Source organism: Chlorocebus sabaeus, chromosome 21 (assembly GCF_047675955.1).
Source record: "Chlorocebus sabaeus isolate Y175 chromosome 21, mChlSab1.0.hap1, whole genome shotgun sequence".
Classification (NCBI taxonomy): domain Eukaryota; kingdom Metazoa; phylum Chordata; class Mammalia; order Primates; family Cercopithecidae; genus Chlorocebus; species Chlorocebus sabaeus.
The window spans coordinates 72,281,878-72,426,056 of NC_132924.1; the positions used below are offsets into that span (position 1 = coordinate 72,281,878).

General features: G+C 35.7%; 1 protein-coding gene across 8 annotated transcripts; it reads right to left on the reverse strand.

The window, feature by feature from the left end:
- Positions 1–17,341: 17,341 nt before the first annotated feature.
- On the reverse strand, positions 17,342–96,830 carry CD36 (CD36 molecule (CD36 blood group)). 8 transcript variants are annotated; one of them, XM_007982372.3, is made up of 16 exons: positions 57,489–57,725; positions 49,978–50,071; positions 49,327–49,535; positions 39,509–39,669; positions 34,972–35,119; positions 33,019–33,198; positions 31,705–31,796; positions 29,772–29,818; positions 26,327–26,396; positions 25,189–25,376; positions 24,336–24,454; positions 23,541–23,614; positions 22,946–23,000; positions 22,128–22,287; positions 20,486–20,539; positions 17,342–20,098 (listed from the first exon to the last, which is right to left on the reverse strand). In XM_007982372.3, the coding sequence occupies exons 3-15, from the start codon at positions 49,444–49,446 to the stop codon at positions 20,532–20,534; spliced, it is 1,422 nt and encodes a 473-aa protein (XP_007980563.3). In that variant the 5' UTR covers positions 49,447–49,535; positions 49,978–50,071; positions 57,489–57,725; the 3' UTR covers positions 17,342–20,098; positions 20,486–20,531. The 8 variants fall into 8 exon arrangements, with proteins under 8 accessions (XP_007980563.3, XP_072865281.1, XP_072865282.1 ...); XM_073009180.1 differs by lacking the exons at positions 20,486–20,539; positions 57,489–57,725 and adding an exon at positions 96,657–96,830; XM_073009181.1 differs by lacking the exons at positions 20,486–20,539; positions 57,489–57,725 and adding an exon at positions 96,589–96,609.
- Between the last annotated feature and the right edge of the window lie 47,349 nt (positions 96,831–144,179).

Consider the following 144,179-nt stretch of genomic DNA (forward strand, 5'->3'; position numbering starts at 1 on the left):
ATTTGTGAATTGATAATTTTCTGAGGTTTGTTAAGCTTTGATTTTTCTGGTTATCATTTGTATATCTGCTATCTTTTTTTGTTTTGTTTTGTGGATACCAGTAGGCTTATGTATAAAATCTTGTAGTTAATTTTTTTTTTTTTTTGAGACTGAGTTTCGCTCTTGTTACCCAGGCTGGAGTGCAATGGCGTGAACTCGGCTCACTGCAACCTCTGCCTCTAGGGTTCAAGCAATTCTTGTGCCTCAGCCTCCCGAGTAGCTGGGATTACAGGTGCATGCCACAACACCCAGCTAACTTTTTTATTTTTAGTAGAGATGGGGTTTCACCATGTTGGCCAGGCTGGTCTTGAACTCCTGACCTCAGGTGATCGGCCTGCGTTGGCCTCCCAAAGTGCTCAGATTACAGGCATGAGCCACTATGCCCATCCTTATAATCTACTTTTTAAAGCAGATAACATCTTAATTTCTGTTGAACATAAAAGCTCTAGACTTTTGTCCCTCCCATCACCACAATTTGTTTTTAGTGTCAAAATTTACATCTTTTTATATTGTGTATTTAATAACAACTTATGATAGTCTTAGTCATTTCTGACCATTCTGACTTTTCATCTTTATATTACAGAAATGTATGATTTATACACCCTTCCAGTATTGAAATATTCTTGATTTATGTATTTACCTCTACCAGTGAGCTTTATACTTTCATATGTATTCGTTACAGTAATTATTGTCCTTTTGTTTTCACTTTAAGAGCTCCCTTAAGCATTTCTTGTAAAGTAGTTCTACTGATAATGAATCCTTCAGTTTGTTCTCATCTATTGACAACTGTGTTGAGTATAGTATTCTTAGCTGAAAGGTTTTTTTTTTTCTTTTATAACTTTGAATATGTCATCCAACTTTCTCCTGGTCTGCAAGGTTTCTGCTGAGAAATTTACTGATAGTCTAATGCAGACTTCATTATATTTGATTTGATACTTTTTTAAAAATTTAAGTTCTGGGATACATGTGCAGAATGTGCAGGTTTGTTACATAGGTATACACATGCCATGGTGATTTGCCACACCCATCAACTCAGCATCTACATTAGGTATTTCTCCTAATGTTATCCCTTCCCTACCCCACCACCCACTGACAGGTCCCAGTGTGTGACGTTCCCCTCCCTGAGTCCATTGTTCTCATTGTTCAACTCCCATTTATCAGTGAGAACATGTGGTGTTTGGTTTTCTGTTCTTGTGTTAGTTTGCTGAGAATGATGGTTTCCAGCTTCATCCATGTCCCTGCAAAGGACATGAACTCATCCTTTTCTATGGCTGCATAGTGTTCCATGGTGTATATGTGCCACATTTTCTTAATCCAGTCTATCATTGATGGGCATTTGGGTTGGTTCCAAGTCTTTGGTATTGTGAATAGTGCCGCAATAAACAGACATGTACATGTGTCTTTATAGTAGAATGATTTATAATCCTTTGGGTATATACCCAGTAGTAGGATTGCTGGGTCAAATGGTATGTCTGGTTCTAGATCCTTGTGGAATCATCACACTGTCTTCCACAGTGGCTAAACTAATTTACACTCCAACCAACAGTGTAAAAGTGTTCCTATTTCTCCACATCCTCTCCAGCATCTGTTGTTTCCTGGCTTTTTAATGATCACTATTCTAACTGGCATGAGATAGTGTCTCACTGTGGTTTTGATTTGCATTTTTCTAATGACCAATGATGATGAGCCTTTTTTCATGTGTTTGTTGGCTGCATAAATGTCTTCTTTTGAGAAGTGTCTGTTCATATCCTTCGCCTACCTTTTGATGTTTTTTTAATTGTAAATTTGTTTAAGTTCTTTGTAGATTCTGCATATTAGCCATTTGTTAGATGAATAGATTGCAGAAATTTTCTCCCATTCTGTAGGTTGCCTGTTCACTCTGATAATAGTTTCTTTAGCTGTGCAGAAGCTCTTTAGTTTAATGAGATCCTATTTGTCAATGTTGGCTTTTGTTGCCATTGCTTTTGGTATTTTAGTCATGAAGTCTTTATACATGCCTATGTCCTGAATGATATTGTCTAGGTTTTCTTCTAGGGTTTCTATGGTTTTAGGTCTTACGTTTAAGTTTTGATTTCATCTTGAGTTAATTTTTGTATAAGGTGTAAGGAAGGGATCCAGTTTCAGCTTTCTACATATGGCTAGTCAGTTTTCTCAACACCATTTATTAAATAGGGAATACTTTCCCCATTGCTTGTTTTTGTCAGGTTTGTCAAAGATCAGATGGTTATAGATGTGTGGTGTTATTTCTGAAGCCTCTTTCTGTTCCGTTTGTCTATATAACTGTTTTGGTACCAATACCATGCTGTTTTGGTTACTGTAGCCTTGTAGTATAGTTTGAATTTGGGTAGCGTGATGCCTCCAGCTTTGTTTGTTTTGCTTAGGATTACCTTGGCTATACAGGCTCTTTCTTGGTTTCATATGAAATTTAAAGTAGTTTTTTCTAATTCTGTGAAGAAGGTCAATGGTAGCTCAATGGGAATAGCCCTGAATCTATAAATTACCTTGGGCAGTATGGACATTTTCATGATATTGATTCTTCCTATTCATGAGCATGGAATGTTCTTCCATTTGTTTTTGTCCTCTCTTATTTCCTTGAGCAGTGGTTTGTAGTTCTCCTTGAAGAGGTCTTTCACATCCCCTGTAAGTTGTATTCCTAGGTATTTTATTCTCTTTGTAGCAATTTTGAATGGGAGTTCACTCATGATTTGGCTCTCTGTTTTTCTATTGTTGGTGTACAGGAATGCTTGTGATTTTTGCACATTGATTTTGTATCCTGAGACTTTGCTGAAGTTGTTTATCAGCTTAAGGAGATTTTGGGCTGAGACGATGGGGTTTTCTAAATATACAATCATGTCATCTGCCAACAGAGACAATCTGACTTCCTGTTTTCCTATCTGAAGACCCTTTATTTCTTTCTCTTGCCTGACCGTGGCCAGAACTGCCAATACTATGTTGAATAGGAGTGGTGAGAGAGGGCATCCTTGTCTTGTGCCAGTTTTCAAAGGGAATACTTCCAGTTTTTACCCATTCAGTTTGATATTGGCTGTGGGTGTGTCATAAATAGCTCTTATTATTTTGAGATATGTCCCATCAATACCTAGTTTATTGATAGCTTTTAGCATGAAGGGGTGTTGAATTTTTTTGAAGACCTTTTCTGCATCTATTGAGATAAACATGTAGTTTTTGTTATTGGTTCTGTTTATGTCATGGATTACATTTATGGATTTGCATATGTTGAAACAGCCTTGCATCCCAGGAATGAAACCAAGTCAATCATGGTGGATAAGCTTTTTGATGTGCTACCGGATTTGGTTTGCTAGTATTTTATTGAGGATTTTCACATCAATGTCCATCAGGGATATTGGCCTGAAATTTTATTTTTTTGTTGTGTCTCTGCCAGGTTTTGGTATCAGGACGATGCTGGCCTCATTAAATGAGTTGAGGAGGAGCCCCTCTTTTTCTGTTGTTTGGAATAGTTTCAGAAGGAATGGTACCAGCTCCTCTTTGTATCTCTAGTAGAATTCGGCTGTGAATCCATCTGGTCCTGGACTTTTTTTTGGTTGGTAGGCTATTAATTATTGCCTCAATTTCCGAACTTGTTATTGTTCTATTCAGGGATTTGACTTCTTCCTGGTTTAGACTTCGGCGGGTGTGTGTGTCCAGGAATTTACCATTTCTTCTAGATTTTCTAGTTTATTTGCATAGAGGTATTTATGGTATTCTCTGATGGTAGTTTGTATTTCTGTGGGATCAGTAGTGATACCCCCTTTGTCATTTTTTATTGCACCTATTTGATTCTTCTCACTTCTTCATTTAGTCTGGCTAGCGGTCTATCTGTTTTGTTAATCTTTTCAAAAAACTAGCTCCTGGATTCACTGATTTTTTTAAAAGGGTTTTTCGTGTCTCTATCTCCTTCAGTTCTGCTCTGATCTTAGTTATTTCTTGTCTTCCGCTAGTTTTTGAATTTGTTTGCTGCTACTTCTCTAGTTCTTTTAATTGTGATGTTAGGGTGTCAATTTAGATCTTTCCCACTTTCTCCTGTGGGCATTTAGTGCTATAAATTTCCCTCCAAACACTGCTTTAGCTGTGTCCCAGAGATTCTGGTAAGTTGTGTCTTTGTTCTCACTGGTTTCAAATAACTTATTTATATCTGCCTTAATTTTGTTATTTACCCAGTAATCATTAAGGGGCAGGTTTTTCAGGTTCCATGTAGTTGTGTGATTTTTCGGTGAGTTTCTTAACCCTGAGTTCTAATTTGATTGCACTGTGGTCTGAGAGACTGTTTGTTATTATTTCTGTTCTTTTGCATTTGCTGAGGAGTATTTTACTTCCAATTATGTGGTCAATTTTAGAATAAGTGGAATGTGGTGCTGAGGAGAATGTATATTCTGTTTTTGGGTGGAGAGTTTCATAGATGTCTATCAGGTCCACTTGGTCTAGAACTGAGTTCAAGTCCTGAATATCCTTGTCAATTTTCTGCCTTGTTGATTTGTCTAATATTGACAGTGGGGTGTCAAAGTCTCCCTATTATTGTGTGGGAGTCTAATGGAGGTCTCTAAGAACTTGCTCTGTGAATCTGGGGGCTCCTGTATTGGGTGCATAGTTAGCTCTTCTTGTTGCATTGTTCCCTTTACCATTATGTAATGGCCTTCTTTGTCTCTTTTGATCTTTGTTGACTTACAGTCTGTTTTATCAGAGACTAGAATTGCAACCCCTGCTTTTTTTTTTTTTTTTTTTTTTGCTTTCTATTTGCTTGGTAAATATTCCTCCATCACTTTATTTTGAGCCTACATGTGTCTTTGCACATAAGATGGGTCTCCTGAATACAGCACACTGATGGGTCTTGATTCTTTATCCAATCTGCCAGTCTGTGTCTTAACTGGGGCATTTAGCCCATTTACCTTTAAGGTTAATATTGTTATTTGTGAATTTGATCCTGTCATTAGGATCAATTAGCTGGTTATTTTGTCCATTAGTTGTTACGGTATCTTCATAGTGTTGATGGTATTTACAATTTGGCATGTTTTTTGCAGTGGCTGGTACCGGTTTTTCCTTTCCATGTTTAGTGCTTCCTTCAGGAGCTTTTGTAAGGTAGGCCTGGTGGTGACAAGATCTCTCAGCATTTGCTTATCTGTCAAGGATTTTATTTCTCCTTCACTTATGAAACTTAGTTTGGCTGTATATGAAATTCTGGGTTGAAAATTCTTTAAGAATGTAGAATATTGGCCCCCACTTTCTTTTGGCTTGTAGGGTTTCTACAGATAGATCCACTATTAGTCTGTTGGGCTTCCCTTTGTGGGTAACACAACCTTTCTCTCTTGCTGCCCTTAACACTTTTTCCTTCCTTTCAACCTTGGTGAATCTGATGATTATGTGTCTTGGGGTTGCTCTTCTCAAGGAGTATCTTTATGGTGTTCTCTGTATTTCCTGAATTTGAATGTTGGCCTGTCTTGCTAGGTTGGGGAAGTTCTCCTGGATAACACCCTGAAGAGTGTTTTCCAACTTGATTTCATTCTCCCTGTCACTTCCAGGTACACCACTCAAACGTAGGTTTGGTCTTTTCACATAGTCCCATATTTCCTGGAGGCTTTGTTCATTCCTTTTCATTCTTTTTTCTCTAATCTTGTCTTCACACTTTATTTCATTAAGTTGATCTTCAGTCTCTGATATCCTTTCTTCCACTTGATCGATTCGGCTATTGATACTTGTGTATGCTTCATGAAGTTCTCGTGTTGTGTTTTTCAGTCCATCAGGTCATTTGTGTTCTTGTCTAAACCGGTTATTCTAGTTAGAAATTCCTCTAACCTTTTTTTCATGGTTCTTAGCTTCCTTGCATTGGGTTAGAACATGCTCCTTTAGCTTGGAGGAGTTTGTTATTACTCACCTTCTGAAGCCTACTTCTGTCCCTTCGTTAAACTCATTCTCCATCCGGTTTTCTTCCCTTGCTGGTGAGGAGATGTGATCCTTTGGAGGAGAAGAGGCATTCTAGTTTTTGGAATTTTTGCCTTTTTGTGCTAGTTTTTCCTCATCTTTGTGGATTTATCTACCTTTGATCTTTGATGTGGGTGACCTTCCAATTGGGTTTCTGAGTGGATATCATTTCTGTTGGTGTTGATGCTATTCCTTTCTGTTTGTTAGTTTTCCATCTAACAGGTCCTTCTGCTGCAGGTCTGCTGGAGTTTGCTGGAGTTCCACTCCAGACCCTGTTTGCCTGGGTGTCACCAGCAGAGGCTGCAGAACAGCAGATTGCTGCCTGTTCCTTCCTCTGGAAGATTCGTCCCGGGGGGAACCCTCCAGATGCCAGCTGGAGCTCTCCTTTATGAGGTGTCTGTTGACCCCTGCTGGGAGGTGTTTCCCAGTCAGGATACACAGGGGTTGGAACCACTTGAGGAGGCAGTCTGTCCCTTAGCAGAGCTTGAACGCTGTGCTAGGAGATCTGCTGCTCTTTTCAGTCCTGGCGGGCAGGGACATTTATGTCTGTTGAAGCTGTGCCGACAGCTGTCCCTTCCCCCAGGTGCTCTGCCCCAGGGAGATGGGGTTTTATCTATAAGCCCCTACGTGGGGCTGCTGCCTTTTTTTCAAAGATTCCCTGCCCAGAGAGGAGGAATCTGGAGAGGCACTCTGGCCACAGCGGCTTTGCCAAGCTGTGGTGGGCTCCACCCCGTTTGAACTTCCAGGCATCTTTGTTTATACTGTGAGGGGAAAACCACCTATTGAAGCCTCAGTAATGGCAGACACCCCTCCTCCCACTGAGTTCTAGCATCCCAGGTTAACTTCAGACTGCTGTGCTGGCAGCCAGAATTTCAAGCCAGTAGATCTTAGCTTGCTGAGATTCGTGGGGATGGGATCTGCTGAGCTAGACCACTTGGCTCCCTGGTTTCAGCCCCCTTTCCAGGGGAGTGAACGGTTCTGTCTCACTGGTGTTCCAGGCACCTCTGGGGTATGAAAAAGTCTCCTGCAGCTAGCTCCGTGTCTGCCCAAACAGCCGGCCAGTTTTGTGCTTGAAACCCAGGACCCTGGTGGTGTAGGCACCTGAGGGAATCTCCTGTTCTGTGGTGGTTGTGAAGGCCATAGGAAAGGTGTAGTATCTGGGCTGGAGTGCACCATTCCTCATGGCACAGTCCCTCATGACTTCCCTTGGCTAAGGGAGGGTATTCCCTGACCCCTTGTGCTTCCTGGGTGAGGCAATGCCACACCCTGCTTTGGCTCGCCTTCTGTGGGCCGCACCCACTGTCTAACCAGTCCCAATGAGATGAGCCAGGTACCTCAGTTGGAATGCAGAAATTACCCACCTTTGGCGTTGATCTCGCTGAGAGGCGCAGACCAGAACTGTTCCTACTTGGCCATCTTGCCAAAGTGCCTGATTTGATACTTTTCTATTGCTACTTTTAGAATTCTCTTTGTAATTCACTGTTGACAGTTTGATTGTAATGCGTCTCAGTAAAGATTTGTATTGAATCTATTCAAGCACCTTTGAGTTTCATGGATCTGGATGCCCTATCTCTCCTAAGATGGAAACTTTTCAGCAATTATTTCATTAAATAATCTGACTGTCCCTTTCTTTAACTGTTCTGCTTCTTGAAATCCCATAATATGAATATATGTTTGCTTAATGGTGTTCTGTAATTCCCGTAGGTGTCTTTACTCTTTTTCATTTTTTCCTTTTTTCTGACTTATTTCAAAAGATGTGTCTTCAAATTCAGATTCTTTTTTAAAAGATTGATCTAGTCTGCTGTTGAAGCCATTAATTGTCTCTCTTCCATTGATTGAATTCTTCATCTTCAATATTTCTGTTTGCTTCTTTTTTGTGTCGTCTATCTTTTTGTTGAATTTCTCATTCAGATCATGAGTTGTTTTCCGATTTCCTTGACTATATATTGTCTTACATCTTGCTGAATTTCCTTAAGATTATTGTTTTGAATGCCTTCTCAGGCAATTCATAAATTTCCATTTCTTTTGGGTCAGTTACTGAAGAATTAATGTGTTCCTTAGATGGTGTCATGTTTCCTCCTTTTGTCTTTTTTATGTGTCTCTCTATTAATGTCTGCATATCTGGTGGTGTAGTCATCTCTTCCAGACTTTCAAGAGTGGCTTCTGTAGAGTAAGACTTTCATCTCATGAGCATGTGTGTATATATGTATGCATGTGACTGTATATATGTGCATGTATATATAATGTGTTTTGTATTTTTCTCCCTTTTGCTGCTTCAAAATTTTATGTGTAACAGAAGTTTTTGCCATGATTCAGAATTTAAGGTTCAGGTTTATCTTCTTGGTATTTGTACCCATATGTCCTAGAATTCTTAACCTATGTGGAATATGCAGAATCCTTCTATCACATGGCAGCCCTTCTGAGAAGTAGTAAACTTTTCTCTATTTTGGTATTTCCCAAATCCTGTAAGTCACCACTCCAAATATCTAATAGAAAAAAAATATATATATTCCATCCTTAAGTTTAGAAACATTGATTTAAAAGAATAATGATGTATTGGAACATTTATCATGTTTATATATGTAGCAACGCACCCAAATATTTCACCAGTGGACCAAATTTTCCATAAAGTATCTGTTATCATATCCCAAAATTAGTGTTCTAAAGGATACCATTTAGTAAACATTGCTAGAGCATATTCTAAATTTTCAAATATCAGGATCTACAAAGTTTCAAAATTTATTAACACAGGTTTTGCATAGGTTATTAGTAGCTCCAAAGACAACCTGAAAACCTTTCAGTTTGGGGGAGGATCTTTTGTTATGTAAAATATGGTAAAATCAATACACTTTTTGCTATAACGTAACTAAAGAAAATCTTTCTTCCCATATCTCATGTCTCAAATTTGTGACCTGGCGGTGCCCTCTACACGGTCACTCAAGAAGCCAAGCTGATGGCAGTGTGTGATCTCTTCTGTACTGTCAGTTATTGCAACAGTTGACAAAGATGTGATAGCTCTTCAATGCCCCTGATGTTCATTGCCTGATACTTCCATCCACAGACAACTGGCCAGTATTTATTGCATTATTACTTTTAATTGTAGGGGTCTGAAATATGCAGGGGGCAGAAAAGATTAAGGACCACTGCTGTCTCTGCAATAGCTAAGAGTACTCCTTAAATTCTTTTTATGAACAAAGTTTTCATGGCATTAACAGATGACTCCTGTAAGTAATGATAGCACCAACGTTTTAAGATGTTGAATAAAGTTTGCCAGAGAATGAAGTATTGAATATAAAGAAAGATTAAATAGTAAGTTATCTGACATGTAAGAGTGAGAGAAGAATGTTAGAATAGCATAGCAGGAAATTAAAGGAATATTTGGTGTTCTGCTTACAAAAAGTATCTGTGTAGTCCAGAAAGGTATCATGTGGTACACAAAGATAAAACAATGCATTCAATACTATGGTCAGATGATTAAGGTAAGTATGTCAGTGAAAGCCACAGAATAGGGAATACCATCAGCATTTCAAATATTGGGTATTTTATATGTACCCCTTATTGGCCTAGGAACTTTATAATCTTGCATCAAATAAATGTATGGCTATCTTACAGTGATTAAAAAGAGAAGTCAGGAAATAAATTAGAAGCAAGCAGAATAGTAACAACCAAGATTTTTTTTTTTTTAATGTACCCTGCCTTCCTAAGTAATTATTCTTAAGGAAAAGGAATCCATGGTCATAAAACTTTACTAAACACTAAACACTAACTTTTCCTCTTAGATATTTATAGTACAGTAAAGGCTCTGAGAAGCCTTCTCAGAAGACATCAATTTAATGTTGTTAACTGAATTTACCAAACTTTTTTCATAAAGCTAGAAAGGGCAAAAAAAATTAACCAAATATCACACCTGGAATACTGTTGGAAAAGACAGTTGTCCTTGGGCTTATTTTCCTACTTGTCTTGCTGCATATGCCCAGAAAGGAAGGTCCTAATTGCTCCTTGCCTGGGCCTATTCTTAGGTATATGTTTCTAGTGATAAACTAGGAGGGATGAAGCAATGTCTTAGCCCTACTCTTAAACAAGAGGATGGTTTGCTTACTGCTTTTCCTCAAAGTGCTGGATTTTGGAACCTCAGTGTTCCTCAGCTGTGATACAAACCCACAAGTTGTGGAGCATGGACCTGGGCCCTATTGCGTGGCCCCTGTAAGACTTAAAGTGGGGGCAACTGATGGAAAAGACACTGATGCTCATGTTTTTACTGTGCTGTAAATAACAAAGTCTTCTGTTTTTGTCCCGGAATTATCAAGTGTATTCTGCCAACATCCATGACAAAGTACAGACTAACTTAGTAGGGTAAATTCAAATCCAGGACATCCATTATCATCACAACATGGTAATGTTCAACATTCAGCACTTTCCTGAAGACTGAGTACTTTGAACAATTTTTCCAGGGCTACTTATTTGGGGAAAGGAGAAATGTCAGTTATTAAGACATCAATTCATAGTCGCTATGATTTATCAAAGTTGCATGGTCTTAATATTTGAGTGCTTACTCTATTTCATTCACTGTTAGAAGCACTTTAAATGCATTAACTAATTTAATCCTCAGAGCCACTCTGTAATGAAGGTGCTAGTATCTTCATTTTACAGAGGAAGAAACTAAGACACAGAGGGGTTAACTTTCTCAAAAGTACATAGTGAGGCGTGGGCCTGGAATTCAAACCCAGCTATGAGAAATAAATGTGTATCCATCACACTAAGAAAAAAGAAATGTAACCTAAGGATTTTATATTTAGTCAAGGTAGAAACCAGAACAATTATAATAGAGGTAATAATAAAAGACCTAATTGAGAAAGTATTTTTTAAAATACAAAAACCTAAATTTACAAATGTCTTTCTGTAAAAAGAAAAGTAAATCAAAATTTTAAATGTCCAACAAGTATAAAGAATATTTGAGGAGATGGGAGTGCCCTGCCAATTCAAGATTTAAACAATTCATTTATTATTATTATACTTTAAGTTCTAGGGTACATATGTACAATGTGCACATGTTTGTTACATATGTATACATGTGCCATGTTGGTGTGCTGCATCTATTAACTTGTCATTTACATTAGGTATATCTCCTAATGTTATCCCTCCCCCCTTCCCCCACCACACAACAGGCCCTGGTGTGTGATATTCCCCACCCTGTGTTCAAGTGTTCTCATTATTCAATTCCCAACTATTAGTGAGAATATGCAGTGTTTGGTTTTCTGTCCTTGTGATAGTTTGCTCCGAATGATGGTTTCCAGCTTCATCCATGTCCCTACAAAGGACGTGAACTCATCCTTTTTTGTGGCTGCATAGTATTCCATGGTGTATATGTGCCACATTTTCTTAATCCAGTCTATCATTGATGGACATTTGGGTTGATTCCAAGTCTTTGCTATTGTGAATACTGTCGCAGTAAACATACGTGTGCATGTGTCTTTATAGCAGCATGATTTATAATCCTTTGGGCATATACCCAGTAATGGGATGACTGTGTCAAATGGTATTTCTAGTTCTAGATCCTTGAGGAATCACACACTGTCTTCCACAATGGTTGAACTAGTTTACAACAGTGTAAAAGTGTTCCTGTTTCTCCACATCCTCTCCAGCACCTGTTGTTTCCTGACTTTTTAATGATCGCCATTCTAACTGGTGTGAGATGGTATCTCATTGTGGTTTTGATTTGCATTTCTCTGATGGCCAGTGATGATGAGCATTTTTACATGTTTCTGTTGGTTGTGTAAATGTCTTCTTTTGAGAAGTGTCTGTTTATATCCTTTGCACACTTTTTGATGGGGTTGTTTGATTTTTTTCTTGTAAATTTGTTTAAGTTCGTTGTAGATTCTGGATATTAGCCCTTTGTCAGATGAGTAGATTGCAAAAATTTTCTCCCATTCTGTAGGTTTCCTGTTCACTCTGATGGTAGTTTCTTTTGCTGTGCAGAAGCTCTTTAGTTTAATTAGATCCTATTTGTCAATTTTGGCTTTTGTTGCCATTGCTTTTGCTGTTTTAATTCAACAATCCTTCATGCTAAAAACTCTTCAATAAACTAGGTATTGATGGGATGTATCTCAAAATAATAAGTGCTATTTATGACACACCCACAACCAATATCATACTGAATGGGCAAAAACTGGAAGCATTCCCTTTAAAAACTGGCACAAGACAAGGAGGCCCTCTCTCACCACTCCTATTCAAAATAGTGTTGGAAGTTCTGTCCAGGGCAATCAGGGAGAAGAAAGAAATAAAGGGTGTTCAATTAGGAAAAGAGCAAGTCAAATTGTCTCTGTTTGCAGATGACATGATTACATATTTAGAAAACCCCATCATCTCATCACAAAATCTCCTTAAACTGATAAGCAACTTCAGCAAAGTCTCAGGATACAAAATCAGTGTGGAAAAATCACAAGCATTTCTATACACCAATAACAGACAAACAGAGAGCCAATCATGGGTGAACTCCCATTCACAGTTGCTTCAAAGAGAACAAAATACCTAGGAATCCAACTTACAAGGGATGTGAAGGACCTCTTCAAGGAGAAATACCAGCCATGGCTCAACAAAATAAAAGAGGACCCAAACGAATGGAAGAACATTCTATGCTTATGGATAGGAAGAATCAATATCGTGAAAATGGCCATACTGCCCAAGGTAATTTATAGACTCAATGCCATCCCCATCAACATACCAATGACTTTCTTCACAGAATTGGAAAAAAACTACTTTAAAGTTCATCAACCAAAAAAGAGCCTATGTTGCCAAGATAATCCTAAACCAAAACAACAAAGCTGGAGGCATTATGCTACCTGACTTCAAACTATACTACAAGGCTACAGTAACCAAAACAGCATAGTGCTGGTACCAAAACAGAGATTAGACCAATGCAACAGAACAGAGCCCTCAGAATTAATACCACACATCTACAACCTTGATCTTTGACAAATCTGGCAAAAACAAGAAATGGGGAAAGGATTCCCTATTTAATAAATTGTGCTGGGAAAACTGGCTAGCCATATGTAGAAAGCTGAAACTGGATCCCTTCCTTACACCTTATAAAAAATTAATTCAACGTGGATTAAGGACTTAAATGTTAGATCTAAAACCATAAAAATCCTAGAAGAAAACCTAGGCAGTTCCATTCAGGACATAGGCATGGGCAAGGACTTCATGACTTAAACAGTTCTTAATCACTGAGATAATATTAAGCAGAATACCTTCATTTAGATGGTAACCTGGGCTTCTAATCCCCAAAAGTGAAGAGTTCCATTCCTGGCATGGCAAGGAAATTCAATCAACTAAAGAACATCTATTTTTTAGTAGCCCCGAATTCTGAATGGTATATCCTTTATATAGCTATGATAGGCTAATACAATAGGAAACTTTCAGACTAACCAAGTCACTTAAATATTTATCCATTGTGTCAAAATCTACAAAGTTCCAGCACCTTCTGGTCTAGGAACCAACAAACTGTGGCTTGTGTGCCAAATCCAGCATATATATATATGTGTGTGTGTGTGTGTGTGTGTGTATATATATATGGTCTATCTTGGAACACAGCCATGACCATTTGTTATATATTGTCTGTGGCTATATTTGTGCTACAATGACAGTGCCAAGTAGTTGTCACAGAGCCTGTATGGCCTATACAGCCTAAAATATTTTCTATTTGGTCCTTTACAGAAAATTTGCTGATAACTGTTTTCTTGCTTACATTTTTGTCAGATAAATATTTTATTCAACGTGTATATTAAGCTGAGTCAAATATAGTTTTAATGTTTAGAAGTGAACCCTACTATTAATACATACTGAACTTATACAGTTTTTGTTAGTAGATAGTTCTATAGTGTGGCAATGAATTATAATAGTTGACTACAAAAGTTTAACTAATTTGATGGTATCAATGATTAAACCCACACATCAACTCACCCAATTCATAATTACCTTTAGAGACCTTCTCGTCTCTTAGGGACTACAGGACTTTCTCTATTACATTTCCCAAGATAGACCTTGCTAACTCTTTTGGCCTTTTGTCCACACAGATCTTAGACCTGTCTATGCATCTTTCTTAACCAATTCAAGACTTTTTCAACTAAATGATTTCAAGCAATTATCAAATGATTGGTAAAAGAAATGTATTTGCCATTCAGGCCTTAGACTGCATATGATATTTATAATTCATTATTTAGTTAGCAAGCCTGCTGTACTTCATATTTGGAATGCTGAATTATAAGCAAACTTTTTAAATTTAAACCCAACATGAAAAACATAGTTGTTGCATTGTAAATTACTTAGAGGGAATGTTAGCCTCCCTCTAAGTACACTACCAGGCACTATCCGAGAGCTCTGTCCTAAAGGAACAAAAAAATAGTAGAACAACTCAAGATTATTAAATATCACAATTTATTGATCAACTTCAAATACATAGTGAGAAGCTAGGGCAAAGAGAAAACAGATTTACAAGTTTAGGACAGAGTACCAAGGAGGGTGGAAGTCCCACTATATATGAATCCTGAAGTACATAATATTAATATGTTCTGTCTCTCTGTTGCATCAACTTTCTCTTTTAATGGTGAGGATACTAAAACCAGATTTGGAGTATAAGCATGGGAGTCCAAAATACAGAAGGGGTCTGGTGTCAAAATTAATTCTTGCTATATTGGAGAGACACAGGGGAAAGTATACCTGGTCACAGCTGTAGAGAACCAGAGGCCTGCTGAACAGATGTGTCTGTCATTTGTTTTCTTCATGTTGCCAGCAGGGGGACAAATGAGATACCTCTTTGACCCATATAAATGTAGTATGTTATGCACATTTAGTGGCTTATGTATATTTGATAATTCCATCTCTTCCTCTGTTCAATAAATGCTTTCCTTGATATCTGACATGTTACTCTACTTCCTTAAACTTAGTTTCATCTATGCTTGTTGTTTATTTCCTTTATTAGCAAAGCCAAACGTCCTTAAATAATATGGAAAACAGAAATAGCAAAGCAATACTTTCCAGCAAGATATTATCTGCCAGAGAAATTTCAGAGTCCAAGTAATCCTACTGTCCATTTGACTACTCTGCTGATGCCCCTGTGGCTGACTTGTACTTCTACTAAACAAACTGTGAATATGCTGGCTGCAGGGCTAAGATGGAAAGGCAATGAAAGTGGATAAAGAAACATTCCTAAATTAACCAGTATAGATATGGTTTCACAAACTCATCACAGCATTTAAAAATAATTTTTCAGATATCTATGAGGACATTGCAACATTAACCTACATTCATCTTTCAAATTGGTTCTGCTCCCTAGTCTATATCCAAAGATATATAAACCCTTTTCATGTGTATTTCCATTCTAATTCCATAGAAGTCTCCAATAACTGAATTATTTAATGTTAATGTGGCAGAGTATGTGAAAATACCCACCACTTATTTCAGAGCCTTCTCTGTTATGTAGGTTCCTCTTTCCACAAATGTCCTAGTCCTCAACTGTGTAGAATGAAGACAGGATTAGGGCAGAGGAACACCTGCCAAACTGGCACTTTAAGCCTAGGTAGTCCCAAGCTCAGCTCTCTTGTACTGGCCTCATTCACTCTTTGTTTTAGAGACAGGGTTTCACTCTGTTGCCCAGGCTGGAATGCAGCGGTGTGATCGTAGCTTACAGCAGCCTGAAACTCCTGGGCTCAAGGGATCCTCCTGCCTCAGCGTCCCAAATAGCTGGGACTACAGATATATGCCATCACATGCAGCTAATTTAATTTTTTTTTTTTGTAGAGACAGGGTCTTGCTATGTTGCCCAGGCTGGTCACAAACTCCTGTCCTCAAGCCGTACTCCCACCTCGGCCTCCCAGCATGCTGGGATTACATGCATGAGGCACTGTGCCCAGTCTTCCTCATTCACTTCTATATAACAGTATAGACTTTCTCCACTGTAAATACTCTTCTTTGAATTTTCTTCTTTATCTCCTGCCTTGCTTCTGCTCCCTACTCCATTGCAGACATGCGGCAAGCAGGCCATCTAGCAATCTAACTCAGTTTTGTGCTCATAGTAAAACTCCAGTGCTATTATTCAGTATACACTTATAAAACAGAAAGCTACTTAATCCTGAAGAATCTCTTTATTCAGATGAATAATTTTTATCTAAAACTCTAGGACCTGTCTCCAATTTTAGTATCCCTTATCTGCTCCTAACCTATCCCTTACTTTACATGTAGCAAATATATTTGTCATTAATACCGTCAAGTAGATCAAATAACACATTCCAGCAAATCAAAGGAGTATAAAGTTTAATACCAGTTCACCCTCTACTCTGCCATATAGATTAGCTTTATTACTGTTTGAAAATGTCATTTACAAGCTCAACAGGGCAAATTGTAAAACTTAGTGGGATATTTATAGCAACATTTTCAGGTCTGATGAACTTCCCCCTCATCTCAGTATGCTTATGTCCTTTTGTTAATACATCAAACTAACACCAGCAACAGGTCAAATAAAACTCTTACAGCTAGTCAAACTTCAGTGACTTAAATCAGGGCTTTTCCAAAAGTTCGTGTATCTGTGAATCTCTTAAAGATTCCTGTTAAACTGTGGATTCTGATTCAGTGGTTCTCAGGTAGGACCAGAGATTCTGCATTTTTCGCAGATTCCCAGGTGATGTTGAGGTTGTTCATCTAAGATTCATGTAATTAAAGCAAAATTTTAAAATATTTATATTAATCCTAGCTATGTCACAGCTCCATTCATGAGTATGTAGAATGAAATGTTTTGCAATGTGTAGATTATACTACTAGCATCTGGGAACAGTTGGAAAAAGGAAACAGGAGTGATATGTAAAAAAGTCATGAAAGGATAATAGCTCATATAAAACTGTAGTAACAATATCAAACAATATGGAAGTCAACTACATTCAAAACTAAAAATATAAAGCAAAATCATTTTTCTAATAACAAAAGTATTTATTTTCAGAAATATTTTAAAATGCAGCTTTCCTTTGAACCACAAAAGGAAAAAGCAGAGTGTTCCTTTTATGTATTTGATACAAATATAAAACATAACTCAGTTTTAGTTCATTAGCTCAGCTCAGTGAAAATAACTCAGGAAAAATCAATCATAGGTAATGCTGTTGGTATATGCAGGAAACCAGAAGGGACAACATTGAGTTCAAAATCCATTTAGAATTGTAGACAGGCCACAAGAGGCAGGTGAAGAGAGCAGCCGAAGAGTCACTAATACATTGGACTTCAAACAGAAAAACTGAAATGTCTGTTGGTACACACCTCAAACAGAAAAACTGAAATGTCTGTTGGTACACACCTAAAACAAACTCCAACTAGAAAGATAATTATGTAGCTCAGACATTGATAACAGGTTAAGAAATTTGTACATGTTTACTTTTTTTTTTTTTGAGATGCAGTCTTGCTCTGTCACCAGGCTGGAGTGCAGTGGCGTGATCTTGGTTTACTGCAACCTCGGCTTCCCAGACTCAAGCAATTCTCCTGTCTCAGTCTCCTGAGCAGCTGGGACTACAGGCATGGGCCACCACACCCCGCTAATTTTTGTATTTTTAGTACAGATGAGGTTTCACCATGTTGGCCAGGATGGTCTTGATCTCCTGACCTCATGATCCACCTGCCTCAGGCTCCCAAAGTGCTGGGATTACAGGCGTGAGCCACCATGCCTGGCCATGTATACATCTTAACACAAATATTTTCAGAGATAACCATTGTGTGCATAGCTATATTTTTTTCTTGAAATGATACCCACCTTCACCCCTTTCTGTCAGAACCGAAAGCTACATAGCTTCTTCTATTTCTTCATGCACTTGTTAGAAGCAATATGCATTAACCTATTTTCCGATGCTGTTGATTCTCTAATCTGCTAATCCATTTGCAGATGCTATTGATTTTCAAACCTGTTATGAGTAACTGCTATAATTCTGTGGTTAATAACCAACTTTGGAAAGAAAATGTGCTTCTACCAAAGGGTACAATTTTTCTAAGACTAAAACATATAAAATCATCCATGAACAATTGCAAGTGTCCAAACATTTACCCTTTCTGAACAACATTCACTTCACCAGGGCAAAACAAAGTCACACATGTAACATATTCCCCAAATTGCCCCACTCCCACCACAGTGCACATGCATGTGCACACACACATTTCCAAACCCCAGATTTCATGTAAAAAAACCTCCCCTTCTTTAATTGTTTTTCCTACTGCATATTTTTAATCTCGTTGTCTTTGCGTATGAATTCTTTCCTGTAAAAGGAATTATATTCCTTTTACAGAATTTGAGAAATGAAACAATGAGGAATGATAAAGATTATACATGTATTCAAACAATATTAAAGACATATAGGTCAAAACCTTTTCTGATATCTAAATGCTATTAGATCATCCCTGTATTAAGATTTGAGTAATGATTAGTCATAATATACAGGTCAATATGTATATTCTCATCCAATTATCTGTAGAAGTTTCTACATTATATAACTCAGTCCTACATGTCTTGATGATTAAAAAAACCTTTATATTAGATGGACATGTCCACAAATATCCTAATATTCTAATGCAAATAAAACGTGTATTATCAGAATAACATATCTACAATGTTATCTTACATATTAATATCTTGGACAGATACTTTTATCCTCCCAGTTAAAAGGAGAGGCACTAACTATGCTTTAAGCACCTTCAGAGATTCAAAAGATCTTTCCAAACAGGTAGAATCTTGGTTTGTGGCTTTTCCAAAGGAATGCTCAGCATTTACCCTGGCAGCTCTCATAAGGAGGCTAAGTTATTTTCAATTTTAGTATCCAAATAGGCCAGTTACTACTCCTTTGTCCTGTATCCTTCTATGGGTAAAACACAAGATAGAATTTGGTTTGTCTTCCCTTTCTTTTTAGGAGGACTAACACTCTCAGAAATAAGTGAATCCCTGCTAAAGAAAGCAGGGTTACCTATTAATGTGTCTGCTTATGAAAAAGCGAAAACCTTTACAATTGTCCTACTGCTGTAAAGGATGAAACCAAATGTCTTTTTTGTTCCTCAATTAACTTAAAAAATTAGCCTAGAGTGGTCAAAATTTAGAAAGCGTATTTCAGCAAGAACTATGGATTTATAAAGAAATGTTGATTCAGATAAAATATACTTCAGACAGAAAATGAGGATAAACATTTTATGATACAACAGGAACTAGAAAACGCACAGGAATTAAAGGAAGAACGTTTTTTAATGGTTGAAACCAGTCTTTATGAGGCGATTATGATGCAAAAAATATTACAATGAATAACAATGCATATTCTACTCTTTGTAATGTTTCATACAATAATTCCTTTATCATTTACATCTCTTAATGCTAGAAAAGCATTCTGAAGATGCCAAGCATAAGTTGCAACTGAGTACAAAAAACAGCAAAATTTACTCTATTTCCAGAAGAGTTGCAGAACAGAGAGAGAATAAAAGTCCTTAAAATATGAATAGCTAAAGTGTGCTAAAATGTTGTCCATTTGCATGATCAGTGACAAAATATATAAGCCCATAAAGAAAAGAGTTATACTTGCTGTATGAAGGAATTCATAGAGAAATGTGAGTCATAAGCGAATTATTTATAAATGTCTTTCAAAATATTTGGTGTGCATGAAATGCAATATGTTGATGGTCCTGGAGACTGTTGCAATTGAAGGATGATGGTGTTTTCCCCTGGATGAGGATGGCAGGAATGCAGGGCCTAGGATTTGTTGAGAATGTCCACTCTTCTGAATTGGCCACCCAGAAACCAATTATTGAATCAGAACAACACAAAGAAACTGGTTTGTGCTTGAGCCAGGTCTGTAGAAATGGAAATCAATTCAGTTGTGGAAATGATGAATTTTAAAAGCTGCTGGAGTTTTTTGTGCAAGGTAGAGATTTTCATAACATCTCAATAATCCTTTTGAAATGTGCAGTTGCTTAATACAAAAAAAGAACTAGTGCCACCATTTCTTCAACTAAAAGATAAAGTGTGCTTTGTAAAAGTAAAGCATATCCAATTTTCATCCTGTAGGTCGGTATTACCCAGGGTCATGATGTAGCTGGTGCATAAATGTGAAGAATCATTTGCTGCCTGTAAAGTGGAAGAAATATTACTAATCAGAAAGCAGTGGAATATTCCAATGAATAATAGTTAGATTTTATATCTGAGATATCATACTTTTTATTAATCAGTTCAATTTCTCTAGCTGCAGAGAGAAGTTCTCTAATGGGCTTCACCAATAAGGCAAAACACATTCCTATTCCAGAAAGGCACATAAAAAGGGTGCTTCTCAACCCTCAAGACCAGCACACACCAGACAAGGAATGGTAGCTAGAGTACATCTGCCCTGGACCAGCATTTCCACACCCTTCAGATCAACTTCCATGTAAAGGTGTATGTACTACTTTCAAAAGGACCATTGGGTTATTTTCCTTGTGACCCCCTGAGTGCAACCACACATTAGCTCCACCATCTTACACTTTGCTCCTTCTTGCATACCCGTCTTCTTACTTGTTCCTATTGTTCACAAATCTGCCCAAAGATAAAATTTTTATGATATTAAAAGCTGAACTTTGCTTTAGAAAATCTACATCTTTTGTGTTTCTTCTAAATCTAGTAAATCAAGTAATCAACAGTTTATTCTCTGCTTGTAAAAAAAGGGCAGTAATTTTTCCTTATAAAAATCAAATATATAAGCAAAACTAATATATTCATTGACAAAGTTGCTCCACCAAGCCTTGAATTTTTCATTATAATTTAGCTATATATAGACCCAAGGAATCTGACATCCAAGAATCATTAAGCAATCATAAAAATGTATCACATAATTTTAATTCTGAATACTTACAAAACATGTTTATGACTTCTGCATTTCCTTTTATTAAGTATGCTTTCCCATTAGGACAAGTTTTTTTGTTATTTTGTTTTACTTTTCAGTGGATGATCTCTTCTATTACATAGTCATACAAATACCTTTGTTTCGTCATAATTTGTCAGTAGGCTAATGACAGGTATTGAAGGTAATATTTAATGTTTTATAATGTGAATATTTTAGGCTAGCATTTCGAAGACATTCTGTCCAAATAGTTTGGAGGCAGAATTATTGTCTTTTTGGTGACTAAATAGTAGTAGAAGTGATTAGAACCAAATATTAGGTTGCCTTCTCAAACACAAGCTCTCAATCTCACAAAAGGAAATTATGGGTCCCTAGATTCCACTTTAACTGATTTATGCTTTGGTAATAGACAATTCAAATTTATAATTTCATGGAAAACCTCTAGAAGATAGAATGGATGCTGATGAATCCAGGCAATTGGAAAATCATGAAATTGTATTAGGGATTAGATGAGATATAGAATCTTTAGCATGTACTGGCACATAGTAAACAACTAAATAAGTTATTATAGCACATATACTGCTTTTATTTACATTGCCTTGAGGTGAAGAAAAATAGGGAGAAAGTAAAAAATTCTCCCCCACAGGCGACACAAATGCTACCTGCGATAAATAAAAAAAGGTTTTCCATTTTATATATAAGAGTGCATGGACAATAATATCTGAAGCACAGAGGCCTAAAGTCTCTCTACAATTCTGCCAGAACTCTTGTACACGTCTCTTTTTTCCTCTAAACTCTGAGTACTTGGTTTTACTATGTCAAACACTATTTTCCCCTATTTCCTGATACTATCATATTCAAATTTTCGTTCAGGACTTTTCTGGATTTGGAAAATGCATGGCCAGCATGTCTACATGCAGCAATCCTGTTCTTATGAAACCATTTCCTAGTCAATTATTTTAAAATATCAGATAATTTAATATATAACTAGCTATATAATTGAGAAATGAACCAGTCAATTTTGGACAAGTTTTGCACAAGTGCTATATTTGTGCTAATGTTACAATGGTCACAAATACATCTTTTATCTCATTTCTCCCAGAATTAAAGGTATACTTTAGTGATCTGCTTGATAATATTCATAGATTTACTTATATTTTAAAATGATTATTGGCTAGACATGTCTAGAAATGTATATGGCCTAATGTATAACTTCTCTTTGATAAAATGAAAACAATATATAAGCTAATATTATTGAAGCAATATTTTTTGGTATGTACGTACTTATTGTTTTTGATCTGCATGCACAATACGAAATCATAAAAGCAACAAACATCACCACACCAACACTGAGTAAGATCATTTCTATCAGGCCAAGGAGGTTTATTTTTCCAGTTACTTGACTTCTGAACATCTTTGCCTTCTCATCACCAATGGTCCCAGTCTGTAATCAAGTTAATAATCAACATTATTTGGGTATATTAGTAAAACAAAATATTCAAACCCTTCAATTGCCTTTCACCCTTTTTTCTAACACCTCTATTGGTGTTAGTCATCAGTGTCTACAAGACAAGTCAATGGAATTTTGCAAGTCAAGAAAGGCAATTAAGTGCCAGATAGGGTGTAGCACTCTTCAATGTACTAGGATTCATTTGCTCTTCAGAACGATCTCAGAATGATTTCCCAATGGGTGTTTCCCCGTGACAAAAGGTCACCAGTTCCACTTGCTCCAAAGACTTATTCAATGCTTTTCCTACTTTATAGCTAATCAATGCATGGATTTATACTAAAAATCCCTTGTCAGGCAATAGGATAGACTGTCTTAAGACAAATGTTACAACAAGAAAACATGTTTAATAGATGAATAAAACATGTTTAATAGATGAATTTTTGAAGAAAATCTTTAGGAAATGTTTTCTAAAACCTGAAAACTAACGCAAACTTGATATTTTTGTGCAATTAGGTTATCTCAAATAGGTTTAATAAATGTCTACTCATCCATATGGGAAATGGAAATACATATAGCTTTAAATACTATACATTCTTTTGGAACATCAAGAGCTTGTTTATTGTTTTAATAACTAACAGCTGAAAATACAAACCTCATTAAGCCAAAGAATAGGCACAATATAGTTCCTCTTCAGACGCTTTAATACTCTGTAATATACATTGAAAATAATTATGAACATATAAACTAATATTTATACATAACAAACTTTAAAATAAATGTTCAGATATTAGTTGCTGTTGCTAATTTGGTCTTGTTCCTGTAATGACTCATGCACATTTTAATATAGTTGTTTTTTATTTCCTTTGCTCTTATGAGTCTTCTAATCACATTGATTTTTTTCCCAAGTGTGGATTTTCCCTTTCAATAAATTCTTGGGGAACTAAAATATGAATTCCAACAATTATTGTCATAGAAATTTTTGGGCAGCTAACAAAATGAGAGATGCTATCAAACGCTCAAATAAAACTATCCCAAAATCTGTGCAAGTGCCATTTCAATAAACACAAGATATGGTACTAAGCTATAGGTGAAATTTGTCATAAGCATTTAATAATGATTGTTTGGTGACATTAAGCGAAAGATAATTGATATTGGATGTTCTTTCCACTTACTTACATAGATTTACTCATGTTCTTACAAGAAGATACTACAGATTTTATCAAAATAACCATTTTCAAGAGACTCACTGAATTTTGTTTGATGGCTTGACCAATAGGTTGACCTGCAGCCGTTTTGCAAATTGTAAAGTGAATCCAGTTATCTAAAAAGAGAACAACTAAATAATTATCAACTTTTTAAAACATTCTTTTATACTATTCAAAACTTATTTTTCTTACAGCAGAAGAGAAGGTAGTAACTTAAGGTTAAACAGGACTACTTGAAACTTTTAAAACTCTCTATATAGTTATATTTATATACACAGGCATCCATATAGATACACAATTTATTTGCCCAATCGAATGTCAAGGTTTTAGTTAGATTTGTGATTTACTTGAAATGGTTTAAAGAAATCAACAACAAAATATGAGATCTCAGATAATTCCTGGTCAAATATATATGCTGTTAGAATCCATGTATCATTAGTTATAATACTACTTGTGTCATTGTTTAAAACATGACTAGTAAAATTCTAGAATTTCATTTACTTTTTGAAAAGGAAAATACAAAAATAAAGATTAAAACTGTTGTGCTATAACAATTTTATACATTTTAACAATAAGTATAGTCAAACTCACATACACTCACTCTTTGAATTTTACATAATATACAATAACTCCTCATATAAGCATAATTTGATATAAATATTTTAAGCCAATTAGAATCACTTCATAAACAACAATAGGAAAAAACTGACGTAAGTTTCAGTAACTTAAAAGAATGTGATTCAATAACTATGATTAGTGTTATCTCCAAGATTATTTTTATTTCAATTGTATTGTTTAAAATAGCAACCAAATCAGATCAATAATGTGTTTTCTTACAGGTTCAATATCCAAGTATGTCCTATGTTCTTCTTCATTTGGGTTTAATCCATCAATAGTTTCTGAAACGTCAGGACTTGCATATAGAAAATGAGGAAGTGAAATGTACACAGGTTTCCCTGAAGACAAGTTTTAAGAGTCAATTGGAATTAATAGCTTCCTTCATTTCATATATAACTCAAAAAATATTTCCACAAAACTAAAACTTCTTAAATTAAAAAAATACATATTTGGTTTTTAACATGGGTGGGGAAGAATTATGTCAGTTGATTTCTACTGTGAACCCCTTCAGTATTAATTTTCGATATGTAAAGTTTTGTTGATGAACCCAAAGTTTCAACTATATATGTTCAGCTTTCAGGCAGTAATATGTCTAGGGACTAAGAATTTATTTAACAGTAGTTTTTTTTTTTCTTCCTCCACACCCATGTTAGTATGATAAATATGTACAGTATAAGCTAGTCTCCAAATTTTATGTTTAACTCTAGCTTTAGATACATACTGAAAATACATTTACCTGTACCATTTTCTAGTGAAAAAAGTTAGAACAATGACAGATGGATAACAAGATGCACAAAGTGTTCTCGGAATTATTTTCATTTCACCCTAAATCTAAAAGCAGCCACAAGGAAATGCTGGTGTGGTTTTAACTAAATTTTGTAACACTGAAACACATATTTGGGACCTTCCCAAAACACAAAATCAGCACTAAAATTTTCTGCTACCATTCTGCCCTAATTATTTTCTTACTTTAATTTTAAATTTTGCTTGCAAAGGGATTGTGGTAAAGGTCTCATTTTAAAGAATATCACAAATTATGATATGGACTGTGCTGCTGAGGATATTTACTCACCTTCTTTGCATTTGCTGATGTCTAGCACACCATATGATGTACAATTTTTTGAGATAATTTTTTCTGTGCAGAAACAATGGTTGTCTGGGTTTTGAACTGGAGAGGCAAAGGCCTTGGATGGAAGAACAAATCTATACACAGGAATTCCTTTCAGATTAATGTCGGATTCAAATACAGCATAGATTGACCTAAATACAGAGAAAAAAGAGCTGCATTCCAGGAACCTGAACTTACATTCCGGAGATTCAGTTTTTCTTATTCTTGCTTTACCTTACAAACATCATACACTCTCTTAAATTCTTGTTTCATTCTTAGAAAAAAAAGTGATTGGGAAATGTTAACACATACTAGAACTCAATACCCAAGTATGAACTATTCTTGTTTGTGAAATACCATGTTTATTTATACCAAAGTTAGTAAATATTTATAGCACTTCCTTCAAATACTTTATTTGTGATCAGTTTAAGTGAAATAACGTTTCTTTCACAGCTTATTTAGTCCTGGAGAGAAAGACCAGTCACTGGAGTGTGTGCATATACATGCTGGATATATACCTGGTACATTTCCATCATTTAACAAGTGTCTACTTGTATTGAACCATAGGGTTCAATACACATTTTTTTTCTAATCCCCAGATACACCTATATGAAGAAATACTGCTGTCTTAAATTTTACAGATAAGAAAAAAAATCCGAGATGTTAAATGCTTACCCACCATCATACAGTCTTTAGGGACAGAGCTTGGGCTCAAGGGTAATGGTAAAGGCTCCGGTGTTCGTGGGTTATCTACTGGGCCCCACAAATTTGAGCAGAGCACATGAACACAGTTCTGTTACATCTGCATCATCTTCTCTGTATGTCTTTAGAAAGACTGGACATACTCTTCTGGACTTCATTGTTATTAGACTACTAGTTTAGTTTCAAAAAGGCAAAATGGTTCTTGCTTAGATAGAAATAGCAAAAAAATGATTTACGCTATTAAAAATTGGAGGATATAGAAGAATATTTTGCAGAGTTAATAAACATTATGAATTTTCTATGCTGTGTTTAATCATTATTTGAGAAAAATAATAAAGTTTCTTGGTCTGCATTTTGTCACCTGGGGTCTGACTCAGACATACTTCAGTTTTTCTCTTACCTGCAAATGTCAGAAGAAAAGAACTGCAATACCTGGCTCTTCTCAACAAAAGGTGGAAACGAGGCTGCATCTGTTTAAAAATCGAGTGGCAAATGATTAGATGTAATATGTGTTCTAGAAAAAAACCTAGAAATCTCTCCTCCAGTGTAGTCAATAGAAATATAATGCAAACTACCTAAGTAATTTATCTAGCAGCAACATTTTTAAAAGGTAAAAAGAAATAACCGGCCAGGCACGGCGGCTCAAGCCTGTAAGCCCAGCAGTTTGGAAGGCCAAGGCGGGTGGATCACCTGAGGTCAGGAGTTCAAGACCAGCCTGGCCAACATGGTAAAACCCCATATCTACTAAAAATACACAAAATTAGCCTGGTGTGGTGGTGGGCACTTGTAATCCCAGCTACTGGGGAGGCTGAGGCAGGATAATTGCTTGCACCCAAGAGGCGGAGGTTACAGTGAGCCAAGATCGTGCCATTGCACTCCAGCCTGGGCAACAAGTGGACAACTTTGTCTCAAACAAAACAAAACAAAATGCTATTTTATTTAACTTATTAATATCCAAAATATTTTAACATGTAACCATTATAAAATATTTTAAATTCTTAAAATCTGAAAATCCACAGTGCATTTTATATTTACAGCACATTTCAAATCATACTAGCCATATTTTGAGTCCTTAACAGTTACATATGGCTAGGGGCTGCTATAGTCAACAACAAATCTACATACTATACATATTTAATGGTACAAAATAAAAGAAACTTAAAATGAAATGTCAAGGCTACCATTGTGTTTGTTTTTTGAAATGTCCCACCCCACCAGCAGAGTGGCACTTTTCTTCCAGGGAAGTTCATTTGGAACTCCTGCTATGTCCACATTTCTTATTTGTAGTGATTTTGTTTTTCATTGGCCCTAATGGCTGATGAATACTTCTAAAAATACTTACTAAAGTTCTCTCACTAAACAGAACTTCAAATGCTTTGAAAGTATATTTTAAAAAGTCATTTATTGAATTTACTTTTTGCTACAACTATGATCCATGGCAAACATTGGATATATGAAGAAATAGTTAACTCCTCCATGTACTTCTCACATGAATATCACTAATATGAGTCATCATTGAATAAGTTTTAAATGGTAAGTCTCATCTTCAATTATGCATTGCAGGTTCTTTCTCTGGCAAGTGTGTCAACCTTGCGACCTTATTTTCATTACTTTACACTCTTGTGACAAGTGAAATATAAGCTCCCATATGGACATTGCCAACACCTGCTTTCCCATTTCCTTAATAATTAAACAAAAATACATTGAAAAACTTTTAAGATCATTATCTAAAATATCATTGAAGATTATGTGCAGAGCTTCCCCCCACCGCCCAAAATAAACATTCTAAATGTATACCAATACTTCCATTTTAAGTCTTTTCAAACTTACTGAAGAAGGTAAAGAGGATGCACTCCTAAATTATGATGAAAACACATTAGAACCTTACTGTTTTATTACTTTCTTTGCCCTAGTGCCAAAGCAAGAATCTCTCTCACAGGGATCACCCCCTGCTCTGTCCAAATTCCCTCTTTTCCTAGTTTGTTTCAGGTCTATTTTCACCCTAGATATTTTTAACATCATGCCTGATGCTCATGCATTTATATTATTGTCAATGAATCCTCTTTTTAAAGATTTCACCCCTTAAACCCATAAAGAATCCTTCACTAGGAGTAACACAGTATGTTTATCTCTGCATCTAAGGACTAAGTATTCTGCTTATACAACTACTAGCATTGGTAGTATTGAGGACTTGAAAATTTATTTCCAGAAATGCTTTACTTAGAAAATAACTTATTTACCCACTCTTATGGCTTAAAACCCTGCAAAACCTTGGCTGGTCACGGTGGCTCCAGCCTGTAATCCCAGCACTTTGGGAGGCCGAGGGGGATGGATCACAAGGTCAAGAGATCAAGAACATCCTGGCCAACATGGTGAAACCCTGTCTCTACTGAAAATAACATAAATTAGTTGGGCATGGTGGCAGGCGCTTGTAGTCCCAGCTACTTGGGAGGCTGAGACAGGAGAATCACTTGAACCTAGGAGGTGGAGGTTGCAGTGAGCTGAGATCGCGCCACTGCACTCCAGCCTGGTGACAGAGCCAGGTTCCAGCTCAGAAAACAAAACAAAACAAAACAAAACTCCTGCAAAGCAAATTCAACAGTGCTTTTGCTGGTTTTTGTTTGCTTGTTTTGTTTTGTTTTTTTTTCCTACCAGGCAATGATAGAAATAAATATGCATAGGAAGTCAATAATCATACCTTTGGCAAAGAAAACATTCTCTGTGCTTCATTTTTACTTAACTGTCTTTATCTTTATGGGATATTCCCTAATTTTGTGAACTTCGTGCTTTTGTTTCCTAGTAGTTGAAAGCTTGTCTCTGATATTAATTCATGATATTCGATTCCCACCACTTTTTCCTCTTTTTTTTTTTTTTTTTTTTTTTTTTTGAGACAAGGTCTCACACTGTTGCCCAGGTTAGAGTGCAGAGGCACAATTATAGTTCATTGCAGCCTCCACCTCCTGGAATCAAGTGATCCTCCTGCCTCAGCTTCCGAAGTAGCTGGAACTATAGGCATGCACCACCATGCCCAGCTAATATTTGTATTTTTTTGTAAAGATGGGATTTTTGCCATGTTGCCCAGGCTGGTCCCAACCTCCTGGGCACAAGCAATCCACCTACCTTCGTCTCCCAAAGTGCTGGGATTATAGGCGTGAGCCACCATGACCAACCTCCCATTGCGTTTTAAAAATCTTAATTCTTAAACTAATAGGCATATCTGTACTTTGCTTATCCTGAAGGAGAATAAGCCTGATCTAACCATACCCTAAATCTAAGTTTATAGCTCTTTTTCCCAATTCTAATTTGGAATGCTCATTTTTTACACATATTTTTCATAGTTAAGAAGACATCTGACCTTGTTTTTGTTTTCTCTCTTATTCTGACCACCTTACCCAAAAATGGATGTTTCTGTCTTGCAACTTCATTCTATCTCAGCTATAAGCCTTGCTGAGATATGTTTTCTCTTTTGTAATTAACTTTTTTTTATTCTTTCAATTCTAACTTATATGTATACGATTTATAAAAGATTTGAAAAGTAAAGTGTTTTTTGTTGTTTTTTTACCATTTACTTCTGTTGCCAGGATGACAGTTAAGTTTTTTCAAAGCAAACATTTCTCTGAGTCATGCACTAAGGGCTAATTTTTTATGATTAATCTTCACAAATCCCATTACATTGAACACACATTTACTAAGCCTATATACAAATAGGGACTCTGAATTATGTTTTGGGGATATAAAGGCAAGTAAACACACACCCTCAACTTTCAGAACACTGTCAGTATAATGGTGGATTTGTGGGAAAGGGAGGTGGATTCATTGTGAGACCACAAAACAAATATTCTTACCTGTACCATTAATCATGTCACAATAACTTTCCCAATAGGAGAGATTCCTTAAGAATAGAAAAAGACAATGAATAAACATTCTCATTTAAAGAATACCTTTCTTACATTACTTTTTCTATTATAATTCAATACTTCTGTTAATATGATGCATTTAAATGTGACAATACTAAGTTTAAGAAATGTTTAATTCTGTTCATGTTTTGTTTGAACCTTTTATCTTATTGCAATGTACCTGATGCCATTAGGTGGCCAGATCATAAAATAAAAACTGCCAGGTGTTAATTAGAAACATCTTGGAATAAGGAAAAAATTAAAAACATTTATCAGAAACTGAAATCTCTACTTAGGGGAGAATTTTTTTTCCCAATGGCATACATGAATTACTCGCTCAGTAGCATAAGTGTTCAGAATGAATAGATGGAAAGTGTTAAATGGGTAACTGAAGTAAACTCAGTATAAGGCAGGCAGAAGAGAGAAGCGGGGAAAAGGAAAGAAAGAAGTTGATGTTTGGATCAGCAAACATTTAAAACATGTAGATGATTGATTTATATTCCTGCCCCTTCCCCCCTTTAATTCTCACATGGACTAACATTAAAGTAGGAAAGAGTTTATTAATTTATACTTTGTTGTTTAAATAAGCTATATATATCTGAAAGTGATAAAAACAATAGTAATAGTTCCCCTGCATCCTCACCTTTTTGGTGATGGAAAAACTTTTTTCTACTCCTAACAGTGACATGTCAAGACAAGCCATTGCATACTTTTTAAACAAAATAAGTGGTTAATCATGTTCAGTCTTGCCATGAGTTAAATCAACCTTATAATCTTAAAGTGATGTGAAATTCTTACTCTAATTAGGAGCTCTTTGCAACTCCCCTCCACATCTCTGTAATATTAGTGAAATGTTCGTTATGTCTCAATATAAAAACTTGCTGTGATTTCCTCTTAAATGAATATTTAGAAGTGTTTTTTTCCGACTTTTCTTTAAAAATATGTAACTGTGGACTCTTTAGAAGAAAAAGTAATCCACTAGTTAAATGCAATTATTAGATAGACTCAGTTTGAGGTAGGGGTTACTTTAGATTCATAAAAACATTTTGTGTCTTTTGGTTTTGATCACTTCATTCTTTTTCAGAAAAAAAACTGGTCTAAAACACAATTGTTAACTTTATGGAGAAGAAAGCTTGTTTGTTCCCCTGATATTTATTAGGGTTCTTCCTAGTTTACATTTATGATAAATTATAAATTCTTTAGATGAATAGGCTGAAACTAGGGAAAAATAAGGAAATAATGGCTTAGGAAGCTGATTTTTTATTTTACCACTTTAAAAGTGGCATAGTCTTCATTTTCACATTTTGTATGTACATTGTAGAACTGCACTTGAAATATTCGTTCCATTTTTGCATTGATAAAGACTGTTTGCAGGGGGAAGGTCATGAAAGCACTTGCCTGGATTCATTAAGTTTCCATGCTTCCATCTTTATAGACACATTTAGGTCATGGCACTGGAATATAGAATTTGATCTGCTCAATTTAAAAAGTAAAAAAAAAGTTTCCATCTACTAGACAATCGGTTTTTTTTTTTATCTTTTCATTTATGGTATCTAATTGTAAGAATAATTGTATTATAATGCTGGATATGTAGCAGAGATGAAAAAATAGTCCCTTTGGGGATTTATGTAACATAACCTATGCAGAAAGGTGAACCAAACCCTAAAGTGGAGCTGATAGTCAGCAGCTATGCACTGGTGTGAACGCACCAGTTGCCACAACTAAAGGGTTAATACCTAGCAGAACAGGAGTTTCCAGAGCTGAATTATAACCAGGTCTGTTCTATAGTTTGCTGTCTGTGTCTTATGAGACGTTAAATGAATACCATTCCTGTTTAAGAGTACCCTAGTAACACACATGCACATTTTACCCGAATACCTACCTTTTACCTTTATAGGTGTCGATTATGGCAACTTTACTTATGCTGTCTTTTCCATTGAAAACTTTATAAACTCCATCCGCAGTATTGTTGTACTGAAAATATATGTATGGGAAAAATTTACTTCTAGAACAAATCATTTTTTCAAAGTTATACAATATGTAACTTACTTTCACATTTCTCAATCACTGGTTACTCATATGACTTGAAATACATCTGCAATACATTTTTTTAAAATATTGGCCTTGAAAAAATTGTGAAAGGTGCCTAGAAATAAGTGCTAGATGCTGAGACAAAGAAGCTACATATCAGAAGCTGACAAGATGTGAACTCTAGCACTCTTTGTCATCATTAAGCCAATGAGGGCATTTTGATCACTATTCTTACTATGTTGAGGTGAGGGACATTGAACAAACCTATAAGAACAATGATTTATAGGGGTATTCTAAATGTTATGACCATTAATAAGTGGTTACTAAAATGATAAAAATTAGGCATCCACAATTTAAAGCATTAGCCAAAGAAAGAGCTATGAGTATTGAGTTAAAATGAGAACGAATTTGATTCGTTATGGCTTTCTACATTCTTATCTAATTGATATATAACCTTGTCATCCTAACAGTATCTAAAAGTAAAACAATGAACTAGAGAACATAATATTCACATATAGTGCCAAATGAAGTCATAGTCAAACTTCCAATTCAATAGTTAGCTTATCCTATTTGTAATTCAAAACATTAAGCTGTAATGAAGTATACCACCAAGTTCACATTTTCCTTAATCTTCAAGCTGCCATCTCATGACATTGTGGACTACTAAAAATTCTTATTTACAGACCCCATTAAAATGAAGTCTATTAGCTTATCAGTATTGAGATGTGAACATTAGGCTAACTTTTAAGTAAAAATTAAATGTGTAAGAGGTCTAGAAAAGGAGGAGTGAGGAGTATATTTAAAACAAATAAAAATATGGTATTAAACTTGATTATGTGAAAAGGGAAATAAAAGCCAAAAACAGCACTCAAAGATTTACAGACTAGCTTACCAGCTAATTTAAAACAAACTGTATATTTATAAATGAGTAGAAACCTGATTAAATCTGATCTTCAGGTTTAAATTTAATTGTTAAATTCAGATGAATTTCCCAACTAGGAAAGCTGAAGCTACAATGGGAAGGGGACTTTTTAAAAAGTTAGGATACATATCTCCAGATCAGCAATAAGACTAATGAGCTAAATTATAAAATTATGCCTTGCCAATGCCATTGAATTAATTCAATTAAAATGTAATAATATTGCCATTCATATTTGGTACTTACAGGATAAAACATACCAACTCTAGTAGAAACAGGGTATGGAACCAAACTCAAAAATGGATCCGTATAGCCCCATAACAGTTCTCTCAAAGTTCTGACTTGGAACATAGAAGATTTTGACTTGTTAATAAGCGAATTGAGTACCACTTGAACAAATGGATTTGGATAGATATGGGATGCAGCCTACAAAAAAAAAAAGTCACTGTTTAAGACAAGAATACAATATTAGATTTTAACAAATAAATGGATTAAATACTAATACTGAGCTTAATACAAGACTTTTTGAAGCTTATCTTTAAAATTACTGCCAAATCCTACCAAAACTCAAAGTATAATTTGTTTGATTCTTAGATGACTAAATTTCTTTGCCTCAGTGCCAGCCACAAGAAGAAGATATTCCAAGTTAAGCTCTATTTATTTAATGATACACTTAAAGTGGTCTTCTCAAATACCTAATGCATTAATGTATACGGGGCTTAAAACCTAGATGACGGGTTGATAGGTGCAGCAAACCACCATGGCACACGTATACCTATGTAACAAACCTGCATGTTCAGCACATGTATCCCAGAACTTAAAACAAACAAACAAAAAGCCAGAGGTCTGGTCCGAAAGGCTCTGGAGCCATACGTGACAGAAATGGTGCAGGCAATTGTTGCAGGCATGTTCATCACAATGGCAGGTTCCACGTCTAATGGCACGAGGCTCTCTGCCAGTGACCTGACCAATGGTGTGGGTGAAATGCTAACCACAAGCTCCAACAGGTCTCCGTACAGCATCTCCAGGGTGAAGACCCCGGTGTCCCAGGTTGGGGAGGACGAAGAGGACTATGACAAGGACAACTGACGTCCTCTCCATTTCAATTTCAGCTTCAGGAAAACGTTTAGGAAAAGAAGCTTCTTTTTTTAATGTGGGTTTTCTGTTTCCTTTTGGCCTACTCTCAAGAAGATATTGGTAAGCTATTGAACTTTGACATGCACCTCCGGTAAGCAAGGGTTGTTTCCCATAGAATTAAGATGTGCTGTGGATGTGCGGTTGGATGCCAGTGTGCTGATGCAGAGCCTTCATATACTTTTTAGGATTTTGTGTTTTCATTTTCTATTTTTCTTAAAATGCAGAGTTCGTTTTTGCCCCTTAAGGGTTTTTGCTGAGCTTGCCGAAAAACTGTCCTTCATCCACATAAACGCCCTCGTGTTGCGGATGGTGACCACCAAATGCCGTTTATTCGCCGTGAGTTTGGACGGCACCCCCTGCTGGCGGATAGCGAGACTCGGCAGAGTTTTATGTTTGTTCAGTGGTGTGGTGTCTACAGCTCCAAGCAAACAGCAGAATTCGACTTTCCAAACAATAGACACCATCAACCTTATCGACTTTATTTTCCCTTAAATTATATTGACAGTTGTGATTCCAATCAAGTTTATATACTCTTTTCTCTCCCCATTTTGCGGCAACAAATTGCAAAGTGCTTTTGTTTGTTTGTTTTGGCTTTGTTTGGTTAAAGGTTATTGCCAGGCTGGTACAGCTATGGAGACTGTCTGGAAAGCTTGAAATGGTTTATTGCTTATGGTAAAATTTGCCTGATTTCTCACAGGCAGCGTTTGGAAACCTTTTATTATACAATTGCTTACATACTTAAAAGTCTATCATTTAAAGACATAATGAAACAAATGTTGTACTTGTTTCCTAAGCATCTTCCTGTAATCTATTACAAAATTGAAATATAGAGAATGTTTCAACAAAAAATAATGAAAAAAATAAAGTGGTCTTCTAATGCAGTTGATTCTTATGATTTTTTCACTTTCCAAATGACCATGCCTCCATTCAAAATAATGATACGGGAATACATTTTGACAAAAATGGAAAAATAAGTAAAACCTAATAATTCTAATGATAGGATTAATTACAGTGAGTTCTAGAGTATTTTAAAATAGATAACTTTGTTGTTTGTCTACTCACTGCCACAGCCAGATTGAGAACTGTGAAGTTGTCAGCTTCTGTTCCAACTGATAGTGAAGGTTCAAAGATAGCACCATTGGGCTGTAGGAAAGACACTGTGTTGTCCTTGGGGTCCTGGGTTATATTTTCCTTGGCTAGAAAACGAACTCTAAAGAAACAGAAGCAAAATTCAAAACATTTGTCATATGTGAACGTTAGATCTCAAATGTCATTCATTCATTCAACAAATGATTTTTGAACATATAGAATATACCAGATATTATGGAAGCAATGGTGTTCAAATGAGAAATCAGCCAGGGTCTCTAGCAAACTAATCAGAAGGGGTCTTAAACTGGTAAACTGGAAATTAAAACAGTGAGGGAGAAGGAATATTGTTATAATGGAGACTCCGTGGGAAAACACAAAACAGATCCAGATCCAGATTTAGAATGGTCAGGGTAGGGGTGAGGGTTAAGACACTTTTTAGTACAAGTCTACATAAGTGGTCTATGTAACAAATAGAAGTTTAGTTAGGTAAAGTAGGGCAGATGGTAGCATGCATAAGAACGAACATAATATATTTTGGGAAATGCAGATATTTGAGTGTGGTTGGATTACAGAGTAAGAGGTGAGGAGAGTAGTGGAAATAAAGCAGCTGAAATAAGAAAGATCTCAAACATAAAACAGTTGCATGTAATACTCAAATGACAGACTTTATCCTGAGGGTAAGGAGGAGAAAGTACAAGGACTTCAGCAGGGGAATATTTAGAGCACATTTTCTTGTATTAGAAAGAATGATCAAAATACGTAACCTATCCAGCACTGCTTTTTCCCTTTTTCAGTACTTTAATGAGAATTAGAGATAAGAGAATATCATTTCCATTTTTAAGGGTTATAGAACAACCTCCCCAACCCCTCAAGTATATTGAATACTTTTGTTAGTTCTAATCTCCTGACTCTAACATATCTAGGCTGCAAAGTACCAACTACATTTTAGGAATGTAGTGAAGGGTGATTATTACAAGAAAAATACATTTCACAAGTAGAAGATATTCACTGAGAAGAAATAAGATATACATCATAATTGCACTATCATATTTGAATGTCTGTGAAGTGAGTAAATAGCCAAGGCAAAGACTTAAAGAGTTGGACTGAATTTTTTAAAAACCCTTTTTATTTCATTATGATAAAAATGTAAATTCCTACAGGGTAGGAGTTTATGAGTGTTTTGTATCTCTAAGCATCATACTTGGTATATAATGAGTTCTCAGTAAATATATTTACTAAATAAATGTCTCAGATTCTTTAAAAAGAGGATTCAAAGTTGGCTAGAAATATATTTTCAATATAATTTTATTAAAACTTTATTATTCTTGAAGTACTGCAGACATACAAAGAATATAAAAATCTGAAACAGCACTCAGGACAATTGTATTTTAAATTAGTGTGCATATTACTAATATTTCAAATCAAAGTACTTTAATTTTCAGAAATATGGACATATATTAAAACAATAGCAACGTGATTGTCATGTATACTGACAACATTATACCAGTAGATGGCAGTCACTAAAAGAAAAATCCTTAAAACAGCCCTGTCTTTAGAATGTTGTTTTAAAAAGGGAACATAATTACTGAATTTTTTGTTTACAACTTAGATTGTATGGAAGTTTTGGAATGTGTTTGTTTATAAGGTCAAGGGAAGGAATTTAGACTTTTCTCAAGATTACTTTATGTTCTTTCCAAAGCGTAGTAACTTAAAAAAATGAATTATGGATCTAAGAATATTCTGAAGGAATTATAGCATCTTCGTAGAGATGGTGTAGGTAGAAACACACATAAGATCTAAACCCGAGCAATTTCGTGCTTTGATTCAGGTCATATCTTGTCAAAGTGTCATCAAGCTTACTTTAGCAGCCATTGGCCAAATAAAGCCTGTGATTCTGTTTGAGGAAGGACATTCTCACATACTTCCAATATCAGATGGACTTAGGGTATAATTATGAAAAAGCATGTTTAGCTCAACACAAACACTATCAAAGTGTTAACTTTTTTCTAAAAGGTACTGATTGTTTTTCCATTATTTAAGGCACTCAGGCAAACAATAAAAGACTATTTTGGTGACATCATGAGACAAGATGACCTAGAGTTAATCAAGAATCCCTTTAAAATTGTCATAGAAAGAGCTGTTTATGGATTCTAAAATTTAGCTGTAAATGCAACTCTTCTTCTCCAGTCTTTACTCCATTGCCTCTCTAAGCAAATCAAATATACCTAACACATCCCCTTTTTGTCCCTTAGAGAGATAGGTTAAAGGCTCTAAGAAAAAAAATATAGATTTGCTACCAACTACCAGAGGAGAACTATTTCAATAACATGTTTTCTCATATCCCAAATAATATATTTAAAAGTGAAAAATATGGTCGGGCATGGTGGGTCACACCTGTAATCCCAACATTTTTCAAGGCCAAAGCATGTGGATTGCTGGAGCCTAGGAGTTTGAGGCCAGCATGGGCAACATGGCGAAACCCTGTCTACAAAAGAAAAAACACAAACAAAAATTAGTGGCATGCACCTGTGGTCCCAACTACTCGGGAGGCTGAGGTGGGAGGATCACTTGAGCCTAGGAGGTTGAGGATGTAGTGAACTGTGATCATGCCGCTGCACTCTAGAGTGGGTGACAGAGCAAGACCCTGCCTCAAAAAATAAATAAAATTAAAAATAAAAGTGAAAAATATAACCTTCCCCAAACAAAAAACAACAACAACAAAAAGATGAGTTCTCAAATTCTAACAACTATTTTCTTTCCTCACACTCAGTTGACTTAAGTTCTATTTCTTAAACAATTATGCTGATACTCTCCTTAGGTCATATGTGAATTCTAGATTTTCATAGGTATATATACCTATGAATACATATATATATTTATTTCATAGTTACATATCTATATCTATATCTATATATATAGATATATTACACCTAACAACATTCTTTGCAACAAGATATTTGTATAGACTCTTGCTAATAATATAAAAACTTTAAGACCATGAAAAAAAATTCTAAGGTAAGATTTTTTTGTAGCCATAAAAGCTAAGTCTTCATTGACAAAATTATGAATTGTCACAGATGCGCACACAGACAGGAGATTCGGGTAAAACTGCGAAGACAGGACATGCACCGAGGCCCTCTGTGGCTTACATGTCATGTGCTATGGTAGGAGGCACCACCCTCACGACATGCCTGTTATTTCATTTTATTTTGGGTGTGAGTTTTCAATGTGGAAGCATAGTAATGCTTTGGAGAGGAAGGAAAATTATACAATCATCTGATAACCAAAACAGATAAGATACTAAAACTATAAATTATAAGAAATCAATAGAAATACAAAATTTTATGATAAGAACTAATCGTGATGTATAACTAGTTGTGATTATCCGTGAGGGAAAATATACATTTAGGTAATGAATTCTATAGCAGAACATAACTATGTTTCCATATGGATACCATAAATATATTCCTAATCCTTGGTTAAGGTAATGTTTTTAGTACCTTAATCTCCCCCTTTTTCCCCTTTTTAGTGAAAAAGATAGAGAGGCTATAATTGAAATAGGAGAAAATGTATATAAAAATCTAGGAGTTACTATTACCTACATCTGTGTGAATACAGACAAGTGACCGCACATCCACTGGATCAGGCATTTTTAATTCACAAAATGACAGATTCTGGCTGATCATTTCCTCTAGTTCTAATACTCTAAGATTCTGTTCAAAAGTGTATTAAACTATTAGGGAAGGCAGAGGAAAGATAAAAAATATTCAGTCTCAACACTAGAGAAAATCTAAGTGTGAAACTAAAATAGATCAATATAAACATCTATATGACCTGGAAGTTAATTTGAATATAAATCCTGAGTAGGTACCGCAGCTAGGAAAAATGAATTTAGCACTGTGGTTCTCAAAAATTGTGTATTCAAACCACCCAGGGTTTGTAAAACTCTTTACTGGGCCTCAACTCTTTCATTCATTTGTTTTGGTATGAGGTGTAGGGATTTGCCTGTTTCCCAATTCCCTGTTGATGCTGATGCAGCTGGCCCAGCACATTGCTGTGGCCCAGCTACACTTTGAGAACCACTGTTAAAATATGCTTTAAATTTTAAGATGTGAAAACTGAATTTTTTTTTTTTTTTTTTTTTTTTTTGCTCAGCAGGAATATTTCAGAGTTGTTGAGAGTATATGCCACAATAACAAAACACTAACTTCATAAACACAGGGAAGTTATTTGATATTGGTAAGTTTATAATAAAATGTTTATCTTTTCTATATACTGTCTAATAAATATTTGGATAATGTATATATCTTCCAGATTTTGAAACAAAATACCTTAAAATCATTAAATTCTTAGATTAGGATGCTATACAGATAGGAAAACTATTTTAAAGTATATTTTTGGCAAGAAAATAATAAGTACATTTCAATACAATGACATTTTTCAAGTAGAAGACTTCTCAGAAATACATGTTCAAGGTAAGAGTACCTCGTATTTGTGGGGACTCACTCACCTGTACGTATAAGGACCTCTTTGCTTAACTTGAATGTTGCTGCTGTTCATCATCACTTCCTGTGGATTTTGCACATCAAAGATCCAAAACTGTCTGTAAATTTCTGTGCCTGTTTTAACCCAATTTTTAAAAGCAATTGTACCTTCTTCAAGGACAACTTCCTATGAAAAAGAAAATAAGTTTGGGTTATGTCTTTGTAGTAAGTACAGGCACTTCTGGGCAATTGTTTGCAGTCTTGAGTCAACCAGAATAAAAGGACCAAGCTCAAGTGCCTCATTCATGAGAACTTTTGCAACCTTGCCATACACTTGCAACAGAAATGTTTTCAATAAATTATTATCACAGCAGCCTTTTTAGCCTTTTACAAAGAGAATCAGTGTGTAATACTGAAGACATGACTGTTGATTTTAAGGCAAATTTTAAAGTGACCCTTTGGCAGCTTCAGAGTGACCGTTTGAAAATATTGCAACAGTCAACATGATTTATTAAGCAAATTTTACCGAAGTTCAAAAAAGTTCTACTGAGTTGAACATGAACTTCTTCTCTGCCCCTAAGCTGGATTGATGAAACCAAACACAAAAACTGAGTGAAAAATCTAGTGGTATTGGGAGCTTTTTCTTTTCCTTCAAGAGTTAGACACTCCAGGGGATGGCACTTAACACTTACTACATTAAGAAAATAAAAATATCTACATGAAGAATACAAATTTGACATCACGTTTTCAAAATCCTGCTCAATCTGGCTTCCCCAACCCTTTTTTTTTTTTTTTTTTTTTTTTTTGAGACAAGATATTGCTCTGTCACCCAGGCTGGAGTACAGTGGTATAATCTTGGCTCATTGCAACCTCGACCTCCCAGGCTCAAGTGATCCTCTCACCTAGCCACCATGCCCAGCTAGTTTTTGTAGTTTTAGTAGAAACAAGGTTTCACCATATTGGTCAGGCTGATCTTGAACTCCTGAGCTGAAGCAATCCACCTGACCTGGCCTCCCAAAAGGCTGGAATTACAGGTGTGAACCACTGCACACAGCCCCTAACTTTCACTATATTTGCAACAACCCATTAGCATGTGTTTCTAAAAATTACAACAGCCTCACTCACCATGATTGGGTTGTAGTTTTTAAAGAAAAAAACAGGACAAGAAAACTGTCCTATTACTCCTTTGTGAAATCCACTAAAAATCACTGATACTCCTTTTGCTAAAAATAGACAAGTGGAAAATACACCAATAAGAGAATTAAAAATCCCATATTAGGAACTCAATTCCTTGCTTTAGGAGCTTTGGGACTGGGTAGAGAGTCATCAACCCTCCCTAGGGTCAGTTTCATTATCCGTAAAATAAGGGAGTTAACATAAATATTCTTCTAGTTTTCTTCCACAGCTTTCACTCTCTGAGCCAGAAGTCTATTACACTGTAGTAGATAGTGCAAACAAAGGTGATTTTGAAGCAGGCGGTATTTCCAATGAAGTATTGGGAAGAATGCCCAGGTTAAAGAACTCCAGCTTAACCTGAGTGTGCTAGAGGAAGAGGAATGCAACTATTTCATGGAAAATGAGCCTAAAGAGAACCATGACCACAGGAACATTCTGACCTATTTGTTTCCTTCACCTGGAAGCACCGCTTCACAGAATGACAGATTAGGAAAGGACATTGAACATGATCACATTTTCCAGTAGAGCACACTGAAGCTCTGAGAAACCAGACGACTGGCCCAAGGACAGCCTAGGTAAACAGTAGTGAATTCATGACAAAAATCCTTATCCCTGACCCTTAGACTAGTTCTCCTTTACAACATGCTATGACCGTCTTTTTTTTTTTTTTTTTTTTTTTTTTTTCTGTCACCCTCTGCACTTAGTTGGTAGAAGTCAAATTAAGCTTCATATCTTCAGGATATTTTACTTATTGCTTAATGCAGGGAATAAGGGAATTCCTTAGAGAAGAACTGGGCACCAAGTTAAAATGGAATTACAAAATCCAATGCTGCTGTAATCCACTTATACGGGGTACATTGGACCTGCTAGAGTGATGGAATCTTTATTACTTTTTACAACAAATTGTCCTTGAAAAACTTTTTATTTGTTCCCAAAAAGACTTATTTCCACACTAAGTCTAACAGTAAGACAAAATCGCTTAAAGTATTATGGATATTCTTCTAAATGTAAATATGTTTGATGAGGATGTTGAAGCTCAAAGCTAAATAGAAGCTGAAAATGGTTGATTTCTCCATTTCAAGAGACTTAAGAAGGGAGAACACATAAACACACACATTATTATCCTCACACTTTTAGAATCTTAATGCTCAAAAACAATACCTGTTATTCATCAAGTGCCTCTCAAGGTACATATTAGGTTTGTACACAATTACGGTTTTTGCGACTTTAATGACAAAATTCACAATTACTTTTGCACTGACCTAATATCTCTTAATGAAAGAAACTCAGTCAATTCTTACAGAATTGAAGAGAGTCTGTGACAGAATGTGCTTGACAGGACTGAATGCCTTCCTAACTCTACAATGAGTGTCCATCTAAACACCAAAAGACATTGTATGTGTATGAGACCTTTTTTCTAAAGGCCACGAATCACTTTTCCCTTAAAAAATATCTCTTGCAACAAATAAGGCAAAGGTGAAACACAGGGTTGAAATGAGTGTGTTGGATTATCAACTGTTAGAATCGGGACCATCTAACCCCATCCATTTTTTTAGAGGTGGAAAATGGGTTCTAGAGAAAAGAGATGTCTGACTCAATGCTAAGAGGTGACAAATTTACTAGCAGATAATAGAAAAATCAGGTCCTTTCACTTCAATTTTGTATAGTTTCCATAGCATCATGATTTGTTTAGAGACACAGAGAAAAATATTGAAGTAGTCAAAGTAGGAATACATTGCTTCTGATACTACCACTACTATATGTATTAAATTGTAGTCACTCCTTGAATACCAAGACTAAATATGTCACAAGAAACAAAAGATATGTCCTTTGTGAATTTAAAAGAACTTGATTTTAAATTGGATTTGGACTATCTAGCCTATTTTGCAAATATTTTACTAAATTTGAAGTACAAAGCTGATAAGTATGCACACAGAAAAAGCAGTATAAGATTTTATCACTTGGCTAATGTGTACGTGTATATTTGTCCCTGACTCTAGGTATGCAGACTACCCAGCCCCAATAACAACAGAATTTCAGCCTGGTCTCACATAGCATGGTCTATAGCTGAGTTGAAAGCATTGACCTTGAAACTTCTATTCTGCTACATTAATTTGAAAACAGATGTTTGCTGGGACCATAATATCCTATATGTAGTCATACACTCACTTGAATACTGTTTTCATGCAACTATAATAATCATCTTCATGACTGACAACTTTCATTATTAAAATGCCCTTCATGTCTTGCTATGCATGGAGTAGAGTACAAATGTAGAAAACATTTTGTTTCACTTTTCGAGGACTATACAAGGTACTATCAAGAGACAGATGTGTGTTTAGCAGATTTTAATCTATGAGTTAGATTTTTTTACCCTATCCCTACCCTAACAAAGTATAGTGGCTTCTTCCCTAAAGCACAGACTGAAGTGGCCAACAATGAAATTAGATGCTATGAATTTGATCACTTAATAATAACAATCATTTAAGTTTGAGCAGGTTACTTAATTTCTTTGTACTTCACTTTCCTTATCTGTGAAATTATAACAGCAATGTTAGATTGAACCATATAAAATTAGTATTTTTGAAAATCAAAAAAGGTTGAATTTTGGCATTTTCATGTGGCTTATGTATCCTCATAGATTGTTATGGGGATCAATAAATGTGAATACTTAGAACAGTGTTAGTACAAACCAGACATTCAATAAATGTCAGCTATTAGTATTTTACAAATTCTATCCATCCTTTAGAAGAAGAACTCTAATACCATTTACTTCTCATACTGCTTTAATTGCTTGGTTCATAGCATTTACTGTCTAAGCCAGTCATGTGTCAATAACTTATGTAATATCCTGTGACAATTATTTTTCTGTTATTTAATCATTTTAATACTTATCTTTCTAGTAAAGTAAAAACTTCCTTAAAAACCAGAAGCATACTAAAAATAGCTTCCACCCTTCCCACTAACTGCTACCATTTGCTTGTAATTGGGCCTAAAGAGAATCATTTCCCCATGTTTAAAGAAATTCTCATGTTTTTGCATTATGCAAGTGTGTGTAAGTTGAGAAGAGAATGAATTAGAATTTTAGTGACAGTTGTGCAGAGAATCTGAAAATGGCTTTAGTTTCAGACCATCATCATCAACTAAAACCCAGAATAAAATTTGGTGAAATGTATTAGAGTAGTAAGCTTTACTATGTTTCTGAAACCCAGAAATTAGCCTCCAAGAATTTATGTAAGTACCTAAAATGGAAGATTTTGTGTCTGGCATGAAAAGTAAACTATGTTGATATTAAATTGGACTAGTGGAAGAAACATATATGCTTGTCTGCTATTTCTGGAAACATTGTCTTTAAGTGACTTTGTTATTATAGCTATATGCAAATATATGTAGTGTTTAATTCATTTTTATACTGCTATTTTAATTTAAATATTTTGATTTGTTCTTACGTTATTAACTATAAAACAAACGTTACCATCTTTAATATTTCAGTCATTTCTTTCTGAGCTTTTAAATACTATGAAAACGCACAAATTATTTTATATCTGGAAATACCAGAATCATACATTATAAAGTTAATGTAAACAAATTATCTGATTAAAATATGGACTATTCAAACAAATTTTTTGTGGGGGAGACAGGGTCTCACTTTGTCATCCAGGCTGGAGTGCAGACGCGTGATTGTAACTCACTGCAGCCTCAACCTCCTGGGCTCAAGGGATCTTCCCACCTTAGCTTCACAAAAGCTAGGACTACAGGCATGTGCCACCATGCCCAGCTGTTTTTCTTTTTTTTGTGTATTTTTCGTAGAGATGGGGTTTTGCCATGTTGCCCAGGCTGGTCTCAAACTCCTGAGCTCAAGTGATCAACCCGTCTCAGCCTCCCAAACTAGGATTACAGGCATGAGCCACTGTGCCCAGTCAAGTATAGCCATTTTAATGAATCATTATTATTTCAATTTATTTTCTCTGAAGGCATTTCTTACAAGCTACAGAAGGATCATTGTTTTCAAGAATGGGAGAAGGAAATAATGGTATCATTAATTGAATGATAATATTTAATACTAGTTCTCTAATAGGAACAAAGAAACCTATAATTCCTTTTTGGTGTTCTATGGTTAGTTTCATAGGGAAATTAAAATTTATTTAAATTGTAGTTTTTTTCTTCCAACTTTTATTTTAGGTTCAGAGGTACATGTGGAAGTTTGTTACATAGGTAAATTGTGTGTCGTGGGAGGTTTGGTGTACGGATTATTTCTTCACGCAGGTAATAAGCATAGTACCTGATAGGTAGTTTTTTGATCCTCCCCCCTCCCATCCTCAATTAGCCCCAGGTGTCTATTGTTCCCTTCTTTATGTGTATTCAATATTTAGCTCCTATTTATAAATGAGAGCATGTGGTATTTGGTTTTCTGTTCCTGCATTAATCTACTTAGTATACCTGTGTTATGTTATACAATATTCACTAAACATTTTATCAACTGACACTAATAATGTCAAGTGACAAATTATCTTTTGTAAATAGTGGCAGAATTTTGACCTTCGTCCACAGTGCTTTGGTAGTTTGTACATTCATGGCAGCTCTTGCTATTGACTTTTAGTTTTCTTTGAAAGACTGCATAAACTTGCTGGCTGCACACTACTCTATTAAGAATCATGGTCAAAAATACTGGTAAGAAACATTGCAGCTATAATCCATAAAAAGCATGAAGATACCAGAGACATCCTTTGAAAACAAAGAGCAAAAATAAAATATAAATAAGGCTTCTGAACTGTTTTAGACTATTTCAAATGATAATGACATCTTTCAGAATTGGAAGGTATTAGAGCACTCCAACTCTACACTTAATATGAAATGATTTTCTCATCATTCTCAAACAGTTTAATTATTTTTTCAAGAATCACTTGTATACAATAGCTTTCTTAATTTTCTATTAGTCAATTAAACAAAGTAATATTAAATGAGTTTTAATGGTACACAAATAAGAAGTCACCAGTACCAAAACTCATACGTTTGTGAAATAGCATTACCCTAAGTATTTCTGAGGCAGCAGTAAGATACTTGGCTCTCTAGGTTTACACAAAATTCAAATATTTGACTCTTACTGTATGCCAAAGATATACGTATGCCAATATCATTTTTAAAATAGTCTGTAAACTGAAGAAAAAAGAAACAGTCTATTCAAACAAAATTCCACCTACTTCATACAACTAAAATTGACAAGGTCAACATGGTTATATAGGAATCTGAGAGCAAAATGAAGCTTAGCCTTAAATGTACCATATACCTTGACCAATATAAGGATTCTGATGATGAGTCTTAGTCTACAGACATGTAGGGGGTTTACAATGTGCGCTGTCATTTGACAGTTTTTATAAATCTCAGTTGTACCACACCTCCTTGAGTTTGAATCTACACTAGGAAGCCTGAATCTCCCCCTTTCCTGTAAAAGATTGCACAGATAATTCTTATTTCAAAAACAAGAAGGAAAAGCACTCCATTGATTTAATTCCCCCTTCTTTATCACACTACTCAAAGTGTACTTTCAAAATTATTGGTGACCATGTTCTCTAATCATTATTTTCTTAATTTTCATCTGCCTGAGAACATTTTATCCTTTCTTTCCTTGAGTTCTGGCCTCCTGTTAACTTCTAGGGTTGTACTCTTTGTTTCTGTTTCTTCATATAAGATCATTCTCTTCCTTTTCTACGTTTGTCTTCCTGCCTCTGAATTATGTACAAATTCTGTAATATTTATTCTGCTTTTTTCTTCTCTCCATTAAAACTCTGAATCTACTGTTTAGATTTATTTGTAATCTCTATAGCAATGATCAAATCTATTTGAACTCTGAACTTTGAAACATAGACTGATGTTCATAACACATCACTTATAAAACCTCTGTTTTACTTTGTAAGGTATATACATACCTTCTATCAATAACTCACTGGACACCTTGAGTTTGATGTTTTTACTCCTCTCTCTATTTTAATCTCTCTCCAAGCTTCCATTTCATCCTATTATCTATCAGCTTTTTTAAATATACTCAACCACGCCAGACCAGTGTACCTTTTGTTATGTAATGTGCAGATTATGCAAATATCTTTCTAAAAGGGAATCTTATATTCTCCTTGAAAGTGGCCATATCCTACAGTTTTTTGTTTGTTTGTTTTCCTATCTCTGGTATCCTCACTTTGCAACCTTTCTGCTGTAAAGTAGTGTACAAGGCTAGATTTTTCATCCAGGCTCTTCCTACAGATTGCTTATGTTTGGAGAATGACTTCTTTCCCCATTGGCTAGGTGAGCTGGCAAGTTGATTTAAGGACTTGTGCCTGTAAAATGGGTGAAATAACAGCAACTTCTCACAGATATTTTTGAAGATTAAGTGAACTAGTATATAGGAAACTTTTAGTAAGAATTAAATGTTAGCCATCTAATCTCTAAATGCAGGTTTTATTACATCTTACACTTGCTGAAAAACACACCGACAACTATTGTGTATCATATCATCAATTAAGTATTTTTCTGCCTGATGTTCTAAGCTTGCTTCCTAACTCTAACCCCATGTTAACTTCTAATCTTTTCTCGTGTTGATACAGTATTCTGGGCACATTCTCTACCTTCTTCCTTCCATCTTCACTGCATTTGATAGCATTTTCACAGGATTTTTCATACTATCAATCAGTCCTTTGACACGGTTACTGCAGTTATTTGGGACTTTGAAAATTCTACACTTCTTTAAAATCTGAACCAAGTCCTACCTTTTTCCTGAAGTTTCTTGAATACTCTGAGAGATTTCTCTTTCAAAGTATTAGAGCATTTACTTTTCCAATTCAATTCTAGAGTCTCATAGGTCTCAGTATTTTTTATTATAATATACCTTCCCCTGGTTTTAGCTTACAATAGCTGAGATTATTTTATTCTCTTAGTCATTATACAAAAGCACATTTTGATGTCAGAAAACTTACTTTCTCATGGTTAACTATTATGAGCATAAAGATAAATATTAAAGAATTATAATAAATGCTAGCACCTCACATGCTATCCAAAAGAATCCACATGTACCAGTTTTGTTGCATGACAAAGAAAAAAATTAAATGATCGATACTGTTATTGACCAATAATTATGTGTCAGCAAAAAAAAAAAAAAAAAAAAAAAGTCTAAATTGCTATGCATTGGAAGATTATTGTGATTTTTTAATTTGGAAAACTTTTCCAAATGATGTTATAGTCTGTATGTTAACAGACACTGATCTTGTGCTTTCTCTGCATCAGATCTGGGTGAGAACACAGTTTATAGAGTAGGAAGGATGTCAGATCAACGGCCACTCCATCTCACTATTAGATAAGCCCCACACCTCACTATTACCTGTCTGTTTCCATTGGCCTATATCAAAATACTATCAAGAAAACTAAGACTTCCAAGGCAGGGGATACTATCAATTTACATGTTTTTTCAGTTAAATGCATGAGGCTGAAGTTCTGCAATATGTTAGCAATAAACGCAATACAATCAGCCCTCTGTATTCATGGGTTCTGGGTCTCCAGATTCAACCAACTGTGGATCAAAAATATTAAAAATAGTAACAATATAGCAATAAAAAATTAATAAAAATTCAATTCCTGCTGTTCTCCATTGTGCACTATGCTTACTAACCCTTTGTCTAGGTCATTGCCATCCTAACCAGGTAGAGAGTTGAAGGCAGAACTCATGTTTTATTTGGCCAGTATTATGTTTAATAAAATGAACATTTATGTCTTCTGGCAGGAAACACACAGTCTAGTTCACAGCAGTTCCTGTTCTTCATTTTATCTTGTTCTTGGCACCTTAAATTTTGTTTAACCCCTGTATCCAAACTCCTGAAGCCATCTGAATTTGCCATCCCTCATTTAGAACTTCAGCAGATCTGCTTCCCTTTATTCTCTTCTTCCCTCTGTCAATCAGCATTTCTGATGAGTGAGTGTGTAGCTAATTCAAATAAGCTGTGGGGGCTGGGGGGCGATTAATTCTAGATTGTTGTGCAAAGCCCATCTATTCAATCACTCTGTTTTTTCACACTATAGTCAATTTGTTATACACTAAGATATGTTCTGCATATTTCTGAAAGTCTTTTCTAAGATTCAAATATGAAGCTTCATAAATAGAAAATATTTATGAGATGAGATTACACATATATAAAAATAGTGGATTACTAAACAGTGTATTACCAAACAACAAGTTTACCTAACAATAAGGATTTATTTCAGTATTAAACACATCACACACACACACACACGGTTTTACTTTTGTCAGTATTAACTAAAGCACAACTTCTTTTATAAATGTGCTTTTACAGAATATACTCACTTATTTCCTATTCAAAAGCATGCCAACATGCTGTTTGGACATAACTTAAAACAATTATTTCTAACATGCATACCTATAGACAGCTTTTAATAGAATTTGGTATTTATATTTAAGATAGCAATGGAATCATGTTAAATATACATTATACTTACAACATTTCACATACAGTCACATCATATAGAGTTGCAGTGGTTCATAAATACCTTCATGTCAAAGATACAAATTAGCAGTTACCAGGAAATATAAAGCAGGTAAATACAAAGCAAAAAAAGAGAAGATAGAATGAATCAAAATGACAAGGCATATTCTTTGGACTACTTGTACCTTTTTAATTGTCTTCTGGATAAGCATGTCTCCAACTGGCATTAGAATACCTCCAAACACAGCCAGGACAGCACCAATGACAGCCCCAGTGATGAGTCTACAGTTGCGGTCACAGCCCATTTTTCTTGTTCAGGAGGTGAATTAGTGTTAAGCACCTGTTTCTTGCAAACTCCTGGATACGATTAAGGTGGTTTCTACAAGGTCTGGTTCTATCATTAGAAAGAGATCATAAAACAGAAGCTTTAATATCAGTACAAAAAGATCAAAGTACAAAGAAAACAGCCACTGAAACAGATCATTTTGCCAGTTATAAATAAACAAATGCTTTTCTTTTTGTTTCACCAAAGTGACTCACTCAGTCCACCTCCCTTTTCTTGCTTCTAATGCTTACCAGTGACAGAACTAATAATGTCATATCTGAATTTCTTCAAATTCCTCCTTTTTAACTTTCTTTCTACGCATGATTAACATATTGAAACCTTATCTAAGGAGAACTCTCACACTCATCTCAGCAACTTTGTTGCATCCTCACACACAACACAGCCTTCCACACCTTCTCTTGAGTTCTCCTGCAAACCGAATGTGGGTTGACTGATGTGTTTTCCATTAAATGATAAGCAAGTATGGTAACAGATGTTTTATTTACTATACCTTATTCACAAATTAACAGCAAGACATGAATTTTACAGGAAATGAACTGATGAGTCGCAGAAATAATCAATTCTTCTAATCATTTGAAAGCTATCTGTGAAAATGAGAAAAGCATGGGTAAATAGAAAAAAATATTCCCAGAAATTTTATACTGGGGCACTCTCTAATATCACCATACTTAAAATAACTGTTGAAAGAAAGTCTAATGTTTATGAATACTGAGTTCAGGCCTGAATTGCTTGTCCTAAAAACTGTTTAAAACATGGAATTATTTTAAATAAGTATATCTTATTTTCAGTTTTATTATTAATGACTTTGGATAGCCTACAGGTGTAAAGAATTTGAAGAAAATATAAAACGTAGAGGATTTCTTGTTTCAACTATGGCATTGCTTTGTTACTAATCTCAAATAATTTTTTCCCTAACTATTCAACTACAATATAGTTTATTTTGTCATTTGCAGTTGATGCTAATTCTGTTAAAATCAGGTAGTTTGTGTTAGCATATGTTTGTCAATCTATTGTTTGGTATCTTTATAAAATGTGTGATTATTATTTTTTGAGATGGAGTCTCTCTCTGTCACCCAGGCTGGAGTGCAGTGGCGCGATCTTGGCTCACTGCAACCTCTGCCTCCCAGGTTCAAGTGATTCTCCTGACTCAGTCTCCTGAGTAGGTGGGGTTACAGGTGCGCACCATGACACCCAGCTAATTTTTGTATTTTTAGTAGAGATGGGGTTTCATCGTGTTGGTCAGGCTGGTCTCGAACTCCTGACCTCATGATCCACCCACCTCAGCCTCCCAAAGTGCTGGGATGACAGGCATGAGCCATCGTGCCCAGCCATAGTATGTGATTATATAAAGATTGGAAGAGCCGGGCGTGGTGGCTTACGCCTGTCATCCCAGCACTTTGGGAGGCTGAGGAGGGCAGATCACCTGAGGTTGGGAGTTCAAGACCAGCCCGACCAACACAGAGAAATCTCATCTCTACTAAAAATACAAAATTAGCCAGGCGTGGTGGCACACACTTATAATCCCAGCTACTTGGGAGGCTGAGGCAGGAGAATTGCTTGAACCCAGGAGGCAGAGGTTGCGGTGAAGAGTTTCACGTCATCACACTCCAGCCTGGGCAACAAGAGCAAAACTCCATCTCAAAAAATAAAATAAAATAAAATAAAATAAAATAAAATAAAATAAAATAAAATAAAATAAAATAAAAGATTGGAAGAAAGAATACAATTTGTGAAATGAGTGGATCCTACTGTAATAATAAGAGTTAATTCTAACTAGTATTTGAAAACTCATTTATTTGAACTTTTTTTTTGTTGTTGTTGTAATGGCATTTTGTCAATAATGGGGTTGGCCTGTCATTTATAGTCAGAATGCGCTTTATAGTCTATAAACAATTATTCTCTACTTTGAAATGCTCATGGCCAAAGAAAACATATGTGCCAACAGAATGAAGGCTACAGTCAAAAAAGGGCACATAGAATATTGTTGTTAATGTTGTAATTGTATTAAAAATTGTGGTTTGTTATAATTTCAGGTTTTCCCTCCACACTCTCTTGCAACAGAGGTACCACTTTTATGATTGTATTAGTATTTATTTCCACTTTAATAATCATATAGTTTTTCAGAAATATGACTTGTAGAGCTAAGAAAAGAATACAAAAATGATATTTTCCCCAAAAATATAGGAATAAATGTTAAAAATTTTTTTTCTTGCCAATTTTATTATTTACATATGTTCCCTTCACCTTTGGGATTCCCCTTTGCCTACTCCCTTACATAGGGTGCTTTTCAGTATAAACCATAGGATGCAATAAACTTCATTTACATCAAGGTCTTGGTGATTAAGAAGACTGACTAGTTGTTTAGTGTCATTTTTCTCTAATGTAAAGGGAACACACATAAATCTAAACAAGTGATTTGTTTGATTTGTTTTTCCTATGGAATTTTATGTCTCACTGAGCAAGTAGGGCTGGCTTTTTATTAATTGTGCAGGGGTGGACTGGTAACAATAGCTTTCCCTGCCCTTAGAAATCATATACCATGCTACCTCATATGGCTTTGTCCATGGCTGTCCTAATGCAATGGAACGAGTAATTTAATGCTGGTAATCAGGACTGGATATTGTCAAATAGAATACCCTTTGCAATGCATAATTGTAAAGCACTTGAAACTTTTCTTGAAACCATCTTTTAAGCAACCATAGTTATTGCTAACTAGAGAATGTCATGTTGGTGTTCTGTATGTTGTGAACTGATAATAAGATTTAGGGTAGCTTATTAGGTACATAATGTTTTATTGAATGCCCATTTCATAGACCATCCCCAACTATTTTCTGCAAGTTATACTTAAGGAAGCAATTAAAATACAGGGATCCCAGCTGGTTCAATTGAGATTAGGGGACAAGATTAAGCCAAAGACTGATTTGTCACTGTCTTGCTAAATGAAAGTGGGCAAGCCACGTAATCTCTCTACACCTCAATTTCCTCATGTGTAAAATGAGATCAGCCGTTTTTAATTTAAGCAGCTGAACTGGTTCTTCAATTCTTATGTGGAAGTCCATTAGGTAAAATGACTGTGATTCCACAACAGTGGTTGGAACCCAGAGACTCTGTTTCCTAACTTTGTCTCCCTGTTCCTGCCTAACACTCTTTATCCTCACTGCTAGGAAGCTCTAGGAAAACCTCTGTAGACACCCACAGCTTTATGAGCCCATATAAAAAATGCAGCAGGAAACCCCCAGTGTCATATTGCAGTTTTGTTAATATAGTATGAAAATCTATTTAAAACATATATAACTCAAGGATTAAGTTATCTCTCTGGGAAAGTTATTTTGTGTTCCACATAAACTTCACTAAAAATTACTCATTCAATATTAATATCATTTGCAACTCTGACAAATGTGATACAAAATGATTTAAAATTATAAATATATTGCAGTTAGAATAGGTATATATGCATATATTTGCCCTTCTCCAGATTCTATGCCACAACCTAGTTGTAAATCTATCTGGCCTTTCCCAAATCATTCTTCTTTATTCAAGTAGCTCCATGCACTACAGAGAAGAGTTTCTGCAAGGGGTAAACAGTTCCATCAGTAACCACCAAAGAACCCAGGGAGTAGTGCATGCTCTCCAATAGCTCCCTCTCTAGACCTGAAAACTAATTATTATAACTTCTATGGACTCTGAGCCTAGATATGTTGAGCAATGGACAGGCCTGGGTACTGCCTACGTCTGCTGTGAACTTAAAACTGAAGTGAGATAGTGTACACATCCCACTGCTGTAGTCACATACGTTAGAAAACAGAAGTACCTAGTAATTTATTCTGTTGAATTCTATGGTTACACAGTTGTTAATCTGGTCAGGATGATATAAGCAAAATTACAAGTATTAACCTAACAGAACTTCAATCCATGTGCTATTTTGAAAAAAGAGCTAGACAAACTGAACTTGTCTATTTGTTCAAATTTTCAACTGATCGATTCCCTCTTATTAAGTTTCTACCCTGTTCCTAAGAATAGGCAAAATACGTGACACTAGTTGGGTTCATTTATTATCACTCAGTGCCTTGATACCATGAGTAATGAAGTATTGTTATTATAATCATACTCTATCCTTAAGTTGCATACGACAAAATTATAATTAGTTTTATTCACCTGAGGCAAAGGAGGACCAAACATACTACGTAAGACGTGTACCAAATACAAAAGAGAAAAGCTCAGGTTAAATAGCACATTGCAGTCAACAGCTTTTCCACCTATATTTATCTTCAGAGAAAGAATGTAGTTTGTCTCCACCATTCCACCAAATTTAGCTGTCTACAGCATAAAAAATTTGGGTCATGCTTACTCAGTTTTCTTAATAACACAACTCCTTATATATTAAAATAGGTAATTAATTTCATTTCTAATTATAGATTAAATTTTATTCTTTACTAATTGTTACTTGTTCTTTATAAGAAACAGAGAAGATATTGATACTGTATCTGTAATAATTTACTTCCTGCTTAAAGTACTTGAATTTAGAAAGCCAAGATACAGAAAACTAATCGAGACTTGTATAAAGAAGAAAAGGAAAATAAGACATGTTTTAATAGGCAACTAATTTCATGCCTTTCTTGATTCTATAGGTAGCTCAGTTGCCTTCTGTCCAGTTTATAGATTATAAATCCTATTCCTTTTGTAGAATCCATGAGTGGAGCCTATTCCATTGGGTCATCTTTGAAAGAAGGAAGAAAAATATAACTTGTAATTTCTTTTTCTTTTTTGGTTGTCAGGTCAACAGTCTTTCTGTAATGAACTTTTAAGCAAAATATCCTTCCACTATATTGGGAACCCAGTAGAAACAGAGACTTTTGTAAAGTCTCTGTATTTTGCAAAGCCCGCATTAGGCTGAGATATAAGAAGCCTCTTCAGTAAATAGTTCACAATATTTGAGCAAGTCTCCAGAGCATCTATAATTAATCCCTTGTGTTTATAAAGCTGTGTTCCCTGGGAAACTCCACCCAGAAAAGGCATGGCCCTGAAGTAACATCTGCTGGGATGTAAACTATGAAATTTGAAAAGTTTTACATTTCCAGGGTACTTGTACCATAGATAATTGTCAGACCTAAATGACATTTTCTTACTGATCAGTAGATAGCTAAAATTTTCTTTTTTTCTATCTATAAGCCTTCCTCCCACTTTTTCTTAGGATAGAAAACCAGACCACACTCTTCTGTTTTCCATTCTCTTGATACAGAGTTCCTTACGTAAAAAATACAGTGTCTGTCCATAAAATCTAGTTTTTGTAGGACTTGGGGGAATTCATTCAACAGTTTACGTAAGTATAGAAGTTAGTTTTTAAAATTAAACTTTATTCACATTCTTATCATGACTATGTATATTTATAAAGACACAGTTCCCTAGACATGAGTAAAAATGTAGATTCAAATTCAAGGTAGTAGAAATGGGTGTAAAACAATCACTTAACTGTAATTATGTTTCATCAACATAAGGTCATTAGGTCACACTTTATAAAATTGTGTTTAGAGATAGAATTCTCCTTTCAAGGTAAATTGTATGCACAATACCAATATACAAAGATAGTTCAAAGAAGAGCTATTTAGTAAAAGAAAGGAGCAGAAACTGTGCCCCTTCCCTTTTCCAGACACACTTCACTCGGGCTCTGAGTCATCTTCAAAGAACCCACGGGCTCCACAAATAATTTTCAAGTAACTGGACTAGGAAATCTCCAATACCTTATCTTACTGAAGTTATCTCATGTCCATTTCCATCCTATCAGAATATATGAAGGTAAAAATGTATGATAGAAAAAAAACTTGATAGACATCTGTAATATAAAATTATATACTTCTCAAATATTGCAATTTGAACTTGTTTTGATCATAGTCTTAAAAAATTAATGTAATAAACTCGACTTTATATATTATACTTGGGATTCTTCTAGAACTAGTCCCATCTTTTAAAGACTCATGAACCAGGGATTACTACAGGTTTGAAATTATTCTTTTAAGTTCATACTGACTTAAAGAGTCTTATCTAGACCCATTCTTAATTTTTGAACCTTAGACAAGAATGCTAATGTCTTTTTTCCACACCGCAAATTCCACTATAAACAGACACTATAAGGTTTGTAATGCCAAAAATGTTGGGCCTTGAAGCCAAGAAATGTAGATTCAGTTCTGAGTGTTAGTATTGAAGTTTGTCTGTGATACAGTTTTCTCTAAAATGAGTTTATTTACATCAAAGAAGTTTGCAAGTGTTAAATGAAATGAAGTAAAATAATGTATAAATATTTCTATTATAGAAAATGTTATTGTAATTTTGAAATATTACTATGAAGTGTCATTTCAAGCCATAATAGTAAAACGGCATTTAATATTGGCCAAGTGTTTTAAAAATCTAATAAATGTGTATATTTTACAAAAGTAGAAATGATTATTTGCAAAACAGATTATAATGAAATGTGATCATATATGTATGAAATTAAAATATGCAAATGGAAAGACAGCCAATAGTTTAGAACAATGTTACTTGCAAGTTTTAGCCACGTCTTGGGCCAGTGAACAAAAACATCTCCTGATTAGATCTGAGGATAGTTACAGAATTAACTATCTGATAGTTACAGAATTATCTTAAATTTTCCTCGTCAGGAAACACACAGGAAATACATACACATGCAGGATTCAAATGTGTTGAAGTAAACAAGGTTAAGAAAATTCCCTAAAAGAAAAATAGGTTGGCAACTATAACTTCTGAGGTAAATTCCAAATTCAGTACACTCTGTGCAAGTACCTGCAACTGTAATTAATATTCTTCCCAGGCTAACCCATTATCTGATGGTTCTCTGTTTGGTTTATTGTTATGGTTCACTAATGAGTCTGGTAAATTAAAAGATTTCTACTTTATTTCTTATTTCTTATTTTCTTGTCAACTCCAAAGGACCACTGGACTTTTTGTATAACAAACATTTTTAAATATTTCATTTTGGTTTCCTTGTGAACCAATATTTAAAGCAATGTTTTCTTAGCTTCAACACACATTACTCACTTAAAACTACACAGAAAAAGACTAAAAAGTACATGCAAATTTTTACAAAACAGGTTTCAATATGCTACTTGATTTCAGAAACTGGGATATACTCAAGAATTTATGCCATTTATAGTTATTTATAATTTTGGTTAATATAATTAATTTGAGGCTTTTAGTTAATTCCTCCAAATTGATTTATACTTTATTTCAACTTGGTATCATCATCTAATAATTCAGTACTATTTGTAACAAGCTTCCTGAATTGAAATAAACATTAATTTTGATTTATTTTTACTCTATTAATTTACAATGAATTAAATTTCAGATTATTTAAAAGTAATATACTTTGCTACTCCCAGTAGCAATGACAATATCTTTGTTCATTACAGAAAAGCACTTAAAAAGCACATATCCAAAATACACATTGCATTTGATCATGTAGAGCAAGTCAGGTACACCAAAAGTTGTGCAGTTCAGATTGAAAATTAAACAAGTTAATGACTCTGTAAACTGATAAGTAGTTAACAATTGCATATTAGAGAACATGTTGACATAAAAGCGGTAAGTCATTTATAACATCTAACCTCATTATATTGGTCTGCATTATAATGATCTTCATCATTTAAACATCATGTATAAATAGCCTAAGTATAAAATGAAAGTTTTATAATAATCCAAATTGGATTGTAAATCACTTCAAATATCAACTTATACATACGATGTGAAATGCCATTGGGTATAGTTTTAATACTTTTTAAGCATAAAATATAGGAAGATTGATAACTTGAAAATAATGCAAACCTGATTTTTAGATAAAGCCTAGTGACTAAGCAAACAGTTACTACTTTTTTCCTGTCCTTGTTATATAACTTCTTAGGAGTATTTATACAGTAGCGTCATCTCCCATCATCTGGGTGATGGGAAAAATCCCTTAATCTTTTTTATTTAAAGAAAAATCATACAACTTACCTTTGAAATGGCTAAGATGGATTTTTCAATCAAATGCTCCAACATTTGGACAATTCTTAATAGGATCAAATGGTATTCTGCAGAAAAGTCCTACACTGCAGTCCTCATTACATAAATGTGTGAGAGTTTAAATATGCAACCACACCCCCCTCGAAAAAAAAAAAAAAAAAGCAAAAAAAAAAAGTACTCTACAATGTTAGATCCCAGTGTGTGGTTTGTTGCCAGAGGAACTGAAAGAAAAAAAAAATCCCCACATAGCACATTACTGATATGGCTAATAAGGGTCTATTTTAATGTTCTGGTGAAGACCCATTACCTATATCTGAGATACTCAGCATTACTTTTTTTTTTTTTTTTTTTTTGGCCATTTTCCATCCAACTAAGTCAGAGGCCAGAAAAACAAAGGGAACTCACTTGCTGAGCTTTCCCTAACATATTCTCAGAGGCTGAACTGAGACCGGGGATGAAAAGAGTAAATTGGGAAGAATAATCATATTCTCACTTCCCTGTCTTGACTGAGCTTGTAAAACTTATTTCATTAAGTTTAAATTTAATGTACTTTTTATACAGTGTAATTCTGAAATACTGTGAGACTAATAATTTTGAAAACAATTGGAGACTGTCAATCAGCAAGGATGACAAACTGACTTTAAAAAAGGAAACAGCCTATTGTTCTAGCTGGGAATTCTTAACTGTTTATCATTTCTGTTAGTTTCGCAAAAAATTCGTGATCACAGCACAGATCTCCTACAAAAAATAAATTACTTAAATTTCTTCAACCAAAATATGTCTAAGTAGAATTACTATTGAGGATAATCTTTTAATATAAAAAAGTACTTAAATCACTTTCAAAAAAAGCATTATGTTGATATTGAATCAAAATAGAAGGCCTTGCACTTTGGGGAAAGAACCTTCACTATCAAGACCCTGTTCTCAGAATCATACAGGAAAACCTTTGCAGGGTTAACCTGGCATCTATTTGATAGGATAGCTGGATAAATGCATTCAAACAACCTTAGAAGTAAAGCAACCTAAGAATAACAGGCAGAAATATATTTAGTTCATTAGATCATATTTAAACCAGTCCTTATAGTTAGAATGCTCATGCTGTCTTTTCTGGGCATGTAAGGCACACAACGAATCCTTTCATTTGCAAGCAGTGCTATACAACTGAAAAAGAACCCCAAACACTCTTTCCTCCTTAAGCATTGTTTTTTTTCCCAAGGAATTTTTTACTGACACATTTATCTAAAAAATAAGAAGTCATAAAAATATTGTAAGTCTATTACTTTGTTTTCAAGTCTCAGACCACTTAATTAGGATTAAGTAAAAATGACTGTATGCAATCTCTTTATAATGTATTCTTTCAGTTAGAAAAGAGTAACTCACAGAGATTTCATGAAACTTAAGAAGGTAATTCTCTTAAATAACGGTGACCTTTCTTCTTGGTGGCACGACATAAAATGGTAGTATAAAGACGAATATTATTTTGGTTAAGAATATTTTGAAGATAGCTATTTTGTATTTAGGCTACTTTGATATATTTATTTCTCAATCTTAATTCTTATGCATTCACACTCTAATATGACAAGTCAGAAAGAGCTTACCAACACAAGGGTTCAGACAAGACCAATTTAAAAGAGCATATTTTAAACATAGCAAAAGACTAAAGTATAATGAAAATATGATCACAATTAGAGAAAGATATTTCAGAAAAAATACATGCAAAATAGATGCCTAGGTTGACATTAAACTTACTTGAGTATTATTTAATCAGTAGCCTAATGCCATTCAAATCTGCTGTCACTGGAGAGGAAAATGTCACAGAGTCCCATGAGTAGTCCAAAGAATCAAATTTACATTCCCAGAGACAGCTGTTAAATGTTCAATCCCATAGACAACAGTTCCTGAGTAGCTTGGCATACAAGACCCGAAAGCACATAGCTGAGTCAAATCTGCCACTGAGGATTTTGAGAAAAATATATACCTTAAACAATAACACAATAAAATGCTGTACCTATTTTAGAGTAGAGTGTGTTGGGGTTTTCATTTTTTAAAAGATTGTGCACCCACTATATTATGAAGGGATGTGTTTTATGTGAGAATATACCTTTATGTAAATCCACTATAACACTAGATTAACTTATTAGAATGACAGGATATAATTTTCAATCTACTTCAGTCAGTTTAGACACAATTCTTTTTTTTTTTTTAATTGCAGGAGATCACATAGGGTTAGAAATCGGAAGGATGTAAGTTTAAATCCTCAGGCTACCAGGTCCTAGTTATATTGACTTGCAATTGGAAGTTAACTGCTTGTTCTTCTTTTTCCAGATTTATGAGGTATGAATCATTTTGACATGTGTATACACTGTAAAATGATTGCCACAATCAAGTTAATTAAAATATTTATTGCTCTTATTTTCATTATCAAAGAATAGAGAAAACAATAAAAGAGTAATAATAAGAGCTAAGAGATGAGAAGTGTATAATACTTGACAGGAGCCTGAAAATTACTAGGCACTCAACCCTCCCCATTTCATCACCCCCACTTCCTACAAGCCTCCTCCCCTCTCCATTCTCTGCTTTATTTTCCACAGGTCACTTATCACCATCAAAGAAATTCTGCCAATTGACTTTTGTTTTTGTCCTGTCTTTGCCCCTGCTAGAATGTTGTATTTTTGAGGAGGGGGATGCTTCTCTGTTTAATTCACCACTGAACCCTCATAGTATAGAACAAGCCCATAGTTGGTAATAAGTTGAATAAACAGACACACACAAGACTATTATAACCATAATAATGATTTACAAGTAGTGAGAATGAGTGGAAATGAGAAACTATTATGCTGCTTGTTCATACCATGGATATGTAATGGTTTGATTCGGATTAAGAACATCTGCTAGGAAAATGAATGGAATCTGAGTCTGAATTTGTAATTCATCACTTCCTAAGTATATGACTTATTGCTAACTACTTTAACCTCTCTTAAACATAGTAGAAATATCTCCCTCACAGAATTGCTGTAAAGATTAAAAGTGATCATATGAAGGATTTAGCACAGAGCCTGACACAGTTTTTGTTTAACAAATAATTGTTGCTGGGCTTGGTGGCTCACACCTGTAATCCCAGCACTTTGGGAGGCCAAGGTGGGTGGATCACTTGAGTTCAGGAGTTCGAGACTAGCCTGACTAACATGATGAAATCTTCTCTCTACTAAAAATACAAAAATTAGCCAGGTGTGTTGGCACATGCCTGTAATCCCAACTACTCAGGAGTCTGAGACAGGATAATCACTTGAACCTGGGAAGTGGAGGTTGCAGTGAGCTGAGATTGCACCACTATACTCCAGCCTGGGCAATAGAGACTCTGTCTCAAAAAACAAAAACAAAAACAACAACAAATAATTGCCATGGCCATCACTGGCTATTATGCACAATTTTATTTTAGAAAATGTATTAAGTATGGAGAGAAAGAAATATTGAAAATTATAGAAAAGTATAAAATGATCAATCCCCAATTATATTCCTCAGAAGTAACACACGTTAAGTGTGTGTTAACCTTCCCCCAGTAATTTTATAATTTTCTAAAGTATATTAGCCATTTTTATTTTATTATTTATTTATTTATTTATTTATTTGAGATGGAGTCTCGCTCTGTTACCCAGGCTGGAGTGCAGTGGCGAGGTCTCGGCTCACTGCAAGCTCCACCTCCCGGGTTCACTCCATTCTCCTGTCTCAGCCTCCCAAGTAGCTGGGACTACAGGTGCCTGCCACCACACCCACCTAATTTTTTTGTATTTTTAGTAGAGACAGGATTTCACTGTGTTAGCCAGGATGGTCTCGATCTCCTGACTTCGTGATCCGACCGCCTCGGCCTCCCAAAGTGCTGGGATTACAGGTGTGAGCCATGATGTCCTGCTGTCATTTTTATTTTAAACATTTGTAACAATATCCTTTTCACCTTTTTTTCCCCCATAAATTGCTTTGTCCCTTTCTTAATAATTAGTAGGAAAATAGTCTTTGGACATTTGACATTTTTTTTTTTTATTTTGACAATTTTTACTTTTTTGTTTGTATGTGTAACTTACAGAAACGTTTACATTTTTTTTCCATAAACTTTGAGTCATTTCCTGTTGAGGATTGTATTATGCTTTGAAAGCCTTTATCCACTTTGAGAATACAAAATAAATAAATAAATAAATAAATAAACTTTCATTTAGCATTTGTATAGTTAAAAAAAATCCTTTCAACAGTACTTTTGGATAAGCTGATTCATGGAATGTAACACTTGTGAAATAAAAGAGGAAGAGTACAGTAAGTTGAGTAACAAATATTGCAACATATTTGAGAAGCAAATGACAGATGCATGACAAGAGTTCTGGAAGGAGAATCATATGACCCATGTGATTCCTTTATTAGCAATAGGATTTGTGAACTAGGCAAGACATAAAAATCATTGTGTTCCTGTTGTCTTTTCTTGTTAAATGGGATAACCTATAAAGTCTACTTACCTTTAAGCTGAAGATCAGAAAGTAGATTTAAACTTTAAAATGTAAAATTATATACAGATACAAGAAAATCTTATAGTAGTAGATATCATTTAAAAGAAAATTAAGTGATTTTTTTTAACAGTTTAGCAAATGAAAAGAAGCATTTTAGTATAACTTGTATTGTAATTCTAGACTGAAATGGGTGAACAAAGACTCAAAAATAACGAAAATGATCATACAATAACACAGTTAACACATAATAGAAGCTCACTACCTGTCATATGTGGAGCTAAGTATTTCACATTTATTACCTTGCTGACTAATCATCCCTCACTAGACTCTTTTTTTTGTTTTTGAGACGGAGTCTCGCTGTTGCCCAGGCTGGAATGCAGTGGCGCCATCTCCGCTCACTGCAAGCTCCTCTTCCTGAGTTCACGCCATTCTCCTACCTCAGCATCCCGAGTAGCTGGGACTACAGGTGCCCGCCACCATGCCCAGCTACTTTTTTGTATTTTTAGTAGAGATGGTTTTCACTGTGTTAGCCAGGGTGGATTCGATCTCCTGATCTTGTGATCTGCCTGCCTTGGCCTCCTTGCTAGGCTCTTTAGATGACTAGCTGAGTTCACATAGCTATTATTTGGCAGAAAAAGGGCTGTAACCCAAACAGACTGACTGAAGGACTTATACTCTTTTCTTAAAAGAAAAAAAAAAAAAGATACATTTATCCTTGATCAAAATCTAATTTTACATATTTTTCTCAAAATATTTGCACAAGTTGAATAATTTTAACCTGATATTACATTAAGAGCAAAACAATATCTAGACACAACAAACAATGAACTGTGAACATACGTAGGTGGCAATCAACAGAATTATTTTAGGTTAAATAAAACATAAAATTTCATTCTACCGACCTATGAACTATCTCATAACATTAATTACCAATGTAAAACTAGGTAACATTTATCACTTTAGTCTTTAGGAAATACTAATCATGGACATTTATACATACAAACATTTAGGCACATTGTACACACTTATGCTTATATATATGTAATATATGAACATTTTCAGTTGCTAGCTCATTACTTAAAGAAGTATTAAAGTATTAGTGTGTTCTAACTGCTTTGTAAGTTGAGGAAGGACTTCACATGCAGTAATAAGAAATCTATGTGATTTGAATATTAAATTGCAAAAGATAAGAGCATCATGTAATGCCAGTGAAATGTTGAAAGACTGAAATGGAGATTTCTAATACCACCTTTAAAAGAAAATTCAAAAACATTATTAAAGGTAAAATTCTGAATATCAGAGTAATTTCGTTTAGACTTAAACCACATGGACTAATGAATCAAAAGCCAGGATAAAAACAAATACACTCCATTAAAAGGAGAAAATCATCTTACCTATATGTTTAATTGAAGTCATGCTTGTAACATTAAAGAGAGCACTTCTGTATATGTAGATAGTTCTCATGTGGGCATGGCCAAATCAATATGCAAATTTTACAGGCCATCTGAAAATGTTGGCAGACCTAATTCTTACTTGAACAGTTTGCAAAAACAATTCTCTAAGTAGGAAAAAAATTAGTCAACATTTAAATGATGGTAAGAAACATAAGGAAATATCATGGTCAGCATAGTTAGATAAATTGTGTTCATACAGTAGATAGGAAATTATTAGAGGAAAAACAGAAACATTTAGGTAAAAGAATAACTAGGTCTCAAAGCATGGTGTGATGAAATAGCAGGAAAAAAATCAATAATTCATAGCCAAAACAAGCATTTAGTTGATGAGTACCACCTTGTTTAAACGTTGAGAAAAAAATAGCAATTAATTAATTTGTAATTTTACCAGGCAGAAGGATAAAAAATTCATTGTAATTAAGGGTACCACAAATTTTAGTTCTGAGAAATATTATAATAGCCCTGGACTAAAAAGGTAGTCCCTAAAGTGGAGTCTTAAAAATAAAATAAAATAAATAAGCTTGGGCATTAGCTTCCTAAAAGACTGAAATACATATACAGACATGCATGTGTACGCACACACAAATGTTTTCCAGGGACACAGAAGCATGCCTGATTACATTTTTTCTTAAAGCTTATGGGGTGAAGTTTCTAAGAAGCATACAGAAATAACTTTAAAAAAAACACAGGAAATAATACATCTCTGATACCTTTCTTGTTTTTTTTTTTTTTTTTTTTTTAATGGAGAAGTGATCATTCTGCCCTGAGATTTCACAGAATTATTTGGCACAAACTGTGCAGTTGAGTGGCACAGCAGCTTCTGCTAATAGTTTCCAAGGAATGTAAAACAATCAACTCCTATAGTGAAACCATAACATCATTTTCCAGGTTGGTTCTCAGAAACCTTAAGGGAAGGTTTTGCTCTTGGACAAGCTTCAGTTTTCTGAGTTCTAAGAGACCAACAAGTTTAGTTTGGAGTGCTACTTTTCAAATGAATCCCTTCCAGTAACTTGACACATATTCTTAAGATTTCTAAGCATCTATAGAATTAACAGTGGGAACATCTTACACTAAATGCGTTTTTGGTTTTAACAAAGCCTTATATATTACTTTGTAAAAAAAATACATATATGTGTGTTTTGTACATTGTTAATATATATCATTTATGTATATATGTAAAATATATGTAAAACTTCCAGAAATGTTTTTCTGGAAATGTTATGAATTATTTAAATCACTTTGTTTTATATCATGTTTACATGAGTATATTCTAGAAAATATTAGAATTGAGAGAATGAAAAGTGGCAGACTATTATAATACATGAGACAAATATCTTAGAAATTCAGAATCATCCTAAAACATTGAAACCCTTCAACTGTCCTGTATGTGTCTTTGTGATAGCTGGTTATCTTCTTGAATTAAAAAAAAAAAAAAAAACATTGCAAACTTATCAGCAGTAGAGTAAAGCCTTCCCTTTGGAATTTCCACATTTAAATTTTGAATAATAGAGAAGTCTGACTTACCCCTTAAACTTCATGTTAGCCCTGACACTTAAGTAGCAGCATTTAAAGTTTGCTTCACATTATGGAGCAATTACAATGGATTTGATAAAATACTTCATCTTGTGGTCATGCAGAAAGAAACCTTTCATCCTTCTAACTTTCCTAGGTAGGTTTAGTTATGAGCCCTGTCTTTATGAAAGTGTCTCTCATCTTTATTGTTCTCCAGCAAACAAGGAAGGACTCAAAACATGTATACTGTGATCATCCCATTTCAGATTCTGAATGTCACTTTTCTTTTGTATTCTGGGGTTGTGAATTAAGTAAACAATATTAGATATGGAATCTTAATTGCTGCAGAATGTCACTCTCAAAAGACACCACTAGTCCTGCTACTTTTGCACTGCTCATTTTGTCCTTAGATCCTCAGAGACTTCTCGGACATGATGTTTTGTTGGCTTTTGGAGCCCGACGTCTTTCAGCTGTGGTATGTTGGTATGCAAACTGTCCTGTTCTACAGTGCCCCAGTTCATGGGTAAAGATAACAAATCTGAATTGAAATGTTTATGTTTCCTATGTTTTGGCATACTCTGCAATACTCCTTTTGTTAACCACACTGTGCTTTCGTGTTCAGAGTGAATACGCTAAGCATATTTATTTTCCCAAGCTGGATTTACAAGGCTTGGAGTGGCATCCTCCATGTATTCCAAGGACTAAAAACATTTTCTGGACATGATCCAAGATAATTGCTAGGCCTGTTTTCCTCTCATTTTCAACAACCCCTCTGGGAAAATTGGGTAATCACAATAGGCAGGAAGAAAGGAGCCTGCAGTGAACAAAAATTTGAGGTGAAATAAATCCATAAAAACATGGAAACCACACCATTTCTGGAATCCCAAATTAAAAGCATCAAGTATTTCCTATGCTATAGAAAAGCACATCCCAAAAGATTGGTTTGTATAATAAGCTTTCAGTATAGACTTTTCTCTTAATTTTTTCTTCTTTGATTATCCTACATTTGTCTGTTCTGGTTGATTTTTGGCTATTTGATATCTCATTTTTATCTTAATTTTCTTTCAAAATGGTCCTTGGTTTTAGGTATGTAAATTTGTAACTGTCTCCAAATCAACTTCATACAATTCCACAAAGAAAAACACAAATATCTCTCAATTAGAAGAAACGGTAAGTTCATTAGCTCTTCTCCTTTTATGAATGTGCTCATTTTATCCACTTAACAGATCCTTGTTTTGATGGCCATACTACCCCAATGACAGTTTGACACACAATAAGGGGTCTTCAAATATCATCAAAAAATATTTCTGAAACTAAACCTTATTCTGCCACTTAGTCTCTTAACCTCACATTTAGCACCTTAAGTATTAAATATTTTGACTTTTCAAACTGTTAAAATTCAAAAAATGAAGATGAAATTTTTGCTATTTACTAATTTTTCCCTGGCTTATCTGCCATGTCATCTAGGTTAGGGGAAAAATAAAAGAAATATAGCAGTGATTTTCTTTTTAAGTCTTTTGATGCAAATTAATTACCTAGAAAACTTCTTTTCATGATACCAAAAAAAAAAAAAAAAAAAAAAAAAGGCTACTATTGAATATATCAGTCTCCAGACAATCTTCATCCCATCCTAGGTGAATAAAATTTAAACTAATAGGCAATGTCTATTTTAGAATAATCCAATACATGAGTATTAAGGTGTATGTTGAGGGATTTCCTTCTATTTGTACACATGAAGCACAATGAATAAATCTGACAAAATTCAGCCATCTCAATTAACTGAATTATAACCTCTAAGGGCTAATTCAATATGCTTAAGCATTTTCCGGAGAAAAGAAAGCAACATTTCAAGACTTCACAACTCCAGATCTATAATTCATCTTGTGTAGTGAGGAGTACCTTCATCAAGGCTTTCCAGAAAGTCTTGGCTGGTTAGTTTCCAGAGATGGCCTCTAACTCTAAGTTCAGAGGGAAAGATTCAAAAGTTTCTCCATATGTTGATGTGGAGCTATTAATGTGGTATTGCCTCTAAAAATGTCAAGGTACTATTTAATATTCTCATTTAATTAAACAGCGAGTGTTACAGGAACATACATTTCCCCATCACTCATGAAAATGTGCTCCTTTGTTGAACAGCAGTGGGAATTGATTTTTCTATCATCATCTATTCTCTATTCTAATCCCCACTGCTTATGTATAAGGAGGAGGAAGCCTAGAGCCATGCTGCTGGAGGCCCTCTTACAACCTCAAGGAAAGCCAGCCTGTGTCAAACCTACCATCCAAATAAGGAGAGAGCAGAGAAAGTTAAGAAGAGCCAGCCATCTGATCCACCTGTGCTGGAAGAGTGCTAACACTGGAGTTTTCAATGATGTGGGCAAACCTGTCCTCCTATTGATTCAGCTAATTTAGGTTTGTGAAAGGAAAATAAATCTTGGGACCCCAAAATCACTAAGCTAAAAGGAAAAGTCAATCTAGGAACCGCTTAGGGCAAACCTGCCTTGCATTCTATTTAAAGTCACTCCTCTGCTCACCGAGATAAAAGCATAGCTGATTGCCTTCTTTGGAGAAGCTAATCGGAAACTCAAAAGAGTGCAACCATTTGTCTCTTATCTACCTATGACCCGGGACCCCCTCTCCACTTTGAGTTCTCGTGAGTTTGCTTTGTGTTGTCCCACCTTTCCAGACTGAACCAGTGTTCATCTTACATATGTTGATTGATATCTCAGGTCTCCCTGAAATGCATAAAACCAAACTGTGCTCTGACCACTGTCGGCACATGTCGTCAGGACCTCCTCAGGCTGTGTCATGGGCGTGTGTCCTCAACCTTGGCAAAATAAACTTTCTAAATTAACTGGGATCTGTCCCAGGTATTTGGGGTTCGCAGGTTGAAAGCACCCAGACTGACACCTTGTGATTCTATTTAAAACATAGGCATTAGATCACAGGTATTTTTAATAAACTAAAACACTTAAACTTCTAGCTCATAAGTGCAGTCAAGAAACATGGCTTAACCAGTAGGTCTCTTAAAGGAGAAAAAAGATGTTTCTGCAACATGGTTTTCTACACTCTATGTAACAAATATAGATATTAATATAACATGAAGCACATATAACATGCCATGTGATTATATTTTACTCATTTATACAGCTTTAGAATATTTTAGTGTTCCACTTATACAAAGGATTCCAAAATAGCTCAGTTCATCGTTTGTTCATTCATAAGTAGCAAGAGAGTAGGTCACAATGAAACTCCCTATAACATATTACCAGGGATCATGCTGGTAGTGTTTAGCATAATATCCCAGAGTTTTAAATAGTGCCTGATACATAATAGGTGCTCAAATTTTTTTTAATTGATTCTGAATAAACTATAACTCTAGGTATCACAGCATAGATTTTTAAAAGGCATGCATGTATATGTTAAATACCTTTGTAGGAGAAGAGGTACTTTTATTTATCCCAGTATCTGATCAAGTTTAAATGCACTGATGATTTTCCAGATGTGCATTTTTTATGTGTAATAGACACCATGCATGTAATGGAATAAAGAACAGATGTACTCTTTTCCAAGCAAAAATCTCAATGTAGTAAACAGGTAAATAGATTATTTCACATTAGAAAATATTATTATGAAGGGCTTTAATTCTTCCCTTTTACAGGTATTTATTAACTATAATACAAGAATGAATGATGTACTTCTACACAATGAGCTTTTCCCAAATATTTTGAATGATGCAATGTACCAGTTGTGTTTATGTATCCATTGGCAGAAACAGACATATTGATTAAAATAAAGTTTTGCAAAATTTATTAAAATAATTCAGTCACACCAAAAAGCATGATTAAACATTAAATGTGTAGCATTAAATTGTTGTATTGTTTTGCTTTTGCCTGTTGAAAATCCTCTCCAAGTCTTCTGAATATTTGTACTCTACCACCTAATTTTTTTACATGCCAAACTACTATCTCCTTAAAGGCTAACACCCATGATCCCTTGATAAGAGTTTGGTTCCTTTGGGTTGTTGAGTGTTCTGGACTGCTCATTTATTCTGTTAAAGAGTAGTGGGTCTGTAGTCTAATTTAAAAAAAGCCCCTCTGTTAAGGGAGGAGTTCAATATGATGTACTAACTGGAGGCTTAAGCAAGGACCCCTGGGAATTGGGTTTTCTGTTCCAATGAGAATTAATTCCAATAAAATAACCTAAGTTCTGTCTTTGTACTTGTTGCCATCTGTGAGATGCGACATATCATCCACCGGGGCATAGCCTAGTTGCACTGACGTACTAGAGGATTCAAAAATAATTTCATCATTTGCAGAATTACGTGGCAATAGATAAAATATTTAAAAAAATTAAAATATAATCAAATGTAGCATTCTCCTGTAAAAACCCGAGTCAGACTGATTCTTTCAATCTCAAGAGAACCTTTAATATGATGAAGTCTTAAATATCAAAACAAAATGCATAAATGCCAAAACCCAGGAGTAAAGGACAGTAAATAGAACCTTGTAATAGTCTGTCTCAGGAGGGAATCCTGGCTCTACTTCTGCTATTGACTGTGATAAAAACAAAAGTTGGAATCAATAGGGAGATAAGATGAATGCAATACTTACATATGAAGAGGTACAGAGAAGACTGTAGTTTATATATAGAGTAAAACAATAGAACCTGTTATTAAAATCTAAAAGCAAGACTAAAATCAGAAAGGGCAAAATTGTTGTAAATGTACTACAGGGAACAAATACTCAAACAAAGGATGAGAATATGTTCCCTAATGTCTTTCCCATGATTGCAAAAATGTGCTTTTTAAGTAAATTGGTTTTCTAATACATTTGTATATCAGATTACATGGTATATTATTTAAGATGTAAGATTTTAAAAATACATAATACTGTAAAATCTCTTACACTTATATATGAATAAAGAGTTTGTAATGTAAAACAAAATTATTAAATTATACTATATATACATACATTTATCTATTGAAGTATTAAAGTTAAATTTGCAGAGCATTTTTATTGGCACATAGATAATAGACTGTACTAGTTTTATTTTCTTGTGCTCTTAATATAGTACAAATTACAAATCACATACTGTAGATTTAAGCTAAGGCAATGGCCTGGTAACCGGCAGACAGTATAAATTTGAAATCTAAAAATACATTCAGAATTTAAGCTTCATTTTCATGTGGTTCTAGACCATTATAAATCATAATTTATTATTTTCAAAATTTGATCAATATTTAGCTCAATAGTGTAAATAATATAAATACTAGTATGATAGAAGAACTTATCTGAATATTCTTACCAGCAAAATATGGAGATTTGCCACAATGCCAGCTAAGTTAGTTTTGCAGTCACTGATAAATTGGGTTGCCATAGCAAGCCCATAGTCACTGAGTTTCTAAGCAACCTGAGACTCCACAGACTGCAGATAGTTAGGAGTCCACTGATCTTTCATCATCTCTTAAGGAAAAATATAAAAATTTGTGGTACCAAACTCAATAGCAGATCCCCTGATTACCCAAGAGATTTCATCTCCATGAAATACCCCTCTGTATTGATACTCATTTAATTTATTGAATAATAATATTTGTCCTGGGGAATTATTGGATTATTCACAGTGCTAAGTGGATGAAATTAGTTACAGAAAATGGTCAGTGCCTGGTGTGTATTGGGCAGACAAATATTTGTCGAATCAATGAACAAAATGAGATATATCATCCAACTATTTAGAGATAGTCATTTACATAATACTAGCCTTCATAAATTCCTTGCCTTTTAATATAAACACATATCTGTTTAGTAGCATTACTGTATAGTACATCACTTCAATTTCTTTGTTTCTAATTATTGTAGCATAAGTAATGTGGGTAATTGTAAATCAGTAATTCCTTGAGGTCTTCTGTTGAAATATTTAATCGCAGCTTGTCTATAACACTGAATACTTGAGTCACAATACTAGCCCTCCAGATGACAAATAGAATTGCATAGATCTGAAGTACAAGCAAGGTTATGATTTTTTGAACGAGCATGCAGTAGCATTTCCTGTGTCTGTCTATAAACACCGTCTTCAGTCCCTTATCTTCACACAATGCCCACTGCGGCAAACCATGACCTCTTGTACTCTCTTTCAATACATCAGACTCAGTTTCCAACTGTTTTAGATAATCACAACAAAGTTAAGGCATATAATTTGTTTCTATAGAACAATGTATCACAATACAAGTCCAAATAAAATGTAACCAATAGAAATAATCATGTGTGACCAGCAAAACAATTACACCTGTAATCTGTAAAATTTTAGCTAGTTCCAGTACCCCCCATTTTTCTATATATCACAGTATCATTCTGTGTAGCTAATTCTTACCATGGAAAACATGTTAGAAATGGTTTGCAAATTGAAAACTGTCTTTAATGGTTAATTTTTTAAAACACTACTTCATATATCCTACTGGCTGTTGTATCAAAGATTCACTAGCCCAAGCCAATCCAATACAAGGACTAAATTCTCTAACCTGAAAGTAAAATAAATTTTCAAAGTCACCTCTCAAACAAGTCACAGTAGTCACTGCTGACTACTGTAACCATGCCAGGAATGCCAGCAGCAGGAACTGCTTGTGACCTCTCCTTGTCACTATTAAACATCAAAAGCAGGGGAGGATTCCGCTTGCTCCAACATTGAGAAGTCAACCGCTCTGTCTTACAATATAAGATAATCTAAATTTTTATAATCATATTCATTATAATACATCTTTGGCTAAAAAATGACTATTTATAACATAACAGTCTTCCTAGGATATACTAGGAAGTATATCCTAGTATTGTATTATTGTATTTTTGGTAGAGACAGGAGACAGGGTTTTGCCAGGTTTTCCAGGCTGGTCTCGAACTCCTGGCCTCAAAGTGCTGTGATTACCATGCCTGGCAGCATATATGTATTCCTAAGGGTAAAAGATAGCTGCACACGAATTTGCCCTATTAAGATAGTCCTCCACTGTTGTATGCATATAAGCATATGTGTGTTGAAGTGCTTATATTATTTCAAATATTTTTGAATGCCCTCTTACCACTTATTAACATAATAATTACTGAGAACTCATAGTAAAAGTCATTTGACCCACTCCCTCTACTTTCTTTTAGATACAACTTCTTATCTAAAAGTTAGAAACAGGCTGCCTAAATGCCTACAATACCATAAATTCTACTCCCTGATAGAAGAGAGAGAAATGCAAATATCTATTAAACTGGACAAGAACAAAGCAAAAGTCAGATCAAAGTAGGAAATTTTAAGTATTGCAAGCAAAGTGTGAAATCTTACATATTTAGATTAAGTAACTTTACTGTGATTACACAGGCATAATTACCGTTAGAAGTCCGACGAAAGAGCGCAAGGCCAGAAATGTTAATGCACTTTCAAAATGCTAGTTGGGAAGACCAGGGAATTAACACTGAAGACTCTGGTTGTGTTTGCCCCAAGTGCTGGGTCAAATCACTGCTGTATATCAGTCAGTCCCACCTCCTAGTGTCCAAGAATGGCTGTGGAATTTTGATTGACACTCCTGTGAGACAGTGGTATTCCTAAACCAAAGTAAATCCTGCAACCAGTGTTTGTTAACCTCTCCAACTTTGAAAATCAGCGCTCTTCACCCTGGTTCTTTCCTTTAAAAAAAGAAACAATTATTCTGTGACGTCTAAAAGCACACAGAAGCAGTCCCCTCTCCAGGGATATTCCTTCTTTCTCATAGCAATTCCCTTGATTCATTCCATCCTGTGTCTTTGTTAGAGGACTTTACAGTCCTCCTAGGAACCACATAACAACATGTATACTGGTCTGGGAGAAGAAACAAAGCATCAGTGAATACTCCAGTTTGTGGAAAGCTGGGGATGAGGGCAACCTTGGGCAGGGCCCTGTAAGACTAACAAGTTCAGGCTTATAATAGCTGTTTTTTTGCAATATGAAAGAATTAAGCAATATTTGATGGGTACAATGTTATATATGCAACACAAATCAAATAAAACAAAAATAAATGCACCCACAAAATAAGTATTAATTACAGTGTACGCTAAATGAGACCAGAAATCTGGCTTTTTCCCAGAACACTTAAGGCAGTCATTCTCTGAGAATATTGATAACATACATCCTCATACACTCACATACTGAATTAATATTTATCACATGGTCACTGTGTGCTCAGAACTCTGCCACAAAGTGGAAGAAAACATGACCCTTACTGTGAGGATCTCTATAATGTACTTCAAATACTTCGATACATATTATTGTGTATATATGAGAGTTTGGTACTTTTAGTCTACTTTCATGAAGTGGACAGTTACCCTGGTTGAGAACATTCAGTCTAGAGCTAGCTGGTCCTTAGCCTTTAATAGAAGTCCAAAATTTAGTTAATTTTTATCTCTTTAGAACAGAAGATTGGTGTAATAAATACTAACACTGAGATTTTCAATAGAGAAATTAATGATTTATGAACTGGCTAGAAATATTACTAGTTAAGTCTCTACTTTTACATAACAGAGTAAAAAAAAAATCTACCAAGAACTGTTGTCTAAAGTTTAGGTCAGAGATTGCCTGTTGTCTAGCTATAGATTTTAGAGCATTCTTGGTTTTTGAAGTTACCAGTATTTACCAAGACAACTCAATAGTGCTGTCTGTCTAAATTGGCCTAGGTAATTAAGCGTTGCTAGGTAGTTTCAAGGAGTTCACATTCTAGAGATGCAGCTTATACACAGAGGACAATTCTTTATGTAAATGCATGGGTAGAAGACCATAAAGTCTCCAGGACTAATAGGAAATGCACATTTGTTCAGATATAAATAGCTGTGACTCACAGTTTAAGGAACTTTCCCCTACTTCTGTGTAGAATACATTTCTTGTCTTTCCTTTCTTATTTTCTCACTGCAGATATCTAGATATCTAGTCCTGATCATTTAACAAATGAGGGTTCAGAGACCCCCAGAGTTACAAACACTTGTTCTAATCATCCTAATGATTATTTTTAAAAATGTAACTAGAATATTGCTTTGTTTCACTCCTTTTTCTGTTTCTACTTGTTATCTCTTTTTAACATCTTTCTCCAAGTTCTGCTGTAATGTTTGATACAGTAATTGCTTTAATTTTTGGTGTATGCTATTATTCTTCTTTGTTCTCCTTCAGCAATGCTAGTGATGTAGGATTTTTCTTCTTGGTCACTTTGCAAGCCGGGGACCCTCTGCCAGCCATGCCTCACCTGGGCCTTTCTTGGTCACACTGGCGTGTCTCAGCTTATACCAGCATTCATCATTTCCTGAGCTTTTATCTCATGCCCAAGAAGAATGAGGATATGGTGAATATTGGACGGTGAGGAGGACAGAGAATAATTTTATTGAGTGATGTAACAGGTTTCAGCAGAGAGGTGATGCAAAGGTGGTCCCCCTACCTGAAGGTGGGAAAGTCCCCCATGTGACTGGGTCTGGGGCCTTTTATGGACTCTGAATGGGGAGTGTGTGCTGATTGTGAAAAAGATTAAAGCAAAGACAGCACTCAAAGGTGGGCATGACAGTGTAGAAAAACCAATTTGGAAAGGGAAGGTATTTGTAAAATAGGTGAAGGGTGGGGATCAATCAGAGGAAAGCACGCCAAACAGGAAGAAAAGTTCTCATAGTCTGAGGATTTAACTTGTAGTGTGGCTTTCAGACTTTAAACTGTCTTCAGCTGGAGGTGGGATTTCAGCAGGGACCTGCCGCTATCTGCCTAGGCATTTGGCTGTCTCTTGCCACTCTCACTAGTTAACTTAATATTAAGCTCCTAGATAACTGGAATAATGTATACCTCTTTTTCATTTCCATACACTGTTACTAGTGCCCTATTACTAGTATTAAGTTAATTTTTAAAATTATTTTGATTCTCTAGTGTTCTTTGGATTTTTTAAATTGACCTTTAAATTATTTAAATTATGAAACATAATAGCTTATTTTTGTTCTAATACATTTATTTATTTCTTCCCTCACATGTGAGACAACTTGAAAAATTCTGTCAAAGGATATGGAAGGGGACAAATATTTATTCAGCTATTACCATGAGTCAGCTATCATGTTAAAGGCTTCCATGTACTATTTGTCCCAAAGCATTCTATAAATTATTGCTAGTCACATGTTTACAGATGAGATAACGCAAGAAAATTTTAGGAAAATTAGATCAATGTAAACATGCCCAGAATATGGGCATCCTCTGTAGATATTGGAAGTTTGGTTTCAGACTGCTATAATAAAGTGAATATCACAATGAACTTGAGTCACACAAATTTTGTTTCCCACTGCATATAAAAGTATGGTTACCCTATACTGTAGTCTATTAAGTGTGCCATACCATTAAAAAATGTACATCCTTTAATTTTAAAATACCTTATTGCTAAAAAAAAAATGCTAACAATTATAATAATCTTTTTGCTGGTAGAGAATCTTGCCTGGATATTGATGGCTACTGACTGATCCAGGTGGCGGTTGCTGAAGGTCAGGGTTGCTGTGGCAATTTCTTAAAATGAGACATTAAAGTTTGCCGCATCACTTGGAAAAATCATTTGACTTTCCTATAGCATGCGATGCTGTTTTGATAGCATTATACCCAAAGTAGAACTTCTTTTAAAACTGGAACAATCCTCTCAAACCCTGCCACTGCTTCTTCAACCAACTTTATGTAATATTCTATATTCTTTGTTGTCATGTGTGGTGTTATGATATATATTGGTTTTTGTCCACCTTTTCTGGTTCGTAATTCCCATAGCCCTAGTTACAGACTTTTTGTTATCATGTACATCAGGCCTCAGAAAGCAGAATCTCCCTCCAGCCCTCCTTTCACTTGCCCCAAGGTAGGACGCTAACCTTTCCCCTCCCTTCTGATTGTTAGTCTCAAGACTCCCCAGAGAGGGTCCCATTCTATATCCTGGGGGAAGGAATGCTGAAGTCAGGAAGCTTCCATAAAAACTCAAGAGGACTGGGTTTGGTGAGCTTCTGAATAGCTAAATGCTTGAAGGTTCCTAGGAGGTGGCATGCCAGGAAGGGCATGGAAGCTCCGCACACCTTCCCCCATACCTTGCCCGATCCATCTCTTCATTTGTAAGCTCCGCACACCTTCCCCCATACCTTGCCCTATCCATCTCTTCATTTGTATCCTTTATAATAAACCGGTAAACATAAATGTTTCCCTGAGTTCTGTGAGCTGCTTCAAGCAAATTAATCAAACCCAAAGAGAGGGTAATGAGAACCCCAATTCGAAGCTGGTTGGTATTCCTGGAGGCTTGGACTTGTGACTAGTGTTGAAAGAAGGGGGCAGTCTTGGGGACGAGGCTCCCAACCTGTAGGATGTAACTATTTCCATGTAGGTAGTACTGGAATTGAGTTGGAGGACATCTAACTGGTGTTTGCTGCTTGGTGTGTGTGGAAAACCCCCACACTTTTGTGATGATTGCTGTGGCATGAGGCAGAGGAAAAACATGGTTTAGAGAGTTTTTCCCTACACATCATGTCAACAGTGTTCATAGCATCTTCACCGGAGATTTCATCTTAAAAACAAAACAAAACAAAACAAAAAACAAAACCCAAAACAAAACATTTTCTTTGCTCAATTAAAAAAGCAACTTCTCCTTCACTGAAGTTTTATCATGAGATTCCACCAATGCAGTTACATCTTCAGGCCTCACTTCTAATTCTAGTTTTCTTGCTATTTTCACCACATCTATAGTTGTTTCCTTCTCTGAAGTCTTGTAACCCTCAGTCATCTGTGATGGTTGCAATCAACTTCTTCCAAACTCCTATTGACGTTGATATTTCAACCTTTCCTATGAATCACAAATACTATCAATGGCATCTGGAATGGTGAATTACTTTCAGTTGGTTTTCAATTTACTTTGTCCAGATCCATCATATGAATTACTATCCATGGAAATTACAGGTTTTTTTTGTTTGTTTTGTTTTTTTCTTTGCTGTTTTGAGACAGAGTCTCACTCTATCACCCAGGCTGGAGTACAGTGGTGCAAAATTGGCTTACTGCAACCTCTGCCTCCCGATTTCAAGCTATTCTCCTTCCTCAGCCTCTTGAGCAGCTGGGACTACAGGTGTGTACCACCATGCCCAGCTAATTTTTGCGTTTTTAGTAGAGACAGAGTTTCATAATGTTGGCCAGGCTAGTCTTAAACTCCTGACCTCAAGTGACTGCCAGCCTCCTAGTTCTTAAGTAATAAGTCTTGAAAGTCAAATGACTCTGATCTCTGGGCTACAAAACGGATCTTGTGTTAGCAGGCATGAAAACAACATTAATCTCATTGGACATACCCATCAAAGCTCTCAGATGACCAGCTGCATTGTTAATCATCAGTTGTATTTTGAAATAAATCATTTTATTCTGAGCAGTAGGTCTCAACAGTAGGCTTAAATTATTCAGTAAACTATGCTATAAACAGATGTGCCAGCATCCAGCCTTTGTTGTTCCATTTATAGAGCTCAAGCAGAGTAGACTTAGAATCATTCTGAAGGCCCCTAAGATTTTTATAATGATTGTAAGCATCGATTTCAACTTAAAGTCACCAGCTGCATTAGCCCCTAACTAGAGAGTTAGCCTGTCCTTTGAAGGTTTGAAACCAGGCATTGACTTCTCCTCTCCAGCTATGGAAGTCCTAAATGGCACCTTTTTCCAATGGAAGGCTGTTTTGTCTACATTGAAAATCTGTTGTTTAGTGTAGCCACTTTCACTAATGATCTTAGCCAGATCTTCCAGATAACTTGCTGCAGCTTCTTCACTTGATGTTTTATCTTGCACTTTTATGTTATGGAGATAGCTTCTTTCCTTAAACCTCATGAACCAACCTCTGTGAGCTTCACACTTTTCTTCTGCAGCTTCCTCACCTCTTTTACTTTCATAGAATGAAAGTGAGTAAAGACCTTCCTCTGGATTGGGCTCTGTCTTACAGGGATATTGTAGGTGGTTTAATCCATCCAGACCACTCAAACTTTCTCTATATCAGCAATAAGGCAGTTTCACTTTCTTACCACTTGTGTGTTCACTGGGGTAGCACTTTTAATTTCCTTCAAGAACTTTTTCTTTGCATTCGCAACTTAGCTAACTGTTGGTGTCAGAGGCCTAGTTTTCAGCCTATCTTAGCTTTCAATATGCCTACCTCACTAAGTTTAATTATTTCTAGTTTTTTATTTAAAGTAAGAGATGTGTGATACTTCCTTTCACTTGAACATTACAGGCCATTGTAGGGTTATAAATTGACCTGGTTTCAATCTGGTCATGTCTCAGGGACTAGGGTGGCTCCAGGAGAGGTAATGAGAAAGGGGAACAGTGCAGCAGTCAGAATACATACAATATTATGTTTGCTGTCTTCCATGGTACAGTTTGTGGTGTCCCAAAACAATAGTAACATAAAAAATTACTGATGACAAATCACCATAACAGATATAATATCAAAAAAGTTTGAAATACTGCAGAAATGACCAAAATGTGACACAGAGACAAGAACTGAGCTCACACTGATGAAAAAAATGACACCAATAGACTTGCTCAAAGCCAGGTTTCCATAAACCTTCAATTTGTAAAATAGTAATAACTGCAAAGCACAACAAAATGAGGTATGCTCATAGTATGCAGTAGGTGACCTTGAGGTTATGCATCCAGTTGGCTGGTGATATCAAAGATTAGTAGGAAAACATAAAGATATGATATAGTTTGAATAGCTGTCCCCTCTGAACCCTTGTTGAAATTTGATCCCCAATGTCAGAGATGCGGCCAAATGGGAGGTCTCTGGGTCATGGGAATGGATCCCTCATGAATGGCTTGGTGATGTCCTCCTGGTAATGAATGAGTCCTTACTCTATTATTAAATAGTTCCCATGGGATCCGATTGTTAAAAAGAGTCTGGCACCTTCCTTCCCTCTCTCTGCATGTAATGTCTGCCCTCCTTCCCCTGCTGTCATGGGTGGAAGCTTCCTGAAGCTGCTATCAGAAGCAGATGCTGGTGCCATGTTTCTTGTATAGCCTGCAGAACCATGAGTTACAAATAAATCTCTTTTCTTTAAAAATTACCCAGCCTCAGGTATTTCCTTATAGGAACATAAAACAGACTAAGGCAGAATGCATGGTAAAGGACAGGCATTTTTTGGTTCATGTCTAAATCCTTGCCTTTTGTCAACATAAATCTCTCAACAGATGCATTTATCTATGCAACTTTGACGTTTTAAAATTATTTTTGTTATTTCCATATACAGATTTCAGTTAAAACATTTATTCACGTAGTCATTTATTTTAATAAAGTAATTATTCTTGAAACCAGATATTTCTGGGTCCAGAGAATTTAAAAATAAATAAAATCAATAACACCCTAGCTTAATGGTAATAAGCTTACACTGAAATTCAGAAAATTATAAACTAGCACAATAGGTACTATCATGGAAAGTTTATAGCACAGTCTACGAAGCGAGAAGGTTTTAGGAGAGATGGCAAGCTCCATAAAGAAAATGATATTCCAGTCTCTTTCTCAAACAAGAGTCAGAGATCAGTTACCATCTATTGGTCAATGCAGAGGAGGGATAAAAGCAGAGGATATTTCCCCATACATAGAAAGATTTGGCAATTTTTACCAGAGGCCAGGGACTTTGAGAATGAAAACATAAAAAAGATATCGTGGTTACTTCAAAATAAGTAAGTCATTTCAAATTAATAGAGCATCTCCTATGTTCAGGCATTATTAGGGAAAAGGTGTAATTTTCATCTTCCAATTCAAAAGCAATTAGTTTTAAACTGCCAAAAGTTCTATGTTGACTTATATGAAGAAGCACTAATAGAGACTAAAAATTCTACTTCAAAGCACAAAAACTGTACATAATGCTATAAAGTGAAGAACTTACTGGATGCATTTTATAACCATCTTTATTATTTGGTAACTTTAGAGCTGACTTATATAAACATATCCAAGTTTACTTTGAAAATAATGAATGCAAAGTTAAAGGTCTATATATAAGTTTGAAAGCATTTTAATGATTTTTGAATCTAAAACTATTCAAGCTTAAAATATTAGGAAGTATTTATGGCAGTTATGAATTTCTTTGCTCTTTTGTTATGTAAACATTACAAAGACTTTTAGTATATTCAATGCCTCTTACTATGGATAAATGCATATCACCTTACTGTGAATGTTAGGGGTAAGAAAAATCAAACACTTATATTCAGGCCTGAGAACATGAGAAACCCGAGATGGTGTAAATAACAGTTGGCAATAAAATAGAAAGTAACACATTCTTAAAGGAATTAAATACAGAATCGTTTTTTCCATTTGAAAGCAAAGATGAAAATATTTTAAATAAAATTTTCTTTTTCACCCTAAAACATACTTTTACACTAATGGCTAATGCTGAGAGTGTTTACTGCAGAACAGACAGTGCTTACCACAAACCATATCCTATTCTGAAAACACAGGACCATCTAAATTGATCTTCAGAATACTCTTTAAGTGTCACTATTTTCACAGTATTACAAATGGCAAAAATGATGCTCTGTAAGGTTAGCTAAATTGCTCAAGGTCAAACAGTGCTGAGCTAAGAGTTTAATGCTGGCTGCTGCATTTACACCCTAAATGCAGGGTCTAAATATATATATCACACTGTAATCTATTACAATGTAAAAAAAACAAAGCATTTATGAAATTTATAAAAATTTTAGCAATATTCATGAAAGAATATGTATTATGCATGACAGAAAATGGTAATCATCTTTACATAAACAGAATAAAATTCTGTCCTAAACTAAGTAATTTTTGCAATGAATTTAGGTACCAAAAAGTACCAACTTTTGGTACTTCAATGTCTTATCAGTTTCACCTTTTTCTAATGACAATGCCCTCGAAGACCGCAGCACAGATATAATTGAAAAAGAATATCATAGCCAAGTGAGAAACAGAAACTTCAGCATCCAATGTATGTTTGAAGAGTTTGTTTTTCTCACAGCAATTGTTTTTCTTTTTTTTGAGTGGAGTCTCGCTCTGTTGCTCAGACTGGAGTGCACCAGCACGATCTCTGCTCACTGGAACCTTTGCCTCACGGGTTTAAGCAATTCTCTTACCTCAGTCTCCCAAGTAGCTGGGACTACAGGCACCTGCTACCATGCCCGGCTGTGTGTGTGTGTGTGTGTATATATATATATATATATTTTTTTTTTTAAATTAGAGATGGGGTTTTGCCATGTTGGATAGTCTGGATTCGAACTCCTAACCTCAGATGATCCACCTACCTCAGCCTCCCAAAGTGCTGGGATTATAGGCGTGAGCCACCGTGCCTGGCCCTTCACGGCAATTTTACTTTTTAAAAATTATTTGGAGGATACATATATTTTATTTTTAATTTTTTTTTAACTTTTAAGTTCAGGGGTACACATGCAGGTATGTTACATAGGCAAACTGTGTCATGAGGTTTGTTGTACAGATTATTTCGTCACCCAGGTATTAAGCCTAGTACGCATTAGTGATTTTTCCTGATTCTCTCCCTCCACTGTCCACCCTCTGAAAGGCCCCACTGTGTGTTGTTCCCCTGTGTGTGAGGACACATATATTTTAATTTTCAAAAATTGAACTCATGTAAATTAGAATAGGACCTACTGTGACAGCAGTTACTTCCACTCTTTCTACCTCATCTCTCCTCACTGAGCTCTGATTTTGTATTAGATATTTCATGTCTATGTGATTACGAAACCTCTCCTAAGCTACACAGGTTGAATATGGATTAGTCTAAGCCACAATTCTGCTTGATAATGAGATGTATACCAAGTATCTAACAAAATGCTGACACTGAGGCATAAAAACAAGTCAGCTACAGAGCTGCAGTGATCGTTTTCCGTTTTAAAAGACTGAAAGAAGACAGAAATTGGTTTCTTACTGCTGTCAGGCATTGTTATATAAAGACATGATCCTTCCCATTGCTGTAGTCACTTTGTACTTGTAAGATAACAGTAAGAAAAACCAACCTAAAGCCCTAGGAATTAATTAATATCAGTGAGCCTAAGGATGATTCCAAGCTGGTTAATTCAGTCTATTGACTCCTTATTATAGGAACAACGAAAAAATGTCCCTCCAAAACTGCTTTTTTTGGATTGTTTTGTTACTTGCAGGCAAAATCATCCCAACTGGTCACAACTGTAGACAAAATGCTTGAGATTTATTCTCATAGTATTTGTCAAATAATAAATATTAGAAAATAATTATCAGCTTCCAAAATGCTAACTTTTCTCTAGAGTAATCACTTTAAAATATTGGACTGTCATACCATCTTGATAACACAATTATTTGCTCAAACTGCATATGTGTGTGTGCGCACGCATACACACAAACACACACACACGGTCCCCAACTTACAACGATTCAACTTACAATCTTCTAACTTCACAATGATGCAAAAGCAATACACGTTCAGTAGAAACCATAATTCAATACTAGATTTAATAAATTCCATGATATATTCAACATTTTATTCTAAAATATGCTCTGTATTAGATGGTTTTGCCAAAATGTAGGCTAATGTAAGTGTTCTGAGCACATTTAAGATAGGCTAGTCTGATCTATGGTATTCAGTAGGTTAGATGTATTAAATGCAATTTTACAACGATATTTTCATATTTTTAACTTTAGTAGATTTATTGGGGTATTACCCTAACATAAAGTCAAGGAGTATCTATAGAATCAACTCTAAAGAACAAAGAAATACCATAAGATTTCCTATTGCTTAGAAAGATAGAGTTCTTTAAAGGAAGAAAATGATATCTGTTAAGGCTTTAAAAACAAATCAAAATTAAATCAAAATTCAAAATTAAGTCCAAGCTTCTATCCTTCCTAAAAACAGAATTATCCTGACAAAGGAAAAGTGAAATATAACATTAATCAATCTGAACCAAAGAAAAGCTATCATGGAAACCAAGAAAGAGTCTTCCAGTTGTTTTGGTAAGACTATTAGAGAAAACTCCAAGAGTTTTCATGAAGCTTGCCACCTTAGAATTTTTTGGGAGAAATTACGAAGAGTAAAGAAATAATACGATTCCAAGCTGTGAGTTAAGAGAAAGGAAACGTGCTAAAGAACTTGTTTATTCAAACACGAACTGACCTTTCATCATACTCCAGACTTTGAGCATGACACTGGCATACAAAGATGAATAAAATATGGTTTTGAACAGATTGTGATTTTGTTGATAGGAGATAGATTGTAAAATAACAGAAGGGCTTCAATGGATGAATAGATATTTTCTAATCACAGAAGATGGAAAAAGGGCAATGGAAGCAGAAAGAACAGCATGCATAAATTCAGAGGCAAAAAGGAAGTGATATGCTTGCAAAAGTACAAAAACTGTTTTCAGGGAAGCGGCAAAAAGTGAGGAAGATGGGTGGATACCAGACCTTGAAGCCCCCTGCATGATATTCTAAGGAGCTTGAACTTTATTCTGTAAGCAGAATAGAACAATTAAGTAATTATAAGTTGGGGGAGTGACAGGATACGAGTTTGTACTTTTAAAAGGTCACATGAAAAGCAATAAATTGGGTTGAGAAGTTCAGCTAGATGACTAATAAATGAATGCTGGAAAAACACAAGACCCTGAACTAAAACTTGTATTCAGCCTAATGAAGGGAATGTGATCTCATTCTAGGCAAAGTTTGAATTAACGGGGAACGTGCTTGCAGTTTATAGTGGCAGCCATGGCAAAGAGGGCTGTAAAATTGAAAAGCAAGCCGTAAGAGTCATTATCACAAGTGGGAGAAATACTTTTGCTTAGCTTTCATCTTGATGGCATTCTGGAATATAACAGCAGGGGTAGATAGAAGAGAAGTAATGAAAATTGGATATGTCCCTATGCAAGCAGTGGGGAAAAAACACTAAAGGTCAAAGGAACAAAGAACTTAGCATTTCTTTTATATTGGCATTAGTTGAAGTGACAAATCCAGTATAAAGCTAACGAGTAGCAGAGCAAATAACAAGGGCACCCACAGTTTTCAACTGATATCAGGAAATATTTAATCCCGCAATTTCCCACTTCACATTATAAACTGGTGTATTAGAATTGGGGTCAGGAATCCAGATTTGGTTTCCAAGGAAAGGCAGAATCAGGGAAGTACTTCAGTGTCATGGTGGGGAATTTGAGGGAAAGATGGAGCTGCGAAGCAGCAGCAGCGAAGATTAAGACACAGAGGGCTCCCCTGCAAAAAACCCACAGACTAATAAACAAGAGACACTGATAATTTCATTTTTATTCTGCAGTCAGGAACTGGACTTAAGTAAAGAAGAACCTAATCAGGAAGAAGGAATGAATAAACTAATTGTACGAACCTGCTTTTTAGTGAACATATGTATAGATTCTCTTGTTGGCCACTGGGTGTATAAAATGTAAATACCTTATGATGGTCTAAAAATGTAGGACAAAGAGTGAAAGAGAACCTATGTCTAAACCCAGTGGAAAACAAGGAGGCTCTCCAAGAAATAATCTGGGTAGTTTTTGCAATTAAAAACAATTACCATTTTTTCTCCACAACACGAATGTGCTCTGCAGAAACAAGGATTCGATGTAAACAAAAAAGAGAATGATGCCCATTTTATTCTGGTATAATTTATACAAGTAGTTTAAGAATATCTGTGATGTGTTAAGAGTTTGTGGAAAAACATCAAGTATAGGAATATTTCAGGTAAGAAAGCTGATTGGCATTAATGCTCTTTTATTTTCATTTCAAATAGATAACTGCTGCTAAGCCGGGCATACAAAATATCCCTTTGACTTTCAGAAACATGATAAATGTTTATCTGTAACAACTTTTCAGACAGTAATATTACAGAGTAGAGACATCCAAAAGCATATTAGCTAATTATACACATTTGGTTCTGCATAAAATAGATTCCAAAAGTACTATCTTAACTTCCCAAATAACTAGTAGATATTTTATATTTATTGATAGTATTTACCTTTTATTACTGTTAACAAGGAGTCAACTCGGTTATCAGGATCCTACTCTTTTTTAACTTTTGAACTATTCAAATTTAAGAATCGGCGCAGTGGCTCAAGCCTGTAATCCCAGCACCTTGGGAGGCCGAGATGGGCGGATCACGAGGTCAGGAGATCGAGACCATCCTAGCTAACACGGTGAAACCCCGTCTCTACTAAAAAATACAAAAAAACTAGCCGGGCGAGGTGGCAGGCGCCTGTTGTCCCAGCTACTCGGGAGGCTGAGGCAGGAGAGGGAGGCTGAGGCAGGAGAATGGCGTGAACCCGGGAGGCGGAGCTTGCAGTGAGCTGAGATCCGGCCGCTGCACTCCAGCCTGGGCGGCAGAGCCAGACTCCATCTCAAAAAAAAAAAAAAAGAAAAAAAGAAAAAAGAGTCAAAAGTGCTGACTAGACTTAGATAAACTAGATAAACCCCATCTCTTAGGCCCACGACAAGCATCTCTCATCTGTAAAAGATTCATGCCTCTTTGTCCCATTAAAAGTTAAATTTTTTAACTGGGATTTTTACTTCTTAACTACAGTTTCCTGTTCAGTACATTATTTCTGGCTCACATAAAACAGAGCTACATGTTTTATTCCAAAATAGGAAAGATGAAGCAGGATCTTGTGAAAAGATAGACCTTAAGGAGGAAGTGAAGAATGACATCTTTCTTGGTTTAGATGATATCTTCAAGAGTAACTGAAGGAACAAACTCTATAAAATAGAATCGAAGTAGCTTATTAACAAGATACTGTGATAAATACAGCAGAGGTTAAAACACACTATTTCTCTTGTATTGCCTTTATCATATTTTAAGACCGACCCCCACCTCCCTGCAAAAAAAAGAATAGAGAAACTTTATTTTACATACGGCACTGAAACTTTGAATTTATCATGCAGCTCATGTTTAAAATGCATATATGTATAATGTAAATAAAGTAGTACACATATGAATATTACAAATGTCTTAACTATTACATTACCACAAAGAAAAGATGCTTTTTCTTTGTGTGACTTATGGAATCCAGTTAATTTATAGCCTTATCTCTCCTTGTCTCTCTACCACTACTTCCTCTACAGATTTATGAGAAGTTACAAAGTAGATTATTACCCTGGGATATTTGTCAATATTTCTACTCATTTTCAATCCATATACTACCTAAATATGTGGAATATTATTCAATCACAGACTTGAATCACTTACTAGATTTTTTTTTTATTTAAGTAAAGCTTATGATGAAAGTCTGAATTCTTAAAAAAATGCTTAGTGGATGTAAAGTGTTCTCACCACAAAAATAATAGCTATGTGATATAACATACATGTTAAGTAGCTAGATTGAGTCCATTCCACAATGTTTATACATTTAAGACACAGTGAATACATACAATTATATCTGTCAATGTGGAAAATTAAAGAAATAAAAATGACAAAAGAAAGCCTATGGTTGTATAATAGAAAAAGTCAGATTATCTCTTCTATTTCAGGTGGTATCTGGAATATCTAAATAGAAAGTTGAGTATATGTATTTAACCACATTTATATAAATTCCACAGAGGTGCACATTTTCAGAAATACGTTGTAAGATAATTCCCAACTGCAGGATTCTACGATCTGATTAGCATGTTATTCATCTATATAGTAAGTAGAAAGACCCCTTAATTTCTTCATAAGAAGCTTTGAGTAATTAAAATTTCATTTCATTGTATTTTATATGTGCCAATAGCATAATTTTTTCATTTATATAACAAATTAGTTTTTATGGTATATGTGCAAAGAAAAGAATCAATTCCCCCAAACAATTTGTGCACATTATCATTTTTATACACAGACTGATCTCTTGGTTTTTCAGGTTGCTAGCATAACAGGAATGATATTTTGTACTAAAGTACTCCATGTATTGAGCATATTATAGAGGTTAAGAAGGGCATTCAAAAGAATCTTATTTCAACAGTCAAAAGTCGTAGAAATTGGATTTCAAGTGTGCACATTTAATTACTGAAGTAGCAAAGAACTTTGTAACGTAAAGAGAAAATAGCCCATCATCCAGGAGCTGGCCTGGTATTATTAGTTAGGTCTTGCTGTTTCTGGACATAGGTCCAGCACTTACTGCTTGGCCTTGGTGTTTGTTCTGCTGAACACAAACAATTCACAGAACATTTACTTTAGATAAAACCATTCTGTGATCATGATGAGTCAAGACAAAATGAGACCCTTTTATGTCTGAACCCAGAATGATTATGAACACTGCCCAAGCCACAGATACTACACATTCCCTTCCCACTTACTATGAGTGACTCCGCTTCTTTATCAATTACAGCTTTAGCTTCAGTCTAGTCTTCCCTTGTCCTAGATAAGCTTAAGGCAACCAATCATAAAATTATCCTGCCTCCTGACAACATCCAATTCAGAGCAAACCTCTATTTCCTTCAGTATCACCCCTCAACCCTCCCCAGTCAACAACCAAAGTCCAAATTCTAGAATAGATTTTTCCTAACATCTTCTTACTGGGTCACTGTCAGTTCCCTATGGTACACTTCTCTCTCTTTGCAATGAGTAATGAACTTGTCTCACTACAGGTGTGTTCCTGTTGTTCTTTGGTTAAAGAAAGGACATTGGCGGTAATAAAGCACCTAAGAAACTTGGCTCCTAACTCCAGTGCTATCAGGAGGCTCTGATGTATATGCTAGCACGATCTGTCAGAATTTTCAAGATGACTAAAGAGAAACTCAAAGAAGAATAATTAGAAGATGCTAGAGTGATGAGAAACAGGAGAGATTATTATGGATGTGCAAAATGACATGGGACAACAATTTTGAGGTTAGAGCTTCTGTGTCATGTATGGGAGAAAGAAGCAGGCCAAGACAAGGAACATGGCCAGGTCAGAATACGGGGGCAGAGCATCCACTGAAAGGCCATGAAACACCCAAGAGCTTTATCATAATTCTGTTCAAGGCAGGATGCAGTGGCTCATGCCTAAAATCCCAGTGGATTGCGGGGCCCAGTGGGGAGGACTGCTTGAGGCCATTAGTTTGAGACCAGCCTGGGCAACATAGAGACCCTGTCTCTACAAAAAGAAACAACCACAAAAATTAGCTGGGCATGGTGGTGTATACCTGTAGTACCAGCTTCTTGGGAGGCTGAGGGGGTTAAGATTACTTGAAGTCGGGAGTTTGAGATTACAGTGAGCTATGACTGTGCCACTGCACTCCAGCCTGACTGACAGAGCTAGACCCTGTCTCTAAAAAATAAAAAAATCTTGCTAGGTGCCATGGCTCAGGCCTGTAATCCCAGCACTTTAGGAGGCCAAGGCAGGTGGATCATGAGGTCAGGAGATAGAGATCAGCCTGGCTAACACAGTGAAACCCTGTCTCTACTAAAAATCCAAAAAATTAGCCGGGTATGGTAGTGGGCACCTGTAGTCCCAGCTACTCGGCAGGCTGGGGCAGGAGAATCGCTTGAATCCAGGAGGCAGAGGCTGCGGTGAGCCAAGATCATGCCACTGCACTCCAGCCTGGGTGACAAGAGCAAGATTCTGTCTCAAATAAATAAATAAATAAATAAATAAAATAAATGTTCAAAATCTGTTCAAAAGAAGATAGAGGAAAATTCTAAGTCTGTTTCACTAAAACTTCACTAAAGAAGCCTCAGTGACTACACTGAAGATATACTATTCTTGTATTTATAAAAGATGACATAAAAATAGCATAATATTAGGAAGCTAAATTACCCTCTCAGTAAATGGCTACCAAAATAGTTGTAGGTGGATTTTAAATAACTTCCTAGAAGGGATTAAAAATCTTAGGTAGTCTGAAGTGGGACATACAGAGCACAAATATAGATTCAGGGAAACAATAAGGGTAATGATGATGATAATTACAATGACAATATAGTAACAATTTTTAAAAAGGCGTGAATACCAAGTTAAACATCTTTTTATCGTTCTCATGCACCAATTTTTGAGAACTACTGTGATAAATCTAGTCTCATTTAATCAGCTGTTAAAAGTGAGCTGTGTGCTTTTGGATAATACTTCTCACTCTTCAGTTTCCAGTATTCACTTGCCAGTCCTTGTTTTCCAAGGAAGGATTTAAACCTAGATCAGACCCAGAGCTTGGCTCACCCCTCACAGTGCATGTCCTTTCCTAATCTTATCTTGCCCTTAACCCTTTGCCTACATAGCAAGCACCTGCTGGGTGATTATACTTGTAACCTGAACCAAATTCTGATCTGGCTCCCCTCACCAACAGATCACAAGCCAGAAGACAGGCAAATACTAACTCAAGCTTTTTGCGACTATTTTTTCTGACTCTAATGCTGTATTACATCTCCTAACAAGCTCTTGTTGAAATCTTCAGATTACATGTGAAATTATTCTGCTATCATAGTTTGAATCATCAACTTTGTTTTATTCATATATGCTTTTATTCCCCCCAATTACATTGGCAAATATTTTATTAATCAGTAGCCCTGGCAAGAGTAAACTTAAATATATTCCTAAAGTATTTTTAGTTTGGACTTCTGATTGATTGGAGAAAACGTAAGAATCAACAAAATAAAAACCTGACACCCCGCTCAAGTAGCTCTCATCAGGTCTAGGAAGGCAGATTCATAAACAGACAATTCTAACAGGCTGTGATACCTACACTCAGGTGGGGAGAGTGGATGGTGAGAGAGAGAAGGTGTTAAAGGACAGTGGTGGAGGAAGTGGTTCCTTATGCCGCGACTGCATATAAAGATCCGGGTACAGAGTGAGAGAAGGTAGAGTGGATCATAGGCATTTCCCCAAATAGAGATACATTTAAAAACATACAAAATAATAAACATACAACTGGGAAAACAAATTTCAGTAAGGCTTCGGTACAGTGTATGAGTTTTGGAAGAACAAGACAAAACACCAGAAAAGTGGCCACAAATGACCACAAACATGATGCCGTAATTTAACACATAATATACCAAACTTTATATTATATGTGTGCCTTGATTACCTGGAATTCATTCTCTTGGGGGTTTATCTTGAAAGCAACACAGGACTACTCAAGGATTTTTAGGGAAAGAGTACATGATAAAATTTGGGTTTAGGAGATGGCCTTGGCATCAGCATGGAGAATGGATTGGAGGGAAGGCCAGAGGAAGCCTATCGAAATAATCTAGAAAGGAAATTATGTAGTTGAACTTAAAAAGTGGCTTTGTGGGTGGGGGTAGGAAACGTGGGAAAGATTTCAGAAATATTTAGTGGATATGGAAGATATTTAGAAGGTAGCATGAATAGCTAAGGCTTGGTGACTAATTAGCTAGGTAGAGAAGAAAAAAGTGTAAGTCTCAGGTTTTACCCCTGAGTAACAAGACAAAAGGAGGTACTAGAGGGGAAATACAGGACCAGGTTTAGGGGTGGGGTGGGGTGGGGTTAATTCTATTAGAGTTTAATATTGGCATTTTCACTAACTGGCTGCAAGATCCCGCCAACTTCTAAATCTCTCCAAGTCTGTTTACTCATTTGTAAAATGGAGATAACACTATTTATTTTAAAAGTATTGTAAAACTTAAATAATATTTAACCCTTCTATGGCATTTACAATATGCAAGACACTTTTATGAGTATTTTGTATGCATTAAGTTGCTTATCTTGGACAGTTACCCTATGATGTAGGTATGTTTGTTATCCATGTGTTACAGATAGGGAAGCAGAGGTACAAAGAGGTTTACTAACTTGTCCGAGGTCACAGAGCTGGGGAGTTAGAGAACTAAGTTTCAAACATACGCAGTCTAACAGTAGAGAGGATGCCTCAGGCAATAATTTACTTCTCATTAAATACTAGGCACTTTGCATAATTATTTTTAGAGTGCTTTACAGGTACTACATAGGTAATAAATAGCTATTAAAATTTAACCATTTTATTTTAAAATAATTTGCAGCAGATATGTTATATGCATATATATTATTGAAGGCTGGGATCAATTCAAGCCTAGTAAAAGACACTCATTTGGGGATTATAATTTAATTTTGAACATAAAAATGTACATCTTGAATCAGAACACATTAATAAGGTTATACGACTCAAGCCTGTAATCCCAGCACATTGAGAGGCTGAGGCGGGCGGATCACATCAGGAGATGGAGACCATCCGGACTAACATAGTGAAACCCTGTCTCTACTGAAAATACAAAAAAGTTAGCTGGGCCTGGCCGCAGGCGCCTGTAGTCCCAGCACTTGGGAGGCTGAGGCAGAATCTCTTGAACCTGGGAGAAAGAGGTTGCAGTGAGCCGAAATCGCACCACCACACTGCAGCCTGGGTGACAGAGTGAGACTCTGTCTCAACAACAACAACAACAACAACAAAAAGAGTTTAGATACTTTCAACTCGAGAACCTGACCTACTGGCATGGAGATATATGGGTCTGAAGTTGAGAAGAGTGATTGGAGCCATAAGATGTAGATTGGGGTCTCCTCAACATACAGATTATAGGTGAAGTCATGAAAATTGATATCACTTAGCAAGTGGGGGATGGGGAATGGGAGCCTAGAAAATCGGCAGAAATGGAAACTGAGGAAAGCAATATGGCTAGACAAGGGCATAAAAGGTCACTAACTTCTACAAGCCTCCACGTCCTTACTTGTAAAAAAATCAGTAGGTCTTAGTTTTAGAGTGTGCTAAGAACTATCCCCACTTCTGTTTGTAGCTTTTGCTATGAAAAAAATGTAAACATTGGGAGAGCAGCTGAAAGTTGACGTCCAGCCCTAAGCCTCAGAAAAAAAGAAAAGGCAAGCTTCATAGCTGTTGCTTTGCCATGGTAAATAATTAAGTGCTTTTCTTTTTCTTCTTTTTTTCAAAAGACCATTCAGATTGTTTCAGTTGCTTTTATTTATTCTACAGGATTTCAGCTTCAGAAACTCTCTTGCTGTTACTATGTACAGAAGTTTTGCATGGGAGAGTTGAGAGAACAAAATGCTACCTTTAATACTCAAGAGGAATATTAATGGGGTGGAGAAGATAATGAGAGGAATTATAGTAAGCTTCCTGTTTGCCTCTTAATAATATAATTTATTTTTCCCCTTGTTTAATCCTGTATTTCCCCACTTCAGCTGGTAAACCATACAGAATTTTGTTGAATGATTATAACAGGGCTGTAGTACAAGGATACAATACGCAAAGATTGGAAGACTGAAGGGGAAGGAACTTTCAAGCAGCTGTCTAGGTCAGAAAGGAACTAAGGGATGGAGAAAGAAAATGGGTGATGCCTGTACTTTTACCACCAGCTGGCCACCATCCCCAAATGTCAGAGAGGGTTTTGAGGGGATACGTGACTAGGCTAGCAAAGAACAGTACTGTGTATGCTGTGGTTGTTCACGAAGTGAAAAGTGGAGAAATCACAGCCCTTTCCTGGAGGAAAGATTAGCAAATCTCCAAGATGACCCTTGGGCCCAGAGTGAAACTGACTGAGCTAAATGTTTCTCTCTGGCTTCATCGAAAACTCAGTACACGCGGCAAAGAGATCTAAGAGACTGTACACAGTAGCAAGCACATCTAAGTTTTGCATGCAGACTGGGGAAAGGACTAGGACGTCAGTGAGAGGCATTAGGTGAAATGAATGAGCTTCATGAACTGATTTACTGAGACATTCTCAGCATCTGTGAGTTTATATATTTAGTGTCTTATAAATTATAGAATATTTCTCTGTTAAATCCCATAATTCATTTTATGAGTAGAGGATCTGTCTTATATTATAAAAATAAACAAACCTACAGACATGCTAGGAAGAACAGCAGTAGTAACATTCCATTAAACTACCTACCTGAGAATTTCATACAAAAAAAAGTTGCACAGCTCCATGTATTACATTATAGTCGAGAGCTACGTCAATTTGGATATTTTTAGAAAAAGTGCTAAACATAAGAAACAAATGTATCTAAGTTATTTCCATAATGCAAAATTCTTAAAATTTTAGTCATAGTCCTTAGAAGAAGATGAATATTTTGATTTAGGAAATAGTTAGACAATAATTTAAATAAATGAATAAAATCTATTGAGTTATTATTATGTATGAGTCAGGCACGGGGACATTGCTGTTATTAACACAAGTAGTTACAAATGGAAAAACTCCATTACCTTTATGGCGTTTATATGCAGGCAAGGTGCTCCAACTCTAGGCAATAGCAAAGGTCTGTAAGGAATGCTCTTATCCCTGTATATTAAGCTTATCACAGCTCATACCTTTCTGCCCTGTAATTCCGTGTCTATGGCATCTGCTTAGATGCACCTATTGACCAAGCAGCTCTTAAAAGGATAGGGCTAACAGAAATTAAAAGTCTCCCCAAGAGACCAAGATAAAATCAAGAATAATATTTATTCCCCATTTCAGATGAAATAGTTCAAGAAGAAATAATGTAGGAAGTTATCAGTCCTAAAGCTTAGAATCCAGACTACAGTTATTTTATTCTGGAGAGGCTTCCTATGTTGTGTGAAGTTACTTAGCATTTTAAGAGTAAATGATGCAATAACGAGAAGCTTAGGGTAAGCAATGGAAACAACTCTGCCAATATCTTCCTTCTAGTCCTCCTGGAAATATAACTGTCATTCATTTGGTCCATTTTTTCCCCCAGAGACTGATAACACTTTAAGGGAGCTGTTGTTGTGGGGTCATGGGGAAAAGTATCCATAAAATGATGAATATGCTTTCACCATTTACTAACAGTTTTTGTTTGTTAACCTTCATCAAAAATTTCATTCTATATGAACAAAGTTCAGAAAACCACCTATAAAATGATCCTAGATTCTTATAAATGTTCAGCACAACATTATTTCTAATAGCATTTCCTAAAGCAGTGTAGGTGTTCATTAAATATTTTTGAAAGAGTATGTCAATGAATAAAGGTATTTGACAGATAGCAACTCCATCATGTATTCAACCAAAATAGGTATTTCATGTTTTAGGGCTCAGTCTTAAAGTAGATATCCAGTTTACTTAAAATTTTATATCTTCTCTAAAAAGACAGTATGCTTTGGGTTCTATTTTATGAGACCATTGTATTGAACACACTAATGTTTATTACTTCATTTCTAAAACTTACCAGAATGAGATACAAGAAGTAGATCTTGCAGTGGCATTTGCTACATTTTAAATAAAGTTACAATGAAGTTTCAACATGGGACCAAAGGAACCTCCAAATGAATTTCAGTTAGACTGAAGTGTTCTTATTAACTCATGGTTGTAAAATAAGACATGACTATTTTTTTTTATTTTCTAAAAATTAAAATGAGAAAAGTAATATTTATAAGACTTAATGAGAAGGAACAACATTAATGAAGAGATGAAACTAATAATAATCTATTTTTAAAAACTATCCTCATTTCACCTTTAAACATCACAAGTACTGAAGGGCAAACAATGCTTTTCCATTTGAGCACAGTCCGGAGTCCTTGGTGAATGAGCCAAGCTGTCTCCTATGTCCCCTCTAATGCTTGCCAATTTTCTGTCATTTCCTTCTTTGTATGATAGTGTTTGTGTGACAAAGGTCTCTGGGTATATTTCAAAACATCTTTAGCTATTTAACAGGGTACCAATGAGCACGTATCTAAAAGTGTTACTTCTTCTCCACATGGTTTGTCAGAAGATACAAATCAGAATTCACTTTACTCTTTCCATAAAGAAATGACTTGAAAGCTTATTGTGGAACCAACGGCATACTTTGTTAAAAAACAAAGAAAGAAAGTTTCCAGTGGCTTAGCCAATTACTGTACTTCTACATACAACACTAAAACTATTTACTGGACTATATTTTTTCTATTCCTTGCACACTTACATTTGAGATCATTTTCTTTTCCTGATGAGCATGTATTGTTTGTGATTGAATCACTGTGGATTAGACATAACTGAGGATTCCAGTCACATGATATGGAAACCCAACCTCATTCCCACCCTCTTCAGTACCTCCACTTGCTCCTCACAGAATGCAATAAAGTGATGCACTTCACAATTTTTATCTGAATTGCAATCTTTAGGAAAATCGTAAACATCAGACAAATACATTTTTCCTTTTCACTCATTTTATAGCATTTATTTCAAAATTGGGATTTTTTTCAAATAACTTAAACTGAAGCTTTATTAGTTTGTAAATACTAAGAATATCAGATTAAATTCCTTAGTCATCTTAATCAGTAATTTGTGGTGAAAAGCAAAATAAGCCACAGTTACATCAACAGCTTTATATTATATTTCTTTGCTCTGAAACGTTTCCTTCCATTTAATCATCCTACTCTACAACTCTACAACCTTAAGCTGTCTTTTTTCAATGATTTGTCAGCAGTTTAACCACCCCCCTTTTTCTTTTGCCTGACAGTAATTCTTGAGTTCCAGAGCATATCTTTTTCCCAGGTGAAAATTGTTTTATTATCCTCAGGTGTTTGCTTTCTTGAACTCTTAGAACAGTTAATTCCACAGTTGTCATTATACTTTACAAAAGGATCAGATTCCAAATAATTAGTAATTGCACAGTACATCATTTGAAAATATTTTTCCTTTCTTCTTGTCAGGTTTACAGGAGTCTCATATATTGCCCCACAAATCCACTTTTATTATTTAGTCAATTATAACTGAAAACAAGATAGCTTGCCAATTTCTCTTTGAGACAGAGATCCCATCTGAATTGTGAGTCCTCTCAAGGAGTGTGAACAAGAAGTTTACCCCTTTGGAAGTATTAGCCTTAAATGGTTCCCCAGAATTCGGTCTGGCACCAAGCAACCATTCCCCAAATAATAAAAGAAAGTGACCTTTTTTGTAAAGGCAAAGAAGCCTATCTAATTCATTCCAGGGCTTGTAGAATAGCATGGAGAAACAGAAGGAATTGCTTTTTTTCTTTTTTTGTATCAACCTTAATTGTGTCTCAAAATATGCATAACTTGACTTTCTGTGTAAGTAACAACTTTGTCATTCTTGGCGGTGTTGTCTGATCTTATGTAGTCATATTATGAAACACACCGTATAACAAAAATTCTGCTAGGTAACAAAATCTCCCCCTACCCCACAAATAAGACATGCAGCACCCACACTCAAGAAAATTTTTATGATCACTAATGATTAGTAAGTTTTATGTATAAAAATATTTTTGTTTTCTTCTGTCTAGGAGTCAAATTAAGATTGGTCTTTTAGATTATTTCTTAAATATATTTGTCAGTTGTGACAGCAAGCCAAAAAACATTTTCAGAGTCCCATGAAAGAAGGTCATTCAAATTCTAGTCTCATTTTAAATACAAACTTTTCCAGGCTGGAAGAGGATAATCAAATTGGCCAGATTTTTAGAGTATCCTTTTGAAAATATTAATCTTCTTAAAAACCTATCAGAAAACAGAAGCAAGAAATCTAAAGGAAAATAAGTTTCAAGTAAAATTACACTTTTTGAAATCATGAGAAGTTTGGGTTTTCTGACGTTTTCTAAGTAAAATACATGAAATAGGCAACTAGAAATCCATAGCATCCTATGGAGTTTAGAGACTTGTGGAAATGTAAGGTTTAAGTGTTAAAAAGCAAATTTCTTTAACCATTTGGTTAAAACTTACAAATAAGTTAAAAGAAGCATCACAGACTAAACTATTATATCAGAAAATAATTGCCTTTTAGAGAGCCCCAAAATATAGTTACTTACTAGATGACAGGGCATCAACTACAAAGACATTTACAGCCACACTTCTAAACAAAAAGCATTCTGCTCACCAACTTCTAGAAGAGCTTGCTTTCGCAGATGTAGGACCTCAAGACTGGCTCCAGAGTCTTGCAGGAGGAGATGCAGAAAGTAAACAGGATTTCCACGACATAGCAGCTGAGAAATCAGAAATGAGGCACAGGCTCTCAACCCTTCATCTGTCCTTAAGGCTATCCTGACATCTGAAAACCATTGACATCCTGAGACTTCCAGCACTTCAGATGCACGCCTAACACGAGATAAATATAGATCCCTGACACCTGAGCAAAATGGAATGAATGTTAACTTGAAAAATCTCACCCTTTTGGGCCTCAGTTGAAGAAAATAAAACGCTTAATCCTTTCCCTGCTAGAACCTGTTATTCCCTTTAACAGATTGTTGCTCTATTTATGAAACATAGAAATTCAAGTAATCAATAATCAATAATCAATTAGCTTCACTTCATGATTGCCATTTGCTTTGATAGTAAAGCAAATGTTTTTGTTTTCCTGTCTTAAGTATAAAACAACATAAAAATGAATATTGATTACTATTGAGTCAACAAACAGATTTTTGTTCCAGTAACTTTTGTAGGTGAGTCCCTGTAAACTTTCTTAGTATTTTTTCTCCTCTGTTTTCAGTAGTCATTTGGTCATTTTTTGTTTGCCTCAATTAATGAGGCAGAAAGTGCCATGCACTTCCAGAGTTCTTTGGTTTAAATTATTGTTTTTTGAATCTTTTTGAAGGGTTGTAGAATGTATTTGGTGTACAATAAATTTTGCTTAGGACTTCCGGTAAACATGAATAAAGCTCTACTCTCAGCCCAAACAGACCCTGTGATGAAAGTTATTACTCTGAAGATATAGTGACAGGATTTCTAAATGACTTTCTAGGATTTATATATTAAGAATCTCTAATTCTATATACTAAAGCAAACTGAACAGAGAAACTGGAAAAGCCATATTGCTCTCCTGATATTTACATATTTTCAATTAAAATTTCTTTTACAGAATCACATTAAAGGAAAATTATAGACTAGAGTTACCACTCTTTAAATAAAACTATTCTGTATCAAGTAGTAACCACTATCCACAAAAAAGGTTGTTTTGTCAAATTACCATAACCAGTATATTCATCATATTTTAATAATAGGTCCTACGTATTGAGCACTGTTCATGTGCCTGACGCTTTACGACGTAGATAGCATCTAATTAATTCTCGTTTTCTAATCCCAAAATAAGCTTTCAAATTAACATTTTAGGCTCACTTTCCAGAGAAGAAACTGCAACTAAAAGGCTAAGTTTTGATAATGGACACATGGTGAATAACTGATTCATTTGAGAGTCTAACCCACACAATTTTGACCCAAAAGCAAGTTTTCTTTTCCATCCTCCAACATAGTTGCAGGCTAAAAATGACTTTCATCCACGCTTTGTCTGTATCACATTAGCCACCCTTTGAGCAAGTCCAAAGATTTTTTGCTTTTTGGTTGCTTAAACAAAGTTACAGAAAGCACAGAAATGGTCCCTAAAGGGTATTGCTATGACACCAGGACATTCCCAGAAGCATTATGTCCTTCACACAGGAAAAAGAGAGAAGATCCGTAAGCCACCACTCTAGCAAGGGAGATTTTTCATTTCTTGCATTTATGCATTTCATGTTCTCCTTGCCAGTTTGTATGAGCAGACTTTGATCTTCCAGATCCTGGAAGGCCAGCCCTGATGGCTACCTCTCAGTCAGTCATAGGTCTGATATGTGACATAGAGAGGGACAACCAGGTGGCAAGGAATTGGTCCTTTAGGTCAGATGGTCTTTACATGAAAAGTAGGGTCACATATCTCCAAATATTATAGAATGTGACCTTTTTAATTAAGGAAAAAAATGTTGTTTCCTGTGTGTAAAAGTTTTCTCTATTATTTGAACTTTTACACAAATTATCAGAGAAGAAGCCATGTTAAAAATTCAGTGAACACAGCTATGCATATTTTCTATAAACACAGTAAATATCATAGACTGCCTCTGACATTGTAAGTATTGTTATCTTCAAATATGGATTATGTCCCATAAAAATAGGAAATCCTGTATTTCCTTTCCATGAATCACATATGCATTATCATTAAACTGTTTACTCCCTGCTGGGCATGAGCTTATAGGGATAGGTGGTGAGGGAGAGGGAAATGTTGTGGTGGATTGTGCTAAAAAGCATGATGGCTCTGTGGTAAATCACTGAGACAAGACCATTGACTCCCTCCATTTAGGGAATCCCCAGAAGTTTTCTTCACCTGAATATTTCACCACAGAATGTCAATTGAAACTTAGGACTTTTTTTTGTGGATGTTGTTGTTTTTTTTTTTTTCCAGTCGGTTGTCTGGCCTAACTTTAAGCCATTAAAGTTGAACCAACAATCCTGTTGCTAATAGCAGCTCTTTCTAGCTGTTGACAGAATGTCCTTCACAAGACAGTATCATAGAATTTCCCATTTCTGTGTGAACGTCTTTTTCGCAAAACAAGTAATTAAGTTCAGCTGCACATATGCAAAGCATCATCAATATACAGGCAGTAGTAGGATTCATGTTTTCACTCCTACCCAGCACTTCCCATGTCCTGTTTCTCTGAAGTCTTCTGAGTGCTATTCCTCTTTCAGATAATTTTCTTCACTATTCCATCACTATCATCCAAATGTGCTTCAAGTATTATTACTGACATTGACTTCATCCTTGCATATGTAATGCTGAGTGTGTTTAGGACTTTTAAAATTAATAATATGATGCTTAAAAATTAAAATTTTAAATCAAAGATTTGCCCCTTACTTGTATATTTCTGTCCATTGTGTGAGAGTTAACAGTGAACTGTTCTTGAACCCCTGGCTCTGAAATGCAACCGGGAAGGAACAGTTTGTGACTTTCTAGAGAAATTTTGGCATAAACCCCTCTGCCCACTTGAAAAACAATGAGTATTATTCAACAAGACACTTACACATTAACCTTGCTAACTTGTGTTTAGGAAAAACGTATTTGAAAAAATGCCCTAGTGTCATTATTAGCTTGCCTAAACTATAAATTCAGGCTCTGAAAGATACTTGATGGCAAATATGTAAGTGATTCTATTAGCGCACTCTTCTTACCAGGGTTTTTTGTTTGCTTGCTTGTTTGTTATTATGGAATAAACAATTTCTCCCAAACACATCCTTCGTTAGGAGCATTTTTCTACAGGAAAGCTACGACAAAGGTTTACTATTAGTCTTCTCAGCTTAACTTGCTTTTCTCTAATCTAGCATATGTGAAATGTCCTTATTCTAAACATCAGATTAAGGTAAAGTTTTTATTGCTATTGCTGCTCACAACTGACTGCAATATATATATTGTTTTCTCAAACAATGCTAAGAGAGTGAATTTTAAGTGTATCACATACATGATAACTGTGTGAGGTAATTTATATGTTAATTAGCTAGATTTAGTCATTCTGCAATCTATGTATACTTCAAAACACATAATGTTTTACACAATAAATATGTACAATTTTATCTGCCAATTTAAAAATAAAATAACATTATGTATGTTTGAAAAAGCTGACTTTAGGGAAGAGTGCTTACTCTGTGTTTGGTCTTCAAACGTAATGAAGATCAATGGAAATATATGCTATTAAAATAATTTAACAGAGTAATGTTTCAAATCTTTGAAGCCTAAAATTATTGCTAAATTAATATCCTTATTTATTTCCTCCATTCTATTGTCATCTTCATTAATTATAAAAGCCTTGTCAAGAATTTGCAAGAAACAGTATGGCCCCAAAGCAGCATTCTTCCCTTTTAAGATGGTTGGGTTATCAGTTAATCATTTTTCATTCAAAAGCAAGCTATATTGCAATTCCGTTTATATATACGTTTTGTGCTACTCCTTTGGGGAAAAAATGGTAAAGAGTCACAATTGTACTCTCAAGTATATTATTGTTTAGTGAAGAGGAAAAAAGTTGCAATGTGAAAAGCTAGACTGAGAGATCAGAGGGGCTTTCCTAATAGATCATACATCTATTACATACATGTATCCACATATTCATACATGTATGTTGTATATATATGTGTGCATATGGATATATAATGTACATATGTAAATATATGGATATGTATGGATATTATATGTATATGTATATGGGAATGTATGTATACATATGTGTGTGCACATGTGTGTATATACATATGTGTGTGCACATGTGTGTATATGCATATGTACATGTACACACACAAATATATACACATAGACACATATATATACACACAAACACACAAATATGTATACATACATTCCCATATACATGTACATACAAGATTGAGCTAAATAAAGAATATCTAAAAATGAGTAAGTTTTAACTGGCAAAGAATTAAGGAAAGCATTCAAAGGTAAGGGAGCAGCAACTGAAATGAGCCAGCCAGGGACAGTTAAGAGCACAGTAGGTTTAAATAACTGAAAGCAGAAAGCAGAAGGCCATGCCCCTGGATGACAGAGAAAAGGGAAAATAAGAGATGATGCAGAAGGTTTAGAGATGGGCCAGATATCACAGTAGTTTCTAAGGATTTATCCCAGGAACAACAAGAAGCCTTTGAAATATTTTAATCTGGGAAGATTCACGATTGGATCTGAATTACATTGAAAAGAAAAAGTCTCCAACAGCAGCATGGTTAATAGATTGAAGAGAGATAAGAATTCAGGTGGAGAAACCAGCAAGGCAATTACGATCAACTGTAATGGCCATATGGCCTAAAAGGATGCAGAAAAAAGTGGAGAAAAACCAATGGATTTAAGACATATTTAGAAAGTAATATCAACAGGTTTAGTGGTGGTAATGGTGTGCGAGGAAATGAGAATGAGATTAATTGAGGAAGTCTCTAAATGGGAGCTATTCTAGAAATCATTCTATACCCTAACATGAACATTCATTCTTTGGATAACAAATGAGAACACATCTAGCTACATGATTGGTATACAGCAGGTGCTGAAAAGATATTTCCTGAAAGAAAGAATAAATAAATGAATGAGTGAATAGAACTGAATCCAATGTCAACACAATTGAACAGTGATATTGAAACGTCAGTATATCTGTTTAGTTTGGTTACCATAGGAGGCTTTCACAAGGCTATGGCAGGGGAGTTACAACACACCAAGTGACACTGTAGACACTGTGAGTCCAGGGAGATACTAGTTAATTCTCACAGAGAAAGGACCAAAGGAAACTAAAAGAAACCCAATACTAAAAGGAAAAAAGCTAAGCATGATTTACAGAAATTATGCAAGAGTCTTGCACACATCTGGCTATGTGCATAGAGCTTGTAATCTAATGGAAACTTGGGTCCCCCTGGACCAAGAACAAATAATATCCACAGGACATAAAGTCCCTCTTCCAGCACAACAAAACAGCAGGCTGGTAGCCAATTATGGTAGCAGCCAAGCAGATGTCCCACTGGTTTTTAAATCAGACACAGAGACTTGGTTTGTTATCATTATTACTTCCATGCTGTAGCACTTATGTTTATGAAACTTTGTTTTGATGTTATCAGAGAGTAATCAGCAACAATCAAACAATTCTTACTGTAATTTTTGACAAGCATTGTACAAAGCTGTATCAAGTGAAGCATAGCTCCATCCTCTTTCTTAGAGCAAAACATGGGAGGATTAAGTATGACAGTCCTGAGGTAGATTGAAAAGTTCTAGCAAAGCTCTGCAATTGAGACCTCCAGCCCATAAATACACTTCATATATCACTCTTTCACTTTTGCCTACTTTTTAATGTAAAGATTAGAAAGTGACCTTCTTGGCTGCTGTTTCCCTTGTCTAATTCCCTTGTCTGTCTAACACTGTTCTACCTGCATTCTAAGTATAGGTATCTATCAAGATCTAGGCTATATTTTTTCTTTTCTTCCTATATCTTCTCTTTCTTGATAATGCATTTTTCTCTGTGGGTCTAATTTCGCACCTCTGCACAATTAATTCCATTTAATTTTTGACCCCTAAATTTTATCCTAATTGTAAGATTAGTTAGCATTGTTATGACTTTTCTGCATACTGGTACAGTGTTTATTATCTCAATTTTTTTGTGTTTTTTTTTACTCTTGGGGTGATACTAATATTTACTGCTTTACAATTTAAATAGAGGCTTAGAAAAGTTAAGTAATTTACTCCACTGTTATGGTGCCCCACATGGCCAGACTTGGACCTAGATCTCCATGGACCTGGGCCTTGAACTCTTGGACACTCTGGTGTGATTGACTCACTGTGGTGTAACTGCATGTCAACATTTTGTGGCCATCTCTACTCAGGTGCCTTAAACACACATCTCCCCCTCCCTATCTCTAAGTCTGTGTTCTCAATCTCCATAAATTTCATCACCATAACTACTGTCACTCAGCTTAAAATTGTCACCCATACACCTAACCATCTTCCAATTTCTAACAGTTTTAACTTCCCCATATTTTTTTCTATTTGTCTCCTGTGTTTTATTTTTCACTGCATCCACTTAAGTCAGGTTTCAATCACCACCACATTGACCACGGCCATCGCAACCTACTTGATCTTCCTGCATGAAGATTTGCTCCCTTCTCATTTGTCAGATTTATCTTCTGAAAGCCCAAATTTGATTATTTGACTTATTTAAAATAAAACATGAATAATCCTCATTGCCCAGATAATGGACTTCCAACTCCTCAGTATTTAAGGCCCTCACCTATTGTTTCTGTTTTGAATCATCTGTTCTTCAATGAAATTGTCCCTGCATTCTCACTTTGCATCTCTCACTGCTTCAAATAGTTCTTATATCTAGAATTTTCCATTCTCTACTAAATATTACTCTCCAGATTCAGTGATTCTTAACAAGGTGTGTATACTTGAAGCATTGAAAAAATAATAACATGTCCAATATCCAACCTGGTCAAATCAAATCTAAATTAATGGGTATTTCCCTGTTTAAAAATGACTGCTTGTGCTACCATTGGCCCATAGGGTAAATGCAAATAAAAGAAGTCATTTCTTCATGGCATTTTACTGTACCCTGCCAGACAATTGCCATAACATGTATATACATTATATATAGGACATATATATCATATATAATATATCATATATAATGTATGATGTATATATAATGCATCATACATGATATATATTTATAAGTATGCTTGCTGTACAATATTGTATATTTGATAATATATTGTATTACTATTTTAATAATAAGTTGTATGAAATTGGATACTATTTGGTAATATATAATATGAACGACACCCTTTAGTATTGGGCAGTGTACAGCAAGCATTACCATATTCAGTGGCACACAGTGGTGTTACCTTAAGATTCAGTGGCAGCACCTTATTTCTGTGGTATCTTCTTCATTTCCCCTTGGGCAGCAAAAACCACTCCTGTGTTGACCTCCCATAATATTACATATCAGGCTTTATTTTACCTGTCCATTTAATCTTATTTTATCATACTTAGAAACATATTTAACCTCATTGGTGTAATTGAGGGCTTATTCGTTTAATTTAACAGATAGTTCCCAGATACTAAACAATTATTTAATAAATGGATTTCATATGAATCATGGTTTTAGAAAGAAATATTTCAGATTGGCAAATGTGGTGATTTTATTGATTTTTTAAAATTGTGCTTATTTCCAAAGGTATTTGAAACAGCAGTGAATAACATAAAATCAATGGTGACATAAAATAAATAACAAAGAAAATAGTCATGAAGGAGAGGAGATGAATTTTTCCCAAAACCTTAGCTAAGGACAGTTCACTGGAGCTCAGGCTTGGTGTCTCCTGGCAGCCAGGACCACAAAGCAACTGCTTTGTGTTTCAAATCTCTCATCAGATACAAGAAAATGTAGCAGTCCTTCAGAAGACATCATATTTCTTCATACACTAAACTCTAAGATAACTTCAGTAAGTATGTCTTTATAAAAGATAAACATTAGGCCAGGGTGCGGTGGCTCATGCCTGTAATCCCAGCACTTTGGGAAGCTGAAGCAGGAGGATTTCTTGAGCCTAGGAGTTTGAGACCAGCTCCCCCGACAACATAGCGAGACCTGTCTCTACAAAAAATAAACAAAATTAGCCAGATGCAGTGGCATGTGCCTGTAGTCCCAGCTACTTGGCACGCTGAGATTGGAGGGTCACTTGAGCCCGGGAAGTCAAGGCTGCAGTGAGCTATGACTGCATCACTGCACTTGAGCCTGGGCAACAGAGTCTCTGAGAAAAGGGAAAAAGATAAATATTAAAATATTAAATGTCTTCAAAGCATTCTAATAAAGGGTTCAGAAGTAGAGATTATCTTCAGATATTCAGAATCTATAATACGTCACATGATTTGGCCCTTGATTAGTTCTCCAGCCTTATCTTTTACCATATTTCACTTCATGTACTCTACCAAAATACACAGCCCCTTCTGGAAAATGCCAAACTGTATTCTGCCTGTGGACCTTGCACTGGCTATTCAGTCGACTTAGAATCCTTTGCACTCATACACTTGTGTGCCTGTTCTGCTCTCTGTCTTCATTTAGCTACTATTTCAAATAACCTGTCGTCACACTCTATCATCTAACCCACTTTATTGCATTTATTTATTTATGCTACCTCATTTTATTGCACATTAGTTTGTCTGGTATTTTAAAAATCTTTAATATCTTTCACATGAAAATGTAAGCTCCTTGAGGCCAGGGAAGTTTTACTGTCTTGTTCACTGCCATATCCACGCTGCTTAGAAGACTACTCAGCACATAGAAAACACACCAGAAATATCTGTTGGCCAGTTGAATAAACTATTTCTCATATATTTACTTTTCACGTTAATTTACAATGAAAAATGTTTACAGTTTAATGATGAACCTTAATTCTATGAAATAATATCTGTGAGGAGTGAAAAATCTATAGTCCCATACATAGCTTAAAATTGTTTGTCAGCCAGGTACAGGGGCTCACGCCTGTAATCCCAGCACTTTGGGAGGCCAAGGCGGGTGGATCATGAGGTCAGGAGATCGAGACCATCCTGGCTAACATGGTGAAACCCCATCTCTACTAAAAATACAAAAAATTAGCCGGGCGTGGTGGCGGGCGCCTGTAGTCCAGCTACTCAGGAGGCTGAGGCAGGAGAATGGCGTGAACCCGGGAGGCGGAGTTTGCTGTGAGCTGAGATCGTGCCACTGTACTCCAGCCTGGGCAACAGTCTCAAAAAAAAAAAAAAAAAAATTGTTTGTCATGATACATAAAATGATAGGAATGAATAGCAAAAAAAATAAAATAGCACCCCTAATGTATTCATTTTCTGTCGCTGCATAACAAATTACCACAAACTGAGTGGTTTAAAGTCATACCCATTAATTACCTCATAGTTCTGTGTGTCAGAAGTTGAGCATGGAATGGCTGGATTCTCTTCTCAGTGTCTCACAAGACTAAATCAAAGTTTTGGTTGAGTTGAATTCTGATTTGGCACTTGGGGTCCCTTTTAAGCTCACAAGATTGTTGACAGAATTGAATTCCTTACGGTAGTAAGACAGGTTCTCCTTCGTTGCTGGCTATCAGCCAGATGTTGTCCTCAACTTCTAGAGGATGACCTCAGAGGCTATTTTCTCCTTCCACTTTATGTATTTACTTATCTATTTATTGATTGATATATTACATTTCTCAGTAAGCGTAAAGCATTTATTATATTTAGTTTTTGTTATTCTTATTTTCAAGTAATATTTCCAAACATTTTCTGACCTGTGGCCCATTTTTATATTTATGTAAACCCTCAAGTTCTTAAAAATATTATTCATTTTAATATTATAAGACAAAGTTAGATTTTTAATTATATTAATAAATTGTTAAGGATTATGTATTCTTTAATAATACCCCAATGAAGAGCTAAATTTGATTTTTTCATACTAACAAATAAATTTTACTCTAAAATAATCAGCTAATAAAAGCATAATGCGTTAACACATAAATTAAGTTTTAATGTATTGTGTTTTAGAACCAAATATATAGTGAAAAGTAACCTGAAATTTAACTACCTTTTTGGTCATCAAATATAGATAAACATTTCTTTTATTAATTGCTATTTGAATTTTTGTATTTTACACTTTAAATTGTATTATTTTGTTTTTCATATTTCTAGTATTTAATTTCTTAATTATGAGGTAAGAAAGAAGGTGCAGTTTGCTTAATAAATATACTTCTCCATCCATGTGAATTATTTTTATTCTAATAAATAAAACATTAAATATGTGTGTGTGTATATATATATATATGATACTACATTTTCTTTTTGATAATTGGTTTTGAAATACCAGACAACACTTCTTGCTTTGTTGGAATACAAATCAACTGAATGTAATTTTCAAATCCAATAAAGATGGTGTTGTAAATTTACAGAGAGAGATTTCTCTACTTTCAACTGTAGTTTTCAATATACTTATATTTGCCAATACCTTTAACCAGTGATATCTAAAATAACTTTAAAAGTAATAATAATAACGATGTAAAATTGAATAAAGTTTGAAGGTCTCCTTACAGCTAGGACTGTTCAGTTTGATAAGGTGAATGTGTGCTCATTTGATAACCACTAAGAGGATCTCAAACTGTTTTCCTTTTTAAGCAGTTAGAGTCCGAATGGATTTTAAAATCGAAATGGAAACAGACACATTTACCGGTTTTGTTATTGTTAATCCTTGAATATTGGAAACCAGTGGTTGGGAAAAACTGCATTATAATAGTAGACAGATGAGAGTTATAATAGAAAGTAGCTAATTATTAAACCATAAGATATGCATAAATAATTTGCTTTGACATCTCAGAATGAGATGAGGAAATGCAGAGATAACAGGATGTTATGTAAAGCTTTGAAAAAATCGATAGGATTTGAACATGTGGAAAGGGAAAGAAATGAGCTTCTAGGCAGAGCAAACGGTTTAAAAAAAGACTTGGAGGCCCTTAAACATATGGGATACGTACATGAAGCAGAGAGGCATTAAGTTTGCCTGAAGCTCTGCCAACTCAAGAAGTAGGAAATCATTTTCAAATTTGGGGGAAAAAAAAAGAAAACTGAGGAAATATCACAGAAAATGTTAAATGCTTGGCCAAGGTATCCATTCAGTGGGAATTGGGAAGACACTGAAAAGGTATGAAAGGTTAGTGCAAAGGTTTATTCTCTTCCTGTTTGGCATATCTTGGCTTATAATTCCTCATTGCTTCATTATTTCCAACTGTCCTTGAAAACCTAAGTGTCCCAGATTTGTAAAAAAAGAACCTTACAATGATATTCAAGGTATCTGTGGTATCTTTTGCCTTGATGTTTCTATTATTATTATTTTAAACTTTGCAATTCATTATTTTCCATGATCTCCCATTTCCTTATTCACAAATTGGCATTAAATTGCCAGATCTGTATGCTTTACCTTGGAACTCTAAGTTTATAAATTGAATATGTTTTGCCATACTATTTTGGGGTTATGATCTAGGTGCCTCTAAGAAATACTTTTATTTTAGCAAATATTGTATATTCTTTATAACAATTTACAATTAGAGGAAGATAAGGGGTGGCATGTCATGTTCATGTATCTTATTACCAAATTCAGATTATAATCAGTGGTCATATCCATGGTTCAGGAGGTGACACAACATATAGCCAGAAATCAGTCATAAATATGAGGGCATAGGAGAAGAGATTTCATCTCTATCAAAATTGAAACATTTTTAGCAAAAAACCTAAGACCTAATAATATTATATAACAAGATATTTTTATAATTGTGTGTGAGATACATTTCAAATAGCCATTTAATAACTCATTGTTATAGTCTCTTAGATGACAAAGAAAACTTACATATTTTTTGTTCATACTTGTTTGATATATTATCAAAATTAGGGACTGTAGTCATAGATTTCCAAAAGAAGTGAGCTCAGGTTAGTGACATCAACCCTTGCCTTTCTGTTTGTAGATGTGATACAAAATTTTAATCTTTGATGGAATATTTCTGACCAAAATTAATATGTAAAGTATATGCTAATACTTGGTTTTAATTCTGGTTTATTACCTTAATGTCTTAATTGATCCATAAACTTGAACATCTTTTGCATTACAGAACACACTTGTAAGCAATTTTGGAAGCTCTTAAAATTAAGGTTGGGGACTTTCACTAATATTTTCAGTTTGCTTTTTATCTAGAAGTTATATATTTTGTTTTGTTTACATCAAAAGAAGTACAGTGAATAACATTGTCTGTGTTTTTGCTTTTCCCCTTAAATGATACATAATAGAAAAATTTAATAATACAAGGAGAATATTAAGCCATGGAAATACTCAGCTATATTTTAAAGACAATTATTAAAAGTTTACCTGAATACTAAGCTACACTTTCAGTGCAAATTGGAATGTTTCCCATAGACTTTTTTTTTTTCTTTCTTTGCATGGAGATCACAATTAAGCAAGTTTGGAGTGTGCTGTCTATTTTTTTCTTAGCTTCATCTGGTATCTCCATATACTGTTTGTCTCCTTCTCTTTCCCTTTCCACACTATTCCCTTAGAGCTTCCTTCCTTGTCCTTAAGACATTATTCCAAGCTGCCAGTTCAAGGACTCTATACTGTAATGCCCTGCAAATGACCTCATGGAAGCTATTGGTAGGTATAAATTTTAAGATAAAAAAGAGAAGCAAATAAGAAGCCATAATCTAGTCTAAAGGAAACATCTGGTCCCTACCAGTAGTGATGTGCTAAAAATGAAACACAGACCTGTGGGATTTGAATTTTAAGTTAATAACAATGACCACAATATAGCAATGAGTGATTTAAGCAGCTAAGATTTCAAGGTCTAACTCTGGATTAAGGTTTATATGACATTACCCCTTCCAGGAAACTTAGAAACATAGGAGATTGATTGTTAAATGCAAGCAAAATTCATAAAGCAGAAAATATTTGTGATACTTGTGTTTTTGATCGACAGCAGATACAGTTAGGCCTGCTCAGTCTTTCTGTAAACTTTTCTTCCTGTACAGTTAAAAGTCAACTTTATACTCATTTTGTTCATAAAAACAATATCTAAAATATCTTTCATTATTATTTTTTGTCTTTTGACTTTATGTTGTGGACATTTAAGAGAGTAGAGATAATGGTATAATGAGCCCAGGTGATCATACCTTAGCTTCAATGTTTATCCACATTTTGCCATTTTGGCAGTAAATCACCTTTAGACATTCAATCTAAAGACCTTAACGTAGAGGACAGACACGATATAAACGGATATTTGAATATTGGAATTTGGAGGCTAAATCAGAGATTAGATAAGAATTGCAATGACCAAGGTCAGAGGTCACTAGGAAAAAACAGTCGCTAAATTTTATGTTTGTATTACATGCATGCCAATTCACAACATAGAACTGATTGAATTTATTTAGCTACTATGTGCTAATTGTAGTGTTAAAATATCTGCAGGATCAAAGAGATCATATACAACACCATGTCCAAAACGGTCACATCTACTTTTCTTGACGATAGCTCAAATAAAAACTCTATTCCATTGCCTTAATGCTAAATAGAAGCTTTGGCACATTACAATATAAATTCCCTTGGAGGTTTGGCATAGTTACTTGCAGGTCATGACTCAGTGTTAGCCAGTTTACCCTTGTTCATCTTAGGGCCTGTCACATTAAAGGTTTTCCATGAAATTGACCGAATGAATTGTTTCAATACGTAATGCAATAAAATACATTTCTAGGTACCAGTATAGGCAATTGAGAGATGTGTTCAGATTTTCTATTTCTTAATAATTCAATCTTGGAAGATTGCACATGTTCAGTAATTTATCTATTTCATCTAGGTTTTTGCAAATTGCTAGCATATAACTGTTCATAATAATTTCTTGTGATCTGTTGTATCTTTTCCCTTAGATCTCAGCATTCTCTCCAACGTTGAGCCATTCTTCGTGAGTTCATTGGTACAGATATTCTAGGTAAGTCTGACTTTTGTGAAAATCCTTGGATGAGTTGTGATTATGAAAATCAGACTGATACACACATGCATAAAGTAATTAATTCAAAACAAATGCAAATTAATAAATAGAGCCACCTCAAGTCACCCATAAAGCTAAATGCTTTGCTCAGGATTCTACAGCAATTAGAAGCCGACTCCATCAGACTCTTGGTCTTTTGACCACATTGAGTTTTTATGTCCAAAGCATAACTTAAGGCTTATGTCCCCTCATCGTTCAGTTTATACCTATTCTTGTATCACCACTACTTCTATGCCTCCCTTACAGCTTATAGTTCTCATTAGCCACTAAATTAGAAGCCCCTGGAGAGAAATGATTATGGCTTTGCAGTCATCATTGTGCTTAGTAGTAAGTACCCGATAATATATTTGATTAGCAGTCAGAGAGCTAACACATTAACCATTTCACTTAAGCCTCATTAAATCTCTCATGTGAAGAGCACTACAGTGCAGATTATTGACTAGATGAGGAAACTATCTTATTTATCATCCAGGTATTATTCTTTATCCTTGTTCTCAGACCAAGTGACACCAAATGTCAAAATGTTGTTTGATTATAATATCCTTCCTTATCTTGGTAATCAGCTGTTTTTACCCTTACAACTTCAGTTCTGAGTGGGGAATAATTGTCTAATAGATTATCCATGAATCTGTCATACACTGTCAGATATTTTCCAAACACTGCCACTCAAATGACTTCTCAACACTCAGCTGCCTTAATTAACCTTTGAGATCAAAGACCCCATTTTGTTTTTTCAGACAGGGTTCACTCTGTCACTCAGGGTAGAGTGCAGTGTTGCAATCATAGCTCACTGTAGCCGCGACCTCTTAGGCTCAAGTGATCCTCCCACCTCAGACTCCCATCACTGAAATTACAGACATGATGTGCCACCATGCTTAGCTAAGTTTTATTTTTACTGCTTTGTAAATATGGGGTCTCACTATGTTGCCCAGGCTGGTCTCAAACTCCTGAGCTCAAGCAATCCTCCTGCCTCAGCCTCCTGTGTCACTGGGATTACAGGTGTGACCCACCACACCCAAGTCACATTTTCTCATATATGAACAAAAGGTGTTAGAATCCTGGGCCCTGAAAGGTTACATTGTAATTATATGGATTCTAAATTTGGCCTTGAACTCATCATTATATAAATTTGAACTTGAGATGCACAAAAGGCCTGAATTTCAAATCAAAGTTTTTTTACTATGCTCTGCAGATATTTACTCTCATCAATATCTAGGTATAGCAGACAAAATGCAATATAATAAAAGGTATTTGGAAAATCAGAAAAATTCTCCCCCAACCCCAAATAAAAAAGTAAATCCGGTAGAATTAAAGCCTAAATGAATGAAGAGGATTAGACTGTCATGATCAATTTAGGAAGTACAACTATGTTAAATCTATGATCCCTTAAAAATTTTAATAACATTTATTTTTTAAATTATTATTATTATTATTTGAAGACAGTTTTGCTCTTGTTGCCTAGGCTGGAGTGCAGTGGTGCGATCTCAGCTCACTGCAACTTCCGCCTCACGGGTTCAAGCAATTCTCCTGCCTCAGCCTCCTGAATAGCTGGGATTACAAACATGCACCACCACGCCTGGCTAATTTTGTATTTTTAGTAGAGACAGGGTTTCTGTGTGTTGGTCAGGCAGGCAGGCAGGTCTCAAACTCCTGACCTCAGGTGATCCACCCACCTTAGCCTCCCAAAGTGTTGGGATTGCAGACGTGAGCCACAGCGCCTGGCCAATTTTTTTTTTTTTTTTTTTAAGTTTTTTGATGCTATGCAACAGTTGCTCTTTGCAAAGTGCCACTCTCAAGTAATAATAAGTATCTCACTGGAAAGAAAGATACAAAGGTAAATTGAGTGATCATCCTTAGATAGCAGGATAAATTATATAGATATGTTTTCCATTTTAATTATTTGCCTGATTATCTATAAAGAGTGTGTTCAACTTTATAGAGAAAATAACAAAAACTATTAATATGTAAAATGGAAAATCATGACTAGAAGCACAATATAAAGACAATGGTTTGAATATTATTCCAAGGAAATATCACTTTAGGTTACCTGCTAGAGTTATATTTACACTTTTAGTTTATGTAAGAGTATAGCAATAAAAATGCAAATGTTTATTTACATATGTTAGTATAAGAAATATAACTGACATTATCTCACAAACTGTTTTTTACAACTATCTTAGGAGTATTACTTCAGTTTAAAATTAGTATTCATTCAATTTGGGGGCAGTTGGTTAAGTAATTGAAGATTCCTTACAAACTTATACAAAATAGTACTTCAAATCATTGCTTTCATAGATTTGGATCAGTTTTTTTCCTTCTTGTACCTTCCTCTCCCGAATCATCTACAAAATCCAAGATTTATACAGTTTTGATAAAAGAAAAAAAACAACTAGTTTCAAAGGCCAAGAACTTGATGGACAGAACAAGCAGAATTACTTACGAACAATTGTCTTTTATCTGGAGGATTCTGTAAATGAAAAGAGAATAAATACATTTCCTTCCTAGAGAAATCAAGCTGGAAACAAACAGAATGAGCTTGTATCCTGAATGCTGACATGTTTTGTAGACCTCATTCCCAAAATGTCTCTTTTTGCAATACTAACACTATTTACAAAGTCTTGGGTACAGATAACTGATAACATTAAAGCTTCTGACAACAGAGATTATTTTTTAAAATGTCATAATCTTCAGGCTGTTTGACGAGAGACAGATGAGGGAACTTAGTGCCTTTCTCAACTATCCCTCACCACAGTCATTTTGTAATATTTATTGTACATAAAAGTAGAGTGTACTGATCACTCATTTTTTGCCAAATATGTCAAGTTAAGTGAAGGTGATTTTGGAGGTGATTAGAAGACAATGGTGCATAAAATAGGAAAAATCCAGTATGAATGGGGAGCCCCTTCCTTTCAATTTTTAAAAAGTGACATTTCAGAGATTGTATGAAACAACATTCTCAGACTTTCCCAATCCTCCTATAATTATTTGAGACAAAACCTACAATGAATTTCAGATAAAAATGAAGTACAAACAATATCAATGAATTCACCAGACAACCCCCCTGCACCTACACACACACACACACACACACACACACACACCCTAAATTCAGGGTGCGTGCTCTGTGTTGCAAAATACCTATCTATTTCTTGCTTTTGATCATGGATCAAGTGACCTAATAACTTCTGACATGATTAGATTCGGAATTTTATTGAAACCTCTTTCTATCAGTAAACTATAACAGCATGGTTGTATCTATTGGGCTTCCAGTGCAATGTGGTAGCTGTTCTGTTCATTTCTTCTTTTCCCCTTTACTTTGCCTGTTCCTTGAGCTTCATCTATTCACTTTGTCCTGTACCACAGTATCTGATTACATGATCAAGGCACTTATGCAATGTGCTGACACACCTCCTGCCTTCCTGGCATTGTGGCCAACATGCTTAGGGTAGAGATTACCATGGGAATTTCTGACTGGGTCTATGTATTTAAAATAATTGAGCAACACATACAATATCAGCAGCAAAGTGCAAAAAGTGCTGGAAAATAGAGGAAAGGATAGAGAAAAATGGTGAAGCAGTAACAGAAGCAAAGATAAATGGATACAAGATGGAAGAAAATATGACAATGTCTTATAAAAATTATATGTCTAAGGTCTAAATTGTAGTTACTGTTCACAAGGAGCAATGAGAAATTCTGAATTCTATTTTTTGTTGTATATAGTGAAGTATTTTTTTAATTTTATATATTTATAAGGTACAACATGATGTTTTAATATATTTATACATTGGGGAATGATTAAATCTGGCCTATTAACATATCAATCACTGCACATACTTATCCATTTTTTGTGGTAAGAACCCTCAAAATCTACTCTCTGGGCAGTTTTCAAAAATACAATACATTGTTATTAACGATCGTCCACATGGTATATAACATAAGTCCCAAACATTCCCCCTGTCTAACTGACACTTCGTATCTTTTAACCAAGAACTCCAAGCCCTCTTCCTAACCACCCAAGAGGGGTTACCAGTCCCCTGGTAACCACCCTTCTACTCTCTCTACTTCTGAGTTCAACTTTTTAAGATTCCACATATAAGTAAGATTGTGCAGTATTGGTCTTTCTGTGTCTGTCTTATTTTACTTAACAATTCTTGGCCGGGCATGGTGCCTCACGCCTGTAATCCCAGCACTTTGGGAGGCCGAGGCAGGTGGATCACGTGGTCAGGAGTTTGAGACTAGCCTGGCCAGCATGGTGAAACCCCATCTTTACTAAAAATATAAAAAATTAGCTGGGCATGGTGGTGCTTGCCTGTAGTCCCAGCTACTAGGGAGGCTGAGGCAGGAGAATTGCTTGAACCTGGCAGATGGAGGTTGCAGTGAGCTGAGATGGAGCCATTGCACTCCAGCCTGGACAAGAGAGAGAGACTCTGTCTCAAAAAAAAAAAAAAAAAAAAAAAAAGAAGAAAAAATTTCTCTCCAGGTTTATCCAGGCTTTCAGAAATGACAAGTTCATTCTTGATGCAGTTCTGTCAAAACCATCCCCAAGAACCTTAGGAACCTCACTTGCACAAGCTCCCTGGGTTCTCTTTTCTGTTAAACGGAAATAAACATATTTGGCCTGCTGATCTTGCAGTCTTGTTCACTGTGGCATGACCCAGTGCCTGTAATAAAGCTTGGGACCGAGCAGGAGCTCAGTACAGCTGTGAACACCCAGAATGAAAGCCTTGCAAGACTCAAACACCCAGGGCTCTTCCTAGGCAAAAATCCGAAATAAATGGAAGTCTATTCTGACTTCCTTGCCTCCCATTCTCGTGAAATTTCACTATTTTACTATTGGCCTTTCCCTGTCCCATGAAAAATAGCTCTTGAGTCGTTTCCATTTGTCCTTCGTTTGAAAAGAAACACTTACACTGTTTATTTAATTTTTATGGTAGGTGAAACTTAATCATGGGTCATAGAGATATTAGTATGTTAAGACTCAGTTTTATTTGGAGAAAGGGCTCTCTTTATTTCATAGCTAAAGCCATGTTTTAAATTATTATAGCACTATACTGCTCAATTCAAAGGAAGACAAAGGGCCTGAGATCAGGTGTTAATGACCAAAAAAAGTGATCAAAGAGAACTGTGTGGGAAGAAGCTGGGAAGGTAGGTAGGATTTCAAAGCAGGAAAGTACAGAGCTGGAATTACAATGCAAAGAAGGAAACCAGTCACACAGAAGACACAATGTCACTCTATACTCTGCATTCAGGCTTCCTTGGGTTGTCTAATATTTAAAGCCTGATGTAGCCCAGGCCCAAATCCAGGAAGCTTTTTTTAAGGTCTGTATTGAGTGGGAATAGGGGCAAGGCAGGCACAGGGGTAGGAGAACTACTTTCAGTAAAAATTATATATTTGCCTCACAGTTCTCAATAGAATATTACAAATTACATATTCTTGATTTGAAGAGGGTAAATTAATTTTGTGTAAATTTGATTTTACTTACGTTCCATTAACTAAGACATTCAGTTACATTTTGAGCATTATATATGACTTATATTTTAACTCTTTTCACCCATATTATCGAGATCCACACATTTTGGAATGTTTTCTGTTTTAATGGAACCATGTGGTTTTAAGATGTTCTTCATGGGTGGTTGACGTATTCTGCTATTTATTTGGAAGAACTTGAAAATTATTTTATTGTTACCTGTAGGTTTATTTTGTTTGGCTAAAGCCATCATAAACTTCATTATTCGATGAGGCTCTTTCAAACCCTTTAGATTGTATGCGTATTTTTTTTTTAATGTGGTTAACTGAGATAAGTGAACACGATGGCAAAATACATACATTTCATTGCTGCTTCTGCTATATTCTTTTCAATGTTAAATATTCTGTAATTCTAGTAAGTGTGTGACTTTATATATTTATGACCAAGTTTTAGTGTTAGATTGAGCCCTTAGAGACTCTGTTTTCCAAGCAATAATTGATATGTTTTAACAGTTTTAATTTGGAATAGTTAAAACATCACTTAGCATGGTTTATTGCCTGTAATAACCACCTGTGAATATTTGTTGTGTGAAGAGACTTCAGTTTAGTAATATTAATATTGAATAAAACAATACAAATATGTTTGCTATTTTGCTGTTTTCTATAAATAATGCTTTGATGTGCAAAGGAGTCTTTAGTTTCCCAGCTTTAGTCCTACTTGGCCCTCTAGACTCAAGTGTTACTTCCTAAAAGGTGTCTTCCTGGACCCCTAAAACTGGGACCTTCCTGTCCTGAATGCTTCCTGTGCGTATTTCTGTTCCTGCAGTTGTCATGCTATTTTGTGTTAATGCTGCTCTCTTTCTGTGCCTGTTTTTTTCCACCAGACTGTGAAATTCTTAAAGGCCAAAAATATAGATTATAATTCTTGTACTCTCCATGCCTGGAATATAAAATGTGCTGTGTATTTCTAGAATAAATGGATAAATGAAAATATTCTCTCTTGCGCTAGATGACAATCCATGATTCCACATCTGTATAAATGAACAAACGTGGCTGTGTAAAAGTTAAAATACTCTAAAGATGGGGTTGTTACTTCCTCATTTTAATGCAGCCCTCTATATATGCCCCAACATTTCTATTGAGCAACTTTTCTGTAAGATAAATGTATTCAATATAACTGTCTGGGAAGATAATTTGTAAGAACATATTCTTTTGAGAATTTGACATTGTGTTCACTTACCTTGGTAAACGACATTAAAAAATTGAGTTAAAAAAGTTTTTATGGACTTTATTATCAGAAGCATAGCTGCCATTGTTCATGACTACATGTGTGTTTCTCTTTACTGTCAAGTTTTTCTGATTAGAAGTAAAATCACATTCCTTTTGGAATCCAGATATTTTTGGTGTAAGACAAGCCTATTTTTACATTGGCACATCAACACTCTTAAGCTCCAAGCGATACTCTCCATCCTCCTTGAAATAACTGTATGTGACTAGATTGGTTCTCCAGGTTCTCACACACGGTGTCCCCCTAGCATTTGGAGCTGGGACCACTTATTTCATCAGAGGCTCAGTCATTTCCAATATACTGGACTGGGCTGGCTCACACCTCTAGGTCACAGGAGTGTCTCATGTTCTGGATCAAGGAGCAATTATGCTGCCTCTATAATAGGTCTTGCCGCTGATGTTGCTTTTACTTTGGTACTCTGGTTTTGAGTACTGGGGTCCATAATTTTGTCTTCATAAATCCTTCTAGGTATTAGATTCTGTACCAGAAAAATCACTTTCAATGAACTAAAGTTCTTGAACTTATTTTCTCCTAACAAGGTCTTAGAGAGCTGCTTTGCATATTCTCTAATACATTCTATGCCTAATATAAGAATATTGATTATCTGTTTGCACCAGACATGAAGGCTTTACATAGACCACCTCATTTGGAATATTTTATTTAATCCAATGAATACAAATCAAACCAAATACTCGTGAGTATTTCTTGTGCGAGTTGATGGTAGGGACTGTTGTTCGGCTCATAGAAGACAGCAAGCCTAGAGACTGGTATCTACCAGTCAGATCTTCCTTACTCTTTGGTACATCCCTTGTCGGGATTCACAACTCCATTCACACCTACATGTTTGATACCTACTGTGATATACCTGGTATCAGGGGCCTACATTGCAACCAAATGGGGTAACTTGCTTTTCTGAACCCTATGAAATCAAGACACAAATGCACAGTAGGCTCCCTTCTCCTTGGGCTTTTCAAAAATTTTTCCATAATAAAAATGGAAAATGGGATTGCTGCCCTCATCAGCACTAACCTTATATCTCTGGAATTTTTTTGTTCCAACCAACTATACCATCCTGTTAATATTCTGACATCTGTTTTACTTGGTTCTTAAACTCAAATTTTTCTCTTAAGAGCACTAGCTTTAATTCTTAGACTCAGACACACTATAATACTTTGACCTGTAAATCACCTTGACTGATTTTCTAACATTTGCCCTCTGGCATCAGGCACAGTGATGGAAGGACTCAGAACTCTCTGTGCTATCATCGCAGACTCAAAAATCCTGGCCCATTACTGGCCTGGTCCCCCACTAAGTCACAGAATAGCATATTCTCTCTTTTCTTTGCCTGTATGAAGCTCCAAATTTTGTAGAAAAAGAATTTTCTGAGATATTAGTTTGTATCTGTCCCTTCTGTATCTCCTTTTATCCCTCTTCCAAGTAGGTGCTAAGAGCTTTGAAATTTCTTGTCAAAAGCATTCATTTTTATGGTATAAAAACAGAAGCTGCCTGAGGCCAACTGCTCTCACTGTCTTTTGTAAATGCTAATGCTCACTGAAAAAGTGATGCTAATGACCTGGAGAAAAATGTTAAAAATATGGAATATTTTTAAGAGTGAGAATTGTAGGGACAATCTCCAGCTTCTAGGAAGGAGACATGAGACTGGTAAGATGACAAAGACCCAGGTTCCCACTAATAAGGGGAGACACATTACAGAAGGAACAGAAGATAAAAGAACCACAGGAGCAGGTAGTGGTGTCTCGCACTTATGGAAACAACTTTATAATCATAGCCTCAGGCCTATCAGTTGGACAGTTAAGTCTCTGAATGCAACTGAAGACTTTTGGAAAGCCAGAGAGATGGCACTACTTCAGACTCCCTGAAAGCAGGCTGCCAAGATGGTGGAAACTGATTTAAAATGGAAAAGCATAGTCCTGGGTCTTCCATCAATGTGTGGCCCTGTGACGTGCGCAGATAGTGTGATGTAAAGGAAGAAACCACCAGATCTCTAATAGTCTTTTTTCACCTGAAAAAGACTATTAGGTTTTATCTCTAGTGCTCTGGCACACACAGTGTCCTGAGGTTGCACGAGAAAATCAAGCCCTGGTTTTCATCCATTATGTGCAATAATTTCTTTCTTATACATCTAGAATGGTATTTCTACTACACTGTCTTTTGGAGAATTGTTTTGTGGATCAGATGAGAAACTTGTTGAGAAAGTCTTCAGCAAGAAAAGAGCACTGCCGTCTCTCAAAGAGAAAACATTCCTGATATCATGAAGAGGAAAGGGGAGAAGTTGACTGGGGTGGAGGGTGGAGGGGCAGGACTCCAAAAGGCCCCAAAAGAAAACCTTCCTCTAGCTTCATTACCCTTGGGGAAGTGGTAGGATCAAAATGATTTCAAGCTGAGCCTTGAGAAGCATCAAAATTCTTGGTTTCAACAAAGGATTTTTGAAGCGACAGAATTCCATAAACTCAGAGCACCAAGAAGACTTGGTCATTGAACATTTAATAACCATCAGTGAGAAATGTAGACTAGAGCAGCCTCCAGGGGCTTAAGTGTAGATTAAACTTCAGGACTTGTCCATGACTTGGACAGGAAGGAAGAGAATCTTCACGATCACAGAGATTGAATTAACCTCCAGCCCAGGGGTGTGGGTACTAAGAATATAATTAGACTTAATATGAAGAAATGGGGCCTCCTTTGCACTCTTTGTTTTGTGGCTGTAAGGTCATATTTACTACAAACATACCCACTGACATTGAAGGCACCTACTCTGAGCCCTATTTCTGCTAACTCCTGCCAGGTGGTTAGGAGATAAGGACTTAGTAAATCTCCCAGAGACTAATGAAATGTTCACCAATCACCCATAATTCAAGGGCTCCTTCTTTCTTCCCCTTGTAAACTCAGGCTCCTTTCCACAATGAATGTAAAGAGTTCCCCTCTTTCTTGATAATGGGGTCCAAACTTCTCACTGTCATGTTTATTAAGATCTAACCCCCATTGCCCATTCCTGAGCTTCACTATTTTCTTCAATCTTTGTGCATTTCTGTCCTTTCCACAATTATTGATAGCCTGAAATTTCAGTTGCTTCCAGGATATCCATTTTCATGTCTTGCCTTATGCCTACAGAGAGCCCTACAATTTGGATCCTCAATTCTACCAGCCTTTTCTATTATTGTCCTCTTGACTCAACCTGATCTCCCTGATACTGACCTGCAGTACAATGCGTGTCTTCTGTTCTAAGCTTTGAAACTAAAACTGAATAAACACTCCTCCTAATATTCTGATACTATTATTTGATGTGACATAGAAGCATTTTAAACTGAACAGATGACACTATAAAACCAAAACAATTTAATGATATAAAGGAAACAATAATAGTGGCATAGGTTTTTGGGTTTTGTTGGTTTTACTTTTAAATATTTTCTCAATTTTGTTTGTTTTAAAATGACAGATAATATTATATATATTTATTATGTGCAACATGAATATATATATTGATATATATCATATATATCAATATACTTCAAAACATCACGTTGCATATGATGCACATCAAGTTGCATATATATATACACACATGCACATGCACACACACACACACACACACACAGTGGAATGGCTCAGTCTAGCTAATTAACATGCACCATGTCTCACATGATTATTCTGTGGTGAGAACACTTAATATCTACTCTTTTGCATTTTCCAAGGATAGAATATATTGTTATTAACTTTTGTTTTAATGTAAAGTGCATCTCTCTAAGTATAATATGGAACCTATCACATTTATTTCTGCCAACTAATAACCTTTGGTAAAACTCATACTATATATCACCAGTGTTTTGTTATTTCTAAAAAACTTAGGTTGCAACAAATATTAGTGAGCAGAAAATTAATGTCTTATAAAGGAACTTCTTTATGGACACTATGAATCATATTCATTGTCCTGCCTTTGAAATTTGGGTTCTTCTATACTAAATAAAATCTGGATAACTTAATTCAGGAGAAACCACTAAAAATGGCTAGAAGAATAGAAGTATTCGAAAAGTAAAAGCACAGTTGGAATAATTAATATGTATGTAGTACATAAGTGGATATGGTTGGGCGGTGACCATCACTGAAGGTATGGTTTGTTAATTTAAAATACAAATTGATTTAATATGTATAAACATTACTGAATAATATAAAGCATTAAGCATGATTTTAGAATTATCTTAAGAATATTCTTTAATACAAAGTAAATCATCTGTCTTAGTAAGTCATCATGATTCAAAAGGCAATTAGAAAGATCTGGGAGACCATTCTAGGCAGAGGACACTACAAGTGTTAATACACAGGAAAAGGCTTTTGGAAACCTTTGGAAAAGCTCTGGATATTAAATACTAAGACGATGAGTATTATGAGGATGTAGTAAAGAAGAAGAGATTGATAGGAGATGAAATAGAAGAAAGACAAGTCAGATTAGAAAAGTTCTGTAGGCCATGGTAAGAGTTGTGATTTTATCCAATGAGTGTTTGGAAGCAATTTCAAAGTAGCACAATATAAGAGAAAGAGTGGAAGCAAGGGACTCAGCTAAGATACTAGTGTAGGAGGCTATGTTATCTTTCAAATTTGGTGTACAGACATGAATACTAGTAAGGAAACAAAAGGAAAAGCAGTATGCATAGACTGTGCTTTATTGAAACTGATTAGGCCACCATAGTTAATGAAAAAAAAGTAGAGGTTTATAAGAAAAATAACCCCCATTTTATAATGATGGAATGTTCCAGTTTGAAGGATCTTAGAAGTCATCTTGTTCAACCACTTCATTTTACATATGGAAGCTGAGCATCAAAATTACTTTAAATTACTTTTAATATAATTTTTCACAGCTTTTTCTATCCTTCCCTATTCACTTAAAATTACACATTGAAAGGGCCTCAAGATGGCTGAAGAGAGGCATCTAGCATTCATGTCCTCCACAAAGAAGAACCAAAACAATAAGAAGACAATTGTACTTTGAATAGAGCATTTAATAGCGACACTGGAATAATAGAGAAGTGACAAGAAATATGTGAGACATGGAAGGAGATGGAAGTGAGACAGCCAGCTTACCTGTGATTGGCTGGGAGCTCAAAGAGGCTCCCTAGTATGGGGAAAGTATAAGTGAGAGATCTGCAGCAGTACACACTCCTATTGCAGAATTCTGCAACCCTAGACGTGAGAGAGCCCCCTGACCCTCACAGGCCCTGAGACTAGCATAGGGAGCTTCCTGGAGACCATGCAACAGGATTGCTTCATAGAGGGAGCACAGGCTGGGTCCCACACACCTCTAGAGTCTTAAGCAGCTGCAACACAACACCATTTGAAAGCCCAGCCTCCCCCAGGCTGCATCTTGCCATGGGGGTCAACAGCCTCTGCATCTCCACTCCCCTGGAGCCCAAATAACACCTCCCCACATCCACCTACAGGGATACAGTGGCGCAATGATGTTTGGATCCAGCATAGCATCAGGGTCTCTAGTGTTCTGGCACACACAGTGTCCTGCACCCCATGTAACAAACAGTGTAGTACACTGGGATACTGACCCTTAGAGAAAGGGAACCGAAGCGCATACTCTTCCAGAGCCTGTATGCTGCCTGCCCGGGACTGGTACCCCTGACGGAAACCCTATCTCCCCATCAGCAGGGCTGCAGGGCACTTGCATATACCCTGGAAACTTGCTCTCCCAGCTGCCACCATTTCCACCACTGCTAGAGGATGAAGCATATGCTCCCTGAAACTTGAGAACTGCCTGTTGATGGTTGCTATCACCAATAACAACCCTGCCCCACTACCCCAGCAGCAGGGCCAGAGTTTACTTGTATGTACCCTGAGGAAAGGATCTCCCTACCCACTGCCACCACTGCTGCCACCACCTGAGCACTCTGCTGGGGTCCTGGGAATCACTTCACCCTGCATATCACAGCCTCCACCCGTGCACACCACTGGGAGTTCTGAAGACTGGCCCTCCCAGCCTGGCACTACTTACCACAATGCCTGAGCATGCTGCCTACGGAACAGACGACACACAAATGAGGAAAAGAAAAGTCCAATTGTTACCACTGCAGAAAACCATCAAATCACAATCATAAACAATAAAACAGAAAGAAATGAACAAAGATACACAAAACAACCAGAAAACAATGAATAAAATGACAGGAATAAGTCCTCACACATCAGTTATAACCATGAATGTAAATAGATTACATTTGCCACTTAAAAGTTATAGATAGGCTGAATGTATTTTTTAAAATGGCCCAACTATATGCTGCTTACAATAAACTCACTTCAACTGTAAAGATATCTATAGACAAAGTACAGGGATTTTGAAAAAATGATATTCCATGCAAACAGCAAGGAGGAGTAGCTATAATTACATCAAGTAAAACAGATTATAGGTTAAAAAGAGTCAAAAGAGACAAAGAAGATCATTATATAATGATAAAGGGATAAGCTCAGAAAGAGGATATAAAAATTCTAATTACACATGTACCCAACAGTGGAGCACCTAGATATATAAAGCAAATATTATTAGATCTAAAGGGAGAGATCTCTCAGCAGTAGATAGATTATCTAGACAGAAAAATAATGAATAAACATTATATTTAAACTGTACTTTAGACTAAATGAAGATAAAATATATCTATAGAACATTTTATTCAATATCTGCAGAATATACATTCTTTTCATCAGCAAAGGGAACATTCTTCAGGGTAGATCATATGTTAGAACACAGATCAAGTCCCGACAAATTTTTAAAAATCATAATTATACCACAAATCTTCTCAGAGCATAATGAAGTAGAACTAGAAATCAGTAAAAAACAGGAACTTTGGAAATTACAGATACATGGAAATTAAACAGCATGTTCCTGAATGACCACTGGGTCAATGAAGAAATAAAGTAAAAAATAAATAAAATTTGAAACAAATGAAAATGGAAATACAACATACCCAAACCTATAGGATACAGCAAAAGCAGCGCTGAAAGGAAAGTACATGGTAATAAATGCTCACATCAAATAAATAGAGAAGTTTCAAGTAAACAGCCTATGGCGCACCTCAAAGAACTAGAAAAGCCATACTCAGAAATCAAAGGAAGAAACAAGGTCAGAGCTAAACAAAATGGAGTCTAAAAAAATGAGAAGTTAGGATTTTGAAAAGATAAACAAAATGGATAAACCACTGACTAGACTAGCCAAGAAAAAAAGAGAGATCTAAATAAACAAAATCAGAAATGAAAAAGGAGACATTATAACTGGTATGACAGAAAAACAAGCGATCATCAAAAACTACTCTGAATACCTACCTCTATGTTCACAAATTGGAAAACCTAGGGAAATCACATAAATTCCTTGATACGTACAACCTACCAGTCTTGAATCTGGAAGAAAGATAAAAGTAAACAGACCAATAATAAGTAAAAAGATTGAATCATAACAAAATGTCTCCCAACAAAGGAGATCCTAGAACTAGATTCCTTTCAAATTCTACCAAACTTGTAAAGAAGAACTAACACCAGTTTTCAAACTATTTCAAAAAATTGAAGAGGAGGAAATTCTTCCTAACTCATTCTATAAGGCCTGCATTACCCTGATACCCAAACCAGACAAGTACACACACAAATAAAAAGGAAACTACAGGCCAATATCTCTGATGAACATATATGCAAAATTCCTCAACTAAATACTAACAAACTGAATCCAACAGCCCATAAAAAATAACGGTACACCATCATCAAGTGGGATCTATCCCAAGAGTACAAAGATGGTTCAACACATGCAATCGATAAATATATGACATCAACAGAATGAAGGACAAAAACCATATGATCACCTCAAAATAGACACAGAAGCAGGATTTCATAAAATTTGACATCCTTTCATAATAAAAACTCTCAAAGAATCAGGTCGAGATGGAACATACCTTAACATAATAAAAGCCATACATGAAAAACCCACAGCTAACATCACAGTGAATAGGCAAAAGCTGAAAGCCTTCCCTCTAAGAATTGGACCAAGACAAGAATGCCCACTTCCACTACTCCTATTTAACATAGTACTGGAAGTCCTTGCCGGGACAATCAAGAAGGAGAAAGAAATAAAAGGCATTCAAATTAGAAAAAAGGAAGTCAAATTGTCTCTCTTTGCATATGAGATAATCTTATATTTAGAAAAAGCTAAAGACTCCATGAAAAAGCTCTTAAATCAGATAAATTTAGTAAAGTTTAAGGATACAAAGCAATATACAAAAATCTGTAGCATTCTATACACTAGTAATAATAAAACTGAAAAAGAAATAAAAAGACAATCCTATTTACAATAGCTATAAAAAATAGTAAAATAACTAGTAATAAATATGACCAAGGAGGTTAAAGATCTCTGCAAGAAAAACTATAAAACACTGATGAAAGAAATTAAAGAGGATACAAACAAGTGGAAAGGCATCTTGTGCTCACGAACCCAAGGAATTAATATTGTTAAAATGACCACACTGCCCAAAGAGTTCTACAAATTCAATAGAATCTCTATCAAAATGCCAATGAACACTTTTCACAAAAACAGGAAAAAATACCCTAAAATTTGTAGGAACCAAAAAAGAGCCCAAAGAGCCAAAGCAAGCCTAAGCAAAATGAACAAAGCTGGAGACATCACACTACTTGACTTCAAAATACATTACAACTCCATAATAACCCCAAGAGCATGGTATTGGTATGAAAATGGACACATAGACCAATAGAATAGAATGGAGAACGCAGAAAACAATCCACATGTTTGTGGTCAACTGATTTTCAACAAAGGCACCAGGAACATACACTGGGGAGAGGATACTCTCTTCAATAAGTGGTGCTGGGGAAACTAAATACTCATTTGCTGAAAATTTAAACTAGACCCTATCTCTTATCATATAAAAAAATTAACCCGAAATGGATTAAAGCCTTAAACATAAGACCCAAAACTATAAAACTACCAGAAGAAAAGATGGAAAACACACTACACAACATTGATCTAGGCAGATCTTATGGCTAAGATTTCAAAAGCACAAGTAACAAAAACAAAAAATAGACAAATGGGACTATATTAAACTAAAAGCTTCTGCATGACGAAGAAAACAATCAACAGAATAAAGAGACAACCAGTTGAATGGAATAAAATATTTGCAAACTATTCATATGACAAGGGACTCACATCCAGGATAAACAAGAAACTGGCCGGGAGTGGTGGCTCATGCCTATAATCACAGCACTGTGGGAGGCCAAGGAGGGTGGATCACCTGAGTTCAGGAGTTTGAGACCAGCCTGGCCAACATGGTGAAATCCCATCTCTAGTAAAAATACAAACTTTAGCCAGACATGGTGGTGGGCACCTGTAATCCCAGCTGAGGCTGAGGCAGGAGTATCTCTTGAACCCAGGAGGCAGAGGTTACAGTGAGCCAGGATTGCGCCATTAGATTCCAGCCTGGGTAACAAGAGTAAAACTCCGTCTCAAAAACAAACAAACAAACAAACAAAAGAAACAATATGCAAGAAACTCAAACAACTCAACGCAAAAAAATAAATAATCTCCTTAAAAATTGAGCAAAAAACATGAATAGACATTTATAAAAAATCATACAAGTGGACAACATGAATATGAAAAAATTCTCAACATTACTAGTCATCAAGGAAATGCAGGTCAAAACCACAATGAACTATTATCTTACTCCAGTTAGAATGGCTATTATTAAAAAGACAAAAAATAACATGCTGAAGAGGGTGCAGTGAAAAGGGAACTCTTGTACACTGTTGGTAGGAATGTAAATTAGTTCCCTATTATGGATACAGGTATAGATATTTCTCACGAAATGAAAAAATAGAACTACCATATGATTTAGCAATCCCACTACTGGGTATTTATCCAAAGGAAAGGTAATTAGTAGATCAAAGAAATACTTGCATTCCCTCTGTTTACTGCAGCACTATTCACAGTAGCAAAGATATGCAATCAACCTAAATGTCCATCCATAGATGAACGGATAAAGGAAATATGATATAGATTCATAATGGAATGCTAATCAGTCATAAAAAAAGAATAAAATCCTGTCATTTGCAGCAACATGGATAGAACTGGAGGTTTTTATGTTAAGTGAAATAAGCCAAGCAGAGAAAGACAAATATTGCATGTTTTCACTCATATGTCAAAGCTAAAAATATTGACCTCACAATAGCAGAGAGTAGAATAATAATTACCAGAAGCTGGGAAGGGTTGGTTAATGGGGACGAAAATACAGTTAGATAGAAAAAATACGTTCTAATATTCCATAGCAGGGTAGGATGACTATAGTTAACGATTCGAACAATTTTGAAATGACTAGAAGAGAGAACTTGAAATGTTCCCAACATATAGAAATGATAAATGTTCTAGAAGATGGATACCCTAAATACCCGGACTTGATCATTACAAATTCTATGCATGTAAAAAAATCATACAAATGCATAAAAATGTGTGAATATTATATATTAATAAAAAAATTAAAGCACATCATTTACCCTTCTATCTTACTTTTGATTTCTTTAAAAAAAAAAAAAGGATGGCTTGTAAACTCAAGATACTGGATAATCTATCAATATTTCATATTATTTAAAAGCTAACAAAATGAACAAAAGAAGAACCTTCAGTTTATGGAAGGTTTCAACACACTTCTGGAAAGTGATAAAGGGATAGGAAATGACAGAAAAATAAAGTAGAACCTGGGGAATCATGCCCTGAATATACACAGAAATAACTGCAAGGAGCAGCCAGACAAGCTGGGTTATGTGAGTTAAATCTTCATTTATCAGTAGAAAATATTCTAAATACATAATTCAAAAAATAGTGATATAACTATAGTATTTAGAAATCTGGAGGTAATAAGACTAGCTAATACCTATTCTACATGTCAAACACTATTCTAAAATATTTTAAAGTACTAGAACTTTTAAGATTGATAATTTCATCTCTATTATTTGATGACAAAATGGAGACACCAGAAGTTATGCTCAGAGTTGTCAAGCTAATAAATGGGGAAGCCAGGATTTGAATCCAATAGTTTAGTTCCAGATTCCACACTATTAGCTATCGCACTATTCTACCTGTACATATAATTGTGAGGGTAACTACAATAATAAATAAAACTAGGAATAGTTAAAGGAGGCTATGGGAGATGGGAGTAGGAGCAGGCAGAAATAAGACATAGTTTGCACCTTTGTTTTAAAGGGTCTATGCTGTTTTTTAAAATTAATTAATTTATGCTATCTTATTTTTTAAACATTTGCAAATATTCATTAGACTTAAACAAATATAATAAAAAAACCCAGGATATTACAAGCATTGAATAATACTGAGTAATATTAATGTAGTCAGATTGGCCTAATGTAGAATACATGAAAACTTTTCTCTCTTTTTCATAGTTTCTACTCTAGGTTCAGAAAGATCAATTTCAAAAATTTTACAAAAACTTTTACAGACATACAAAATAATTCTCCACAAATCAACAGACTCATATTCTTAAGCTTCAAATATTTCTATGACTACACTGGGTAATATTTAAAAGTGTTCATAGGATGAAAAGCTCAGGCCTAAAAAGCTATAACTTAAAATTACGCTGAGTATATACAATTCAGACCCTCAGTAACATTTATCTCCTTTCCCCTACACAGTTAGATTCTAAGAACAAAATACAGAAAAAAAAGTTCATTATGTAAAGCAATCAACACCAGGAATTGATGACCTCACTGTGTGAAGGCCACAGAGTCCCAGAGATGATAATTACGTAATGCAAACAATAATCACTTAAATTGAAATTAGTATTATTTACATCGCCCCTAAGCCATCATCTCCATGTATATTTCACATGTTTTAGTGAACCAGGAAAATATAACCAAAACAACACTTTGAAAGTGATAGTTTAAAACAAGGAGAAAATTAATAAACTCCAACAGTTTTCAACCAAGTACAGCAAAAATTAAGTATGAAGTTTTAAAATATATATATACAGATGGCTGGGTCATTACTTGGAGACTCTCTTTAGTAGGCTAAGTGTGCTGCAGAGAGATTGACAAAAATAAAATGAACAATAACAAAAACACCCTCACAACTAGAATTTTAAAACATTGATCTGTTTATTAGAGTACCTAACTTTAAAATAGATTATTTCCACCTGAAATAATCTGGTGATCCTGCTGGCAATAATATCTATTCCAAATATACAAAAAGTGTAATATCCAGCCAAAAAGAAAAAAGTCAGGAGTTTATTTGTGCTGTTCCCATAAATTCTAGGAGAAATAAAACAACAAACAGGATAATAGAAAGTACATATATTAAAGAGTACCTTTGGGATATTTTCTGAAACAACTAAAATCAGACATTTTGTTTGTTTAAAGTTTGCCTACCAAGTTTTTGATACTTCTACCTTCAAGAGGTGGATCTTAATTCCTTTCCTCCTGGGTGTGGGGGCTGAACATGGTGACACATTTTTCTGAGGTGGCTGTGTTTAAGGGAGAGCCTGCAATGCTGCAGCAAGCACGTACAATAAAATACTCCACCAATCTTTCCCCAAGGGGACCACAAGCCATTTACCAGAATAGTTGTACAAAAGGTGGGGGAAATACCTAGACCTTTTTAGGACCTCAAGATATAATTTGACATTGATACCCTGGAGACATAAAAGGAAGGATGATTCCCCAGTTAGGGTGTGGGTTGAAGTAGATCCAGGTGATAAAAAGACTCTAGAGCCCAAGTCCAAAACGCTCTGTGGTTGTTTCCTCGATCTCTAAGTGCTGAATGGGGGTGGATACGTTTTACAACTGACAAAACTTTTGTATTGGTTTCTTCGCCTATGGAATAAGAGTCGTTAGCATAGGGTTAGAAAAAACAAGAGAATGCACATAGAATTTCTCACTTCTGAGACTTCAGAAACAAAACCATATTCTGAGTAGAATTGCAGGGATTAGTACCTTTCTCAATAATTTATGTGTGATGGTTATCATGACATTCCCATTAAATTCATTTGAATGGCTTTTGTAAAACCTCTATGGCTGGTAATGGTCTACCATAGACTAAACCAAGTGGCCTCCATTGCAGTTGCAATGTGAATGTGTTGTTTTTATTTGAACACATCAACACAACATATAGTACTTAGTGTATATCTATTGATCTGGCATATATTTATATATATATGGCAATCCCCATCAATAAAGACAATAAAAAACATCATTATGCTCTTACATGGGAAGCAGTAACCACTCATGGTCATGGACCAGGCTATATTAAATTGTTTGCTCTCTGTCTCTTTCATAATACAGTACACAGGATGCATAATCATCTTTACATTCTGCAGAATGTCACTCTGTTTCTACAATGAAAGAGAATATAACATTATGCAAATTGGACCAGGTAAGTTTAAAGCACAAGTATTCTAAGCCTAATTAGACACAGTGATATTGTGATTTATAATAAAAAAAATATACATTTGGTCTTTGTCCCATTTCTGGCACAGAGTTTCTAAAACACTTAGAATTTCCTAAGTGATAAGAGCAATAAAGGTAAAGGAGCATTTTCTATTATTCATAACAATCCCTTTTTAACCACATCTGAGTTTATGTTAACGAGGTGATTTCTTGAAAATTCGCTAGACCTAAGAAAAGAGATAGATAGCAACATAATAATAGTGCGGTTGCGGGAGAGTGGCCAAGAAGGCCGACTAGAAGTAGTTCATGTGTGTGACTGTCACGGAGAGGAATGGAAGAGGTAAGTAAATACAACACCTTCAACTGAAACATCCAGGTACTCACATTGGAACTAATCAAGGAAACAATTCAGCCCAAGGAGAATGGAGAAAGGCAAGGCTGGGTGAAGGCCCACCTAGGGAGCCAAAGAGAAGCTCCCCTTCCCTAAGAAGCAGTAAATGAATGTGCAACCCTGGAAACCTACGCTTCTCCCATGGATCTTTGCAACCCTCAGATCAGGAGGGCCCCTCATGAACCCAGCCCAGCAGGGGCTTCAGTTTGACACACAGAGCTGTCTGTCTCAGCAAAGGAGCCACTCATGCATGCATGGGGACCTGGGACCTTTAGATAATCTGGCTTTCTGGGCATCCCAGCAAAATTAGCTGCAACTTTGGCAAAGTGGGTGGTTAGACCCCTGTACATACCCCTAGGAAAGAGGCTGAATCCAAAGGGCTGAGTAGTGATGGTTTGCAGGTTCTGCTTCCACAATATGTAACACGCTGGCTTGGAATTCCAGCCAGCCACTGGTAACAGCTTTGTGCTTCCCTGGGACTGAGCTCCCAGGGGCAGGGGCAGGCCACCATCTCTGCTGTTTGGGTGACTTAGCCATTATGGCCTTTGGGCTTTGGACAATCCAAACCAACTGAGGACAAAAGGGATTTCCCCAGCGCAGCACAGCTGCTCTACCAAAACATGATCAGACTGCTTCTTTAAGTGGGTACCCAATCTCATTACTCCTTACTAGGTGGGACCTCCAAACCAGGGTCTCCAGCCACCCCCACCAGTGTTCTCTGGCTAACAGAGATTTAAAAACTCCTGGGACAGAGCTCCCAGAGGGAGGGGCAGGCCACCATCTTTGCTATTTGGGCAATGTAGCCTTTCCAGCCTTCAGGCTTTGGAAAGCCCAAGTTGACCAGGGTTGGAAGTGGTACCCCAGCACAGCACAGCTGTCCTACAAAAATGTGGCCAGACTGCTTTCTAAAGCAGGCCTCAATTCCATTCCTCATCACTGGGTGGACCCTCCTAATGGGTCTCCAGCTATCTCCACCAGTCTTCTCCAGCTTACAGAGGTTTCAGGCCTCCCCTGGGACAGAGCTCCCAGGGAGAAGGGTGGGCCTCTATCTTTACTATTTGGGTGAATTAGCCGTTCCAGTCTTTAGGCTTCAGAGTATCTGAGGTGACTGGGGGCTGAAGAGGACCCTAAGCACAACTCAGCTGCTTTACAAAAACATTGCCAGGCTACCTTTTAATGTGGGTCCCTGATCCCATTTCTCCTGATGGGTGAGACCTCCCAACCCGGGTCTCCAGCTACCTCCTACATGTGTGTTTGGGCTGACAACAGGCCCATACCTTCCTGGGACAGAGCTCCCAGAGGGAGGGGCAGGCTGCCATCTTTCCTGTTTCACAGCCTTCACTGCTAATATCTCCAGGTACTAGAAAATCTGAGGTGACTAGGGACGGGAGTAGACCCCCAGCGTAGCACAGCAGCCCTAAGGAGAAGTGGCCAGACTGTTACATGAATACCTGTTCCCCTGTCTCCTCACCAGGCAGGTCCTCCAGGTCTGGGCCTCTAGCCACTTCCTGCCAGAGTGATCTAGCCAGTAGCAACTCAGCAACTCCCCAGACAGAGCCTTTAGGGGCAAGTGAAAGCCTCTCTGCCACTGCCTCTGCCGTGGAAACATTCTTGCTACTCTTGAACTAATAAAGGAGCAAAGACCCTAAGGACCTTGTCTACACCTCCAATAGGCTGCAGTCGAACCAAGGAGATGAGGCAAGTCCATCTCCCACAGTAGGGTCCCACATACCCACAATTCTTGTCACCAGACAGGGAACCCCTGGCTTGGGCCCACAGCACAACCCAGGGCTGATTACACTGAGCAATTGCTAACCCGCATCTTTCTGGGGTTGAGCCCCCAGGAGACAAGTAAAGTGATGGATCAGCAAGCCAGCTCATGTTGTGCCCAGAGGGTTTCGTGCAGGAGAGTCTGTAGTTGGGAAGTGGCCAGGAACGGCCATCCCCCTAGGCTCGACTTGCTCAATAAAAGACATTAGCCTTTGGGGAGTTATCAAACCTGATCTCTGCAGGGAAGTCTTGCACATCAGATGGGGCTGGTCTGACCTGAGAACTCCTTAGTCTGCTGGTCTCTCTTGGTGCCCCAGCCTGGCCACACCTGTTTACAAGGAAGTCTTGGGTGGCCTGGGGGCCCATAGCATAGCTTCTGTGCCAGTGGACCATGCCTAACCAGTGAAGAGTTCCAGTAATGCAACCCCTAAGGCCACACACCAGCCCTCACATTTTCTTCCCATACTGCAGCTTCCCCTGTGCCTACGGCATTTCCCCACATCACTTTGCTGGCACAAGTTTGCACAGGTGGGTTTTGCTTTAATTGTCCCACCAGTACGTGTAAGTGCAATATTTCCTCTGACCACCATTGCAAATGGAGCATGGTGGGCATAGAGCCAGCAAGTCCCATCCCTGCCAGCACCCTGCTTTTGTGCCAATGGTGCACAGAGAACAGGGGATCCTCCCACACAGGTGGCCAGCACCTCATCCCAAACCAACGCCACATCCTGTACAACAGCACACACAGTCTCCATCAGGGGCACCACCTGCTCCCCTTCTAACTGCCTTGCGTCTACCACTGTGGTGAATGCCCACAGGGAAGCAGGCACCCCTACACCCACTAGTACTTGGTTGTAGCTGCTGCACCTTGGTCCTCCCAGCAAGGTAAACTTCAAACCTCAAGGAGCCAGAAAAGAAAGTCAGGGCTCAATACAAGTCCCTCAGAATTACAGCATGCAGTCCAGGAGTTGGGAGCTGAAAGTTCACTCCCTAAAATCCTCCAGAAACGAAGCCAGTTAGCTGAATCCACCTTATATCACAATCAAACCCTCAAGGTCATCAGATAAGATAAAAGAAAAAAAAAAAATCCAAAGGTCAGCAACCTCAAAGTTTGAAGGTAGATAAGCCCACAGAGATGAGAAATAATCAGCACAAGAATGCTGAAAACTAATAAAGCTAGAGTGCCTTCTTTCCTCCAAATGACTGTATCACCTTTCCAGTAAGGGTTCAAAATTGGGCTGAGGCTGAGATGGCTGAAATGACAGAAGTAGAATTTAGAACATGGATAGGAACAAAGTTCACTGAGCTACAGAAGTACCCTATAACCCAGTGCAAGGAAGTGAAAGATATAATAAAATATTGCAGGAGCTGACAGACAAATAGGCAGTATAGGGAAGAAAATAACCAGTCTGACAGAGCAGAAAAAACACTACAAGAATTTCATAACACAATCACAAGTATTAATAGCAGAATAGAACAAGCAGGGGAAAGAATCTCAGAGCTTGAAGACTGTCCTTCTGAAATAAGACACACAGAAAAAAATTGGGAAAAAGAGTGAAAAAAAATGAACAAAACCTCCAAGACATATGGGATCATGTAATGAGGTTGAGTCTATGACTGACTGGTGTACCTAAAAGACATGGGGAGAATAGAACCAACTTGAAAAACATATTTTAGGATATCACCCATGAGATCTTCCCCAACCTAGCTAGAAAGACTAACATTCAAATTCAGGAAATGGAGAGATCCTCAGTAAGATACTCCATGAGAAGATCATCCCCAAGACACATAATCGTCAGATTCTCCAAGATCAAAACGAAAGAAAAAATGTTAAAAGGCAGCTAGAGAGAAAGGCCAGGTTGCCTACAAAGGTAGGCCCGTCAGACTAATAGCTGATCTCTCAGCTGAAACTCTACAAGCCAGAAGAGATTGGGGGCTAATATTCAACATTCTTAAAGAAAAGAAATCCCAATCCAGAATTTTATATGTGGCTAAGCTAAGCTTCATAAGTGAAGAAGAAATAAGATCTTTTTCAGGCAAGCAAATGCTGAGGGAATTCATCACCAGGCCTGCCTTGCAAGAGCTCCTGAAGGAAGCACTAAACATGGAAAGGAAAGACCTTTACCAGCCACTATAAAAACACATTGAAGTACAAAGACCAGTGACACTATAAAGCAACCACATAAACAAGTCTGAAAAATAACCAGCTAACATCATTATGACAGGTTCAAATCCACACATATCAATAATAACCTTAAATGTAAATGGGCTAAATGTCCCAATTAAAAGACACAAAGTGGCAAGCTGAATAAAGAACCAAGACCCATTGGTATGCTGTCTTCAAGAGAACCATTTCACATGCAATGTGAACCAATGTGACACACATAGGTTCAAAATAAAGGGATGGAGAAAAATCTATCAAGCAAATGAAAAACAGAAAAAAGCAGGGTTGCAATCCTAGTTTCTGACAAAACAGACTTTAAACCAAAAAAGCTAAAAAAAAAAAAAAAAAAACCAAGCGCATTATGTAATGGTAAAGGGTTCAATTCAACAAGAAAATCTAACTATCCTAAATATATATGCTCCCACACAGGAGCACATAGATACACAAAGCAAATTCTTCGAGACCATCAAAAAGACTTAAACTTCCACCTAATAATAGTGGGAGATTTTAACACCCCATTGACAATATTAGATACTTCACTGAGAGAGAAAATTAACAAAGATATTCAGGACCTGAACTCAGCTCTGGATCAAATGGACCTATGGACACACAGAACTCACCACTCAAAAACAGCAGAATATACATTCTTCTCATTGCCAGTGGTACATCACATTGTCAGAATAAAACACTCCTCAACAAATGTAAAAGAACTGAAATCATAACAAACAGTCTCTTGGACAACACAATTGAATTAGAAATCAAGACTAAGAAATTCACTCAAAACCATACAATTACATGAAAATTAAATGACCTGTTTCTGAAAGACTTTTGTTTTTGTTTGTTTGCTTGAGACAGAGACTTGCTCTGTTCCCCAGGCTGGAGTGCAGTGGTGCAATCTCAGCTCACTGTAACCTTCACCTCCTAGATTCAAGCAATTCTCCTGACTCATCCTCCTGAGTAGCTGGGATTATAGGCATGTGCCACCATGCCCAGTTAATTCTGAATGACTGTTAGGTAAATAATGGAATAAAGTCAGAAATCAAGAAGCTCTTTGAAACAAATGAGAACAAAGATACAACATGCCAGAGTCTCTGGGACACAGCCAAGGCAGTGTTAAGAGGGAAATTTATAGCACTAAATGCCCACATCAAAAAGTTAGAAAGATCTCAAGTTAACAATCTAATATCACAACTAAAAGAACTAGAGAACCAGGAACAAACAAATCCCAAAGCTAGCAGGAGACAAAAAATAACCAAAATCAGAGTTAAATTGAAGAAGACAGAGACACAAAAAACACCACTCAACAGATCAATGAATCCAGGGGCTGCTTTTTTGGTGCAAAAATTAATAAAATAGACTGCTAACTAGACCAACAAAAGAAGAAAATAGAGAAGATTCAAATAAGCACAATCAGAAACAACAAGGGGGATATTACTACTCACCCCCTGGAAATACAAACAGCCATCAGAGAATATTATGAACACCTCTATGCATATAAACTAGAAAATTTAGAAGAAATAGATAAATTCCTGGATATATCCATCCTTCTAAGATGGAACCAAGAAGAAACTGAATCCTTGAACAGAACAATAAAGTACTATGAATAAATAACCTACCAACCAAAAAAAGCTGAGGACCAGACAGATTCACAGCTAATAAATTCAGATGTGCAAAGAAGAGATGATACCAGTTTTACTGAAACTATTCCAAAAATTCAGGAGGAAGGACTTCTCCCTAACTCATTCTGTGAGGCCAGCATCATCCTGAAACCAAGAGCTGGCAGAGATACAACAAAGAAAGAAAACTTCAGGCTAATATCCTTGATGAACATCATTGTAAAAATCCTCATCAAAGTGCTTCAAACTGAATCCAGCTGCACATCAACAAGCTTATCTACCACAATCAAGTAGGCTTTATCCCTGGGATGCAAAGTTGGTTCAACATACATAAATCAATAAATGTGATTCATCACAGAAATAGAACTGAAGACAAAAACCACCTGATTGTCTCAATAGATGTGGAAAAGGCTTTTGAAAAAGTCAACAGCTATTCATGTTAAAACCTCTCAATAAACTTGGTATTAAAGGAACATACCTCAAAATAATAAGAGCAATATATGATAAGGCCACAGCCAACATTATACTGAAGGGGCAAAAACTGGAAGCATTCCCCTTGAAAACTGTCACAAGACAAGTATGTCTTCTCTCACCACTCCTATTCAGCATAGTGTTGGAAGTTCTGGCCAGGGCAATCAGGCAACAAAAAAAAGACATCCAAATAGGAAAAGAGGAAGTCAAACTCTCTCTGTTTGCAGATGACATGATCCTATATCTAGAAAAGCCCATAGTCTCAGCCCAAAAGCTTCTTAAGCTGATAAGCAACTTCAGCAATATCTCAGGATACAAAATAAATGTGCAAAAATCATTAGTATTTCTATACACCAAAAACAGTCAAGCTGATAGGCATATCAGGAATGAACTCCCAATCACAACTGCCACACACACAGAAAAACAAAATAAAATACCTAGAAAAACTAGGGAGGTGAAAGATCTCTACGCCTATTAAACTACCATTAGCATTCTCTACAGAACTAGAAAAAGCTATTTTAACATTCATATGGAGAATAAAAAGCCTGAATAGCCAAAGCAATCCTAAGCAAAAAGAACAAAGTTGGAGGCATCATGCTACCCAACTTCAAACTATACTACAGGTCTACAGTAACCAAAACAGCATGATACTGGTACAAAATAGGCACACACCCCTAAAGCTATTGAAATAGAAATAAAATAAAATAATTTGTTATCCAAAAAGTATCCATTGAGATTTGAATATGAGTTTTCAGCCAAGTGGAATCAACATTTATATATCCTCAAACTCCAAAGCCACATAGATCACATGTTTCAACATGTGCATGTCATAGGACTCTGAGTCACATGCAGAGAATTGGTCATAAAATTTGGTAAATTGAGCAAAATGAAAAGTTTTTATTGGAGATGTGGAAATTGACTGAACAGAAGAGACATGGATGGATAGGAAAAACAGTGTTTAGATAAATTACTAAGTTATATAAGAATACATTTGGTCTCATAAATAAAAGTTACCATGGAAGAAGTATTGAAAGTTGAATTAGAACTTTATTTTTGTACTTTTGTTTGCATGAAAACTATTCCTAAGTTCTACAAAATGCTTATTTCAAACTAAATGTTCAGTCACCCTGAAGAACTAATTGACTCCTTGAATTAGTCCCAAGTTAGCCATACTGTCAGCTTGACCTGACGAAATTATTCAAGGATTTGTGATCCAGAGTTGGTGACAGCAGTAAAAACAGATCTCTTACTATATTATGAAACCATATTGATTTCTGGATATCTTATACATTATAAATATAAGTTATATGTCCTGATAGATTATTTAGCATGTTTAAAGCATTAAACGATTGAAAGTTAGCATTTTAGAGTAGTATTTTGAGAAATATCAATACCAATAGCCCCCATTTCCATAGCAACTCAGTCCTTATATGAGAAATTGTTACTGAATTATTCTTGCTGGAAAAACTTATTATCAGGAAAGGTTATCTCTGGGCCAGTGGGATGAAGGCTAATTCTGAGAGAACAGGAAGAGAAACAAGGTCTTTCTATATTCCTAATTGAAAGGCAGGAAGTAGCAGAGTGACTTTTCCACTTGATTTTTATCCCAGTAATTACATGTTTACAATTGTTCAGCTATTCGTTAAAGATGCAGAAAGTTCTCTTGACCTAGATAGCAAATATTTCTATACCATCGAAGATGAAAATTAATACTCAAACGGGGTTTTAAAAAATCTCTCCCTGATTTGTGGGGTTTTGCCTACAAATTACACCTTTCCGCCTGGTTTTACTTTTACAAAGTTCATGTGATGCATCAAGCAGTGAAATGAAATACTTTTCTGTCAGCTGTCCTGGGGAGGAATGAGGCCTTTCTCCTCAATAGTAATCATGTGTTGCTTGATTCTGAGCACCAGATTCACTAAAAATGCTTTAGTGTTTCATTTCTTTGATATAAATTTACACAGTAGCTTAAAGAAGTCTTAAAAAGATATAAATCTTTTAAGAGCCATTTGAGGTATTCCCAACCTCTCTTAAAATTGCAAACTAAATTAAGAAGGGATTTTGAGACTACATGAAGCAAGCACTGTGCTATGCCTATGAAGTTGTAGAGGGAAAACTTTCTGGTTTTCACTATGAGAGACCGAATGGCTTTACCTTAAAAGAGTATCCTTCTTCCTCTAAGCTTGCAGATGAAAGACACAATAGGAAGGAGAATGGAGCAGGAGAGTCAGAAAGCAACAAACCTGAAACAAGTGAGACTTGAAAAGAGGAGTGGCATCCACTAATCACAAAATGGAATGAAACATCCCATGTGTGGATGGGATGTGCTTCAGACAAGTGCTTCATGTGTGAAGATGTAGTGTCTTCCTCACATTCATGTTGTACATATGCTGGGAGATGGTATGTGGGGTGGAGAATACTAAAGCAAAAGGAGACACATATTACAAACTTGGACTTTGGAGTTAGAGAGACATGATTTCTAATTTTGGCTCCTCTACTTATTTCGTAAAATTGAGCAAGTTACTTAAACTGCTTAGCTTCAGTTTCCTCAGTATTTAAATGTTAAGAATTACCTACCTCATAGGACAACTCTATTAAGTAATATATTGATGTATAATTTTAAGTAATATTTAATGCATAGAAATTACTAGTCAGTACCATTCAAAATGCTTTCTTTATTTCACACAACAAAATAATGAGGAAAATACCTCTATTATCCCCTTTGTATATGAGAAAACTCTAAGTTGAGGATAGCGTATCCAAAGTTCTTAGCATAGTAACTTATACACAAGTGGTCTCAATAAATAAGAACAATTGCTACTTAAAATAATGTCTATGTATTTTACATTATATGGGGAAGAAAAGTTTCTTAAATGATGCAATAATCTAATTGCTGAAATTATTTGGAAAGAGAATGTGACCAGTGACAAAACATTTGGATAGACTGAAAATATCTCAACAAATAATTGAGGAAAACAATAATTGTATCTGCCTTAACACTTATTGAACTAGGAATTGATGTAAATTGATCAAGTCTTCCTTGGGAAAAAAAAAACAAAAAAAAAAAAAACAGAGACTCAAAAGAGATTACTCACTAAAAGAATAGAATCATAGAAAGGTAGAACTTCCTTCTCTTACATTTAGCATAGTTTTTCCCCTCTAAGATTAAAGAATGAAAATCTTTGTTTTTAATTTTGATGTCAATAAAATGTAGAACCATTAAGTGTAAACACTATAGGGAGTAAATAGACAATACCATTTCACACATAATCAGAATGGAGCAATAGATATTTAATGATTTTTGCTTTTTTTTTTTTAACAAATCAAAGAAATGAGTCAACTTTTTGAGATACATAGATTTTCAGAAGTCCTTCTTTCTTTTTCTCCCAGGAAGCAAGAGAAACGGCTCAGAAAAATTAGTGGACTTCTTACAATTCTCTGTCAACTCCCCTTTCCAACTTAACATCCTCGTAATTGTTCAGAAAATATTCTGAAATGCAAATCCCAGTTTTTGATATCTAAACAATGCTCTGTGAATTTCAGTCTTCTGTGTGTAATTAATTTTTTCCTCTGGGTTACATTGCAGGTGAAATGTCAAACAGTTCTTTTTTTTTTGACACAGCTGTTTTACTCTAAAGTTGAATTGTGAATCCTATGATTAGCCTTAGAGAAGTATTTAGCCATTTGGCTGTCCTGTGTTGGTAAAAATACTTGCCAAGTTGCTCGTAGGAGTCAGCATGATTTTAATTTTGCCATTAAAGGCAGGTATCTGGAATCTGACTATCACTGGGGAAATGGAGGAGGATATCACTCCCATTGTACAAGGAAGACAAAAAGTGTTTATTTCCTTTCATGTTGATTAAATTTCAAAGGCAAAGGTTAAAATGGAGAATATGAAAAACAGAACTTTGGTCCCATATGTTCTCATTGCCTTGTCCTATAAATTTGAAAACACTGTGTGAACTGGCAGCCTCCAAGACTTCCAATAGCAGGAACTGATATAATCTAAAATTAGATGTTAATGGGGAAAGTTTCTGGGGTTATTCAAAAATGTCCTTTTGTTTCCTTTTGTGTCACTAAGCAAATGTTATAAATCGCAAGTCAGAGGTTGTGGGATGCTTCCAAAAGACATCTCCCTCTTATACTGAGCACAGATTCCAGGATAATTATGGACAACAAATAGGAGTTCATTATGAAAGAGAAGAAGACTCATCACAGTAAACTAGTTGTGTTAAAGAAACAAGTGAACAGAGAGAATTACCACTTAAGAAAATGAAAATGAGGTTTTGTACAATGATAAGGGGTAAATAGTAACAAACATTAATAGTTGGGAAGCTAAAGAAAAAATATGACATTTACCAATTTGAGAATAAGAATGAGAGAAAGCTAAAACTAAGAACCTTAGTGAGTAATTGCTTCTGGACAAAATCCCTAGCCTTCAGTCATAAACTCAAACCTGACTTGTCACTAATTCAATAACACCTCTCCCAAAACTACCACTCATCCTTGTAGAACAAATATACTCTCTGCAGTTCCTCTGCATAGAATATGTATTTCTGTTTCATGTTTATATTATTTGGCTTTATACTAAACAAAGTGGACAAATGCCATTCAATTATGCATATTACAAATAATTATTGGTCACATTCTATTTAGCAGGAAAATGTACCATGGTCTTGGTAAATCAAGTGCAATGGTACTGCCACGGAGGGTTTTACTAGCTCGTGGGGGAGATGGATAATAAATAAAATAATAAATTTATGAAGAAAGGGCTTATATGTCTATTAATATGACAAACTGGCATGGCATTTCAGATAGAATTAGGAGACTTAAGAATGCAAAAATGTATGATTGGGAGAAAAGGGGACAGAGCAGGCTGGTGAGGAGATGGTGCTGGATAGGAAAGCCAAGACCTGATATGAGGGGCCTGAATGCCAGGCCAAGGAATTACACTTGATTTTCTAGGCCAGAATCTCAATTGGTAGGGATTCAGAAATCTCTATTTTAACAAGCTCTCGGGATGATTCGTATGCTAAACTACCCAGCCTAATCAAATAAAATGACCCTTTGGTCATTATCAGAGATCAATAATATAGCTTATAGCTTATTTTCCTAAAATGATACAGCACTATTATTGTCTTCACATTCTTAGAATTATTTGTTGTTAAAGTTATATCAGTGATTTTTAAATTGAAACAAGAAACTGTCATTTTCATACCTCAAACATTAAAATATCAGTACCTAACATGTTTCAAGCTAGTTACTAAACTTTTACACGTATTTAAAGAAAATAACATCACATATTATAGGGCTTTCATGCCCTGGACCTTAATTATTTAACATGTGAGCTTTATCACAAACTTGTCAAAAATTAGGTCTTAATGAATCAATGTATTTAGTGCCCATTCATGTATCTCACTAACATTAGCTGAGTGCCCAATACAGGGGTCAGGTCTAGTTCTGGACCCTAGAGATACCACAATGAAGGTGGCAAAATCTCTGTGATCAGAGAGCTTATGTTAATGGCCTGAAAGATCTTTTTAAAGTGATCTTCCACTAGACGTGAAGTAGGAAAACATGGATTCTAATTTTGTCTTGGCCCTAAATTTAATGATTTATTTGAGAAAAAATCCAGATTTTCAATCCATGATATAAAAACGTTTATATGTACTTTTACATAATCTCTATCTCCTAGGCATAAAATTTCAAGCTTCTATTTTTCTGCATATTTCATAAACTTCCAGGCTTTTCTCAGATATTTATACCATTAATTTTAATACCTCACTTCACAATATCTTTATTTCCATTTTGTTCATTCTCCTTATAGCATAGTTCTTATAGTTCTATTTTATTTATTTCTTTTATCACTTTTGTCAATTTTTACAAATTGTCAGATAAAATCATATGTGTTTATCCTGTACAACTGTTTCAAGGTGTATATACATTGTGGAATGAGTAAATCCAGCTAATTAATATACAAATTCATTCACGTAGTTGTAATTTTTGTAGTAAGAACACTTATCCACTCTCTTAGCATTTTTCAAGAATTCTATATATTACTAATCACCATATTGTGATACATAATAGTATCACTATATTGTACAATAGAGCTCTTGAACTTACTCCTCCCATCTAACTGTACTTTTATATCCTTCGACCAGCATCTTCCCAGACCTCTTTCCTCAACTGCCGCAGACCCTGGTAACACCATTCTACCCTCTGCTTATATGACATCAACTTTTTCAGATTCTACATATAAGTAAGATAATGTGGTATTTGTCTTTTTGTGCCTTGCTTATTTCACTTAACATTATATCCTCCAGGTTTCATATTTTAAAATGTGTAACCCTGACAAGTATATTTACTGTATTAGTCCATTTTCACATTGCTGATAAAGACATATCTGAGACTGGGCAATTTACAAAAGGAAGAGGTTTATTGGACTTACAGTTCTACGTAGCTAGGGAGGTCACACAATCATTGCCAAAGGCAAGAAGGACCAAGTCACATCTTACATGGATGGAGGCAGGCAAAGACAGAGCCTATGCAGAGAAACTCCTGTTTTTAAAAACATCAGATTTCATGAGACCCAAACACTATCACAAGAACAGCATGGGAAAGACCCACCCTCATGATTCAATCACCTCTCATTGGGTCCCTCACACAACACATGGGAATTATGGGAGCTACAAGATGAGATTTGGGTAGGGACACAGAGCCAAACCATATGATTTCACCTCTGGCCTCTCCCAAATCTCATATCTTCATGTTTCAAAGCCAATCATGCCTTCCCAACAGTCCTCCAAAGTCTCAACTCATTTCAGCATTAACTCAAAAGTCCACAGTCCAAAATTTCATGAGATAAGGCAAGTCCCTTCCGCCTATAAGCCTGTAAAATCAAAAGCAGCTTAGTTAC

Coding starts and splice junctions, on each gene's coding strand:
- CD36 (XM_073009180.1), bottom strand. CDS start 49,446: ATGGGCTGTGACCGCAACTGTAGACTCATCACTGGGGCTGTCATTGGT. Junction 35,120..39,508: donor AGAGGTCCTTATACGTACAG/GTGAGTGAGTCC, acceptor CTGTTTCTTTAG/AGTTCGTTTTCTAGCCAAGG. Junction 31,797..33,018: donor GAGTTGGTATGTTTTATCCT/GTAAGTACCAAA, acceptor ATATATTTTCAG/TACAACAATACTGCGGATGG.